The sequence below is a fragment of the Macaca nemestrina genome, chromosome X, assembly GCF_043159975.1.
Source record: "Macaca nemestrina isolate mMacNem1 chromosome X, mMacNem.hap1, whole genome shotgun sequence".
NCBI lineage: Eukaryota > Metazoa > Chordata > Mammalia > Primates > Cercopithecidae > Macaca > Macaca nemestrina.
The window spans coordinates 23,568,835-23,713,013 of NC_092145.1; the positions used below are offsets into that span (position 1 = coordinate 23,568,835).

General features: G+C 38.7%; 2 protein-coding genes across 2 annotated transcripts; one reads left to right on the forward strand and one right to left on the reverse strand.

Annotated features, from left to right (window-relative positions):
* Positions 1 to 13,942: 13,942 nt before the first annotated feature.
* LOC105481463 (FERM domain containing 7) lies at positions 13,943 to 49,124 on the forward strand. Its single transcript, XM_071088523.1, has 14 exons — positions 13,943 to 14,056; positions 14,202 to 14,405; positions 22,851 to 22,910; positions 25,973 to 26,077; positions 27,181 to 27,223; positions 29,150 to 29,228; positions 32,174 to 32,271; positions 40,848 to 40,962; positions 41,154 to 41,301; positions 42,289 to 42,384; positions 44,362 to 44,525; positions 46,579 to 46,647; positions 46,764 to 46,839; positions 47,883 to 49,124. The coding sequence occupies exons 1-14, from the start codon at positions 13,943 to 13,945 to the stop codon at positions 48,975 to 48,977; spliced, it is 2,466 nt and encodes an 821-aa protein (XP_070944624.1). The 3' UTR covers positions 48,978 to 49,124.
* A 1,802-nt stretch (positions 49,125 to 50,926) lies between these two features.
* LOC105481432 (serine/threonine kinase 26) lies at positions 50,927 to 103,551 on the reverse strand. The gene is made up of 12 exons (XM_071089075.1): positions 103,417 to 103,551; positions 103,166 to 103,316; positions 72,477 to 72,707; positions 63,963 to 64,019; positions 59,145 to 59,253; positions 58,900 to 59,057; positions 57,847 to 58,032; positions 56,284 to 56,432; positions 54,826 to 54,919; positions 53,997 to 54,059; positions 53,779 to 53,915; positions 50,927 to 52,743 (listed from the first exon to the last, which is right to left on the reverse strand). The coding sequence occupies exons 2-12, from the start codon at positions 103,205 to 103,207 to the stop codon at positions 52,719 to 52,721; spliced, it is 1,251 nt and encodes a 416-aa protein (XP_070945176.1). The 5' UTR covers positions 103,208 to 103,316; positions 103,417 to 103,551; the 3' UTR covers positions 50,927 to 52,718.
* Positions 103,552 to 144,179: the final 40,628 nt, after the last annotated feature.

Genomic DNA, 144,179 nt, shown 5'->3' on the forward strand with positions numbered 1-144,179 from the left:
AAGATCTTTTCCCATTTTGTAAGTTAAAAGATGGGGACTCAGGAAACTTAAGTGACGTGTGCACGACCACACAGCATATAATTGCAGAGCTGGACTTCCAATCCAGAACTCTGCCCTCTCCTTCATATACAATTGTAACCAGAAGACTCATCTGTCAGTAGTCTTCAGTATTGCCGATGCACATTGTTTATTTTCTGATGACCTTAAAAGGCATAGAACTTGGCACACAGTGAGCTTTTGATGACTATTGTGAACCAGTTAGTAGAGCCTTCTTTTCTTAATCATGGTTGAAGAATTATGTGGGACAGTGTTCCTTCAAGGTCAGGGAGACAGTGGTGTGAATCTTTTCATCTATTCAAACACTTAAAAAGCAACCTAAAGAATGCTCTATTTTATTAGTATTAACAGTCCAAATTTGATGAGGAAATGCTTGGAACCATAATAAAGAGAACCCATTAATAGCTGAGGAAGGCCACATGGAGGACCTTTTGATGCTAAACTGAAGTCTCGAGAGGCATGGATCATAACCAGGGAAAATCGTCCTTCAAGATAAGATTCAAGAAAATAATTGGTTGCATAAGGGAAAATAGTGGACTCTTGGGTATTGGTGTTGATTTTACAGAAAGTGCAGTGGTAGAAATATAAAAAGGACTCATGATCAGATAAAATAATGTCACCTGGGGAAAGCTCATTGACATCCAGAACCCTTCCTCCACCCCTAGTACTATTATCTTGCTGAATTTGCCGGTGTCCAAGGTCTAACTTAGGCCTCCTAAGAAGCCTGTTTTGTCAGTACTCCACAAAAACTGGAGTCAGAGACTGACATTTAAAATTAGAATGCTAGTGTCACCATTTACAGTGGGATTGGGGACACTGGGGTCCTCTCATCATTTATATGCCAAATGATTTCAGAAGAGCCAGATCTGGAGGAATTAGATATATGATCCTAACATTCGATGGCTTGGTAATGCATCCATGTCCACAGAGGCCATGGCATTGAGACCTTTTAGTCATGTATTCATTAATTAACTCATTCAGTTAACAAATTATTACTGAGGACCTAATATGTCCCAGGCCCTGTTCTGGGGACAGTAGACTTTCCTATATTGATAGGTAAAGTTCGTGAGCAAGAGCACACTCTGGTCTGGACAATACTGCCTGGATGCTACAAATTTTGGCCTTGGTTATTCCTTTTTCTCTCATTGCATGATTGACAACTCTGCTTTCTGATCATCTTACTGTTTTTGACTTGTTAATACTTTCAGTTAGTTTATTAGAAAGAGTGGCTGCTCCCAAATACATCTTGTTTTCCTGAAGTTTCTTTGCATGTTTGTGCTCCGAGTCACTCGGTGTTGATTTTACAGATAAATTCTCTGAAAATATTAGTCAACCTTTTCTTTCATGAACTTCCAATAGTGTTTGGGGGTGCAGGATAGGTTATGGGACTTCAGAATTGCTAGAATGTGCCTACTAAAGTACAATCCAATGAAGAAAATGAATTTCGTGAAAACGTCATCTTACTTTTCAAGCCCTCATATTTATTTTATAAAACTGATCATTGTCAAATATTAGCATTATTCTTAGGGCTGATCTTACCATGGACAGCTTATCTTTAGACTGTCAAGGAAGGCTCTCTAGAATGATGATGGGAGTGGGTGAGCGGGACTAAAAATTGAATAAGGTCATGATTTACAAATTAATTGCAGGTTTTAATTGTATATTTATTTTTGCTTCTTCAACATGGAGACTAGAACTTTTCTCGATGGAAAAAAGGAAGATAAGACCAAAGTTAAAGCTTTGTGAGATATTAGAAACAATAGAGGGTCAAGTTTCTAGCTTGACTATGAATCTTCAATATACACACATGCACATGTGTACACACACTCTCTCACACACATTTAGTAGTAGTGATGAGTGCCTTTGGAGAGCAACCTCTTGTTTGCTCATCTCAGGTTACATAGAGAGTTGTACAAAATGGTCATCCCATCGCCGTATTTGACACAGTTCTATCTGATATCCCTTTTAGGCTGCTGCATTTCTGTCTTTGTAAAAGCTGTTATTTCTGAATTTCCAAAATGATGTTTCACTTTGATGGATTCTGGAGCCTAAAGTCAAAACAAGATGTTAAAACATCTCTACTTTCACATTTACCTGATTGCTAAGTGATTGTACTGGCCATGCAGTTGGTACCAAGTAAGAGAATATAGTAAGTTAGCTCACCTAATTCCCTTGGGAGTCCATGATAAAGGCCACTAGGCCTCATTTTTGAAAAGAGACAGAGGAGAGGCAGTGCCAGGACCGAACACCGCTCAAGTTAAGTAGGAAAGCAAAGCACAGTGATTTTTAAATTTATTAGTGGTGGAATTTACCCTTGGGATGTTTGCCCAGGGGTTGGTTTTTAAATTTGTAATGATGAAGGATCTTTAGTAGTTTGGTCAACAGTGAAACAGATAACCGATTCCATCACTTCATAAGGCAAAGTTCTTCCAACTTCAATGATATGAAATTGTTTGATGTGGCCGGGCGCGATGGCTCACGCCTGTAATCCCAGCACTTTGGGAGGCTGAGGCAGGCGGATCACGAGGTCAGGAGATCAAGACCATCCTGGCTAACACGGTGAAACCCCGTCTCTACTAAAAATACAAAAAATTTGCCAGGCGTGGTGGCGGGCTCCTGTAGTCACACCTACTCTGGAGGCTGAGGCAGGAGAATGGCGTGAACTCAGGAGGTGGAGCTTGCAGTGAACCGAGATCGCGCCACTGCACTCCAGCCTGGGCGACCAGCGAGACTGTGTCTCAGAAAAAAAAAAAAAAAAAAAAGAAAAAAAAAAAAAAAGAAAAGAAAAGAAATTGCTTTGGTGTGATAGAAGGTACCTGTATTTGGGACTACAAAAACTACCAAAAAAACCCCACCACTTTAGCTATGTAATCCTGGACTAATCACTTATCTCCTTAGCTCGCTGAGTTGTTGCGAGGAGTAATACAAATGAGGTAATGTATATTTGGAGTCTGATAAACCAAGATAGATTTGACTCTGCCACTGACAAGCTGTGGAGCCGTGGGCAAGTCACTTAGGCTATCTGAGCCTTAGTTCTGTCAACTGTAAATCCTAGACTTGGGGTGTCACGAAAAACTTCCAGAAGAACAAACCATTTAAGTTGCTGAGTAGGAGTTAAGAAGGTGATTTTGTGGGGGGAAGTATGGTGATCTACACAAAGGAAAGAGCGAAGGCCAATATGCAAAAGAGAACATGGTCCTTTCACAGAACAAAAGGGCCAATCTGAGTGAAGAATGGAGTATTGAAAGGAAAATGGGAGTGACTGGAGGTCAAAGTTGAAAAAGAGGTTGGTACCTAGACCATTCAGGCAATGTATTCTATATGCAAAGAAGTGTAGTCTTTATCCTGAAGGTGTTAGAGACCACTAAAGGGTTTAAAAGTGGGGACATTAGCCTCTGCTCATCATTCATTAATTTATGCATTTATTCATTCAGCCTATATTTAATAAAACTATGTTCTAAGTGCTAGAGATGCCAGGTAGAATCTGAATGTTCCCATCAAGTTTAGTGGACCCAATTTTAGATGGTCAAACTATATCCAAACACATATGCCCAAACATCAATATTGCAGCCTACTAGGGTTCTGAACTTAGTCAATAGTGAAGACAGACAGGAAGGATAAATAAAAGACATGCTAATGAGGTAGAATTTCTAGAACCATTTGATGCCACCCTTTTGGATATGGGAGATATGTGAGAAAGTATCTAAATGACCATCAAGTTTCTGGCTTAAGTGGCTGGTGGGATGATGGCCCCATTCACCAAGATGGAGAACAGAATAGGAGGAGCAAGTTTAGAAGGGATAATGATTGGTTTTGTTTGAGATTTATAGATAGAATGATGGAAGGAAAAACACATCTGGAGTAGGGCAGACCTGAATTCTAGACCAAACCCCAACAATTTGAAGGTGTGAGACTTCAGGTGGATCACTTCAGGTCTCTGAGGATATGCCCTTATCACTAAAATGGAGATAATCCTAGCACCTACCTCATGAGGTCATTGTCATGATAAATGAGATATCAGGGATAAGTTTCCTGACACAAAGCGGGTGCTCAAACTTGTTAATTCCCCATCTCCCTGGCTTACAGACCTCTTTATTTCCATACTTTGCAAACCAACACAGAACACTCTTTCACTTTCAACTTGGACTTTCTTTTGATAATGCTTGATTTTGCAACTCACCTGCAGGTAATAGAGCTGTGCTCCCCCATTTCTGAGCTTCCTGTAGGGTTAATTTATCTTGCCTTTTTGCATACTTTGGCCTCTGTTTAGTCAGCAGCCCCAAGAGATTTGCTCTTCCCTTTGGAGTCATTAATCCTGTCCATAAGAACTCCCTAGAGTTACCTAAAATAATGTAGGGCTTCCTTGAGGAAGCAGATGGAAATGGCCAAACCCTTTGCATTTGACTACATTCTAAATTGTTCCATGGTCACTACTCACAGTTAGGGTAACACAGTTAATAATAATGATAACAATAATATTACTGAATAATAATCACAAATGGCATTTATCAACAATTTTCTAGATGTATTTCCTATGCACTACCTTACATAAGTCTCACACACATCAAATAAGTGTCACTGTTTAGGGTTGTTATATAAATTCTCTGTGCCTTGAGGTTTTTTTTTTTCTTTGTCTGTAAAATGGGGATAATATTAGTACCTGCTCCATAGGGTCCTAACAAAGGTTAAATGATTAATATATGTAAAACACTCAGACTAGTACTAGTAAGTGCTATATAAGTGTTTGCTACACTCATGCCTCATGGAATTGGCTCCAATTGTAGATAGTGAACACGTCCTGCTTCTTACGTCCAAGCAGTAATATTCCAAGCTGACTAGGCCTAAAATATTATGTTTATCTCTATTTTATGAGTATGTGAACTGAGGCACAGAGAGGTTGACTTACCCAAAGTCATATGGCTATTTAAGTTAGCAGGTGAGCTGGGATTCAAGCCCCAGTTTGTCTGGCTTCAAAGTCCTGTCTGGTCATTGATTAGATGGTAGGCTTCTTACTCAAGTGTGATTTCTATATATGCAGTGAAACTTCCTGGTTTTCCAGGACTTTGTGATGTATCCTCTAGCAGATACATCACAAGCAGCCTGCCTAAGCAGCCTGCCCCATGCTAGGTGGGATCAATCGATGTTTGTTGATAGACTAACCAACAGACTGAGCAGCCTGCCCCATGCTAGGTGGGATCAATCGATGTTTGTTGATAGACTAACCAACAGACTGAGCAGATCAGCTCACCACCACCCCGTGCCTGTAAAAAGAAAGCCAAGTGAAGGAGCTTCTAAACCCAGGTCAGAAAGATCATCCTGGAATCATAGCGTTCCAACCTAGCCAATGTTGGCTGTCTCTTTGCCAGATATTCATTTATCATTGCAGGGGACCCGTACTGCCTGGTGAATGTCTTTGTTTAAACTGAGCTTCCTTTGTCATTCATATCCTGAGGTTTGTTGATTGGGAGAATAAATTGAACTGAAAAAGAAAAAAGTGCTTGTGCTTCCTCTGGACCCAGGCCAGGCTGAGCAGTGGGTCAAGCATGGTTTGGGCGCTGCCTGCCCCACCCTCTGAGAGCCCCACATCTTCTGCTGTCACATGGCTTCCAGGCTGCTTTCCTGCTCCAGCTCAGAGCAAAGGCAGGGCCTCCAGCCTTCCCACTCCCACTCCTACCTGCCCCTTGACTTCCCATCCCCACAGCTGAAAGGAGGAGGGAACCTGAATGCAAGAACATTTGAGGCTATGGTGGAGGAGATTGGGGAACTGACTTTGGAGCTATAGGTGGGTGGTGGTTGGGTGTTTGTTCAAGTCTGCACTCGTGGGAATCTCTGTGAAAATTTCAGTTAGTCAGGGCCTTGCTGCCTCTTCATCTTTCATCGCAGGGAAGGCCTGCCTGCTGCCTGGTGCTGGGGAGGAGTAGCAGAAGTTGGTTCACTGCCCTGCAGCCAGAAAGATCTGCAGATCATCCCTCTGAATTAGACTCACCAGAGGAGAAGTTTCCTCTGAATTCTATAGGAGTTTCTCTCTCTCTCTTTTAAATATCCTGCATTTGCATCATTGTTTTGACCTGTCACAAACACAAATGTATTATTCTAATAAAGGCTTAACTTTAATTTGTGCCTTAAGACAATGAAGCTGTCAGTTGCAACTTGGAGAAATTATTCAAACTGACTGAGCTGAGTCCAAATTGTCTTGGGGTCAAAAGGGCATGGCCTGAGGGGGAAAATCATCTGGGAGGCGGCTGGACTGGCCCAGTAATTTCCTAAAAGAGCCTGGAGACTGCCAGCCCAGCAGCAGGGAGCAGCGCCTAGCTTTTGTGATACTAGGTGCCTCTTAGCAGCTTTGTGCCAGACTGTCAGAACTGGAAAACATTCCGTGAGACCAGTTCTACTGCTGAAAGAACCACCCTTAACAGTTCATTTGCACCCCAGGAGGTAGTGCCGAGCTGGCCAATGAGGTGCTAGGGCAAGGCACCACTGAGAAGATCTGCTGAAGGCTGCAAAACTCAGGAAGAATGAAAGGTGACAGGTGTTCCGAGGAACATTTTTCTGGGGGCTGTGGAACTCTCTGATGTATATAGCTTGTCTGGTTCTAAACACAGCTGCTGTGCAAAAGCTACAATTATTACCCCCACATCATCTAATTCCAGCCCCTTTTTCTTTATTCCGTCTCATCCTCTTTACTCACTTCCTCCTCTTCTGTGTCCAAGGTGTGGGGCCAGAAAGGGGAGGTTTGCCTGGGTGAGCTGACCCCAGGCCCTGGAAGCACTTAGGCATGGCGCCTCACCACTAATCGCTGGGCTTAGTTGTCTTAAACAAGAGGTCCTTTGTCCTCTGACATTCTTTCTATGATGACGAAATTCACCTTTCAACAGACTTTTTAAAAGACAAAGATTCTCCAGAACTTCACACTCAGAACGTTTTAAGTGATTGTAAGAGATTTGTGACAAAGTTACCGTCAATTGCCTTTAATGCTATGAGATATCATTTCCTGACCTAGCTGCATGCCAGGAATTTCCACTTACATTATTTCATACAATCATAACTTAATACATCTGTGAAATAGGTATGATTATGCTCCTTCATTCATTCATCACTCATTTAACAAGTCCTCATGAACCCTCACTGAATCCACACACTGTGTTGGCTATCGAGGATGCAGAGATGAATGAGAAATTGTACCTAATCTCAAAGAGCTCATGGGCTAGGGGAAGAATCAGAGATATAACCAGGTATGTATATTATGGTGTGATGTGTACAAATGACAGTGGAAAGGATAATTTTTTTCTAGCACAGCAAAAGAGGGGCATCTAACCAAGATTGAAATGTGTATGTGGAGGGGACAGACAAGCAGAGTTTTCTAAGGAAGGTGATGTCTAACCTGAGCCCCAAATAGCCAGTACTAATTATTTAGGTATGTGTTGGGGAGTTGGGGGACTGTAGGCAAACAGAGATGAAGGTTGGTCCAGACAGAGGGAGAAGCAGGAAAAGGCTTGTGGAGTAGATTAATCTGATTGAATCTTAAACTTGAGGGCAGAGGGGGCTGAGAGAGAGTTGTGAGAGACTGAGGGCTGAGACAGGAGAGACAAGCAGGAACTGATGAAACAGCTAAATGCCTAGGCAGATAAAAAGGGGTCCCCAGCCGGGCGCGGTGGTTCACGCCTGTAATCCCAGCACTTTGGGAGGTCAAGGCAGGCAGATCACGAGGTCAGGAGATCCAGACCATCCTGGCTAACACGGTGAAACCCCGTCTCTACTAAAAATGCAAAAAATTAGCCAGGCGTGGTGGCGGGCGCCTGTAGTCCCAGTTGCTCGGGAGGCTGAGGCAGGAGAATGGCATCAACCCGGGAGGCGGAGCTTGCAGTGAGCCGAGATCGTGCCACTGCACTCCAGCCTCAGTGACAGAGCAAGACTCCGTCTAAAAAAAAAAAGGGGGTTCCCCAGAGAATCTCTGACCCACCCCAGAAGTGTTTACTTCAGTCGCTTTTGTGCAGATGGGGGAACCTGCCCAGGACCTTGTCTGAGCGTTCCCACATGCACACTGGGAGAATAGGGCAGAGCCATGGGCAGGGGGAGGAGCTTGGCCTCTTCAGTTCCTGTGCAGTGGTCTGGGATTCAATTTTCTGTGAGGTCAGGGACCTATTAGCAGGAGCGCCATCTCCCTTTGCTGAGTCTTTTTTGTGTTTTTTTTTTCTTTTTTTCCCTTTTTGCCCAATAAAATCCTGCCCTACTCACTCTTCAATGTGTCTGCGTGCCCAATTTTCCTGGTCGTGTGACAAGAACCTGGTTTTGGCTGAACTAAGGAGCAAAATTCTGCACCACAAAGTCATAAAAAAGATTTTTCATATAAAGAAATCAAGGTTCAGCAAGGTAAAATATGAGCTAAAGGTCATACAACTGCAAGTAAGTACAGAGTCAGGAATTAAAAGTAGATGTGTTAATTCCAATCCCCAACTCTCTCGCCTATGGTTTGGTGCCTCCAGAATTCTGATGCACAGTTTGGGTTCATATAATTTTTTCACTGCTTTACCAAGCAAGAACTACCACTGCCACCATTCCTTCCCATAATTTGTATTCATATTTCCATATTTAATTAAAGTTTTACACAAAAAAATTAGTTAGACATTTTAGTATTTAATTCAAAGTGTCAAGCAAAAACAAGACAACCAAAAATGTACCCCAAATAAGCTGGGAAAATTCAGTTTCTGGAAAAACATATCCTAAGGAAATAAAGTTGTATGTAGATACATGTACATCTTTGTGTACTAAGATGTTTATCTTAGTGTTCTTTGCAATAGCTCAAGGGAGAAAACAACTTACATATCCAACAAGGTAGTTTCGTATAACAGAAACTAATGATGATATTCACAATATAATACTAAATTTATTTTGAAGTCGGTCACCAAAAGGTATTATTATGTCACGTGCATTGAGCTTTACTCTGTGATCCTTAGAATGGCTGTCTCTTGATAGGTGGGATTAGGAGTACTTTATTTCTTCTTGCTTTTCTGTTTCTTTTGTTCCCTGTTTTTTAAATAAGCATATATTGCTTTTGGAATGAGGCCAAAAAACAAACAAACAAACAAAAAAGAGAAAACAATAAAAGAATCTTCATTGAAAACACAGTTCCAATGATAAGTATGTGAAGTAAAGCATATGTTACCTCGATTTAACCATTCCATAATCTACATATTTTAAAACTTCATGTTGTACATGATAAATACATGTAATTTTTATTCATCCATTAAAAATAATAAATAAAAATAAAAACAGTTGCTGTATATGATCCACTACCTGCATAAACAGTCAAAAGCCTCTCATAACGGCAGGGCCACACTTTCCCAGCTGCTCATAGCCACATTATATGATATGTATAGGTTTGAGGCAATTGCTCCAAAATATCAACCCCATTCCCCACTAGCCTAAAATTATTACTCTTTTCCAACCTAAGTAGTAATGGTAATAGCTAATATATATCAACAGAATATTTATTATGTGCCAGACACTAGTCTAAATATTTTACATGTATCAGCTCATTGAAATCCTCAATGAAGTAGGTGTTACCAATATTCCCATTTGACAGATGAGCTAACTGGAAAGAAGTGAAGTAACTTTCCCAAGGTCACAGAATAGTGAGTGGTACAAACAGGATTTGAACAGGGACAAGCTGGATTAAGAGCGCATGCACTTGACCACTCCATCCACTCTTTGAAGCTAGCCCTTCAAGAACCACCATGTTGGAGTTATCTCAGCATTTGATTTTATTTATTTTATTGTATTTTTAAATTTTATTTTATTTTAAGTTTCGGGATACATGTGCAGAACGGACAGGTTTGTGACATAGGTAAACGTGTGCCATGGTAGTTTACTGCACCCATCAACCCATCACCTAGGTATTAAGCCCCACATGCATTAACTATTCATCCTAATGCTCTCCCTCCCCCGGCCCCAACCCAAACGGGCCCCAGTGTGTGTTGTTCCCCTCCCTGTGTCCATGTGTTTTCATTGATCAGCTCCCACTTATGAGTGAGAACATGTGGTGTTTGGTTTTCTGTTCCTGTGTTAGTTTGCTGTATCTCAGCACGTTATATCTTAAATGGCTCTTATTTGTGTTGGGAGTGGTTGTGTAAAACACAGGGTCAGCAGTTGCTGGCGAAGTGGACCCTGTAAGAGCTCTAAGAGAGCTTTCACAGGACAAATGGAAAATGGAAACGGTTCAGAGAAATGGACAAAGTTAGAAAAATACGTGGCATCTGAGAATCATATGAGGCCAGAAAGAAAGGTCATTCTTTGGAGCTCAGTGGGTGGGGTTATGAGGTCAAAAGGATGCAGTAAATTCCTTTGATTTTGAGAAGGCAAGCAATAGTTGTTGAATAGTTACTGCTTACTCTGAAACATAATAGATATTTAGTAAATATCTGTTAAATCAATGTAAGAGTGGATTCTGTTCTTGCTCTCAGCTGCTAGGCAGCTAATCCTTGCTCCAATGAGTTAGCTGATAGAATGTCAGTCGATAAAACATTCTAGGAAGTTAAGTGTTAAGTCGGAAGGGGTGTGGTGCAAACATTTCATGTATTGCAGTAATAATTTTTTTCCTGGACCAGCCCTGCACACATGTGAAACTGTGTGGTCGCAGTATGCCCTCACTGACTATTCGAAATGGGGTTGCCAGAATAAATGAGAAACGCCCTGCCTCAGACTTACCCAAAGTATAACAAATGAGAGGTCATTTCTACTCCTAGGAATCTACAAAGACTCCTCAGGTCTCTCTGTGGAAGCCACCGTGAACCTGTTTGTTCATTTCTGCATTTGGAGGAATGTGGACTAGAGCCTCCTAGGCTGAGAAAAGCAAATGTCAAATTCAACATTCAGAAGGGAAGAATATCTTTGGTTTTGATTTTTAAATAGCAGTGAGTCAGCTTAACCAGATCCTTCTGTACAAATAATTCCACCTAAGCAATTAAAGGAGAAAAGTATTGTAAGAACTTGCATTGGGAGTGTACAACTAATTTTAAGACACAAAGGTTAGTATCCCTTGGGATGTAGTTTCCCATTAAAGATTGCTAATAAGTTACAAATCCTACCACTACTCCCTTCTCAGGTTTCCCACAATTCTACATTTAGAAAGTTAAACCATGCTTTCTCTTTCTGTCTTGTGCATTAGTCTTTTAGATGTGTAGTACTTAAAAGAAATACACGAATTAAAAATGTTCTGGGTTTGGCTGTACTTGTACGTGGGTACAATTAGAGAATTCCAGACAACGTTTTGAGTTATGCTGCATACCCTAAAAATAGAGCCACCATATTTAAATAGCCTTGAGGAGAAAGGATGGCAGAGGTCCTTAAATCTGGGGCCAGCCCCAGACTAATCCAGACTGAGAAGAATCTGTAATCACTAGGCTTACAAGTTCAAGTCACTCCAAGGCTCACAAGTGTGAGTTAGCACTTAGGACTGGGATGACTACAGGCTGGTGTAGGCTAAAAGAAAAGGGGCAGAAAGCTGTAAAGCAGGCCCCGGAGTTAAGTTACACTGCTGAGCTGTAAGCAGGCCCAGCAGTTAAATTCAACAAATCTTTGAGAATCACCTACGGTGTGCACGACATATTTGGCAATCGGTCAAGAGGAGAGTAGACCTAAGTGGAACCTAACTGGTTGCCATTGTAGGTCCAAGTTAGTACCAACCAGCAGGAACCCAAGTGAAGAGACTAGGTGAACATCAGGATTAGGGACTTGGGTAGATGTGTGGGTAGAAAAAGAAGAGTGAAATAACAGGTCCTAAGTGACTGCTGCAAGGGTGGAGCTTGGCAAGAAGCCAAGTCAAGACTGAGGCAGGGGCCTCTTTTAGGTTTCCTGCTCTAGGGCAGAACTGGTCCCTTAGTGTAGTCCTTAACAGGTGTCAACAAGCAAGCACACCTGGCTAACGTGGAGATGTGGGAAGGGTGAGAAATAAGACACTTCTGGACAGGGAGATCAGCTTGAGTGATAGCTCATATGACCTCTCATTTTTGCTAATCAGTTTGAATCCTGTAGAGGTTGTATATTTTTAATTTAAAATTGTATATCCAGCTTCAAAAACAGTAGAACCTAAGTTCATTATAAATAGATGAGAAAATTCTGGTAAGCAAATGAAGAAAATAAATTTCAAGTATAATCCTACCACCAAGATTTTAGCATTTTGGTGTGCATTTTATACATTGAAATTCTACTTCTTTAATGGATCCCTAAATTCCACATGTGCCTCCCCATTCCATTTAGTTTGGAATAGTTTCCTGAATATATTCAAAAAGATTTTCTGTTCAGTCAATGCAGATTCCCCACAGTAACCCTAATATGCTGGCTTTCGTGGCCTCTTAGTAAGTAGATGTTTTATAAGGCATTATTCCTTGATTACTTCTTTATAGGGTTTCTGTGAAATTCACAACCTGTCAGAACAGCATGGCTTCCAACCTGCTCACCGCCCTGCTGGGCAACACAGTGAGCACTCTTTCTAAATGGAGTAAAGCTGATTCTAGGAAAAAAGAGACAGACTCAGGGAGCAAGTGAGAAAAGGGAGGCTAAAGGAGAAGGTGAAACATTGAAGTCATAAGCAGAAGGCGGGAAAAGTGAGTCAAGGATGCAGTCCAAAGGTGAGAAAAGATAATAAAGTCATGTAACATGGTTACCAGAGGCTGGGAAGAATAGTAGGGGGTTGGAGACTTGGGGGGAGGTGGGGATGTTTAATCAGTAGGAAAAAAAATAGAAGAATGAATAAGACCTGCTATTTGATAGCACAAAGTGACCATAGTCAATAAAAACTTAATTGCACATTTTAAAATAACTTAAAGAGTGTAATTGGATTGTTTGTAACTCAAAGGATAAATGCTTGAGGAGATGGATACCCCATTGTCCATGATGTGCTTATTTCACATTGCATGCTTGTATCAAAACATCTCCTGTACCCCATAAATATATACGACTACTATGTACCCACAAAAATTAAAAAATGTAAAGTGAGGTAAACAGAATGACTATGACAGGAAGAAATGAATGAAAAAAACAAGTTCTAGCTGTTTATCTCTCTCTTATCCTTCATACACCTAGATATTAGTTTTCTCTTTACATTTAAGGAGAGCCTGGTATAATGAAATGAGCCCATTACTGGAGGCCAGAAGACCTGGGTTCCACTCCCAGGTCTGTCATTAACCTGCTGAAAGATCTTAGGCAAGTCTCTTACCTGCTCTGGATCTAAATCTCCCCACTTGTAAAATATGGGCTTGGAGTACATGATATCTAACGGTCTGTTTTGTCCTGGGTGTCTCCTATTGCTAGGTATATACAGAATCAATTTCACGTTAAAATAGAATTCCAAGTACCATTTAGAATTTGGTTGTGCATCATGCCCACCACATGGATTTAATGCTAAAGCGTTATGTGGGAACAAACAATTATAATTGTTTTAATTACCCAGAGTAGCTAGTAATTTCTATAAGACTTGGGAGCACTGTCTTAAGAATGCTGTTATTACACTGTCACTTTTCCACGGTCTTTCCAATTTAGGCATGATAATTTCAATGTCCCAGGAGTGGAGACAAGATTGCTATTAAGCTGATAATCTTGCTGGTAATCTTGTTCTTCCCCCCTTCCCCCCAACCCCACCCTTAGTATGAAGGTTAACACTGAGCAGTGAGAGTCTCTTAGACTCCATCCAGTTACTCCACCAAAGAATGTGAATCAGATGTAACCTGTCCAGGTCATTGTCAGGCCTGCATAAGGTCTCAGGCAATTATACATAATCACTTCTTTGTAGCTTTGAAAAGGTGTCTGACAGAAGGTATCGTCTATCAGGTGCTGGACTAGCTATCTGATTCCAGAGTTCTCTTCCTAGCTTGGTTTGGTAGGCGTCAATATGGCTGTGGGCATAGGGGGTGGTGGTCAGGCAGCTGTTCAGCTTGATTCTCCAGGACCCCCCAGGATAGTCACGTGGGCCAGAAATCTTTCTGGGCAGTTAATCCTAAGCAACGTTAAGCCTTCCATCTTTCACACATGCAGCACTTTGAACTGCTTTATGTTTTCAGAAATAAAATAAAAACCAGTTGTAATTTGGTGTGAATTTCACACGTGCACAAGCATCTAAAAGGCTTGTTCTCTCTCCTTACCCCCACCAGGAAACCTTAAGTACCCAGTCAAACTGTGCTTCCCTCAAAGGTTTATTGCTGAGTCCTGTGGGCTCTGGGGAAAGGGCCTTGGTTCACTTCCTACTTATTCTTTGTTCTTTGATGTGTCTAACTGCACCTTGCTCTCCACCAGATGCTAAAAGATTAGACTGCCTGCAGAGAGAGCTCCATTTTAGAAGGAACTGCTGCTACCTGGTAATTAGCCTCTCACCACTCTTAGCAGTTTTCCTTTTACCAGGAGTTAAAACCCCAGGAAGGGTTACAGTTTGGTAAATGAATTTCTTCTGTCTCTGCCCTGAAGGAGCTCCCTTTCCTAGTTCCCTAGGTGATTTACTGAGTGCAGACTTTCAAATTATGTTCAGCTTATTTCCTAGAAAACTTGTTGCAGCTGACTATATTGGTAAATGTGTAAAATATGAACCTTTTTAAAAAATGTCAGAATATTTGCATTTTTACCAAAAAGTAAAATAGTCTTTAAAAAGAATCCCTCCTAGGGTTTATCCCTCAAGAAGTTCTGAGATTCCTGGATGTAGCCTGCAGAAAAAGTCTTACCTTCAGAGGGGTTTAAGCTCTCTGTAAATAAGGTGCACACCTATTGATGTTTATAAACAGAGCTCAGTCGAGTTGAAGGAGTGCAGACCAAGATTTCACCAGATGGCTGAAATTAAATCAGCATCACTGAAAACATGCTTAGCCTAGAATTGCACTAAATGGTATCAAAATGTAGAACTATCTCCACACTTCCTGTTCTAATTAACACAAGTCCAATCCTCTCAGTGGAGTGTTCTACTTGGTTCTGGCTTCCAAAATGCTATTTGGAGTTCAGGATTTGAAGAGTAAATGACTGATGGAAATTAGCCAGAAGGAACTAGTTCACAGTTGTCCCCACAAATATGCTGAATGACAATGAGCTTATACTATTATGGATGGAACCGGTTCTGGGCCGGTGTCAGAGTGGGTGATTGGTGTAAGTTACAAAAGGGATAATACATGGGGAAGCTCTGAGGTTTACCAAAAGACCAGAAGGAAAATACCAGGTGGTTGGCCAGACACGCTGGCTCATGCCTGTAGTTCCAGCACTTTGGGAGGCTGAGGCGGGTAGATTGCTTGAACCCAGGAGTTCGAGAGCAGCCTGGGCAACATGGCGAAATCCCATCTCTACCAAAAATAAAAAAATTAGCCAGTCTTATAACCCAGTCTCAAAATAAGTAAATAAATAGATTAAAAATTTAAAAACAAAATTAAAAAATTAAAAAAAGAAAATGCCAGGTGGTGGACTTAATTTTTTATGTTTATTTTTCTTTTTATTTGACACAGAGTCTTGCTCTGTTAGCAAGGCTGGAGTACAGTGATGTGATCATATTTCACTGCAATTGAACTCCTGGGCTCCCACTTCAGCCTCCTGAGTCGCTGGGACTACAGGCATGCACCACCATGCCCAGCTAATTGTTTAATTTTTATAGAGACATGGTCTCACTATGTTGCCCAGGCTGCTCTTGACCTCCTGGCCTCAGCAATTCTCTTGCCTTGGCCTTCCGAAGCTCTAAGATCACAGGCATGAGCCACTGTGCCTGGCCCAGGTGGGTGACTTTAAAAGGAATTGGTGAACAAAATAGGTTGTCAGAAGGAGATTTTATAAGTTAATGCCACAGAAAGCTTTTGCTATGAGAAGCCATGATTTTCTTTTCAGACCTGTGCAAATGCTAGGGAGTGTTGAAGGAGGGGTTCAAATACATGCACACATTAGTGAGGAATATTCTGAGCATCCCCACTCTCAGATAGGTTGGTGTGGGGAGAATTCAGTAACAAGGGATGGGGAGTACGCGAGGCAAAACTGCTTGGGTAGCCCCTTGTTGTGCATGTGGTCTGTGGGCCAATTGGTAAAGAAACAAATGTCAAGGATGAGCAAAGTGATGCATAAAGGTGAATGAAAGACGGTAAAATGAAGCCTAAACTCAGGGATGATGCACATAAACACGTATCCCGGCAGAAGGCAAAAGGGGAGCAAGCCTGTAGGACCTGTAAAGAGAATACCAGGAATCTCTAGGACACTCCCTCTCTCTTAACCTCCCCAAGTCCAACTGCACCTACTATAGAACCATCTCTCCCATTTTTACCTCTTTCTATTCTCACTACCACTGTCTTAATCCAGGCTACCATCTTTTCTCACTTGAACTATAGCAGCCCCAACTTGGCTACCTGTCACCTGTTTTACCCCCTCCTCCACCTATCCCTTAAACCATCATTCCTCAAAGTGTAGTCCACAGACCAGCAACATCGGTCTCGCTTGGGAGCTTGTTAGAAAAGTATATTCTCAGGCCTCACCACATATCTATAGAATCTGAACCGGCATTTTAACAAGATCCCCAGGTGAATCATATGCACTTTAGAGCTTGGGCAGCAATGCCCTAACTACTTTTAGGCTGGTGTCTCTAAGACACAACTCTGACCATGTCAAGTCCCTGCTGAATATCATCCAGCTACTCCTAACCCCACCCTGTACCTCACCTTCAAGGCACATGGCTTCACATGCCACAAACAGCTCCCCTTGGTATGACTTCTGCCCACTTTTCCAGGCCCAGGGTCTCACTTTCTCCTTTAGCAAAACCAAACTGCTTGCAGTTTCATTGTTCAAACCAGGTTTTCTAATCTCTTCTGCCTCTAACACTCTTCTTCTTTCCCCTGGCTAACTCCAATTCTTGCTTCACACCTCAGCTTAGATGTCCCATCTGTTAGAAATCCTTTCTACTACGCTCTCACCCATCTTTATGGGTTAGGTGATCTCACATTACCCCCTGCATACATCCCTCCACAAAATCACTTAGCTCAACCTGCTGTGATTAACCATGGATGTGCCTGTCTTGTCTGCCAGCCTATGTGTTCCTTGGTGGTAATTCCTATGTCTTGTTCATCTCAGTGTCCCCGGAGCCTAGAAGAGTATGTGGCATAAGCAGGTGCTCAATAATCTGTGTTGAATTGAAGGGACAGTAGAAAGGATCACAAAAGGATAATGGCATACACAAAAAGGAAAGGGCAAGCACATGAAAATTAAGCCCAGAGTTTTGGCAGATAAAAATTACAAACAGGAAAAGAAAAAGAGCTCGAAAAAGACAAACAATAGAGTAAAAAGCATGCTAAAGGAGAGATGAGGCGTTGACTTTTACAGTGTTTATTAAGGAGAAGGTTAAGACTGATGAAACAGTTCTCTGTCTCTGTTTTTGTGTGTGGCTGTTATGGCTGAGACTTACCTATGAAAATGTGGAATCAGAAGATTAAAATGACCAAAAGGTAATTTATTTACTTGCCACCTGGAGAAATGATCAGCTGATACTGGTTTATCTGAGAGAAAACCAATAGTTATGTATGTGATTCTAAATATTGCAGATCTTGAACATTCAAATAAATATTGCCCTTGTCAAAACAGACCCCTCAGATGGTATAAATGCTAATAGCTAGGTGTAATCCATTCTCACACTGCTATGAAGAAATACCCGAGGCTGGGCAATTTATTTTGTTTTTTAAGAGCTTTAATTGATTCACAGTTCCGCATGGCTGGGAAGGCCTCAGGAAACTTATAATCATGGCGGACGGGCACCTCTTCACAGGGCTGCAGGAGAGAGAATGAGGGCAAGCAGAGGAAATGCCAGACACTTATAAAACCATCAGATCTTGTGAGACTCACTCACTGTCACGAGAATAGTATGGGGGAAACCTTGCCCATGATCCAATTACCTTCATCTGGTCCCGTCCTTGACACGTGGGGATTATTATAATTCAAGATGAGATTTGGGTGGGGACACAGAACCAAACCATATCATCAGGTGACCACACACCAGGATTTGTCCAAGACAGGCCTGGTTTATACCTGTTGTGACAATATCCTTATTACAAGTGCCCCTTGTTATCCTCTAAAGTGTCCAGGTTAGGTTCATAAATTATATGGGCACCTAGAAGTAGTCAACACTTACTGAGTTCTTCCTATGTGTCAGACACTGTGTAAAGTACTTTACATGAATACTCTCACTAGAAGCTCACTATGATCCCTTTTGAAATAGACATGCAATTCACATAACAGTAAGTTAATCAAATTCATCCTTTTAAAGTGTACAATTCAGTGGTTTTTTTGTATATTCATTATGTTGTACAACTATCCCAACCATCTAATCCCAGAATATTTTCATCACCTCTAAAAGAAACTCTATGCTCATTATTAGTCACTCCCACCCAGCTGCTGGAAACCACTAACTTACTTTCAGTCTCTAGGGATTTGCCTATTCTGGCTGGTTCAGAGAAATTGAATCATATAATATGTGACTTTTTCTTTCTGGCTTCTGACAATTCTATTTTACAACTGAGGAAACTGAGGCTCAGAGAGATTAGTCTGCCCACGATCACTCTTCTACTGGGTAGAGGAGTCGGAACTAGACCCAGGTGTGTCTGGCTCCAAAGCAAACATTCTTAGCCACCATGCTGTGCTGCCACCTCATATTTATTGCAAAGGCTCAGCACATTCTTGGAACTCTTATTTGGCCCTCTGTAGCTGGGCACATTCTTTCCAAAATGCCTCACAAATCTTCATTATTTGAGAGGGAATTTAGTGTTTGAGAAGAGCCAAAAGTCATAAAGAGCAAATATGGTAACTAAAGTGGACCATCAAGCTGGGTCATTGCTATAGACTGACTTGTATTCTCCCAAAATTTATATGTTGAAGCTCTAACCCTCAGTGTGACTTTATTTAGTTAGGACTTTTAGGATGTAATTAAGGTTAAATAATATCATAAATATGGAGTCCTTATCCGATAAGATTGGTAGCTTTATAAGAAGAGGAAGATTCTCTCTCTCTCTTTCTCTCGCTCTCTCTCGCTCTCTCTCCACCATGTAGAAATGTAGTGAAAAGGTAGCCATTTACAAACCAAGAAGAGAGCCCTTACCACAGCCCAACCATACTGGCACCCTCATCCCAGGTCTCCAGCCTCTAGAAATGTGAGAAAATAAATTTTTATTGTTTGAGCCACCCACTCTATGGTATTTTGTTATGGTAGCCTGAACTGGCTAAGACAGTCATATTTGGGGATAAAAAATGAAGCATAACCATTAAGTCAGGAGAATGAGTGATTATCATCTGTGACTTTGAGAATAATTTCCTGAAGGGGGCATAAGAAATATTTTGAATGCTAGAGTCAGCATTGGAAACAGGGGAAGCATCTATAAGACATTTTGTATGACACTATGCTTTTAACTTTTAGAATACCTATTGTATTTCTCTGGAAAATATAACAAGTATAAGAAAAAAGTAAAAATAACCCATTATGCTAGTATTAATGATATGCTATATTTCCTTCCAATCTATCTTTTCCTGAAACCTTAATTGTATAGTCTGTATTTTTTTAAAGCATACAATTAATATGTAAGATACATTAAAATTTCTCTGTTTTAAAAAATCTTTTAATTTTAGGTTTGGGAGCACATGTGAAGGTTTGTTACATAGGTAAATTTGTGTCACAGGGTTTTCTTGTACAGATTATTTCATCACCCAGGTATTAAGCCCAGTACCCAATAGTTATCTTTTCTGCTCCCCTCCCTCCTCCCACACTCCACCCTCAAGTAAACCCCAGTGTCTGTTGTTTCCTTCTTTGTGTTCATAATTTCTCATCATTTAGCTCCCACTTATAACTGAGAACATGCGTTATTTGGTTTTTTTGTTCCTGTGTTAGCTTGCTAAGGAAAATGGCCTCCAGCTCCATCCATGTTCCTGCAAAAGACATGATCCTGTTCTTTTTTATGCCTGCACAGTATTTCATGGTGTATATGTACCACATTTCCTTTATCCAATCTGTCATTGATGGACATTTAGGTTGATTCCATGTCTTTGCTATTGTGAATAATGCTGCAATGAACACTTGTGTGCATGTGTCTTTATGGTATCATAATTTATATTCCTCTGAGTATATACAGTAATGGGATTTCTGGGTCCAATGCTAGTTCTGCTTTTAGCTCTTTGAGGAATTGCCATACTGCTTTCCACAATGGTTGAATTAATTTACACTCCCACCAACTGTGTATAAGTGTTCTCTTTTCTCCACAACCTCACCAGTATCTATTATTTTTTGACTTTTTAGTAATAGCCATTCTGACTTGTGTGAGATGGGTATCTTATTGTGGTTTTGATTTGCATTTCTCTAGTGATCAGTGATATTGAGCTTTTTTATATGCTTGTTGGCTGCATGTATGTCTTCTTTTGAAAAAATGTCTATTCATATTCTCTGCCCACTTTTTAATGGGGTTGGTTTTCTCTTGTAAGTTTGTGTAAGTTCCTTATAGATTCTGGATACTAGACTTTTGTCAGATGCATAACTTGCAAATATTATCTCCCATTCTGTAGGTTGTCTGTTTACTCTGTTGATAGTTTCTTCTGTTGTGCAGAAACTCTTAAGTTTAATTAGATCTCACTTGTCAATTTTTGCTTTTGTCGAGATTGTTTTTGGTGTCTTTGTCATGAAATCTTTGCCCATTCCTATGTCCAGGATGGTGTTATCTAGGTTGTCTTCCAGGGTTTTGATAGTTCTGTGTTTTACATTTAAGTCTTTAATCCATCTTGAGTTAATTCTTGTATATTGTGTAAGGAAGGGATCCAGCTTCAATCTTCTGTGTATAGCTAGCCAGTTATTCAGGCACCATTTATTGAATATGGAGTCTTTTCCCCATTGCTTGTTTTTGTCAGCTTTGCCGAAGATTAGATGGCTGTAGGTGTGCAGCCTTATTTCTGGACTCTCTATTCTGCTCCATTGGCCTATGTGCCTGCTTTTTTACCAGTACCCTGCTGTTTTGGTTACTGTAGCCCTATAGTATAGTTTGAAGTCAGGTAACTTGATGCCTCCAGCTTTGTTCTTTTTGCTTAGGATTTCCTTGGCTATTCGGGCTCTTTTTTTGTTCCATGTGAATTAAAAAAAAATTTTCTAGTTCTTTGAAGAATGTCATTGGTAGTTTGATGGGAATTGTATTGAATCTTAAATTGCTTTTGGCAGTATGGCCATTTTAATGATATTGAGAATGTCTTTTTTCAAATGTTGTCGAAGGTTGTTGTTGATCAGCTAATTGACAAAATTTGCTAAAGCAAAAACTAATAACAAGTTATATATATATACATACAGACATCTCAAATTTTTCATTTTAACATAAAATGTATACATTTTATTCATATCCCAACTGTTTGATATAGGGCCAAGACCTTTTCTTTAGTATGGACTTCTCTGATTGTATTCCCTTTTGTCTTTCTTCCATAAACCACATCCATAATCTGTCGTCAATGATTTCCAGTCTTGGTTTATTAACTGTGGAACAATAATATAAATGCTTGCAAAGCATAAGTACAGAATCTTTCCGGATTTTGATGTCTTTCCTCCCTCAATCTTTTATTGCTGTCATATCCAAAACTAATTTGGCAGCACATTTTTGGGGACTCCCCCTTATTGGGTCTTTACAAAAATATAAGTTTAAGTTTCATAGAAACAACTCTTGCTATTAGTGCTCATTATAATTTTTGATATACATACCATTTAATTAAATGATGTAATTATAATAATAAGTAGAGCTTGTCAAAATATTTCCAACAACGTAATCATTAGTAAGCATGGGACTCAATTGGTCGCTGTCAAAGTGTACAATTGTATTCGAGTCGCCTACTAGCCATGAGCTTTCATCACAATGTGGGCATCTGCCAATTTTTGTTTGTTTGTTTGTTTGTTTGTTGTTTTTTGTTGTTGTTTTCTTGAGATGGAGTCTTGCTCTGTCACCCAGGCTGGAGTGCAGTGGCGCGATCTCAGCTCAATGCAACCTCTGCCTCCCGGGTTCACACCATTCTCCTGCCTCAGCCTCCCAAGTAGCTGGGACTACAGACACCAACCACCATGCCCGGCTAATTTTTTGCGTTTTTTAGTAGAGACGGGGTTTCACCGTGTTAGCCAGGATGATCTCGATCTCCTGACCTTGTGATCCGCCCACCTCGGCCTCCCAAAGTGCTGGGATTACAGGCATGAGCCACCGCGCCTGGCCCACATCTGCCAATGTTTTAAAGAGAGAATGGAAAGCATTATATGTGCATTATTAAGTGGAAGTTTGGTAAAGAAAGTTTCTACCATCCTTGTTTATTTAAAAAAAAATTCAGACATGTACAGAGTAAAAAGTTAAAGTCCCCCTTATTCTATCTCCTCTCTAGGAATATTGCTGTTACCAATTTGGTATATATTCTTCCAGATTTATTACTATGCATACATCTATACATGTGCATTGCTGAAGTGCTTATGCATATGTGCATGTGCAGATGATGTGCTGGGCACTGTACTAATACCTTGATGTGAATTATTTTATTTAATCCTCACAACAGCCCTATGAGATAATATCACTATTATCTCTATTTTACAGATGAGTAAACTGAGGCTCAGAAAGGTTCAGTAATTTGCCCAAGGTCACGTAATGACTAATTTGTCTCCCTCTTAAGAGGACTATTATACTAATGTACATGAATCAAGTTAAATGTTTGGGTTCATTTATCCACTTATTCAGTAAACATTTATTGAATGTCCACTCTGCCAGGCACTGTACTTAATTCCAAAAATTCAAACACATGGTTTTTATCTTCAGGTATCTAGAAGAGGTAGATCAATCTGTGAGCTAAATGATTTGCCCCAGTTCGTCCAGCTAGTAAGTGAATAGAGAAAGATTACAATCCTGATTTATTTTAACAAATTGGTATATAACAGTCCTAGGTGCACAGAAAATTTGGTAGATTTGTTTTTAGAGCTAGCCATTTTGAATATTATTGTTTCCATGAGAAGATGAGTTTGGAGCCCCCAGGAATCAGTGTCTAATTGTTATGAACCAGTAAATTAAAGATTATAAATCCAAGTTATGAATGATTTGTTTAAATTATAGAGATAGATAGATAGATAGATAGATAGATAGATAGATAGATAGATAGATAGATAGATAGATATTTAAAGGCAGATATTAGGATGAGACAGGAATCAGGATTGGAGTTCCAATTCCTTGGGTGGGAGGACTGACGGGTGGTAAAGAATTTAGATCTGCTAAGGAGCTTGATTAGGATATTGAAAAGTACCAGCTTAAAAAAGAGCAAGCAATTGTACAGAGAATCAGAAGTCCAGAGAAAACAGAAAAGAGAAAGAGAAAACGGGAAAGTCGTATATAAGGCGGTATTACAAGAAAGAGAATCATAACATCAAAATTGAGAAATTTGATCATAATGATAGAAAAAAATTAAAGGCTGCATGTTGAGACAGAACCAAGACCTTACCTATTACATAACACATTCCACAAAGCTGGCCAATTTCAATGTACGCTATGGAGGACTGAAGAAAAATGCCTCTCGCAGAGATGGGGGTGGAAAGCTTGAGCTACATGAGTGTCTGACCTCCAAATGCATAAATGCCAAAGGCTTTTAGAGCCAGTTGGCAACACTTACAGGGATGGAAGAATCAGGGAATTATTCTTATAAACATAGTATGGGATCTTACGAAGGAAACAAAAATAAAGCCTTAATTAGAAACCTTAAAAGAATGGTTACATATTCTTTGTAATTGCAGAAACATGTAAATATACAAACACATGGAACATGGCAGTGTTGATGGGGAGGATTAAGTGCCCTGATGGAAAATAAGAATAAAATATGAAAAGGAGAAGGGAAAATATTGAGCTTCTTAAATTGCTTGCAAAAAAACTGGAGTCTATGACAGAATTTTGTCCTCATGACTGAAATGTTTCTTTGATGTTAGAAAAAGTATTGCTGTCATCTCTCTCTTTAGAAATTCTTTTTTTTTTTTTTCGTAATAAAAATCCCGTGGCAGCTCCTTGTCCGTGAAGGATTTTAAAAATAGGAGCGATTTCATGTGTCTGCAATGGTCTGTGTCAGCACTTGCCCTAGGCAAGGTTGCCACACAGGCAAAAATGTACCCCTCTCCTCTATAAACAGGCCCTCCCTGGCAACCCCATTCCCTTGGTGCCCCCCCAGGGGAACTGACCCCTTTTTCTTGGACTACAGCTCCATTGTGATCTCCCACATCAAATCAAACCCCCTTTCCCTCGGTAGAGCAGCTCTGTCTCCAGGTGCAAGGGATGAAATAGGTTTCACCCTTTGCAGCCTATTTTCATTTAAAAATAGCACCCGGGTTAACCCAAATGAATCTTGAGTCGGTGGAGCTCTGGGCAGTAAAACCAAGTACAGAGAAGTCCATGGGGAGAGGGGCATAGTTTTTGTCAGTGGGGGAAGGGGGTGAGGTAGGTTGCCTTCCTGAAAGCTATTAAATCCCAGATGTGGGCTCTGTTCAGTGTGGTGCTGCCTTGAGGGAGGGAGGAGGTGGTGGTGGATGGACTCTCTGACCTCTCAAGGTTGCTGTTAATTCTATGGGTCGGTGATTTCCAACTACATTTCCCCGCGCCTGGCTTCCTTTGCAGTACTGTAGGCACCGCGTGACTCGGCTTTAACTAGGGGTTTTCAGCAGCCTGTCTTTGTGCCTATCAGCCAGGGCTCAATTTTCCCATCACGGTCCTCCCTGCAACAGCAACCCCTGGGTTCAGCAATAGTGGAGGCTGAAAATCAGCCCCAGCCATACTCAGCTCAAAGAAATTTTTCACAGAGAGCTCTTCAAAGCTCCTGTTCTCAGAGAAGTATAAGAAAGGGACTGTTTTGTGCTCACGGTGTGTGTGGGCTTTATGAAGAAAAAAAATCTGTGGCCTTATGTGAACAGAGTATGCTGTATGCAGATTTGGTGGGCAAAGCTACAAAATGAAATCTACTCAAGGGGCTCATATAATCATATGGTCAATTTCATGTTGGATCAACAAACATTCAGGAGCCCAATACTATGTGCCAGTCTCTGAATTAGAACTGGTGAGTAACAAGAAAAATAAAGCAAAGTCCCTGCTATGGAGAAATTCAGTCTAATGGGGAAGATAGACATCCAGGGCAAGAAGTGCTAGGCTTGAGGTAAGTGAGGGTGTTTGGAGGCATAGGGGAGCTTGCCCTTGGCTCAGCCTGCGGCTGATAGGGATTGAAGAAAGCTTCCCTGGGGAGATGACATCTGAGCTGAGTAGGAGTAAGCCAAACCAAAGAAATGTGGAAAGAGTGATAGATGGAGAAGGATGACATGAGCAGTGGCATGTAGGCACACAATGACTGGACAGGTATGGGGAACTAAGAGCAGGCTGCAGTTATTAGAGAGGAAAGTGTCAGGAGGAGGTGGGCAAGAGGCTGGAGGGGCAGGCATGGCCACAGGAGGGAGAGAGAGCTGAGTCTCCTGTGCTGAGGAGTACACAGGCTATATCCTGAGGGGGAGCCACTGAAGGATTTCAAGCAGGGGAGTAATAGGGTCGGATTTACATCTTGACTAAACTATCTGTCAATTTGGAAGAAATCATTCAAAGTGCCCATGGGATGAACTGATTAAAGAATTCCATTGAAAGGGTAAATTTGCAGATGTAGCCATAGTTAAGTGCAAGGCTCTCTTTTTTCCAAGATGGTTTGTCATGAGACTTTTTTAGGGATGTCGCTAAAACAGCATACAGACAGATACGTGGATCTATCTGTAAAGGTCAACATCTTTTAAAAGGATGCAGGTCCTCTAAATAGTGCTTAAAGGAAACAGGGCTTGCAGAGAGTCTTGTGACTTCTACCCTTTATTCTGTGCTGCAGTAACAGTATCAGGTTAGGAATGCAAATTGTGCTATCATCTTTTTGTTTTGTTTAGCAAAAGTCATCTGGGAAGGCATTGTTTAACCTGAGTTGCAGCCATCTAAATCTTGCTGAAAAGGAGTATTTTGGATTAGAATTCTGCAGCCATTCTGGAAATAATGTAAGTTGGTTTCATTATAGGGTTCTTTGTGTCTAGCATTGCTTCTAAACGCAGTTTGCGGCTAGGTATACAGGGTTCAATTCCCTGATTGAAAATGAAAAACTATGTGCACCCTTGCAACATGATTAGATTTAATAACTAGTGTTCCTCCTCCCTCTTTGTTTATTAACAGTCACCTTGGCCAGGTGCGGTAGCTCATGCCTCTAATCCCAACACTTTGGGAAGCTGAGGCAGGTGGATCACCTGAGGTCAGGAGTTCAAGACCAGCCTGGCCAACATGGTGAAACCCCATCTCTACTAAAAATACAAAAATTAGCTGAGTGTGGTGGTACATGCCTGTAATCCCAGCTACTTGGGAGACTGAGGCAGGAGAATCGCTTGAACCTGGGAGGCAGAGGTTGCTGTGAGCCAACATCGCACCACTGCATCCCAGCCTGAGCAACGGAGTGAGACTCTGTTTCAAAACAACAACAACAACAACAAGTCACCTCAGTTTGCCAAACACAAACTCTTTTACCCCACGTTCCTGTTTTGTCACTCTGTGAGCAGCTATGCATGCTTTAGCAATTTTGCCTTTCCAGAGCCTGGACCTCAACCTGCAGAATTAAGACTTTTAACCTCACCAGTGAATATTCAGAGGATTCTCCTTTCTCAGGCCCTAACATTCGTGATATTCTTCTGCTGTGTCCTGCCTTGGTATATCTGTGATCTGGCACCTTCCCAGAAAGGCTCATTATGTCTATTAGACTGGCATTTGGGGACTGGAGGGTTCAAATGTGGAGCCAAATGCCTTCATTAGTCTTTGTAGCAACTAATGAGCCATGTATGTGACACCTCTGTCATCCTACTAAGGCAGTGGAGCAGTGATTCAAATGTCAACAAGAAAGAGTTTATAGATCAACAGTGTTCACTGTCATTGGGAAAATATAAGGGGGCAGATTAAACATGGTATGCCACCTATTTGACATTGCTGTTTGTTTCTACCTTTAGAAGTCTAAATAGTCCTGGTACTTGTTTATTTCATGTTAATCTTTATCTATTACTGAAAAAAAAACTCTGCTCAGTGCCATGCTCTACCAATTTTTTCATTAATGTTATTACAGGTTTGGTTGGAACTTTTGAAGCCCATAATAAAGCAGGTAAAAAGTAAGTATGGAAAAGCATTTAAGGAATAGAGTTCACAGTTAGAGCTTGAAAAAGGTTTCAGCAACCTCACACAATTTCTCATTTTAATATAAGGGGAGAAAAGGGCTTTGAGATATTATTTCAATCCTTAATACATCCAGTGAATTCAGCAATTTAGAAAATTATTTTAATTTTGCCTGAGATGAAAGAAATCATGCTGCTGGATCTTTGAGTAAATCTGAAGAACTCTGGTAATTACAGTACTCTGTGGATTGGTTTGAGGAATATATCTCATTTTCTGGCACTGCAAATCTTCGAGCATCCTTGATGTCAATCTGCAATGCCATTCACTGTCTGCCTGAAGATTCTTTAGTTATATCCTGTCACAAGCATTATTCATTCGCTTTAGTTCATATTTGAGTGCCTACTATGTATGAAATATTTTCTCCCTATATTTTACAATCTAGTGTGATGGATCTCAAGTTTCAGTGTGCATTAGGATTGCCTGAGTTTCTCATTAAATGCCAATTCCTGGGCCTTATTCCTGGGTTGCCAACAACCTGCATGTTTACAGAATTCCACAGATGTTTCTGAGGCAGGCGGATTTCTTTCAGGATTTTGCACTGTTTTAATGTCTCTTTTACTGGTTCATCTTCCACTACCTGCTCTTTACATGTTAGTGCTTCCCAAAGTTCTGTCTGTTCCCACTGCATAAGTATTACCTGTCACATTATTCCAACAGCTTCCAAACCCATTCCCCCCATTCATCATCTACATTACTCCCAAAGAAATCTGTTGAAAATACCAACCTGATCACATCACTCTTCTTCTTAAAATGCTTCCATGACTCTCTACTACCTACCCTTCAAGCAATAAAGTCCCATTTCCTTAGGATGGTACACAAAGCATTGAAATCTGGCTTCCTTCCTAGCCTCGTCCCTGCCACTAGCCACTTCGTATTTCTACCTCTGCTGACTTTGACAAAACTAATCTCAGATGGAGGCTTAGCAGATAAAATACAGAATGCCCTATTAAATTATAATTTTGATAAACAAAGAATAATTTTCTTATATAAGCACATCCCATGCAATTGTTGTTTATCTGAAATTCAAATTGAACTGGGAGTGCTGCACTTCTTATTCACTAAATCTGGCCATTCTACTCGGGTCTCAAGTCCTCTAAGAGGACATCCTTGACCTCCTCCAAACTCTTTTCTCCCTTCTCTGCTTCCCCAGCACTCAGTGCTTATAGCATTTTAGGGTGTTGTAATTGTCTAGATGTCTGTCTCTTCTACTAGACAGTGAGCTCTTGGTTGTCTTTTTACTCCCAATACCTGCTTTGCACATAATGGACACCAACAAATATTTACTGAATCAATGGTGTTAATGCTGCATGTGTGCATTTATGTTTTGTGTAAAAGTTAATTTTCAAATGCAAGCAGGTGTGAAGATAAGCATATGTGTTTTCTTAATGTATATTATAAGATAGATAGAGGCATCAGTCCATCGTGCTTCGAATTCTCTTTATGAGATACTTAGGCCCGGTAATGTACACCTGCCTCAGCTGAAGTTGAACCCTTCTCTCAGTCAGGAATGCAGAATCCCAACTAGCAAGTGCTGTATTTCTATAAATGGGATACTTCTTAGGAGAGGACATAGTAGGTCCCAAAGGGGCACATTTATACAAATAAACTCAAAGGAAGACAGGGTAGAAAGAGGGGTGGGAGAACTTTCCTAATCGCTGTACACATAGAGACACAATCCAGAAATTGTGACACTTTACACATGTGATAAATGGAAACATAGAAGTCTGTAGGAGGGAGTGATGGGGAGGGGAGGGAAGAGGAGAGGTGTGTGTGTGTGTGTGTGTGTGTGTGTGTGTGTGTGTGGACCTATAACTGTTGTGATGGACATTTAAATAAAACTTATGGAGATATTGTGTTTTAAGATCCTAAGGAGATTGTTTTCAAATTTATGGTGAAATTTTTCCCAGTGGACCCTGGACATCTACGGGAAGAACTTACAAGGTATAGTGATTACCTGTGTATCTCTGCATGATGTTACTTAAGAATCATTATTCTCCATTTATTGGGGGCAAGTGCTTCTGGCCCTTCTCACAAAACTTGGCTTTAAGTCATTCTCTGGGAGATGGTGAGGATCTGGAGAGAGGGTGGGCCTAGCTGGTTCCCCAGGTGTTCATCTTCCAAAGGGTGGAGACTACAGGAAGAAAGAGGGGTGTTCTAGAAGTTCAAGCCTGGGCATCCACTTGGGGATTATGCCATTAACTACTACAACAATGAGTGTGCTGTCCTTCATGACACCTGTGTTTCAGTCAGAGAGGGCAGCTTAACAGCACAGGTATAATGCCAGCCGATTTCCATGGAAACTGAAAATGTGGGGGTTGTGAATGTATCTCACGGAAGACAAAATATTCTGTAATGATGATAAATACTTATGAAAAAATGTCCTTCAGAATTACAAAGTAAACCTACTTCTGCAAAAACATATTGTCAACAAAACACTCCTCAAACCTTACTCTATTTTCTAAACTTACACATTTTTTTTTTTTTTTTTTTTGAGATGGGGCTTTGCTATATTGCCCAGACTGGTCTTGAACTCCTGAACTCAAATGATTCCCCTGCCTTGGCCTCCCAAAGTGCTGGGATTACAGGCATGAGCCACCATACCTGGCTTAGATTTAGACTCTTATACATGAAAGAGGTCTGAGAGATAATCTAATCGAGCCCTCTTAGTTTACAGATGAAGAGATAGGTCATGGGAGCTAAAATGACTTGTCCAAGATCGCCGGAGGTTGCCAGTTATTCTCCTTGATGTCTTCCCCCGAAAAGAGTTCATGGCCAGTTCAATCTTTGCCCCTTTTGTAAAGACTTTTCTCAACGACCTTTGCAAAAGTCGCTTTTTACAAGCCTGTCTTTCCCTCTTTCTCTACCCAAATTCTCTCTTCACATTTGTGAGCTACAGGCCACTTTCCCAAATAACTTGATACCTTGGTATATATATGTATGTGCATTTGCTAACCCATTTCAGTCGAGTTTCAAATTGTGACCAATTTTGATTGAGATAAACTCCCCCCACTCCAAAAATAAATAAATAAATAAAGAACGGGAAAATCAATGTGATGATAAATGATTCATCAGCTGTTCAGAGCAAGGATTTGGTATTTGTAGCAGGCAGCTGCCTTCTTAACAGCAAGGAACGTGTCAAATGACAAGAAGTTCCCTTTCTTTCATGCTAGGAGCAAAACGAAATTCACCTTTCCTTTAGCAACTCAAGCTGATTATTCTCATTTACAACTATATTTGAAAACAGGCAATGGCAAAGGTTAGGCTTCATTTATTTGTTTCCCATTGGTCCATTTAAATAATACTTAACTGTAGTTGAGTTTACAAGGATGCCTTGTCTAGGCTAATACGTGGGTTTCTGAGAGTAGTGTGCAAATGTAATTTTTCTAATTGAATGGTTTCTAATGTATAAGGGGAGCTCATAATTTGAAGGAGTATAATGATGAACACTTTTGTAAACTGAATAATCACCTACTAATTTATCTGCTTTTTCAATCTAGATTTTCATGTATCACTTGTGATTAATTTTGATTCACTACATTGCCTTCAAGGCTTAATTGGTTAAAAAGGAAGTCCACATAGACCTTTATTTAGAAAATCACATTTTTATAGGGAAATACCCACAGTACTCAGTGTTTTAATTTATAAAACAAAATACTGGGGCCAGACGCAGTAGCTCACGCCTGTAATCCTAGCACTTTGAGAGGCCAAAGTTGGGGGATCACCTGAGGTCAGGAGTTCAAGACCAGCCTGGCCAACGTGGTGAAACCCCGTATCTACTAAAAATACAAAAATTCACTGGGCATGGTGGTGCATGCCTGTACTCCCAGCTACTAGGGAGGCTGAGGCAGGAGGATCGCTTGAACCCCAGAGGCAGAGGTTGCAGTGAGCTGAGATCGTACCACTGCACTCTAGCCTGGGTAACAGAGTGAGACTCTGTCTCAATAAATAAATAAATAAATAAATAAATAAAATATTGGAACCAATCTTGGACCATGTAAGAAGGTAATTAGTGGTAGGTAGTCTTTATTATACACATTTCTTTCCAAAATTTGATTCTCCTTTGAGGATGACTTTTTTGTAATTGTGCGATAAATGTTATCTGTTTAGCAGAGCCCTAGATACCAAGCTGCATTTCATAGGTCCCTGATGAGCTTTTGGTGGGAAAAAGGGCAGTTTGGTTTAGTTCTTTTCAGCAAACATTAATTATACTGACTCTGTAAAATTATGTGTTGGGCACTGGTGATACAGAGAAGGTGGTCCAGGCAAAGGGAATAACAGGCAGAAGCATAGCCCCAAGTTCTTCATTTCTGAAACACAGTCTTTTGGACAGGAGGCAGCCTGAATTCAGGGGCAGACCTAAGTTCTAGCCACAGATTCACTATCCTTGGATGATATGACCTTGTCAACATCACCTAGCACCTCTCTTTCTATAATTGTAAACTGGGGTGATCATTTCTTGCTCCACCAACCTAAGTTGTTATGGTAGTGCGTACTTGATAGCGTTTTGTAAACTGTACACTACTAGCCTCCTGAGTGCATTTGTTCTTGCTGGATCTCCTATTCTCTCTAGCTGGGAATGTGGCTTTGCTACGTGGCAGAAACCACCAGAGGATGATTGGCCAACTTCCTCAAGTTGGCGGGAGGATTTGGCCAGGGTGATTCCTAATGGCCGTGAGGCCTGCCAAAGTGTTCGATCAGCCAAGTTGTGGTCCAGGTTTGGTCTGGGGCTGAAGCAAAGCCTATGCATTACTCACCACCCCAAAAAAGGCATCTGACTGACTGGGGGCACCATTCCTTTCTTGAATCATCTTGGATCTGGGAGAAAGAAAATGCTTCTTTCTTATTCCTGTTTCTTTCTCAAGAGATTCTTCCCAATTTCTTTGCAGGTATCTTTTTACTCTTCAAATAAAGAAGGATTTGGCTCTAGGAAGGCTTCCATGCAGTGACAACTGTACAGCATTGATGGTATCTCACATCTTACAATGTAAGTAGCAAATGTCTGTCTGCTTTGGGACCTATCAGCCAGGTAGAGAACCAAGCACAGGAGCTGAGCTCCCCACACACGCCTATCACTGTGTTAGGGTTTACAGAGGAGAGAAAGCCTGGATAAGATACAGAGAAACAGCATAGCCTGAGCCTGAGTTTCCTTGTCTTTAAAATAGTGACAAGAATACCTTTGGTTCTGTGGATTAAATGTAAATGCTGATTTTCTTCTACCCCAGTCCAACCTTACCCTCCTACCGTCTCTGGAATTGCTGTCCAGGAGCTGGTTTGGGCTAATCTGGGCATGGGCTTTGCCAGACAGGTCCCCACTCCCTCTGCTTGCCCCAGGATACTTCTCTGATACATGCTCTCTGTGGCACATAGTCACGTTTGTTGTGATTTCCCTGTTGCTCTTTATCATGATTTCAGAGAACAAAGCACAGAGTACAGCAGGCAGTGAGAGGCTAAAAGGGAAAAAAGCCCCAGGCATTTATTAGCATTCCCCATATCCTAACAACCAAGAAGTAGCTGGACTAGGCTGAATAACGAAGGTAGGTAGAAAGTGGTCTGGAGAATAGCAGGGGCCTTGCAGGGAGGGGGGTGATGCCTGGCAGGCCAGGCTGCTCCTACAGCCCCAAGGGCAGGGTGTAGGCAGCTGGAGATAGTATCTCTTCTAAAGCCAGCTGGATGTTTTCTCCCTTCTAGAGAGGCCTCCAAAGAATAGGCTGTTTCTTACTAGTCCTGCAGGATCAAAATTTCATTTTTTGTATCTTAAGTTCATTTTTTACCTCTGTACTTTACCTTTCTGATAGTCCAGAAATGGCAGATTTCTAATTTCACCCCAGAGCCCCGGAATGCAGTGCTTAGATAGGGACAGTGTCTGAATAAGTGTTTACCAAGTGACTCCTGACAGGGACAAGCAATGAGAGCTCTAAGATCTCAGAAAGGCAGGGGGCAGTAAGAGAAATGGTAATCATGGAAGGCTGTTGGAGAAGGTAGCTTTTGTGCTGGGCCTTAAAGGGACACATAGGAATTGGATAAGTACTGGTCAGTAAAGGAAACAGCATGAAAACAAAAATGGTGGTTGGACAATAAGTGGCATATATAGAGGATGAAAAATGACCCAGTATAGCCCAAACATAGGGTCTGTTTAGAAGAAGTGATGGAAAATGCACCATTTTGAAGGGTCTTGAATGCCGAGGACACTAACCGTCATGTCCAGTATTGTACTTTGGCACTGGGGTAGGAGTACAGGGTAGAGCAGGTAGAGGAAACAGTGCTAGAAGACATCCTTCTCCACTAGCTGCCTGTTGAGGCAGCAGTCAGAGGATTGGGGCTCCCAAGCAGTCTCTAAAGGGGGAGCCCAATTTCATGCTTAACAGTTCTGCCTTAAGGATTTGAGCATTCCCTAGTGGCCATTTCAGGCATAGCACAGAGCACTTGAGCTTTTCTAGAGGATATTGTTTGTCAGTAGAAACTCTTTCCATGGAAAAAAGCTAAAGTTCCAACTAGGTAGTTCTTCGCAATTGATCCCAGTGAGACTATTTCACCGAACTCTAACGTGGTATGCAGAACACAACTAGATTTGTCTAATTTTCCATTCATCTAATATTTGTTGGATACCCGCTATATTTTAAGCATTCAAGAACCTCCACATTCCAACTTTCTCGTCTCCTTTGGTTTCACTTACACACCTCCTACTCTAGCCAGACACTCCCTCCCAAACACAAGTTGTGCATTTCAAATGAAGCGTCCCTCTTTTATGAACTCCCTCAGTAACTCTTCTTGGTCGTTAATTCAAGAAAATTGTATCATGTACCTACCACATGCCAGATACTATTATAGGCACTGGGAACACAGCAATAAACTAAACAGACAAAAGTCCTTGCCCTTGTGGAGCTCACATTTTGGCAGTGGGGTAGAATCAGACAATGACCAAAATAAGTAAATAAATTATATAATACGTGGCAGCATGTGATAAGAGCAATGGAGAAAAATGAAGCGTAAGAGGGAGATGGAGGAATTCTGCGGGCAGATACTGAATATTTATATTTTTAAATTTTATTCTTCTTTTATGGACAAGAGTTAACGTTGGCATAAATATTTATTTTATGAGATGGGGTCTCACTCTATCGGCCAGGCTGTTCTCGGCCCACTGCAACCTCCACCTCCCAGGTTCAAGTGATTCTCCTGCCTCAACCTCCCGAGTAGCTGGGATTACAGGCACATGCTACCACACCCGGCTAATTTTTGTATTTTTAGTAGGGACAGGGTTTCACCATGTTGACCAGGCTGGTCTTGAACTCCTGACCTCAAGTGATCCTCCCGCCTTGGCCTCCCAAAGTGCTGGGATTACAGGCGTAAGCCACAGTGCCTAGCCAGCATAAATATTTAAATAAGGTGGACAGGGTAGGCTTACTGGGAAGATGACAGCTAAACAAAGACTTGAAGGAGGTGGGAGGGTAAGCTATGCAATAAAATCATGTGAAAGAGAATCCTGGCAAAGAGAATATCCAGTGCAAAGGGCCTGAGGTGAGAGCATGACTGGGGTGTTCAAGAAACATCAGAAAGGCTTTTGTGGCTGGCTGGAGCTCAGTAAGAGAGGAAGAGAATAAATATGAGGGCCTTAAAAGCATATTAAAGGGTCAGGTGTGGTGGCTCCTGCCTGTAATCCCAGCACTTTGGGAGACTGAGGTGGGAGGATCGCTTGAGGCCAGGAGTGCACATCCAACTGGCCATCTCTTTTTTTAAAAAAAGTATTAAAGACCTATAGCATAACTCTAAATGAGCAGATAAACCATTGAAGCAATTTAAGCAGAGGAGTGAAATAATCTGAATTAGGTTTTGACAGGGTCATGTTGGCTGCTGTGGTGAAAACAGACCTCAAGAGGAAATGGTGGAAGTGGGGAGACTAGATAAAAGGATATTACGGGAGAGCGAGACCATGGTAGTTTGGACCAGCATGGTAACAGTGAAGGTGCTTATAACATTTGTCACCTTCTGTTACTGGAGATATTTACTCATTTGTATGTCATAATTGTGTTCTTAGGTTGCTATAGTCTTGTACGGAGAGAAAAATAAGCACAGCCTTATGTGCTTTTGTTTTTCTTAGGGTCAACATGGGATTTGTGGTTAACAAACTGGAAAATTGGGGTGTGTGTGTATGTTTGTGCATGTGATTTATTTAAAAAAAACAGCTCTATTGAGGTATAATTTACACATCATAAAATTCACCCATTTTAAATGCACAACCCAATGATTTTTAGCAAATTTACAAAGTTGTGCAATCATTACCGCAATCCACTTTTAAAACATTTCCATCACACCAAAAGACATCTCTCATCCATCCCTACTTGCAGTCATGCCCTGTTCCCACGCTCAGCCCCAAGCAAACACTAATTTGCTTTCTGTTTCTATAGTTTTGCCTTTCCTGGACATTTCGTGTAAATGAAATGATAAAATATGGGTATTTTGCATTTGACTTTTTTCACTCAAAATAATGATTTTTAAATTAATGCATACTCTAACATGAGTTGCAGCAGTTTGTTCCTTTCTTTTGCTGAGTAGTATTCCATTTATGGATTTACCCCCTTTTTTTTTTTTTAGACGGAGTCTCACTCTGTCGCCCAGGCTGCAGTGCAGTGGTGCGATCTTGGCTCACTGCAACTTCCACCTCCTGGGTTCAAGCAATTCTCCTGCCTCAGTCTCCTGAGTAGCTGGGATTACAGGCAGGCACCACCACGCCTGGCTAATTTTTGTATTTTTAGTAGAGACAGGGTTTCACCATGTTGGTCAGGCTGCTCTCGAATTCCTGACCTCATGATCCACCCACTTCAGCCTCCCAAAGTGCTGGGATTACAGGAGTGAGCCACTGCGCCGAGCCACAGTTTGTTTATCTATTAACCTGGTCGTGGACATTTGGATTCTTTTCCAGTTTAGCTATTATGAATAACGCTGTAAGCATTGGCACACAAGTGTTCTTGTGGATACAAGTCTTCATTTCTTTTGGGTACATTCCAAGGAGTGTAATTGCTGGGTCTTATGATATATTTATATTGAACATTTTCAGAAACTGCCAAACTGTTTTTTAAATTGTTACAATAACATTAGAAACGTACAGGGTTTCTGATTTCCTCACACCTTCACTAACACTTGGTATTGTATATCTTTTTGATTATGACCATTTTAATGGGTATGAAGTATCTCACTGCAATTTTAATTAGCATTTTCCTAATGACTAATGATGTTGAGCACAGTTTCATGTGCTTATTCCAATGTTTTCCTTGGTAAAATGCCTAGTCAAATCTTTTGCCCATTTTTAAATGAGTTTTTATGTTATTATTGAGTTTTAAGAGGGTTTTATAAATTCTGATTAAAAGTCCTTTATAAGATACACAATTTGCAAGTTTCTCTTTTAATATGTGGCTTGGCTTTTCATTTTGTAAGGATATCCTTTGAAGTACAACAGTTTTAAAATTTGATGGAATTTCACTTTCTGTATATTTTTAGTGGATCATTCTTTTGGTGCTGTATCTAAGAACTCTTTGCCTAACTTAAGGTCAAAAAGATTTTCTCCTAGAACTTTTACAAATTTACCTCTTATAGTTAGATCTATGATCCACTTTGAGTTAATTTTTTGTGCGCTTGCATGGAGTATAGTGTGAGGTAGGGGTCCAATTTCATATTTTTGTGCGTGGATGTCCATTTGTCCCAGCAACATTTGTTGAAAAGAATATTATTTTTCTTCATTGAATTGTCTTGGCACATTTGTCAAAAACCAATTGACCATAAATGTAAGGAATTACTTCTGTGCTCTCAGTTATGTTTCATTGATCTATATTTCTATTCTCATGCCATTACCACACTGTCTTAATTACTGTAGCTTTGGGGTAAGCTTTGAAATAAGGAGGTGTACACATTGCCCAACTTTGTTCTTCTTTTTCAAAATAGGTTGGTTATTCTGAGATCTGTGCATTTCCATGTAAATTTTAAAGTCATTTGTAAATTTCTATTTTTAAAAGCCTGCTGGGATTTTGATGGGGATTGCATTGAATTTATAGATCATTTTTTGGAAAACTTGCCACCATAACAATATTGAATCTTCTTGTCTGTGACCATGAACTATCTCTTCATTTATATAGATCTTTTAAAAATTTCCCTTGGCAGCATTTTGCAGTTTTCAGTGTGTAAGCCTTACACTTCTTTTATTAAATTCATTCCTCATTATTTTATTCTTTTTTGATGCTATTGTAAATGGAACTTTATAAAAATATCATTTTTAGATTATTCATTGCTAGTATATATAAATACAATTACTTTTTCTATATTGATCTTCTATCTTATGCTACCTTGCTGAACTCATGTATTAGTTCTAGTAGTTTTTCATAGGTTCCTTGGGATTTTTTTCTTTCCTTTTTTTCCTTTTTTTTTTTTTTTTGAGACAGAGTCTCACTCATTCACCCAACCTAGAGTGCAGTGCAGTGGCATGGCCATGGCTCACTGTAGCCTTGAATTCCTGGGCTCAAGCAATGCTCCCACCTCAGCCTCCCAAGTAGCTGGGACCTGGGACCACAGGCACATGCCACCACACCCAGCTAATTTTTACGTTTTTTTGTAGAGATGGGGTCTTGCCATGTTTCCACAGCTGGTCTCGAACTCCTGGGCTCAAGCGACCCTCCTGCCTTGGCCTCCCTAAGTGCTGGGATTACAGGCATGAGCCACCACGCTCAGCGTTGGGATTTTCTACATGCAGGATCATGTTGACTGCAAGTAAAGACAGTTCTACCACCTTCTTTTCAGTGCAAATTCTTTATGTTTCTTCTTCTTGCCTGATTGCACTGACTAGAACCATCGGTACAATGTTGAATAGATGTGGCAGGCACTTGATATCTTTACCTTATTTCTGATCTTAAGTGAAAGCATTTAGCTTCTCACCATTTGGTATATTCCTTGTTTGTTAAGTGTTTTGTTTTGTTTTGTTGATTGTGAGTGGGTATTAGACTTTGTGCAATGCTTTTTCTCCATCTCTTGAGAAGATAATGTGTGGGTTATTTTTGTCCTTTATTCTATTATCATAGTGTATTCTAGTCATTGGTTTTCTTTTTTTTTTTTTTTATTTATTTTTTTTAATTATTATTATTATACTTTAAGTTGTAGGGTACATGTGCATAACGTGCAGGTTTGTTACATATGTATACTTGTGCCTTGTTGGTGTGTTGCACCCATCAACTCGTCATTTACATCAGGTATAACTCCCAATGCAATCCCTCCCCCCTCCCCCCTCCCCCCTCCCCCCTCCCCATGATAGGCCCCGGTGTGTGATGTTCCCCTTCCTGAGTCCGAGTGATCTCATTGTTCAGTTCCCACCTATGAGTGAGAACATGCGGTTATGGAAAACAGTATGGCGATTCCTCAAGGATCTAGAACTAGATGTACCATATGACCCAGCCATCCCATTACTGGGTATATACCCAAAGGATTATAAATTATGCTGCTATAAAGACACATGCACACGTATGTTTATTGCGGCACTATTCACAATAGCAAAGACTTGGAATCAACCCAAATGTCCATCAGTGACAGATTGGATTAAGAAAATGTGGCACATATACACCATGGAATACTATGCAGCCATCAAAAAGGATGAGTTTGTGTCCTTTGTAGGGACATGGATGCAGCTGGAAACCATCATTCTTAGCAAACTATCACAAGAACAGAAAGTCATTGGTTTTCATATGTCAAACTGACCTTGCAGTCCTGAGATAAATTCAACTCATTGTGTGTAATATTTTTCATATGCTGCTGAATTCAGGTTACTAGTATTTTGTTCAGAATTTTTGCCTCTGTATTTATGAGGAATGTTGACCTGTTGTCTTCATTTCTCAAGATGTTTTTGTCCTGTTTTGGTATCAAGGTAATACTGACCTCATAGAATGTGTTGCTAAGTGTCTACTCCTCTATTTTCTGGAAGAGTTTGTGAAGAATTGGTATTTATTTCTTCTTTGAATATTTGATAGAATTAATCAGTGGAACCATCAGAGCCTTATTGGATTTTAATGTGATTTGTACATTTATCAGTATTGGTAAAACTAAATTAATAAATTAATGAGCCATTTCTTTGGTCTTTTTAAAAATGTTTACTATATGGAGATTTTCATTATATTGTGATTTTTGAGATACAGATATACACCCACCTGTCTAAAACACAAATGGAAAACCAAGAAAGAAGAGAAAAAAAAAAACAGCCCTCCAGCACTCAAAATAGGTATACTATTGTCCATGTATCTTATTCAATAGAAGAGCACCATAGGATTCCATGGAACATCTATTTACTCTTACAGTATATAGAATGCTAACAGATTTGGATATTTGCTTTCTCATTTTATGTTAGATTACATGTCTCACTTGAGAACAAAGTATTCTAAAGTTTGACTTCAGGGGAAGTCAGTGACCAGGAAGTGATTCATATAAATCTGACAGAGAGGAAAAAGGCACACAAATTATAAAGAAGAAAAAAGAATCCAAAAATCAAAACAATCTGAGGCAATTTAGGTTAAGGGCACATAGTCCTAAATGCGTTTGTAAACATAGTGCTATAATAGATGTTTTATAAAAATAAAGTGGAGGCATCTAGAAAAGAGCAAATTATGATCATGGATAAACTGCTAGCTATTTGGAAAAGCCAGAATGATTTTCAGAATGATTCATCTGTTGGGGATTTCAGATAGCTGAGGATTTACTAGACTCCCAATGTACAGAGTGATGAATTGGCTTGCAATGTAGTTGGCATTTATACTCCTCTTTCTTGATAATATATGATCAGGATGGAGTGGGGTTGGATGACTGTATTAGTTTTCTAGGGCTGCCATAACAAAATACCAGAGACTGGATGGCTTAAATGCCAGAAATGTATATTCCACAATTCTGGAGGCTTCACGTCCAAGATAAGCTGTTGGCAGGTTTGTTTTTTTGGCTAGCAGATGGCTGCCTTCTTGTTGTGTTATCACTTGGTCTTTTTTCTGTGTACTCACATCCCTGGTGTCTCTCTGTGTGCCCAAATTTCTTCTTCTTATAAGGATACCAATCAGATTGGTTGAAGGCTTGCCTTAATGGAGTCATTTTACCTCAATCACCTCCTAAAAACTCTATCTCCAAATATAGTCACATTCTCTGCTACTGGAATTAGGACTCCAACATATGAACTTGGCAGAGGGTAGGGACATAGTTCCACCTATACCAGTGGCTGATTGAAAGTAAGAGAGATCATATATACAATATGGTAGAAGAAAAATCTAACAAAATGTTCAACTGTGATCTTGGAGCCCTTAAGATCTATACTTGGTCTGTGACTTCCTGTACTAAGACTGCAATGCTTCCAAACAGAAAAAGAGCCAGTAGAACCCCCAAACACACACACCCCTATAGAAACATAAATATACATAAAGCGTGGGGTTGGAGGCTTTGGACTGCTCTGGCTGCAAATAAAGGGCTGTTTGATGGAGGACAAGGGTATACTGGATGCTCCATTGCTAAGTTCCTCAGAGGTAATGTGAAAAATGTCTTTTTCCTGTCATGCAGCAGAACTTGGAGACTTTCGTGAAGAAACAGATAGGAAGCATCTGGCACAAACTCGGTACTTACCAAACCAAGACTGTTTAGAGAGCAAGATCATGCACTTTCATCAGAAGCACATGTAAGTACTTTCAACTGGCACCTGCTTCCCCCAGTAGAGAACACTAAAGCTGGGGATGGACTCTTAAGAGCAAGCCCTTAAACCTGAGAAGTTTCAGGCTCCGTGAAATGCTGAGCTCCTCACGGAGCTCTCAGAGTGGAAATGTCATTCTTGTGGCATTTATTAGGCTCATAAATTCTTTCCCCTTTCAGTGGCAGGAGCCCAGCAGAATCTGACATTCTGCTACTGGACATAGCAAGAAAGCTGGATATGTATGGCATCAGGCCTCACCCCGCCAGTGATGGTGAAGGGATGCAGATTCACCTGGCTGTTGCTCACATGGGAGTACTGGTGTTACGGGTAAAATCTCTTTCCTTTCAAGCCCTTCGGCTTTAGTGACGGGTGGTTATCTTGGCTCAAATTTGGGTGTCCATTCCCAAGGTGATCTCACCCCTCAGTATTATCACCAGCCAGAAAGGGAAATGGTCAATCATATTTACTTGTAGTTGCATGAAAAGTGTACATGACAAACTAATAAACGTAGTTAACTGTAGAGAATGGATAGATGGGGACAGAAATAGGGGTGACAGTGGTGGGAGTGAGACTTCTTTCTATATATATCTTTTTGTATACCTCTGATTTTCAGACCACGTGAATAGATGACCTGTTGAACAAACAACAGACAAGCAAAAACAAAGCTGGTTGGGCTGACCAGAAAGCCAAGGGAGTTTAGAGGAGTTGGAAATGGGTGTAGGCTGCTGTAATTAAACAGAATAGCCTAGAGAAGGGTCTGTCAGAGCTGGCAAGAAGGCTTGACTATGTGGAAGGCATTGTGGGCAAGGAAAATGAGGAGACTGCAGGAGAGAGGTATAGAGTTGGATGAAAGGGTGTTTTGGAATTAGTGGAAACAAAGGTTATATATTCAATATAGATGAGGCAGCAAGATATGGCCAAGATGTGATGTGGGCAGTGAGGAGCTATTGAAGGTGTTTGAGCTCCTGTCAGGAGAAAGAAGACATTGTTTTTAGCAGATGAATCGGGAAACATGGGAAAGGGGTGAGATTAGAGAAGCTATTGTAGTAATCCTTTCCTCTTGTGATCTCCCTGTGCTGGCTAGAAACCTTCCCTAGGCATACCCCTTCTTGCTTGCATTCCAGAGCATCCTTGTGTCCCACCTGAAATGCCTTCTTTGACCACAGCTCCTACCCAGTGCAGCAGGATCAGTCTGTTGAAGTGATGGGTCAAGGGCGGTCCCTTTTATGAAGTGCATTTTCTATCAGGTTTGTACTGTCTTACAAACCAACTCGTGTTAATACATTCTGAAATCTGCCACATTTTTTATTGTAGGGAAATACAAAGATCAATACTTTTAACTGGGCTAAAATCCGCAAGTTGAGTTTTAAGAGAAAGCATTTTCTCATCAAACTTCATGCCAATATATTGGTAAGTAGCTTCCTAATAAATTCGTTTACTTTCTGTTCACTGGGAAATTTTTTGGTTGTTTCTGCAAATCGTTTGAACGTAAATGGTGAAAGCTGATTGGCCCTGAGTGATTATGTGTCTTTTATTTTGCCTTTAATGAAATCAACCAGAGTTTTAATCATTTTTTACTAAAGGTAAAACACTAAGAAATCTGGTTGGCAGTTTAGAATTAACAAAGTAATAGGAAAATGGGGCAACTGGGCTGAAAGGCAAGTCTCCCTGGAAACTATTTTTTAGGGATTTGATGAGTCAAATGGGAGTGACCAGATCTAGGACTAAGAACAAATTGATTTGATGTTATCTGTTCCATTTTATAAAGTATCTTTAATTACCTTCCTTAAGCAAAAATTACTGAACACCTAGTATATGCCAAAAACAAGCAGGATGTGGGAGTCAGGTATACAAGTAAGCAAAATAAACAATTATTGGGCAAGGTTACATAGTAAAGGGTGAGACAAAGGTGCTAGAAATGATCTTCTTCATCTTCTTTTATTCTAGAGATGGGTCTCACTGTTGCCCAGACTGCAGTGGAGTGGTGACATATAGCTCAGAGCAGCCTCAACCTCCTGGACTTAAGTGATCCTCACGCCTCAGTCTTTTGAGTAGCTAGGACTACAGGCATGCACCACCACACTTTGCTAATTTTAAAAACATTTTTTGTAGAAACAAGGTCTCACTATGTTGCCCAGGCTGGCCTCGAACTCCTGGCCTCAAGTGATCCTTTTACCTTGGCCTCCCAAAGTGCTGACGTTACAGGCATGAGCCACTTAGTCTAGAAAGGAATTTTTTTATGACCATAAGGAAAATAAAAAGTGTGTATCAACTAATTTTTAACCTACTGAAGATCCAGCAGTTTGGATTTTATTCTCTGCATCTTGACCCTACAGAAAAGTGTTCATTGAGCAGTTCAAGTAACTGGACTCAGTGTGAAGCTCATGGAGAGCCCCAGAGGCTACATGCAGGAACCTGGAAAGGAATGAGAGAAGTGGGGTCAGTGCAGTGGGTTGATGGGGCTGCTGAAAACAGGGCTGCAAACATGCCATGTGATGGGTACATATAGTGTCAGGAGATGGGGCAAACTTGAACTTTAGGTATGGAAAGCCAAGATTAGAATATGCTAGATGAGCAATATAGAGCATTGTACAAGACAGCCTATAGAGGAAAAAGTTTTTCTAACTGTTACACTAAAAAGACTCATGGGCTGAATGTGGTGGCTCTCATTCATAATCCCAGTGCTTTAAGAGGCTGAGGTGAAAGGATCACTTGAGTTCAAGAGTTTGAGACCAACCTGGGCAACATAGCAAGACCCTATCTCAACAACAACAATAAAAATACAAAGAAATTAGCCAGGTATGGTGGCACATGCCTGTAGTTCTAGCTATTCAGGAGGCTGAGTCAGGAAGATTGCTTGAGTCCAGGAGTTCGAGGTTATAGTGAGTGATGATCATGCCACTGCACTTCAGCCTGGGCAACAGACACCTTGCCTCAAGGAAAACAACAGACTTATGTACATGTAATCATCTTATAAACCCTTCCATCTATAAGGAAATCTTCTCTTCCCTCCTGTTTCCTGTTGGTCATTTATAACTTCTCCTGACCTTGGAAAGATATACCCTTTGACATCATTTTAATCTAATTTACAACTTTATAAAAATGTTTCTGGCAGAGAAGAGTGAGTAAAAAAGGTATTTAAGGTGAGGGGAGAGTGCAAAGCAAGATTTACTTCTTAGAGAAGGCTCTGTTTGTGAGCAGTTGCCCTGTCTGTTCCTCGAAAGGTTGCCAATCATTAGGTTTCAGTAGGTGTGAAACCTACAGGGAGCCAAGTGGAAAATCAGAAGCTGCATGGGCCAATGGAGCAATAGTTTGGAAGGCATTGGGATTTGAAGGTCTTTGATATTCTTGAAGGATGTTTAACTTGATGGAAATTGGTTTACACAGGTGTTGTGCAGGGATACCTTGGTGTTCACCATGGCCAGCCGAGATGCCTGCAAGGCTTTCTGGAAGACTTGTGTGGAGTACCATGCTTTCTTTAGGCTTTCGGAAGAGCCCAAATCAAAGCCCAAAACCCTACTCTGCAGTAAGGGTTCCAGTTTCCGCTATAGGTAATTAAACAATGCACATAGGCAAACTACACTGCTTCTTTTCAATAACACGGGAGGTTTAGGAGGAGTTCACATTCTAGAAGCAACAGAGAATCCATTTCAATCACATCAAGGATCACACCGTTTCCTACTCATTCTCTGTGTGACACATTAAGTCAATGATTCCTAACTAGGAGGCAGGAAGAGAGGGACACCTTACCTAAGGGGTAGGATCCGAGTCTCAGCAAGGATGGGTGGATGTGTGCAGTTTGAGAATACATGTTCTATAAACCCACTGTTTCTCTTAAAGAGGGGGACACCTTACCTAAGGGGTAGGATCCGAGTCTCAGCAAGGATGGGTGGATGTGTGCAGTTTGAGAATACATGTTCTATAAACCCACTGTTTCTCTTATATTTAACTTATATGCAAACCATGGAAAGAAAAGCTCAACATCCTTTGGGTTGTGAAAGCTAGTGTGAGAAAGCACTGGAGGGGATAAGAGATTTAGAAAATTGAACAATATGCCACTAGAGGCTCCTCACTACAGGTCACACTTTGGAGGAATCAAAGCAAGGTTGGGTTAAGATCTTGTCTTTGCTTGAATACATCAGCCTAGGAATCCACTGGAGGAAGTTTTCAAAACTTTTAGCTAAGGTACTAAATTCTGATTAAAAGCTTCCCCATAAAGGATTTTTTTTTTCAAAGAGTGGTATCCTACCCCAGTAAAAATTAAGATCTATGAAACTTACATATTTCTGATTGAATCTTTCCAATCTGTATTCTACAAATCTCTGCCTTCTTAAACAGATGATACTGAGCATATTTTGCCCTTTTCTTAATGACCTGAGTTATTATAAACATCAGGTATTATCTTTTGCAGGCAGCTGTAGTGCAATGATGGCCTCAGGGCAGGGGAGGCATGTCAAGGCCCTGTACTTAGGTGATAAATGGTCCAGACTTTTTAGGCTTTATTATTCTTGCGATTTTTTTTTTTTTTTTGAAATGGAGTCTCGCTTTGTTGCCCAGGCTGGAGTGCAATGGCACAATCTTGGTTCACTGCAACCTCCGCCCCCTGGGTTCAAGCAATTCTCTGCCTCAGCCTTCTAAGTAGCTGGGATTACAGGCGTGGGCCACCACAGCTGGCTAATTTTTGTACTTTTGGTAGAGACAGGGTTTCACCATCTTGGCCAGGCTGGTCTTGAACCCCTGCCCTTGTAATCCACCTGCCTCAGCCTCCCAAAGTGCTTGGATTACAGGCGTGAGCCATGGCGCTTGGCCAATTCTTGTGATTTTTTTTTATTTTTATGTTTCTCCCGGCCGTGATCTGACTTTCTTTGCTAGTGTATGCCTGACTAGAACAATCCTCTTCTACTGTTTAGTTAGCTGCTTTTCTTCTGCTGTGGACTGGGAAACCAGATAAGTAACCTCATTCAAAGTAGTATGGAAAATCAGTCAGTTGACTCTGATTTGGTGGTACAGGAAAAGCCTTTAAAGGAAAATGTATTGTTATTATTATTATTATTTGAGACAGGGTCTCGCTGTGTTGCTCAGGCTGGAGTGCAGTGGCATGATCTCTGCTCACTGCAGCCTCGACCTCCTGGGCTCAAGCAATCCTCCCACCTCAGCCTCCCAAGTGGTTGGGACTACAGGCATGCACTACCATGCGCAGGTAATTTTTATTATTTTTGTAGAGATGAGGTCTCACTATGTTGCCCAGGCTGGTCTCAAACTCCTGGGCTCAAGTCATCCTCCTGCCTCAGCCTCCCAAAGTGCTGGGATTAAGGTGTGAGCCACCATGCCCAGACCAGGTATATTATTTGTAAAGCCCACAATTTTTAGCTGTTACATAACCCTGTTCAGAGGCCTTTAAAATAAATACCTGCGTTCTGAGTAGTTGAGGTTGTTCTCTGCCTGGTCCTTGAATAAGTGGGTATTATCATTGTGATAGTCAAAGATTCATGACATATGTCATTCATCTAGTCTTTTGATTTCAACAATAAATGAGGCTTTCAAGTTTTGGTACCCTATTGGTTTATGGCTAGAACTAAGGATTTTTATTGTTCCTTATGATAGTGGAAGAACCCAAAGGCAACTTTTGGAATATGGGAGAAAAGGGAGGCTGAAGAGCTTGCCATTTGAAAGGTACATCATTTTGTTTCTCTTGCTCGTGTTGATTTTATGTTGAATTTGGAGATTTCTATGTATCCTGGTATTCACATGAAGGTTATTTCAATGACTTCTCTGCTTGGGGATTTCAGGAAACATTACCCATCTCAGTACCATGAACGACAGTGCAGGTCCTCACCAGACCTCCTCTCTGATGTGTCAAAACAAGTAAGGTTTCTGAAAATTTCTACTTCTTTAGATAAATGTAATTTGTGCAAATTTCAAATGCTTCCAAGGATTGATTCTGTCAGAATCCCAGTGTGTAAAAGGGTTACTCTGTTCGAGTAGGTTAGCTTCCTGGGGAGGTCTGTCAGCTCAGTCTTTCCTGCCAATAGAAGACCATTTAGTAAACTACCACTGGTGTGTACCTTATAGACTGAGGGTTCTGGCACATCTTCAAATTGCAACCTGTGTTGCTAACATCTTGCAAAATGCAGATCCAAATGAATTCTATGGCTTTGAATTTTCAAAACTGAAAGCTCCATCTTTTTACCTATGAAAATCTTAAGGTGTAGAGGAAGGTATAAGGTCTTGGGTTAAAGTTTTAGAGTACTTTTCCTGTGTAGTTTTGTAAGTTAAGGACAAAGTGTTGTTCCCCTGGAACTGTGAGACGATGACTTCCTTTGACATTTTTAGTATGAAAATTGTGAATTATTATTTTACTTTCCCTAAAAAATAATTATAGGTCTCATAAACCCTCAAGCCTTCAAGTCACTGGCAGTTTTTATCCAAAAGACATCAGAAGCATAATGATGAAAGGAGCCATTTAGTATATGAACCTCTCCTACCATTCATAGCCCTCCTCCCACCATTTTACAGAAAATAGGGAGGAGACTGGAGCAACAAGGTTAGGAGACTTGTCTAAGGTCACACAGCAAATCAGAGACAGAGCCAGGACTAAAAGGCAGGACTCCTGGTTCACTAATATAGCTATTAAACCAAACTGCTTGTAGTGTATACACTCAGAGTCTGGAAGTAGGATGGCACTGAGAAAGAATAGTGTCACATGTACTTTTTAACACATGCACTGGGATGTGGTACAAGTTATTACCCTTTCTTTATATATTTATCTACCCTAGAATAGAACATGGATCTTGTTAAATGACTTTATGAAGAACTACCTTTCAAACTTTGAGGCTAATTTAGATCCCTCCCCCAGCCCTAACCAAATGGCCTTTTCCTTCTTTCACCAATGTGTCCTTTGTCTCAAGGTGGAAGATTTGAGACTAGCATATGGTGGTGGCTACTACCAAAATGTGAAGGGAGTGCACGCATCTGAGCCGGTGCTGGACAGTAGGAGGAGGAACTCTGCAGTGGAGGTGACATTTGCAACTGAACTGGAGCATTCCAAACCAGAAGCGGATCCCACATTGCTACATCAGTCCCAAAGCAGTTCCTCTTTCCCTTTTATTTATACAGACCCTGTCTTTAACACTGAGCCTGATCCTAACCCTGATCCCAGAGACTTTTTTTCGGAGAGGAGTCCTCTAAGCTCCTTCCAAACGAGCTTTAAGTTTGCTGGTAATCACATGAGCACATCTTCTGGCCTCACAAGCAAAGTGAGTCCAGCAAAGCAGCTAACTTACATGGATGTGCCCTATATTCCTTGTACAGGTCAGCAGGTTGGTATTATGCCTCCCCAGGTCTTTTTTTATGTGGACAAGCCACTCCAGGTGCCCAGACGGTCCCCAATCAGAGCAGAGGAAAGGACAAGGCCAGATAGCTATATAGAGCCCACTGCAATGAAGCCAGCCAAAAGAAGCCCAAGGAATATCAGAATGAAGAGCTTTCAGCAAGACCTGCAAGGACTCCAAGAAGCTATAGCCGGGACTAGTGTTAGGAGCAACATCAATGTAGGTCTAGAAGAGAAAGACCCAAATTTGGAAGATGCATTTGTATCTAACATTCAAGAGCAAACCCCTAAAAGGTCCCAGAGCCAATCAGACATGAAAACTATTCATTTTCCTTTTGGGTCAGAATTTAGACCTTTAGGGCCTTGTCCTGCTCTCAGTCGTAAAGCAGACCTGTTTACATATATGTTTGCAGAGCAGGAGTTGCCAGCAGTTCTAATGGATCAAAGTACAGCAGAAAGGTATGTAGCTAGTGAATCCAGTGATTCTGAATCAGAGATTCTTAAACCAGACTACTATGCTTTGTATGGCAAAGAAATAAGGTCACCCATGGCCAGAATCCGCTTGTCTTCTGGTAGTCTACAGTTAGATGAAGAAGATGAAGATGCTTCTTTCAACACACCAACTGCTGAAGACAGGACTTCACTAAAACCATGTAATTACTTTTTAGCTTAAAAGTGTGAACCTATGGACATTTCTGAGCCAGTTCCATGTTACCGACTTAGGCAGAAAATAATGAAACTTGTAGAAACCATTTTCTTGGTTACTACATATTCATTGGTCTGAAGAAAATCTCATTTTTGACACCTACCTTATGAAAGATCCAGCTGTTGCCTCGTTCCTTGAGTTTCACTCTTCCAGTACCTCTGAAGGGACTCTAGAACATGCCCTCTCCTCCCCAGCACTGTGGCAAGGTGAGGTGGGTATTTGTCATCGCCACTGCATACTTCCACACAGAGACATTGTGAGTGAAGATCAGGTTCTTCAATGCTGAAGAATGGTGACAGTATGGGTTGGCATTTGGAATTGGCTTCTAATGGCATTTAGTAATTTAGTAGATTGTGAATGTGTTGATCTTTGTGCTCTTAAAAAACACTGAACGAATATTTCAGTCTTTACTATTTGTGTGGGGCCCAGTAGAAATGGTCTTGTAATATGTTAAAGACTTCCATTTTTATAACATATATAAGGGGAGCATGACCCTCCTACAGCCTCAGGAACAAGGTGGTGGCATAGATCCTCTCAAGAGAATACAAGTTTAGAATTAATCTAGGACTTGGCAGAATTCTAAACCTAGGAAATTCATGAATTAAATCAATTTCTAGAGCCAGACATAAACCTGATAAAAATATCCTGTTGTTTTACTTATAACTTCTATATTCTTAACTATCTACTATATCTAGTAAAAGAGAAACATTAACAGGTCAGTTTGTTTATCTAATATTTCCTGCCAGAATTTATTTTTTGTCATAGCTTCTTGCATGTATGCAGGCCAGGAAATGAATGTTATTGTAATAAAGTGTGATGGAAAATCCAGGTAATTAAAAAATAAATTATAATTATGTTCTTCCTTTTGTTTTAATCAATTTCAGAAGTGATTGGTTCTGGCCTATTTTACTAAGGAAAGGGACAGTTACACAACAAGGAAAAGGAGGGAGGCAAGTGAAAATCTATGGCCAAGGAGAGGAAAAGTAGTAGAATTGAAGGGTAGCTGAAACAAAAAAGGATGGTACTAATACCAGGGTGAGTTAATGAACCAGAATTCCATTTTTGACCCATTCAAAATTTCTCTAATGGTCCTCCTAGAAGGTATAGCATTCTATTTGAGAAGTTTATTTTGTTTGATTTTAAAGTCCAACATATTTACAAGATAATGTTACTACAAACTTCAAAGAAAGGAGGCAATTCTATAGGCAAGTTATTTTTATATACAACTTAAAGGAGAAAAAAAACTAATGGAATAGTTTCCTTATTCTCCTAGTCTTTATATCAGAAAAATCCCTTTTAATATACCTCATCCCACTCCCTTCCTCCATCCTAGCACTTTCTTGTCTGCTCCCGGACTCATATTTAGTAACTCACAAGTCAAGAGTAACTATCTAATAATAAGAATATATTGAAACCCAATCACCTGGGCTTAATAATATAGTATAATATTAAAATATTATATAATTAATATATGAATATATTAATACATATTAATACCATAGATCCTTAATGCTATGTTAAGTTCACCCTCAACCTCTTCTCTAGGAAAAACTTAAACTCCTTTATGTTAATGGTATTTCTCATATCAATTTCTAAAAATCTTCACTAAGTTTATATCTGTATATGATCTCTTAATAATATAATAATCAGGGTGACCATATAATTTATTGTTCAACCCAGGACACTTTCAAGTGAAAGGGGACGTTATTAATAATTTGGTCAAGACAGGAGGCTTAGAAATTAGGACAGATGTTCACTGTAGCTATAATTAATGCTTAATGAAATGTGAAGAGTATCTTCTGGTTTCCAACAGAAACTTCGATTTTAGTGTTTGAACAATAAAGGACAAAGGAGAAATAATTTGAAACACTGAAGTCCCATACCACACCCCCATCTCAAGGAAAACAAACATTGAGGACTGTGAAATTTAAATATTTATTTTCAAAACCCCAAAACACTGGAGTATGCTTCACCTAGAAACAGTTTACAGGACAAATAGCTATAATGAATAAGCAATACAATTTGTATTTGGGATGCAATTGTGTTGTAAAGTTTCAAATAATCAATTTATAAATTTGCTGCTTTTACTTTTACAAAAATATTCATTTAACCCATAACATGAGTTGCAAAATTATCTCCAGACTTCTACAGATTATAAACTGTAATTGTGTTTCAGTTACACAGCGGGTGAAAAATTTAACTGAACCATTACTTCAAAATACAATGCATTAAAAATAATTGTTACAATATAGGCACCAATAAAAAGAATTTTCTTGGCATACAACACCAGAACAACCTTCTCAAGTATCTATACCATGTAAAGTAAAAAGAGGATGTAATGGCCACTTTGACTAAAAACTGTATTCCTTACAGGAAGAATATCTTTCGTCTAATATTTGGCAATTACTCAGATTTTTTTAAAATGACTTTTGTGCAAAAACCATATTGTGCAGATCCAAACGATTAAACATTAACTATCAAAACTAAATATCAATAATTCTACAACTACTAAAATATAGCCCCAGTTCAGAACTTAGGCAGGCATAATACTGGGCTTAAAAGAAAAAGGCATCACCAACATAATAGTGCCATAAATATAAGTGAAAATTAACTGTGCAATCTAACTTACCTTTGAGTGGACAGAAATCATCCTGTACTATGGTTATTTTCATGTGAACTAGAAAATGCTCACTTAAATATCCTTTTAAAAACAACAAACTGATGCTTATTAGTGACAATTATGAAGAACAAAAATATATAAATAGTTTATAGGACAATTCATTACCATGGCAAAAATATGCTGGTGTAACTTATATTCATACCTATGGATCAGGTATTTAATCACATGACAATCAGCTTTTTTTTTTTTTTTTTTTTGGCTCTCAAAATCCAAGCAGATAGTATGGGATTTTAGTTGAAGATGTAAAACATGAAGCCAGACTAACTCCTCCAACATTACCAAACACCTATCCTTGGGTAAATGATCTTGCTTTAAATTTCTAACCATGTTAAATAAGGGTAAAATTGCCTCTTCTACCTAAAAGAGAATGTAAATACTATACACCAAGAGGTACCTCTGTTGCTGTACATTGCCTGTAAATGCTTCAAACACAGGATCTCAAATGTGATAATCATTGAGCTGCCTGGAATATCATACCAACTTGGTAGAAGAATCAATACTTTTACAGGTTTCATTTAAAAGACTTCACTAAAATTTTCTGTTTTAAGAAGGTATGACTTATTTACACCTCCCCACCAATAGTCATTTTTAGAATACGCATGTTTAAAAAACAACAACAACAACAACAACACTTTTTGAAGCTTGATACTTTACAAAAGCTGAATACTGAGAATGACTTTGAAAGACCTGTACGTTTCATGACTGTAGTCAATTAAAGATCAAGACGTGAAAGGTATTCATCTTAGTAACTTTAAGAAATAGGGATACTTAAAAGCAAAACGGTGTCTCAACATTTACTAGAATACAGGTGAAACTATAGTATTAAAAGTTACTCCTTACAAAATAATCCTTTCAAAATATAAAATGATAAACACCATCACAAAATAGTTTAATAGCTTCTTCCAAATCTTCAGTGTTGCAAAGATCCAAAAGGCACCTGGAGCTCATGGGTTAAGCATTGTTAAGCTTGAAGTAGCTTTGGTGGGGCTCTCTGGGTCCATATGAAACAGAAGCCAATAATAAGTTTCTTAGGGGGATTCGTCTGCTGAACACCTATAAAATTTTTTAAAAATGTAAACAAATGTACAACTATGCATATTTATATTTCTCTTTTGTATGAACTCTGCAATGAAGAAACTGATTCCACAAAAGGGATACATTGTTTTTATGGAATCTCATCATGTAGATGTTAAAATATAAACAAGTTCAAAAATCCCTTCTGTATCTGATTTCACAACTTCCAATTGATTTGTTTTCAAATGGGAGGTCTTCATTAAAATATAAGGGATTTTAAGAGGGGGTTAGGTTTATGAGTACAAGTGAGCCTTATCAGATAGAAAGATCTTTGAGAGTGTGTGATTTCACAGGTCACAGAGTTTGTTCCAACTCAATCCCAGTGGCATCACAAACAAAGAAATATAAAGATGCACTGAGAAGAGATATAACAAGGTTAAGGCTAAAATTAGTATCACCTTATAGCTTGCTTGAGCTAAGGAGTGTATATGTGTGTACATGCATACAAAAGTCTTGTTGAAAATTTTTTAAAAAATTAAATGTAAGAACTTTTTTGAATGTGAACAAAATCAAATGAATATTTCAAGAGACAACATAGAAACTGAAGTTGAACATAAGAGCCCTTTTTCAGTCTGGATTGAGTCCCTCTACCTTTTCCTTAACTTTTCATATGGAGGTCAAATGTAGGAACTTTAGCACTGGAAATTATGCAACTAGTGGTGTTTTGTTAAATTCTGAGGGTAGTAGCAAGAAAGAAAGCATTCCCCAATGATATTAATGAGAGCTCAAATGAGAATATGCTCAGTGACCTTTTGTCCATACTCCTACTAGTGGAGAAAGAAAAACAGGCCATTTCATGCAGTGGAAAACTACCTTGTCATGCCTAAAAATTCCAAAAGCTAATGTTTAAGATACACAACAAACAAAAACTATTTTTAAGTATACAACTATGTATTAAAAGGTGACTTTGTTAGGAATAATTGGAATGGTTGAATCAACGAAATTACATTGCATCATAAATTAACATACAACAGAAAATGCAAAATAATTTTTAAAATGACATTTCCAACTTACTTTTGAAATTTTTCAATTAGCTTCTTCACCATTTTATCTGTGATGCCGGGACAGGCGGCTTCAGCCACAGCAATACTTTTCTCGAGTTCTTCAATCGCCTGATTCCTGCTAGCATTATTCTCGTCCTGCTGTTTAAGCTGAGAAAGAGTAATAATTAAAACACTTAAAATATTATACTACTTCAAACAGATATCCAAGGCCAATTAATCTGTACTTACTTCAGCAAATGCAGGTGTGATTATCATAGACAAACAGCTCAGGGTTTGCACAAGATCTTGCTCCTTTGAACAAATGATACAGATTATACACATGAAATTAAAATAATTGTTATGATTTTCTTATTCTTTAACAAATACGAACTAATTTGAATGCCCCACTGAAAACAAAATATTGTATGCAAGGCAAGTCTCTAAGCTTTCTTCCTGTCATTCATTCCCATTCATCATCCAGAAGTCCTCTAACTTCTAGGATTACAATAGATACCTATGATTCCCTGGGCTTATGTATCTCTAGGTGAAATGCACTTAAAGAATACCAATATGGGCCGGGCACAGTGGCTCAAGCCTGTAATCCCAGCACTTTGGGAGGCCGAGACGGGCGGATCACGAGGTCAGGAGATGGAGACCATCCTGGCTAACATGGCGAAACCCCGTCTCTACTAAAAAATACAAAAAACTAGCCAGGCGAGGTGGCAGGCGCCTGTAGTCCCAGCTACTCAGGAGGCTGAGGCAGGAGAATGGCGTAAACCCGGGAGGCGGAGCTTACAGTGAGCCAAGATCTGGCCACTGCACTCCAGCCTGGGCGACATAGCGAGACTCCGTCTCAAAAAAAAAAAAAAAAAAAAAAAAATTCCAATATGGCCACTTAAATAACTTCTATTAACTTTTTTAATTAGCTCAAAACTAATGACAAATGAAGCATACTACAAACACAGTGAGGCAGACAGGCATTTGGGGTATTCAATCCTAACAATTTTGGGCCATTATAATCTCACTACATAGTTTGAAAAACTGTATGAAGAGTAAGTAATTGTCTCCATATACATACTGCCCCATTCTGTACTTTCTTTGGATCAGGCTTCTTTCGTACGGTGGTAAAGCTCCATTCAGGATGAGTATTGTTTTCCCTGCTGGTAGATTCCCTAAAGAGATTGCCAAAGATACCTCTATAAGTGACCAAATGATTCAGCTTGGCAAAAATATCAAATCGATGTATGTAGAATCTAAAGGAATAATTGTCCCAATGTTTAAAAACTCCTGGTACAAAAAAGATCTGATCTCAGCTTCAGGTGAATACTACATTTTACTACAGAGTGGTAGTGGAGTGGTTCTCAGCTCGATGTGTGCTTCATTGAGACCTCCTACCAAATGTAAATACCTGTCCCTCACTGCTCCCCACCTATTGAATCAGGATCTCCAGTGGTGTGGCTTGTGATTGCTTTAAGGTTCCATGTGCATCCATGTCCCTACAAAGGACACAAACTCATCCTTCTTGGACTCGGGAAGGGGAACATCACACACCGGGGCCTATCATGGGGAGGGGGGAGGGGGGAGGGATTGCATTGGGAGTTATACCTGATGTAAATGACGAGTTGATGGGTGCTGACGAGTTGATGGGTACAGCACACCAACATGGCACAAGTATACATATGTAACAAACCTGCACGTTATGCACATGTACCCTATAACTTAAAGTATAATAATAATAAATAAATTTAAAAAATAAAAATAAAAATAAAAAATAAAAAGAAAAATTAAAAAAAAAAAAAAGGTTCCATGAGTGACTCTTATGGGAAGCTAAGGCTAACACCCATCAGAATAGGGCACAAATTATTCTGATATTTTTTATCCCTTTCCAACATTGAGCAATTTCTCATAAATGGAAGAATCTCAGGGTAGTATCTAAATAAATTTGGTGTTGCCTTTTTGCCAGTTCAGCTGGTAGAGGACTAAATTCTGGCATAGCATACAGACTTTCCTAGTCTAAATTAATTGACGGACTTAGAGGCTGAATTTTTAATGTAAACGCTGCTGTTATAAAACACTACAACTTTTTCAAGAAATAAAAATTACACATAAATGAATATTCAAATGTATCAGTCTGATCTTGATTTGGTACATGGCCAAGAGGTGGGAAAGGAAAGTTCTTTAGAGGGATTTTGCAGGTTGCCATCAAAGTATGAGAAAACACAGCTCCTTATTACTTTGGGCAAACTAATATAACACTTTTAATTGAATCTTGCTCCAAAATTTTGTAATATACTCAAGTATCCACTAGGGGTTAGACCAAGACCATTTAAAACTAGAGCTATTCACTTCCAAGAAAAACATGTTTCCAACTTCATTGTATTCCAGACTGTGATTGAAAAAGATTTTTACAGTTTCTAAGGTGAAATTTCAAAATATGGTTTATATTTTATGCTAGAACAAGCACACTGATCATAGCTAAAAGATATACAATATTTAAATAGGCTACCTACATAAAAATTAAATAATTTGTACATACGAATCAGAGCCCTCGGAATCAGATTCATCATCACTGTGTCCTTCTGCCTTCCATCTCTTAAAACGATCTATCAGTTCAGTCAGATAAGAAGTCTTCTTTGAATTTTTTACAATGAATTTGTGTTTCAGAAGTTCTTTTGCTGTAGGGCGCTAAGGATAAAAAGATCAAGGCTGCATATTACAATTGTTGAACTCTTATGATTACAAGGAATGGTTAAAAAATCATCTGAATTATTAAGCTGAAAGGTATAAAGGTATGTCTGTAGATATAAGAACAACTAAAATGCTGTAGGAAAATAGCTCATTCTATTATTGAAGTGGCTCAAGGCAACTGCATTGAATCTACTACTTTGGCGTCTAAATTTGTTAAAGCCCAATGGGCAGCAGGTGGCTTACCCACCAGCAAACTGGCAGGCAGGGCCTTCTCAAAAGCAGAGAGACACATGACAGTATTTAGAAAGTAAACATTTAAAAACATTTCAAAGTAATGTTCTAAAATACTTTAATCACATTTACTGTAAATTTGAAAAAAACTGATGAAAACTTGCAAGGCTGTAGTTTTGTTATTATTTACACATATCTTATAATCCCTTCTCCATCAGACATCAATGTCTATTGCATCTAAATGCAAACACCAGGTGCTGTGGAGAATGTCCCGCCTTCACTTTATTAATATCAGAATGTTTATCATCAACTTAAAAATAGTTATATCAAGTTTGGACTGCTCTTGTGTATTTCTCGTCTCGAAAAATCACAAGGCAGCTTTATTTCAACAACAGTAAAACAACTGTAATCGAATCTGCCAAGTAAATGAATGGAGCTCACTAGCCTAGGAAAAGTATACAACTTCACGGTGAAGTTTCTAAACACTAAATAAAAATACTTAAACCTGGCCAGGCGCAGTGGCCCATGCCTGTAATCCCAGCACTTTGGGAGGCTGAGGAGGGCGGATCGCTAGAGGTCAGGAGCTCGAGACTGGCCTGGCCAACATTGTGAAATCCATCTTTACTAAAAATACAAAACTTAGCCAGGCATGGTGGCAGGTGCCCGTAATCACAGCTACTTGGGAGGCTGAGGCAGGAGAATCGCTTGAACCTGGGAGATGGAGGTTGCAGTGAGCCTAAATCACGCCACTGCACTCCAACCTGGGCAACAGAGCAAGACTCTGACTCAAAAAAAAAAATAGTTAAACCCAAACATAACTTTTCATGAAAAATGAAAACAGCTGAATAAAAATCACTGTATTTATACATGCATTTTAATAATGACATAATATAAAGATAACTTTACTTCTCAAATTTATTTCCCCCTGAAATAGGAAATAATGAATAGAATAAGGAGGAAGCTGGGTACCAAGAAAAAAATGAAGGGTAAGGAGAAAAAGAATGAAGAATTTGGTTAATAACTCAATAGAAGTAGCAGTACAGAAGGAAGAACCAAGTTCCTGGATGGATCTTAGACAATTCTCACATGCACTGTATTCCCTATTGCAGGAAAAGCTGCCTTTGCTATAAGTAGATCTAATAATAGAAAATAAATAGTAATGATAGCAATATATACTCACAAATGATGGATCTTTGTTCAGGCAAGCATCAATAAACTCCTTAAAAGACTTAGTAAAGTCTCCAACAAGAGTTGGAGGATTGTTTTTGGGAATAAGAAACAGAACTCTCATTGGATGCATATCGGAGTTAGGTGGCTCTCCTTTGGCTAGTTCAATAGCAGTAATTCCCAACGACCAAATGTCAGCCTAAGATAAAAGGAAAAACAAATATATATATGTATATCACCTTGAAACTCCATTACAATATACTACCACAAAATAGTCTGTGGAGCCTAATGGTCATACAGTACTTGTCTCTCAAGAAAATGTGGTGTTAATAAATTTTTATTACTATAATTCATTTATTTAAAACATAATGAATTCCATACTTTGTGTCAGGTACCCTTCTCAGAATGGAGGATTTCAGTGGTGAATAAGCCAGACAAAAATCCCTGCTCTTAAGGGGCTTACATTCTAATAAGAGAGACAAATAAATAAATAAATACATAATATGATGCCAGATGGTGTTAACTTCTGTGAAGAAAATAACAAAGCATAGTAAGAGAATAATGAATGATGGGGGCAAGGGTGTTGCAGATCTACATAAGATGGCCAGGGAAGACTTCTCTGTGTAAGTGATGTTTAAGCAGACCTGATTGTGGGAGGAAGATTTTTTCAGACAGAGGGAAGGGCAGGTGCAAAGGTCCTGAGGCCAGGGTGTACTTGCTATGTTTGAGGAACAACCACGAGGCCACTGTGGACAAATAATCTAGAAGAGAGTGGTAGGAGATAAGACTGGAGAGGCAGATAATGGCCAGATTGTGTAGAGCTTTATATGTCACAGAAAAGACTTAGGATTTTATTCCATGTGGGATGAAAAGCCATTGAAGTGAATAGGGTCCAAATATTAGTTAGCTGTGAGGGAATTTATGATTAAGCAGCAAAATATGACATAACTCTAGCTTAAGAAACACTTGTGAAACAAGGAAAAATAAGGCAGTGTATTAACTAGGATAGCGTGCCACATACAATTTATTAACAAACCCAAAACAGTTTGAACAGGTAATACTCTACTTTTGAGTCATAAGCTGACTGTTGAATAACTTCAGGAGCCATCCAAAATGGAGTTCCCACAAAGGTATTTCTTTTAATCTGTGTATCCGTCAGCTGACCAGCAACTCCAAAGTCAGCAAGTTTAACATCTCCTTGTTCTGAGAGCAAGACATTGGCAGCTAGGAGGAAAAAAAGAAAAGAAAAGAAAACTCAGCTTGCTCAGAATGCTTCTATTTTTCTCAGGTTCATATTAGATTTTTGTATACCTTTTATGTCTCGGTGAATTTTCTTTTCTGAATGCAGATAGTCCAGACCTTTTAAAATTTCCTTTAGCATGGTAGCAATCTGGAACTCATCAAATGGACCAGCTCGAAGCTTAAGGGGAAAAACACACACACACATACACACATGTGTAAAAGTTTGGAAACATCAAATTCAAAATTGGTGTCTTTGAAATGAAGAAATCACTTAAACACATGATGCTGTTCTGTTTATCAAACCAATATCTAAACAAGGGAGGAAAAATGTAAAATGTGAAGGAAGAAAGCAAAAGAATTCAATCAAAGGGCTGAACAGGTTTTTTAATGATTCAATTTAATGAAAGATAATATGAGCCCTTTCACCTATATACTAGGCTTCAGATTCTGAGGTTCCTGAATATTTACATCAAAGATGGAACAAATATGCTTACATAATGACAGAACCAACTATCTTTTCTTTAGACAGAAAAAAAGAGATATCAGTTACTTAAATTCTGGCATTTGCTGTGAAAAAGTTACTACATATTGACACGAAACTGATTTTTAGGTCAGAGAATCCATAAGATTTCCACAGCAACTATTTGATCACATCAGTCAGCATTTATGTATTTTAATAATATTGTAAAGAATAGCCTTTTTGAGACTGAAATTGTAAATTTAGCCAAGAATATAATAATTAAACTATTCAGACTATGATTGTAAAAAAAATAAATCATGGAGGGATAATGTTTTTCAAATAAATGTAACACATATCCCTTTATTTCCCCATCCCTGTACCAAAGCCAATAGTTCCAACTGGAATACAAGGAAAGCAATGATTAGGTTTCAGGAGAACTTGTAATGGAATATCTGAAAATCCCTCTTTAAAATAAATGGTTATTTTAAAATTCTGGTACCTCATAAAGCACAAACAGTGGACTGTACAATATTATTACAGGAAAGGGTGGGAATCTAAAGTCAGAGCCGAGGTAGAGTTCTGTTTGCTTCTGGAAGGAGGGAAGAGGTGGTGAAAATCAAACATTGCCCACTCTGCCTCACACTGGGAGGGATCCGTAGCTCTTTGGCACCTTGTGTATTTCATCTTTCATGAATGCCATATTTATGCTGAATAAAGGGCACTTTCATGTTGAAATTTAACAGCTTAAAATAGAACTCATACTTTGGTCTCACCATCTAATATTAACTGTGGTCTGGGTATATAGTATCCTCCAGGGATGTCTGTAATTCAACAGGTCCCTTTCCTAGGTAACATTATCTATTTACTTTCAAATCTATCAACTTCCACCCCAAAGTTTCTACTCAAACAGTTGTGATTAAAGTAGTTTCTAAAGTCTTCTAGAAAGGGTGAAAATGGCACACTATTTTATTGATGGCTGGCAATGAACTTCTGAGGTACTACAAAAGAACTGAAGGACAAACGTCACACTACTTAAGATCAGTAATTAGTATCATCTGATCATAGGACATTAGCAAGGCCAGAGGAGGTATATCCTTGGTTATTTAAGTGATTGGGCAAGATTAATGTACGGCCTACTAGCTATCATTCTGAAGGATATCTAAAAGTAACATAAATAAGCCAGTATTTTAGCTAATACAGAAGTTTTTAAAAATATTCAAGTAAAAACAACAAAAAGGGGATCCTAAAGATTCATGAGCTTATCTGCTATATTTTAGGTTCATGTTAAAATTCAATAAAAGTGAAGTCTCAATTAACTGGGTGCTGGAGGAGGATGGGAAGAAAGACTCTGTGGCAAGGAGACACATTTCTTCATTTGAACTTATCTTCAATAACTGAAGACCTTGTCATGTCTCTAATAGATAACATCTCTGTCCCAGGGCAGTGTACTTGCCTTGTATAATTTGCCTCTGTTGTCAAGTGAGAATATGCAAGAGAGGGACCTTGACTCTTTCAAAGACTGTACATTTGTGAACTCGTGGATCTTTGTCACACTTCTTTAACTTCCAGCCAGTCCCTAACGCAGTCTGCTATGTTATGCCCTCTCTTATGGTTAGCATATTATTTCTTTTTTCTTGGGGCTCATGTTTTATTCCAGTCATCTTACTATATGTGTTTTTGTTGCAAGCCACCACGATTCTTTTTGGAAAGAAGTGGAGCATAATAAACACAATAAAATGATGTGCAATATACTCAAAGTCTGCTCACATATAATAAATTGCTTTTCAAGAATGGGAGTGACTCAAGGTAGACACTGTATAATGTTGACATAAATGACAAGTTGTAATCTTATGTTATTCCATTAGTTAGGCACCAGGCACCAGTTTAATGTGAGAAACACTCTCCGCTAAACATCCCTCTTAGTTCCTGTTGTTCTTAGTAGCAGAGCCTTCCTCTACACCTAATCCTGTCTTAGATTCCCCCAAATGATAGCATTTATTTGTACAGCAATATACATGAAAAGGGAATAGCACATTTTCTCATTATCTGCTCTCCCTGGAAACTCTAGTTAAATGAGTTTTCTAATTAAATCACAATATTATTGAATTTTAGAGCTAAGAACACAAAATTAGAGATTACTGATTCAATTTCTTCATTTAACATGTGAAGAAATTAAGACACAAAAGAGGCTAAAGGGCTGCCCAATATTTGCCAGGCAGTCAGTGTTTGTGCTGGGTTTACGACCTAGGTTTTTTGATTCTTAACCAATACAGTACTAACAACATTTTTCATTCATTGAAACTGATACTAATGGCTATTTGTTTTATTAAGTAGAGTTCAGAATAGCAGGATGAGATTAAGATCTCACAATCATTTAACTTGGAGATTTCATAAAACTGACCAAACTACTACTAGGGGACACAGATTTGGGTTGTTGGTTGGGGTTAGACCAGTGTTCACTGCTTAACATTGCTATCAGTGATCCTGTTAAACAGAGTCGCCTAGCTTTGCCAATGCTTCCAAAATGGGGAAGAGACATAGTGAGCACCCTAAGGGACCAGATAAGACAACTGATAAATTTGGAAAGGGCTTTTAATATTCAAAAAATGGAAGAAGGATAATGAAACAATTGAGAGGCTTCTTGTAGAGCTAATGAAAAAACTATTGAATAATACGACTCTGTGACAAGACAAATAAAAATGAGATCATTTAACTTCAAGAGGAGAATGAAGCCTGACTCCATATGCATGAAGGATTATTACACAAAGAAACATCAGTGGTGTTCTCTCACTAGAGAGGAGAGAAAAAAAAATGAACTCAGGCTTTAGGATATAAGAACTAGATTAGACACAAGGAAAGATTACCAAATTCAGCAACTGATTAAACTGACATGAATTCCTAGTAGTAGATGAGGCTCTCCATCAAGTTTAATTACCATTTCTTTAGAATGGTTTAAATATGGTTCTGCCTAAAGGAAAGAAAATCTCTTACGGTCATTTCTGTTCATAAAATTATTTGAAACTTTGAGTCACTGGCAGTCAGGGTTAAAGCCTTTAAAAATATTTAATCACTTTCAGTTAGGAAAACTCATCTCCACCTAAAAAAATAAGAATTAAAATATTACTTGATTATTTTAATCAAAACACTTTCTTAGAAACAGCATACGCTATAATTTCTAAGGCAGAAGCATGCAAATAAAAAAATCATATAATATTAAAGATGGAAGGGAACTTAGAAATAACTTAGTGCAACTTCTTTGTTTTATAGAACACCTAAGTCCAGGAAGTTTGTGTCTGGTTCACAGGCACCTATAACCTCAACACCCTAGGCCAGCCCAGTGGTCATTCTACTACACTAAGTTGCCTCTCATAAGTCATACTGAATTTTAAACATAGTATCATATTAATAAAGATTTTTAAGGATGGGAAAGAAACTCAACATTGATAGGATCATACTAAATTGGGGAACAACCAGTGTTTCTCAAAGGCATTCTGTGTGTGAATGCATCTTCATTGGGTTGAATTTTCCTGCACACTGCAGGATTTTAGCATTTTTAGCATTCTGATCCATGACCACTGAAATGGTAGGAGCACTTTTAAGTCATTGTGACAACCCAAAATGCCATTACATTTCCAAATAACCTATAGAGGGGCAGAGAGAACTCTGCAAAGAACTGGATCTGTAGGCCTACCTTGGTTAGAACCCTAGTACCACTATCTTAGTCAATTCAGGTGCTATAACAGAATACCACAGACTGGGTGGCTTAAACAATATTTACTTCTTACAGTTCTGGAGACTGGGAAAGAAGTCCAAGATGAAGGGGCTGGCAGATTTGAGTTCCAGAAGGTCTTCTTCTCACTGCATCCTCCCGTGGTGGAAAGAAAGTCAGAGAGCTCTCTGGGGCCTCCTTTATAAGGGTACTAATCCCATTCATGAGAATTCACCTTCATGACTTAATTACTTCCCAAGGTCCCCACCTCCTAATACCATCACATTGGGGGTTAGGATGTCCACACATGAATTTTGGGGGGACACAAACATTCAGTTCATAAAAATCACTTTTAGTGACAGTTATCTCAATTACATATTTTTTAAAAATATAAGAAAACTCAGTTTTTTTCAGGGATAAGCTTGCAAAAGTCAAACTGACAGCAACGGACACATACATCCCCTTCTAATTTGGGATACTTTATTTTATTAAGGTATTTGCATTCTTATGTAGTCTTAGGATGCCAGCAACATGTCCAAACGTACAATACATCTGTACCTACATAAGGTAGTGGTCATGAAAAAAGAATTTAATTTGAACATACTAACTAAAGCAACCACTTAGCATGCCCAAAAGCCATTGATCTTCAATTAAAAAAAATAAGGTATGTGCATATGCACACATTTGCATCTGTGTGTAATTATTTTAAAATACTTACAAGATCCAGTGCTGAACCACCGCCCAGGTATTCCATTATTATCCATAATTTAGACCCCTGTAAAGCCATGAAACAATTTAATAATTACAAACCTGAGCCAAAATAACATACTAGCAAAAATATTAAATCTCACATACTAAAGCACAGATTCTATTTGCATGTCCTCATTTATTTGTGGGAGCTAAAAATTAAAACAATTGAACCCTTGAAGATAGAGAATAGAAGGATGGTTACCAGAGGCTGGGAAGGATAGTAGGGAGGGGCAGTTGGGGATGGTTAATGGGTACAAAAAGTAGTTAGAGAAAATGAATAAGATCTAGTATTTGATAGCACAACAGGGTGACCATAGTCAATAATAATTTAATTGTACTTTTTAAAATAACTAGAAAAGTATTACTGGACTGTTTGTAACATAAAGAGTAAATGTACCCTGATGTGATCATTATACATTATATGCCTTTATCAAAATAGCTCATGTACCCCCATAAATATTTACACCTTCTTTGTAGCCACAAAAATTAAAAATTAAAAAAAAAATAAAGAACAGATTCCAAAATATAGGTTTAAAAGTGGTTGCTTGGGAACCCAGAATATATTTTTTCCATAGAACATTCCAAATTTAAGTTCTGAGCTTAGACTACCCCCATACCTTTTTGCCTATGATATAGCTAAACAAATGAAAGTACTGTTTGTTATTGTTGAACTATTAGTAATTTTTATTAAAAAAACAGAGCTTTAAATAATTATTTTGAATGATATTGGAAAGAAAATACAGTTGCATTAAAGAATGAGGAGGTAAATGAGGGCTTGTACAAATTTTGGGTTTGAGTTTGAGGACAATGGACATTTTGCCTTATTTCAGTTGTTGGCTTTCATTTGTTTTGATGTACTTCTAACTTTTATCAGCTATGGTTAACAGGCATTTTTGGTACACACATGGAACCTAGAAAGAATATTGTTCATTTTACCTCTGATGTAAATGGATAAGAAAAAGGGAGGGTGTAGCTTCAAAAACATATGATTACTCCAGGTGGAGTTAACTTCTCTGTGAGCTGAACAAGAGGAAATGGGGCTTCTGGGAGGAATATATGTATACAAATTCTAAAACGGGTGTACACACACACATACCATTCAGTACCATCAGTTAAACACTGGAATAAACCATTAAACCCTTTTTGTTTTAGCTATAGTTTGAAATACAAGGGACACCTCTCTCTCCATACCATTTCGTGAGTGGTATTCTCTGAATTTTTGTGGGACCACAGAACTGACTGGAAGTAGAATGGTTGATTTTACTATACTGGTGGCAGCCAAGTAGTGACTGGACTGTGTTCCAAAAGTTGATTTTTAAGTAAAATGTTGGGAAATTTAAAAGCAAGCATTTCCCATAAAAATAATGCCTAGGTTCCTGGGGTAGTCCTCCCAAAAAACAATTTCACACAAATGTATTCATTCATAGTATAGCATGAAAAGTACCAGGGAAACTCACTACTATTTATATCTTAACAATATTTCAAGTGAAAAAATATATTCAGCATTGTGCTTCAACTTGGGATGCCAGAAACACATTTCTCACCTTCACAACCCCAGCTGCGGGGTGAAGACTCTCAAGCTACTGCCAGTAGCCCTCAAACTCAAAAATCCCTGGGAGGTATTCAGGAGTCCAATTTAAAATTTCCAGGCATCTCCATGAGGATGTGACTTTATCAAGGCAGAGAATGGACTCCAGTGACATGATGATGAGTGCTTAGGGGATGGGAGAGAGTTGAAGAATCAGAGTGGAACTGACGTTGTAGTGTGGAGAATGGGATGTGGCCTAGGGTTGGGCCATGAAGGCAGGGCTCAGTTAACTAAGACAAAATGATTCTCCTTTCCGTATGCTGACACTATGTAGAATTTGTAAGAGAAAGGGAGGAACAGTGTTCCCCTACCACTTCCTCCAGTAATCTTGATACCCACTCTTCCTGCCATAGATGACCAGCACGCACTGCGAGCAGAAAGCTGAGAGTTTTGGTTAGCAGTGAAGTCTACATTAGGAAATAGAGGAAATAAATTCCCACAGTACTGGTGAGGGAAGAGGAGTTCCAGGAAAGGTTCATATAACTTGTATTTGTGTGTAGAACTTAGGCACTCACAACCTGAGAATTGTGAATCTGACGTATCTTTACACTTTTTGCAAGAGAAGAAAAAAGTCGTTCTTAAAATGGTGGATAGGTTAAAAATTGTTTCTTTTGCCACAAGTTTGTTTCTAACAAGTACTATACTCTATCATATGAATTCAGAGAGCTTCCCATTCACCTGACATTTAAAAGAAAAAGATCTTATAAAACATGCCTGTCTATTTTGCAGTTCTGCATGAATGAAAGCACCTGTTTTCCAAGTTAAAAACAATGTGTGCCTTTTTGTTTGTACTAATTCAAAACAGAAGCTTGCCAACTGTCACTAAAACATGTTCATAGAAAGCTTGAAATGTGACTTTACAAAGTAGTATATACCATTAAGCATTAAAATTACAACTACTCAATTTCTAGATCTGAAAATAAGGAATCCTTATTTGTTCTGGAAATCAGTGGTGGTGAGGGCTGCACAACATGCCTGTAATCCTGGTATTTTGGGAGGCCGAGGTGGGAGGATCGCTTCAGTCCAGGAGTCTGAGAGCAGCCTAGGCAACATAGTGAGACCTCATCTCTACTAAAAGTACAAAAAATTAGCTAGGTGTGGTGGCATACGCCTGTGGTCCCAGCTACTCGGGAGGCTGAGGTGGAAGGATCAATTGAACCTGGGAGATGGAGGCTGCAGTGGACTGAGATTGCACCACTGTACTCCAGCTTGGGAGACAGAGAAAATGGCAAATTTAGTGTTTATTTTGCCTGATTAAAAAAAAAACATACAGCACGTAAGATTTTATAAAACTGGAAGTGACAGTAGAGATCATCTTGCCGAGAATATGGCTAGAAAATTTATCACTTCTGAGTCATTTTCTTCCCGTTTGGAATGCTGTGTCCCTACCCCACTCTCACCTTCCAACCCCTACCAAAATCATACTCAAGACTTAGTTCAAATGCTACCTCCCTAGTTTGAGGGTTATTGCACTTGATGTACTCACAGATAAGCAGGCTATTAATATGAGGCAAGTTATAAACACATATCTGGGGCTGAGCAGAGAGGATGAAACCAGAGACATCAATTTAGAAGTTGTCAGACCAAAGTAGATGAGATTAACCATAATATGCAAAAGAATAGGAATACACATAGTAGGCATTAATAAATAAACGTCTGTTGGATTGAATCTAACATGGGGCTTCTTAGAGGTATATTATATTAAGTTTAAAGCTATTCCTATTTTGAGAAAAGAACATTTTAAGAAGGAACAAACTTTCCAGCCTCCATTTTCTTCAAGTTTTATAAGAGAACTCCAAAAGAAATGTTAACAATAAAGGAATATTCCAGAGGCATTGAGCATACATACACTGGCTGTAAGCACATACAGTTTCAGTGAAAAATAAGGAGAAGGCCACAAAATCATACAGATGATTCTGAAATATTTTCCTTTATTCAATTCTTTTTTTCATAAATATTGGTGATGGTGGGTGGGAAGCAATATTTCCTTAACATACACAGAAATCTAAAGGCAATTTTCAGCAGCAAATAAAGGCATGATTCAAATTCTATTCAATGCCTGAGTGTCATTTTAAGATTTACATTGAACTAGAAAAATATTTAAAGATTATAAAAGATTATTCCAATATTATGAGATCAGAAGGGAAGGGTTTGCTTATTTTAGCACTCTTCATAAAGACTAACTTTGTCAAGAAAATCTGCCCAGTGAACTAAAATTAAAGGAAAACACTGTGGTCATACTGATGTGTTTGTCTGGTTTTTAACTCTTGTTTTTAAAAATGAAGTTATACAGTGAGCTCAGTCAAAATGAATACCTACTACATTTTTTGCATGTCTCAAGGAAATCACTACAACTGCATACAGTTTCAAAGAGCATATAATTTTCTCTCAAATGTAATAACCTTTTCCTCCAGCTTACAGTGAGGTCTTAGTTATGGATGACATCCTGGGTAAGAACAACCCATTTCCCAGTTTGTTTAATTAACTTGACTCAAAATTCTCCATGTTACCTGAAATGGAACAACGGGCCACAATAAGTATGTAAGTTGACTGATAACGCAGTTCCCTGATGGTACTAAGAGGATGTAGCCTTGACTTATGTTGACTACATGGAACAGAACCCTGTTGTATTTGATGTGATTTTAGTTTAGAAAAAAATACAAACCCAAACAGTCATACTATGTTGTGATATATATGATAAGTAAAAGAGTAGGTCAACTTAAGAAAGTGATTTAAATAAATAGTATGAAAATGTTGTAAGATTACAGAATATTTCTTTCTCTGTGTGTACATACATATGTCTTGTAGAGAGACATATGTATATACACACACATTTATTTACTTTAAATAGATTCAGAACACAAATAACATAAGCCAGCTGCACATTTCTACAATCTTATCATGAAGCAACATGTTCTTCAAAGTAGCGTTTTACATCATAGAGTTTAATTAATGATGGGTGAAGGAGATAAAAATAATTCAATTTAATCCCTTAAGAAGCTATCTTGGACAATGGTTTGTCAAGACCAGCACTGGCTGGTCTGAGTACACTTTACAATCAAAATTTGGGACAAACAAAAAACTAGTTTTTAATTATTTAAAGATTAAGTAAATACTGGGTGACTAGCACATGTATACTACTATGCTACTTAAAAAACACCCTATATGAAATCTTAGGAAAAGAATATATAGCTGTAACTCATTTTCTATAGGAGTATTGAATATGAATAAATAAGCAATCAATAAAATGGTCAAACCATATCAGTACCAATTTTTCAATATATTATGGAATAGCCATTTTAAATAGGGCTTATTTAATATTTTAGGTCAGCAACCAAAAATAGTGTATTTGTCACAGGTGCCTAAAAGTAGCAAGGATTCAGATTTGCCCTAGAGAGGGTCTGGAATTACCAGGATTCAATCCAGAAAGAGTAAACCAGAATGAGCAAATCACACACACACACACACACACACACACACACACACACACACACACGCGACAACAAATTCCTGGGGCTATGTACCACCAAGGAATTGTATGAGAATTAGGAGGAGAACCTAAAACTACTGAGACTGCGTAATCACTCATGAGATCTCTAAAAAATAATATGATGGGCTGAATTAGCTTTTTAGGAACAAATATTACAGCAAAATTATCACACAAAGGAGCAGATAATTATGTATGTAGTAAAATACAGCAAGACCTAACACTTATAAGTAAATGCTGAAATTGCATAGAAATTACTAGCATTATCACCTCCTTTTGGAGGCCTTTTATTCATGCCACTCCTGAAAAGGACAGAAGTGACTACTTATTTATTTGTGTATCATCTATACCTTGTGCATACTTTAACCATAGAATCTGCATCATTTCAGTGCAATACTGGACTATGAGTGCCTTGACGGCAGTAGTGAGTTTGATCATTTTTTTATCCTTAGCACCTAATACAGTGTATAATACATAGTGGTTGTTTGGCTGTTTAATGATTCATTCTACTATGCATTCATTCCACATACATCTAATATTAGAATAAGTCAGGTTTTGTAAACAGGCAGTGAAATTTGTGATGAATTTCTATATCAGTATTAATGAATATAGATACAGATAGATCAAGAAAGTGATGACAAAGTCACCAAGATGGCAGAGGAGATACCAGTTTTAATCACCCCCTTCCTCCACATATACATAAAAAAAAATCCCAAATATAGACAGCTATCCACAAACCCAAGTAACCCTGGAAGGATTCAAGGACCCATTTAACAATCTGCAGCAACACAGTGGAGAAAAAAGAAAGAATATCTCCACAGAAAGGATCACTGATGAGATCAGCATACCTGAGAGGCCAGGAAATGTCTAGGAACAAAGATAAAAGGTGGAGGCTACTGGTATCACTACACAGTAGAAGCCATCATGGTCCCCAGTGGCCTGCTCTGCAGAGGACACTGGCCTCCCTTGCTGCTGAGGTAGCCAACAGCCATTTCTGCCAGGGAACCCCAGAGAGGGATACATGACTACAAAACTCTTTCATCTCAAGAAGAAGACATTGTTGAGCCACATGGAGAAAGAAGCCACCACTCTCAAAACTGGTGCAGGCTCCTGACCTCTAAGTCATGGCTGCTCCACTAGTGCCCGCACTACAGACCCAGTTTCTGTGTCTTCTCTGAGCTCAACCATACCTCAGATATTGGAGCTACTGCCACAGTGAGCTAGCTCACACCCCAGGGCCCTGGAACCAAGGTTTCTCTCAGTGTGCCTATGCTCCGGACATCCACACAGTCACCACTGAAAGCTAGCCTGAGTTCTGGACTCCAGACCAGCTGAGTGGTTGTACTACACCCACCCACAGCTCAGACACTTGAGCCAATCACTGGCATAGTGAGCTAGCTCACATCCCAGGCTCTGAAGACAAGGTACCTCTGAGCGTGCCTATGCTCCAGACACCAGTTCAGATGCTACAAATAGCTAGGCTCCACCCCACCCTTACAGCCACTGTAGCCTTGTGCAGCAGTAGTGGGTATTTGTACCTAGGACATTGGTATTACTATTGGCTTGGGCCCCAGAGCATGTCCCTCCAGATATGCCTATGCTTAAAGCCTTAGTTCTGTGGCCACTCCATGGGCATCACTCACTAGACATTAGTGCCACCTCAAGTGGGCCCACAAGCCAGACCCAACGCCAAAAGGGATCTACTCAGCAATGATTTCTCTTGTGGAAGAAAAAGAGACTGGGGGGACCCTAGCAGTTCTCGCCACCAAAGACCTCAAACAGCCCTCACCACTGTTGTAGACACCCAAGGTATTGACCACTGGGGATCCCTGCAATCTTTGTCAACACTAATCTCAAATGACAAAGCTGCACAGGGACTATGCTCCTATGCCCTCATTGGAGCCAGAACCACTGCAACCCACCCAGCCATTGCTCTCACACCGTCCTACAGAGGAAGGTCTTTTCACATTGAAACCTGTAATGTCTGGAAGAGGCGATTGCTCTACCAACTGCAGAGACGTCAACAAAAGGCAATAATAAACATGAAAAACCAAGGAGACATCTCATCACCAAAAGAACACAATAGTTTCCCAGTAGTTGACTCCAAATAAATGGAGATTTATACACTGCCTGACAAATAATTTAAAATAATTGTATCAAGGAAGCTCAGCAACCTTTAAGAAAATACAAAGAAACAAGTGAAATCAGGAAAACAATAAAAGAACAAAATGATAAATTTAACAAGGAGATTAAATCATTTTAAAAACTCAGAAATTTTAGAGCTGAAAAATACAATGAATGAAATGACACAATACAATAAAGTGTCAATAGCAGAACTAATCAAACAGAAGAAAGAATCTGTAAACTTGAAGACAGGTTATTTGGTAAAGGTATAGATGGATATTCGAAGTTTTATTTGGTCAGCAGAGCAAAAAATGATAGCATTAATTTTTACGCAGGTCAACAGCTTAATTAGTTATAGATACACTCTTTTTGGCCTATAGATCAACCAGTAACAACAAACACTTCCCTCCTTTTAAACCCTGACTGGCAAAGATCTAGTACAGTCTTCATTTGAAAAACTGCAATACAAGGATAAACAGTTTTAATTTAAAAATGATTCAAACTGCAAACTAAGCTAGAATTCGTGGAGGCTTTTTTTTTTCAGCTATTTATTGTTCACATTTCAACAGACACAAATCCTGACTTCTAACTATGGAACCCAAGAACCAGTGGGTTTTACCAACCAGTTTTCTGCTATGTAGTAACATCTCCATCTGCTGGAACTTTAGGTATCTGCTAATCCCATGATCCTGGAACCAGTAAAAATCCAACTTTTATTTGGAGGCAGAGGCAGATGTTATTCCACTTAATTCCATTTTAACAAATATTTATCACGTGCTTAAGATGTGCCATACCCTGTGCCAAGGGATGTAAGTACCAGAACTGATTAAGCTAAACTACCTGCTATGAAGGAGTTCACAACCTGGTGGGGGAGACAAATGTGTAAATAACTACCACAACTCAATGAAATAAATGACATACTTACATGTTCCATCAATTCTGAGGTTGAGACAGTCAAGACCATTGAGAATAGTGTCTGGAAATGCAGGGGGATAGCTCTTTCCTGACAAAGGATATGTCTCCAGGACCAGCTGCATTTCTGCTCCTCCGTCAAACCAAAAGTTCAGGTGTGGAAAAGGGGTGCAGCTGAGTACTGGGATGCATTCAGGATACAGCTGCTAAATCTAACAACGGTTTATTTGGCACTATAAATGGAGCTGGATTCTGCCTGGAGGCCATAGACTGCCAAATCCTAATTTAAGACATTGCCTTTCAAAAAAATAGAATTAAAAAACTTCTAATGAAAATACCTTATGACTTAAATCATACAGCACACACATTACCTTTAAATATGACCCATAGTATTTTGTCACATATGAGCTGTCACATTGACTCAAGACAGTTATTTCTTGCTGAATGTCTTCTATTTCATCTTCGGCTTCCTCAAGGTCTATGATTTTAATAGCAACGACTTGCTGGGTACGGTTATCAATTCCTTTGAAAACTTCCCCAAATGAGCCTTTCCCAATGCGCTCTAATTTTGTGAACAGTTCTTCTGGATCAGCTATGTTATTCTAAAGGGAGTGGGGAGAGAGAAAAAGAAAGAACACAAACGTTTTGAATCAGATTTTTTTAATGAAGGAAACTAAATCACATAAGACAATAACAAATTTTTGTAAAAGCATACAAACTTCTTTGACTCCCCATATGTGCTTTGTTAGAACAACTGTGATCCCAAACAGGCAGCTAGTCCATATTCTAGTGAAACACACACACTAACTGAGCTTAGCTGATCCTGCTACCACAAACATTCTCACACAGCAAATACAATCGGTGCATGCCAAAACATCAGGCACTTTTTGGAATAAAGCTGCTGATTATACACAGTTTACACATTAATGCAAATGTAGCAATAGTGGGAGAATATCTAACCTAAGCTAAGGTGAACTGTTTTAAGTTTCTAACATTCTGCCAATATTACCTTTTAACTCTCCTCTCTCTCCAACTCGCATATCCCAATCATCTTAGCTCTACTTCCAAACCGCCATCTAAATAATACAGACCGCAAAAGACTCCAGGCTTTACAGGTCTTTATTTTTCTTTAGTTGGAATCTTATCTATGTGAAATGTTATCATCAATAGTTGAACTAAGATTCTATACCTTTGTACTAATTGCTAGTAATCATGAGAAAATGGTAATACATTGAACTTTCACAACTCATCTCACAGTGAAGATCCAGAATAATTTAACACTTCAATAAAATCTGGAAGAAGCGTAGGCTTTTAAGGTTAACAAATGTATAGGCATGACTTAGATTTATAAATTCACTGTTGTTTCCTGATTCAGAAATATTCTGTATCTTATAATATACAATTTTGAATTAAAATTTTACCCCAAGACAAACTTTATATACTTATACTTACTTAAACTCATATTGCTGGAAATATACTGCTGATCAAGTAGAAACTCAAGATGGCCAACCCTGCCAAAAGCACATTAAGTGCTTTATTAATCAAAAACTTTGAGTTTCTTCAAAATATAGGAGGATTCTATCAAGTTCTGGTTAGCTATCTGTGTCTAATTTGTCAACTGTACATAGAATATCTGTTCATTTACTACAATTTTACCTAGTTTCATTTCATCGTCAATTTCAGAAGACTATTATGGAGTCAGCGTGTCCCTTTTATCTTCCTTATTAGACAAAGAGGCCACTGAAAATATTGTTTTTCTCTTATCAAGTTCTTTGCACCATGATCACCAACTGGACACACTACTACTCCAGTAAACCACTACCTTTTGAGGTAACTCCAAGACCCATGACTGCTTTTAAAGAATTTCACCAAGTTCTCTTTTTACACAGCCTAAAATACAGTTTGTACATGACCTGTTTACCTTATAAGCTTCCCCATTCTTTCTGATTGGATGTTTTTCCATTTCTAAAAGTTGTACTTTCCATATAGAAGTCTCTGAAACTGCAAGCTACTTGTGTATCCCCACCCACCTCCAGTACCCACATGGAACAAACACATCTTGAGCTTTCCATACGGGCTTTTAAAAATAGTTTAGGCTTCCAGTAGGTTGCAAATGCATTTTTAATGCTCATATTTTGTTATAATACCTTCTCAAAAACTTGAGTGCCATCATTATTGATTTCCTTGGTGTCCTCTTTTACCAAGACCTTGTATTTCATTGTGACTACTAATACATAGTGGCTAACCCACAGTTACCTCTTCCTACTTTTGGTGATGGTTCTTGGTTTTGTAATACCTTGTGGAAAAAATACTTACTACATAGTTTGGTGATGGGTTCACTCCTTATAAATTCCTTTGGAAAAAAAGTATTTCCGTTTTCCTGACACAGTTATAAAACAATTCTAAAATTTGGAAATGTATCATTTATTTGAAGACACATAGGATATATCTTCTGATAAGACACTCTGGGAAGTGTATGTATTCATTAACTTTAAACAAGAATCTTCTGTTGTTAAGGAACAAAAATGAAATCTTCATCTTCCTAATTAGTGTTTTAAAAGGATTTGATTGAAACAGTCAACTTGAGGGAGGATACGGCTGTTCCTTGCTTCCTACAATAAATGGGTTCTTGCAAATATGTAAATCAAAAAATTTAAAACCAGATCACATTTTGCATTTTAAAGAAGCACTGAAGTAAACCCTAATCCATGGATATAGTTTAAGATTTTAAATTGAGGAATAGCAAGTTAGACACAGAAAAAGAGAAAGATCCATCATTTACACAATGTTTGCACTTCCTACTCTTTTATTTTGGGTCTAACACTGCTCCTACAAAACACCAACTTTCAGAGTGGAGGGAATCATGAAAACAAGATTTCACTAATATAACCTCACTTCCCTAGCTAGCTAAGGGATAGAGACCCCTGCCACATTTACTAATCGTGAATCCCTGATAGATAATACAAAAGTTATAATTCCCCCTTCATCATTTTAAACTAAAGTATCCTAAGTCTTTGTTAAGACAGGTTTCCTTCCTGTTTTTAGCACAAGGGCAAAGATCAAGTAAATAAATAGCAAACATCCCAAGGAATGCAATTAAAAGCCACTTAAATAAAGAATCTAGTTTGCCTAATCATTCCCATCATTCTTTGGAACCTCTGAGAAAAGTCAGCTCCCAAATCAAATATTCGTTTAAGATTACTGAAATTCCAACCCAAATGCCCATCAATGACAGACTGGATAAAGAAAACGTGGCACATATACACCATGGAATACTATGCAGCTATAAAAAAGGATGAGTTCATGTCCTTTTCAGGGACATGGATGAAACTGGAAACCATCATTCTCAGCAAAGTAACACAAGAAGAGAAAACCAAATACTGCATGTTCTCACTCATAAGTGGGAGTTGAACAATGAGAACACATGGAAACAGGGAGGGGAACATCACACATCAGGGCCTGTCAGGGGGTAGGGGCTTGGGGAGGGATAGCATTAGCAGAAATACCTAATATAAATAACGAGTTGATGGGTGCAGCAAACCAACAGGCACATGTATACCTATGTAACAAACCTGCATGTTCTGCACATGTACCCCAGAACTTAAATATAATAATAAAAAACACTGAAATTTCTAAATATTCCTTACCTCTACTGCAAAAATCACAATGTATTACTCTATCTGCGTTTGTATTGCCTTCTCAAAGCTGCCCCCAAAAAAGAGCTCTATGTTCTGTAGTGTCAAATAGGAGGAACTGCTAAATTAACCTCATATTGACTTATTAATGGCAGACGACTTCCACATGCCATACCAAAACAGGGCTACAAAAACGAAAACCTCACAGATACACCTCCTCAGGACAATCAGATTACTCCTTGGCCCTGTTTTACCTGTTATTTAACTTGAATTTGCACTCTTCAGCTTTAAGTACACTGTTAGAAATTTAAGTCTTATTCAGAAGGTATCATTACCACTAAAACAACAATAACAACAACAACTATTTAGTATGGAAATACTCTGAAGAAAGTCCAGAAGGAAACAATGTTAAGTGAACATCTTGTTTGTCTTCTGTGTAAAGTCAGGAGCAGATAGAAGGCTTCTTGGATACTTAAACCACAGAAACAGAGAGCCGAAAGAACTCTTACAAGTTCTCTAAGTGCTCTCTGATCCTGGCTATACATTAGAACTGCTTATATCATTTTTAAAATGTGGATACTTAGGCCTTACCCCAAAACTACTGATTCAGCCTATCTAAGATTGGGGCCTTGCAAGCAATACTTCTGAAAAAGCATCCCATATGATTCCTGTGTAGTCATTTGAATATTAGTCTTGACATCAGCACTTGAGAACCACTAAGCAGATGGATGTGAAATTTGTATCCGTGATTACAGGGAACCAATTATCCTTATTTTTCCCAGGCAAGCATATGGGTCTCATTTAATTTTGTACACTAAAAGTGGACAACTTGGAGATTAAAGTAAAACCAAGAGGACTTTGGCATTTACTATACATACCTATATTTTTAAAAATGAAGTCTGCAACACTTCTTCTAAGGACATGTCTCTAAAATTAGCACTGGTGACTCTTGAACAACATGGGTTTGAACTGTACAGGTTCACTTACACACGAATTTTTTTCAACCAAACACAGATCAAAGATACAATATTTCCTGAATGTGAAACCCATGTATAGGGAAGGCTGACTTTTTATATATGTGGGTTCTGCAGGGTCGACTGCATGACTTGAGTATGCACCAATTTGGTATACACAGGAGAAGAAGGTATCCTGGAACCCCGAGGGATGACTCAAGATTAGAAACACAATGTTTGTCAAAACACAAGCAATATATCCCATACTCTTTGTGCACATATTATTAAACATTGTTTACACCCAATATAGTCTATGTATCATTGATAGGGCCTATAATAGGTTAAGATGTGATTGATGACACAGTTTTGAGGATAACAGCCAACACTGATGAAGGATAAAAGTTTAGATCTAGTTAGTAGAAAATGGGTCAACTTGTGGAGGGGGGCATTAGGAATTGGTGGCCAGGAGAAACAAGAAAATTGAAGACAGATTCAGAATGAGTCTTGGAGTTCTCACAGAATGGGGACCTGGAGAGCAAAATGTGAGAAAGAATCAAGGTAAAAAAACTAGTTCTTTGAATTTGAGCAAGCTAACTAAGACCCCCAGTAAGACTCTGGGACTGAGAGTAAAAACATAATAGATGTAAGGAAGAGGAGGCAGATTTCTCACAGGATTTGACCTGGAAGGGTTCAACTCAGGTGTCCTAAAAGAACCTTCCAGAACTAAGAACCAAGTTGAGTAAGGTTGAATTGTTTTGCACTTGCCTTCCTACCTTAATAAAGCCCATACTATGAATGCTCTAGCTATAAAATAACTTTTTGCATTTCACAAAGACTGGCCCATGTGTAGGCCTATCAGTGACTCATTGATGAGGAGGAGTGTTACAGGAAATGAGCAAATAATGTGCTAATGATATCAAGGCTTAAAAGAAGATTTCTTATTTCCTTGAAATCCTCAAGTGGGAACACCAGGAGTGACTTGAAGTGAATACAAAGTGCCCTGACAATCACAGAGAGCAACTAAAAACTTCAGCCTAACAATGTACTAAACTAGAGATACACCTAGTTAGCTACCTGTTTAAATTTATCAAATCAGTTCTCCCAGGCTAGAGATGAAATGCTTTTCTGTATTACTTCCATGTACATACAGTTTCCTGTCATCTAAGAAGCAGAATGCATACAAATAAAAGTCATTCTCTAGTTGGTTTATGAGTCTCAAATTAAATTACTATTCTACTATGATCGTCTGTGTTAAGATTTTTCACTTGCCCTTATGAACATTGCCTAAAATGTTTGCTGAGTGTTTCCTAATCAACATATCATTCTTTTTTTTTTAAAAAAAAAAAAAGGAGATTTAGGCCAGGTGCAGTGGCTCATGCCTATAATCCCAGCACTTCCGGAGGCTGAGACAGGTGGATCGTTTGAGCCTAGTTGAGTCCGAGACAAGCCTGGGCAACATGGTGAAACCCTGTCTCTACTAAAAAAGAAATACAAAAAATTAGCCAGGCGTGGTGGCACGTGCCTGTTGTCCCAGCTACTCAAGAGGCTGAGATGGGAGGACCACCTGAGCCTAGAAGCGCGAGGCTGCAGTGAACCATGATCGCACCACTGCACTCCAGCCTGGGCAACACAGTGAGAGCCTTTCTCAAAACAAAACAAAACAAAACAAAAACAAAACAAAACAAAAAACAAAGGAACAACAACAACAACAAAAACAAAAACAAAAAACCCCAGAATTTTAAAGTCAACCAGCCATATAACTCTTACTAGTGCTGAGTTGGAGAAAACAGGACACTATCTTTTTTTAAGTGCCAGATATAATCCAAATACAATTGACTGCTCTCTCAATCACAGGCTTTTAGAAATGGAGGGAAATGTATATAGGTCATTCAATCCAACTCTTTATCATCACCATCAGCAACAAGCACTTATTGTATACCCGTTTTGTCCTAAGCTAGGATCACCAAATGGAAGCTATGTAATTTAAGGCCATTTACGTTAAAATGAAGGTAAATCTTAGAGAAGTTAAGAAGAGATACAGAGTCTTGAGGTTAAAAGAATTAGATAATCTTTGAGATGAACAGGAACTTAGCAAACTTGTTGTCCAAAATCTATTTTTACAGGGAGGAAACTATACCCTGGAGAGGTTACAAATTGTTCAAAGATATAAGTAGTTAACTAGTAGCAAAGCTTAAATTTGAATGCAAATCTCCTGACTGTCATGTCTAAGGTTCCTTCACTACAGCTTGGATTTATTTGTAATTTAAACTATACCCCCTTTTGCTATAAAACCAAAATTATTTTCCATTATAAAGAGATCACACAATTGTCCAATGTCTACTCCGTACTATCCCAATGCTTAAAGAATTTGAAAAATTTAAACTTAAAAGAATTGGAAAAATTTTAAATAGGACTTTTCTATATTTCAACTGATATAATTTTTATTAATATTTTTAAATTGACAAAATTGTATGTATTTATCATATACAACAAGATGTTTTGAAATATACGGCATATACATTGTGAAATGACTAAATCTAGCTAATTAACATGCATTACATGCTATATTTCTTATCTTTGTGGTGAGAACACTTAACATCCACTCCATTAGCATTTTTCAATAATACAATATGTTATTATTAATTATATCACCATGTTGTATAGTATATCTTCTGAACCTACTCCTCCTAACTAAAATTTTGTATCCTTTTACCAATCATTTGCAACAACATGGATGATCCTGCAAGACAGTATGCTAAGTGAAGTAAGCTAGGCACAGAAAGACAAATACTGCATTATCTCACTCACATGTGGAATCTAAAAAACTGACCTCATAGAACTAGAGTAGAATGGTAACCAGACTGTGGTGGTTGGGGGTTGGTGGGAAAGATGTTGCTGGAAATGATATAATTTTTTATAATTATTGAACCACTATGCAATTGATTGGCCCCCATATGTATGCACAACTACCAAATATTTCATATCACCATTTTAAAGAAAAATGATCCGTAAGTAATCTTGACTTTCTGGCGTTTCTCAGACTATTTTTTTTCCATGTCAATAACAAGATTGGAATGGGTTAGCCTCTAGAGTGTAGGAGATAAAGTAGTGATGCTATTCCATATCATGATTCCCATAGGATCCAATGTCAAGAAGCCAACAGCTCCAATTCCAGCTTTATCAGTGATTTGTTGTAGACTTCAGTAACCCTTGATACTAAGGTTTCCAGTTCTGTTCATTAAAAAACCCTCACAAATTGATGAAATTGTCCAGGAATAAAAAACAACATTTAGCATCAACTGTTAATTTTGTGCTAGGTTTATGCAGGCCTAGAATTGTTCAAATGACCATGCATGCTCAGATTACTTTAATAATCAGAAGGATAAAATAAACTCCTGACAAAATTTTCTCAACCTTTGAAGAATGTGATGTTAGCAAAGTAATTTTTTACTTTGCACAACTTCAGGTTCATATTACAAGTTATCAGATAAAATTTTATGGAATTCTTAAGAGATCTCTATGATTTATATTTCTGAAGTAAAATACTTAGCTCCACTATATTTTGCATATGACAGAATAAGAACTAAGATAAAAATTAAGTATGTCTGTATATGTTTCAAATTAAACATGAAGAATTTGGCTTGAAGTTAAATTTCTTTATGCGGACAGTCATTTAAGTTTGTATTTCCATATTTATAAGGACTCAAAATATTTTAACTAAGTGTACAATGAAAATAGTATTAGCTTACCTATTTTTACAGTATACTCACATTTTTACATCTTTCTCAAAGTTTATTATAACTTGCCTTTGCAACATAAAGTTGCAGTCAAATTCCCAGATTTTACATGCATGAAATGAGATAAATGAAATGTAGTAGAATATGTCATTACATCAACCCTGGGCTTCCTTGTGGTCATCAGACAGCGTTTTATCAACTCACAGTTGACTCCTTATCTTTACCTACCCACTTAAAAGGCAGTTTTGAGATGAGTGAGGCAACAGCACTCCAACCCTGGTCTCAATGGTGAAGCATAAAGTCAAAGGTCTAACACAGTATTATTTCGTACTATTAAGGCAACTGTTTAAACTTTCGGCAATTTTGTGCATAGCAACAGGAAAAACGTGTTCATAAGGCAGAAATAAAATTAAATGTATAAGTACTTTTTCATCTTCTCTTTATTTTATTATTCTTATTTTTAAATGCATCTCATTAGCAAAAATACTTAGAATGGAGATATTTTAGTAAAGGATAATTTCATTTAAATTATTACAAAAGATTTTGACATAGCGTATGAATAACATAGCAGTTTGAGGAGTTTCTCCTGATTAATAATTTTGAGTCTACTTCCTCTTTAAGAACAAAAGAATAATTGATAATATTCCTTCATCTTAATTCCTCCTACTCAATAGAGGATAGGAGAAGAGTTTCCTCTGCCTCCTAACTTGCATTCCTCTTTTTACCCGAGCTCAGATCAGAGGAAAAGAACAAGGAAGCAAGCAGGATACATTCTGGGATGCGAAGAATGCTGTTCTTTACATGTTTATAAGACAGTTCATTTTACAATGGGGTAAAGAAGAATGAGACATTTCTTTGATTCTATTGTCACTTAACCACATATCACATTTTTCCAAAGAAAAATGAAATATAGAAAGAGAATAAATTTAATAACTTTCCTTATCTTAAAAATCCTCAAGCAAGAACCAAAGTAATAATAGGCAGCACTTTCATTAGCTCCATTTCCCAAATATGTAGGTCTTTACATTCCTGTTATTTTAATTAAAAGAAGAAACGTCAGATTATTTTGTTCAACCAGGTAAATCACCTTTGGATATACGCCCTTTTAAGTGAAAAGAAATAACTAATTTTTTTTTTTTTAACTAACTCTCTGGGATCTGAAGTTCCCTTAAACCTTTAATTATATCCGTGGGTAAAGGGAAGGAAACATCCTGCAAACAATCACATTCTTCTCTCAATAAACCAAAAGTCAAGGCTATCATCACAATAAATGCTGGATGCAAATTCCATTGCATCATTTAGCTAATTCCTCTCTGACCTTACAGCCATTCCAAAGGAAAAAGGAGGTCTGGTTTCTTATAAGTACTACAGAGGTAAAGAGAGCAGAGAGGTCAGGAAAAAATTGACTTAATTTCACTTATCTTGAAAATTACAAGAAATCAGTGATTTAATGTCGATTTCACCATCTGTATGAGGGAGAGAGGTGGATTCAATCTTTAAATTCCTTACTGCTCTGAAGCTGTGTGAATCTGTGAAGTATTAGAAGCCAAGTCTCTTTGTTCTCCTTCCTTGATCACTAGCAATCACCAACCCTAGTTTTGAAACAAGGTAATGGATTCATTGGTATTGGCCGTGTGGCCAAGCCTATAACAGCACACAATAGCTCAAATGAAAATTATATACCACTCCACTGTTCCAGTAAGAAATTCAAAATCACTAGTAGACCGTATTCAAGCCCCAACACTCTAATACTGTAATGAAGTTGGCCTAGACACCAAGAATAGATAAAGAGCAGCAGAATGAGTCATTGTCCAGACTGATTTCTCATCTTTCACACTGGCCATGTCCCATTATATACACATGACTGTCCCAGAGGAAATCAAGGGGTTCACACAGCTCATACAGGACCTAAATAAGGACCTAATAAGTTCAGCTCATACAGGAACTAAAGTTCTATTTGTCTTTCTCTCCTTTAGGTGTGAAGTAAATTCACTCAGAACATAAAGTAGTACCCAGAAAGTAACATATATATACACATATATATATATGTTTCTCTATATAGATCTATATACATGTTTCTCTGTATATATAGATATATATCTATAGATCTCTCTCTCTATATATATATAGATATATATGTAGATCTCTGTGTGTGTGTGTGTGTGTGTGTATAAAGAGAATTTGAACATCCAGTGAAACTAAGTGTCCAAAGGGAAATTTCCAGGGATATCTTAACATATTTCAGGCCCAATGCTTCAGTAGGTAATACCTTAGACATACAAACTTAAATACAGTGATCCATTAGGAAATGACTCTATTTTTAAATTTTTGAGCCTTTGACTCATGCCATTTTCTCAGTCTACAATACCTTGCTTCTCCTTCTCCATCTCTGAAAATTGCAGCATCTTTAATTAAAAACAAAACAAGCCTTCTCATCCCCCTAGGGGAACCTGATTAACCAATCCATTGCTTCATCTTCTGCCCTCCCACAGGCCTTTACTTGTGCCTCCATTGGAGCACACATTTTATTATGTTTGCATTCTCTTTCATTGCCATGACTTTCTATTTTCAATAGTAGGTTTATTAAGGATAGGGCTCTGCCTTACTCAGTGGCAGCTATCCTCACAGTATCCAGTATGGCCCTTTATAGACCATGGCCGTTGGATGATTGCAGGGTATTTACCTGGGGGCCCTCCTAAAATGAAATCTTTGGTGTGTGATTGTCTTTTCATTTGCAACTTGACTTCTGACTTTTGGCGAAAGGGAGATTATATTCAATAAACTGACAGATGTTAACATAGGTGTGAAATTTTAAGTCAATCCCTATTTTCATGTGATTAACATAATAAAAACTTTGCGAAATCACAACTTTGAGATTTTTTTTTTTCAACTGGAGAGAGTTCTTTGGGTTGCAAAACAGCAATTCTCGAAAGAATATGGAGCTATACTCAAAGAGGAGTTGGTAGTAGCCACACACACAAGGATGCATATCAGTGGTATATAAAAATCTGATTCTAGAAGCACATCTGCAATCACTATTAACCAGAACCACATGACTACTGTATGTCCTGGAGCATCCAGGATGATTTCATACTCTAATGCAAAGATTAGAGGCCTTGAAGAGCCACAGTTTGCATACCACTCTGCTGTAAATTTCTTTTCATTTCATTGTGCTAAATACATATAGAAATACACATAGAAATACACAATTCAACCAGGCGTCAGGTTTAACCATGAGCATTAATGTTAAAATTACAGGAATTATTACTGACTAAACAGGACATTACATAAATATGGCCTGGGATTGATAACAAGACCTAACTATAAAATATTCATTTGGAAAGGGGGAAAAGGCCATACAATGAAAGAAAGACAAAGACTCTCTTAATATATAAATGATAAAACAGGTATCCTAATTTATTCAGGCCATTATTTAATCAAACCCACACAGGGCACTTTGAAGTGACAGATGCTGAGAGCCTCATTTTATGCTATCCATATTAGAGGGAAAATAAAAGGATGTCATTCTAGTACTTTCAGAAATAAATGCCTTTGGTTAGAATCTAAGGCAGCAGCCCCTTATAGCAAATATCGAACTATCATGGGTAATGTTATGGTGAATCTTTAGCACACTTATTAAAATGCATTGGATTAAAACAAAATTGATTTGCTCACTGCCTATCTTTCTTCTAGATGTGGAAATCCAATTAAAATCAATAGGTTTGAAGCTTGTAAGCACAGCACTAAATTATTAACACCATGAGTTCTTTTAGAAAATTAACACTGATTGAAAAAGTGGAATTTTACATAGACTTACCTTTTCATTCTTAATGAGAAAGTGGCTGCAGAATAATTTCCCTCCAACATTTTCCTCCTTAATCAAATCTATATTCTGAACAAATTTAATCAAATAGTATTTATTAAGAGTTATCCAATGGAATCATAGGACTAGGGAAAATTATCTCTTGGGTCCTGCTGGCTTTAACATTTTATGATCAAAAGAAAATGATATTGATGGCATGATGGCATCAATAGCAAATGATTTTAATCTTGGCAAAAAGAGAGGAAGTTATTGAACAAAAGAATGGTCTCTAGTCTTTCAATAACCACCTTTTCATTTTCCCAAAGTGAAAAATATCATCAAAGTCTGTGTTTATGTGTGTGTATATGTGTGCAGGGCTAAACAAATGTTTATTGTTAGTTTTTATTACTCTAATTCTTTAAAAGATTTGGAACAATGCATTAATAAATAAGAATACACTTAAAAACCAAGTAAAATGGTATGTGTGTGTGTATGTGTGAAATAGTTGTACCTGAAAGCCTAAGAAGAACTACTACAAATGAACAGAAAAGCTCCGTACTATGCACCATGATACAGTCAATATATATGAGACAGTAGCTTGCATTAACAATACAGGGCTGAGATTTCAGCAGTCTCACTGACAATTTTATTATTGCTGTTCCCTTTCCTTTGCATGGGGAATACCACTCATTTTGGGGAAAAAGCACTAAATATTGTCATATTTTCACTTTCCCAAATAATTCCAGTTCAGAAGACTCTTCTACTTTTTGTTGTGAGTTAATCTCCTCTTGAAGGTCCCCACATTTTCTTTAAGATTTCTGAAACCTATCTCCATCCTACTCCATTGTCCCCATTGTCAATAGCACTTGTAAATATCTTAATCCCAATCTCTAGAGGTACAAATTCACCCATTTTTACACCCATTGATCTGTGCTGACATTGCTGAAATTACCAAAGCACAAATTAAATGTTTGACAAATCAAATGTTCAAATAGAGGAGAAAATGCTACTGAAATTATGAGATATCTACTAATGAGTTGAATCTTTTAACAAATATCATTTCAAACATAAAGCTATTTCTATGTTCTCAACACAAATATGACTAAGTTAATTTTTGCTAATATAAATACAAAGCATTATATTAGTTGGTATTTATAGTCCTTGTCTATTTAGAAATCAATTTAACAAAACTGTAATTCTCCAATTGTGATAATCAACATCTAGTACTAAATCTAAACACATGTACAAAAGTTGATCTTTTTCCTTCAGAAAAAAAATGCTATATAGTCTGTTTAAGAACGTTAAAAAGCAGTAAGACCAGAAGTGACCCTTATAAAATACTTGGCTTTTAAAAAAGTTTTATAATGAGTGATTTCTAGCTGGGGGTGGAGTGGGGAGAGCAATGACAAATAAGTAAACTCAGGATGGAGATAAATGACAAAGTTCCTTAATAAGTTCTTAAATTGCTATAGCCAAAATCAGCTTGATGAGCAATTCTAAGTAATTAAAATCATTTGAACACTGACTACCCAAAAAGATCAGTGATCTACAACTTGAGCTGGTGAGCTGGTTTGTACCCTATCATTTCACAATCCTAACCAGAGAGAAAGTACTATTCATCAAACAAATCCTCACTGCCTACACCAAAAGGACTTACAAAACATTTTGGAAAATGAAACCTTAGAATTCCTTTTGTTCTTTCTTGCCTTGGCTAATTTCATTTCTCCCCTTTCTTTCCCTTATTTATACCCAGTCTGAAAGCCAGCTCAGCTATCTAGTACTGCCTTTCCTGACCACCTCAGCAAGCCTGGCTTGACTCATCTTTCCTCGGAATTTCTGGTCAGGCTAGTAGGGAGCCGCTGAAAGCTTTCAGCAAATGAGTGAAAAAATAAAGGTTGTGTTTTAGGTAACTGCATCATGTCTACACGCAGCCTGGAGTCTACTTAATGACAAAAGAATGGTGTGACAAAAGAAGAGATGATGTCTGATATTTTGCAGGAAAAAACACTGATAGAACTTCATGATTAACTGAATACGGAGATAAAGGAAATCAGCAGCAAATTACAAATAAGTGCTGATGGTCATTTTCTTTCCTTTGATAATTCTGTGACATACCAATACGTGTTTTATGGTGGATGGTACCTCCCCCACTAAATCAAGTAGTCAAGTGGCATTGGTAAAGCCTGATTACTTCATATGCTATGATCTAATAATTTTATGCATTTTTGATTAAGTATTATCCTCCTTACTTCAGACAAGGTACCTGAGATGTTAATTGTAGGGTGAAGACACTTACTCAGTACAAGGAGGAAACAAATGTGATTATATCTGACACTTAACACTCCCTATTCACTTTCCTTCTCTAATAGATGTGGCCATCTAATTTTAAATACTGAGAAAAGCAATTAAGCTTCTCCCCTGTCCTCCTTTATATTACTTTATAAAATTATCCCACTTTTATTTTCTTTCTCTAGAAACTGAGAAAAATATTTAAATGTATCTGCATGCAAACATATAAATGTAATTTATCATTCATTGTCATTACCAATACAACATTCTATGTAATTCCATGGTTAAAGTGTATCTCTAAAAAGCAAACAGAAACATATCTGCCTATTTACTCTGATCTGAGGTCTTTCCTTGAATTAAGCATCACAATAATGGAAGCAATAGGCAAGTCAGTTACCTTAGTAAAGTGAAAATCTTCTCTATTGTCATGCTATATCCACAACCTCAGTGAAAGTACTATAAAATGCTTCCTTTCTTTAGATCAGCAATTCTCAGTCTTAATGCCCCAAGGCAGGGATCGGCAAACCTTTCCTGTAAAGGGCCGGATACTAAATATTTCAAGCTTTGTGGGTCAGGTACACTTTACAGTCTCTGAGTCTCTGTCACATCTTTTTAAAATAACCCTTTTAAAATATAAAAAATATTTTTAGCTTGCAGGCCTCACATGACTAGGTCACAGACAGTATTTGGCCCTTAGATATAGTTTGACCACTGCTACCCTAAAGAATTCTTGTATGTAAAAAATTAACTGCTCTATGGTGCATCTAAAATTGGGCTTCCTTATATGTCCTTCTTGAGAGAATTGAGAAGACAGTAACTAAAATCATTTTCTGTTTTATGGTTCAGATGAGGAATTCTGGTTGAGAAAGACTGCATTCAATTAACAAAGCTCCAAAAGCACCACTGGAAGATGGTAGATGATCATTATTTTCCAGAAATACAGGGAATCAAAATATTTGTCAGGGAGAACCTAACAATCCAAAATTTCAAAGAACTTTCCTTTTGTCCAAAGCATAAGCCAAACATTATAGCCTTTCTACCTCTTAGCAGAAAATTCATTACACACAGTAAAAGCATAATTACACATTCATTGCTTCAGTTAAAAATTATTTACATCAAATTCAAAATTTGCCTGGAATGAGTACCTGATCCCTTCAATATATAAAATGTTGTGTGTACCCTGTCTTTTACAAATAATAACCTAGTCCCAACTCCTGAGTAGAATCTCCAAAACTCAGTTTTAGAGCTTAAGGATTACCTATGCAATCCCTTTACTTTACATTTGCAGAGAGGCACACAGGCAATTTCACAGTATAGTGGAACAGCATACACTACATTCTTCATTCATTCTAGTAGGAGGAAATGATTTAGTGTCCTATCAGGGAAAAAAAAAATAAAGTATCAAGCTCTGGAGCCACTTGGCCATATTAAATAAAAAGTATTCTTTCACAATTAACAGATAATCTTTTCAGGTAAAGAAATTTTTAAAAAATATCTAAAATGTGCTTTATCTTTCAACCAAGATCACACCTATACTATAATTTCATGATGCACTACCATCAAAAATACACCCCAGAGTAATCAAATTAAAACACTTCTAGTTACACAGATTGACCCAGAATCCAGGCATGTGGGTGGACAAAGGGAGAGAACTGTCTCTATCTTGGAATAGGATAGAGAAAACAGTGTTTTTGTTTGTTTGTTTGTTTTAAGCATAAAGACATTTATACCTTTTAAACTACTGTAAAGTCAAAAGTTAATAATGTAAACAATACAGTATGTAGTATCTGCAAATATTCCTAGAAAAAAGTAATTGGACTACTACTATTTAGAACTCTTAGCCAAAACATAAATCAAGTGGTGCTAAAAAGTCATTAGGCAAACTTATTTTAGAGTATATATGAGATGCTACTCAGCCTTGAAATGCTCCACAGAACTGTTTTAATCATTCCCCAAGGGAGACGTTTAATGCCAGAACTTACTGGAAAAATAACAATGATATTAAGTCCAGTCATTTTAAAATGAGCCTCCTCTTTAGCCCCCCGCTCCCCACAAAATAGCAGTTCAAATTAGCCAAGTAAAATCAAGTGAGAGATATTCTGGCATCTTTCTTTATTAATGAAAAGTATTCATTTTGGCTACCAAGGGAAAAAAAAAAGGCCACCCAAAATGACTACAAGTGTCTAGAAACGATTTATTGGTCCAATACACATGCTACCAAAATTGCACATCTTAAATAGAAAAGCAACTGTAATCACCATTCCCATTATGTTAGATCTTTTCCCTGATCTTGCACAAGCTTTCTACCAAACAAAAAGGCTCTTTAGACATTTTCTTGCCATAACAAATTAATTATGTAATGTCACTTTTATCACAAAAGTCACACACAACAAGAAAAAACGAATTACTATTACCTCCCCAATTTCCTTTTCTGTTAGCTTTTTCTCATCTCTGCAGAAAGTAGAGAAATTTCCCATTCTAAAAAAATACAGAAAGAATTCTCAATCTTTAAAGCAAAGGATTACTTTTCCCCTTCCTTGGAAATACTGTTTTTCTGTTCTTCCAGAGTCCAACACCTTTTCCCTCACCTACATTTTCTGTTTGCTCATGAGGCAGCAGTAATCCTCTGTTATTATGAAATTCTACCTTCCCTAAGCAGGGTTTACACCGCAGCCTCCAAAAACGATGCCTGAACCTCAGCAGATAGAAGATCCATAGCAACGGCCGTAATAGTTTTTTTTCACTTGCTATTACCAGAAATCACAGTCCAAAAAGACGACCATGGAGGTGTCACCTATGCTAAAACCTCGAAATTGATTCATTATTTAACTAGCTGAATCCCACGTTTTCATTTTATGTGCCCTTTGAGAAGCCTGTGACAGAGTAAAAAAGATCTTTCAGTGACAGTCACCATTTTTCATGAAGAGATAAATAGTTAAAAAAAAAAAAAAAAAAAAAAAAAAAAAAAAAAAAGAACGCAGCTCTCCGGGTACAAGATTTTGTCACAGAAACAGAATTCAATGCCTAGTCCCTTCCATTCTCTATCCCTTAGAATCTATAGTGTTAAGTACTTATAACAATTTGAGCTTCAAAATAAGAGCTTAGACAATGATGACAAGTTTCTGTGAAGTAGAAGTCATTCGTTTACTGTCCACATATCTCTGATTTTACTAACAAGTAAACAAATATATATCAAAACAGTTCCTTTAATGCAATGATTCTCTGCAAAATTATTCTACAGGAAAAATTAAGCAAAGAATTGAAAATCTTGATAAATATAATCCTAGATAATGTTCAATTCAATCCTAATTCACTAAAACTGCTTAACATTGGTATTGAATTTCATTAAAAACCATTTCCCATGATCTGTACTCTGTATGTTATAGACTGCTGTGAGTTCAATTTCTTCAGGAATACTAAGAGTTTAAATATCAAAGGTAGAAAGAACTAGCCACGATAAACGTGCAACATGTGCTACAATAAAAGTGCGTCATGTGTAAAATACTGACAATGCTATTATATATTTAGACATAGGTACATACTCACATGTTTTTACCTTCCAATAAATGAGGCTTTAAATGAGGTAAAGAATTCTATGTATTTTCCATATATTTTCATATAATAAAAATATTTAGCAAGTCCATGGACACCACAATTTTTACTGAATACATATTTTTACATAAATTACATTGATTTCCTTTAATTTGCAGACCTTCTTAAATGACATTTTCAAATGATATTTTTCTGCTCCTTGAACTTAGTGACCATCCTGTTATTCATTTTTATTTTGACAATGAATTTTTCTACTTTTAAAACATAGTTGTATCTACTATTAGTATAGTTTATTAAAAACTCTGTAGGCAAATATTGAGCCTTATTTTTAAAAAATAGATTAAAAGTATTTTCAAATGTAAAATATACTTCATGTGCAATACATATTGAGGGTGCATATATACATTCATTCATCTATCCATTTATCTATCATTATCCCCAACAAATCTTCACAATAAAGTGTGAGGTATAAGGTAAACATATCAGCATTTTTACATCCAAATAAATTTAACTCCCTGAAGAGGAAGCAAGTCACTTAGGGATTCTAGTGATAATTAAATACAGCTTAAATTATTATTATTATTTTGAGATAGCGTCTCACCCTGTAGCCCAGACTTGAGTGCAGTGGTGTGATCTCAGTTCACTGCAACCTCCGCCTCCCAGGTTCAAGCGATTCTCCCCCCTCAGCCTCATGAGTAGCTGGGATTATAGGCATGCGCCACCACACCCAGCTAATTTTTGTATTTTGAGTAGAGGCAGGGTTTCACCATGTTGGCCAGACTGGTCTCAAGCTCCTGACCTCAAGTGATCCATCCACCTTGGCCTCCCAAAGTGCTGGGATTACAGGCATGAGCCACGGAGCCCAGCCAAACTTTTTTAAGAGAATATTTCTTCACATGCTTTTGCACATCCTCATTGGTAGCAAATCTTTGATTCTGAAGGATGGATTCATTTTTGTTGGCTGTGTGTTCATTTTAGAAATTGAAAAGTGATTTAGGTCCAAAGTTGGTGAATGAGGTGGGTAAATCAAGTTTGCTCACATTGTTTGGTGTTGCCCTACTTGCTTCTCTTATTTTCAGTTCTAATCCTTTGTTTGAACTAAACTCAGAGTTTTCCTATGGGTACCTGTTGGCAAAAGATAATATATGAATCTGACAGGTATCGAGAATATTTCAGAGAGCAGAAAGGCCATCTAGGAAGTGGTTTGATATTTCTTTAATGATTCAGAAGTGACTTCCTCTCCCTTCCAGGAATTTACATATATAAATACAAATCGGCTTTGAAATGTCAGGATTGTGAATGTGTGTGTGTGTGTGTGTCGGGGGGGGGTGGTGTATATGCAGCCAGAGCTACTAAGTCTGTTTTTTTGTGTTTTTTTGTTTTGTTTTTTTTTTTTTTTGAGGGGGGATATAATAAGTCTAAAAATGTCTACCTGTGGGGGAAATATTGCTACTTACTGGAATTTAAGATATTGCCATTTATATTACTTTAGCCAAGTTGCATTTTAGCAACTATAAGCATAAACAGATTTCATGTTCTTAATAAGGGTCTGCATTTGAAGATAAAAGCATTAATGAACTGTTTACTACAGTAAATACCTAACCATACTGAGCATGGTAACATCATTCCACAGAAAGGTTCTATTTGTAAGAATTTGTCATCTAAGGGGCTTATCCAGACCAAAACAATAAAAATAAATATAACAAAATAAACAATAAAATTAATATTGTAAAATTTATTATAATAAAATTATATAACAATAATAAAATTAAATCAATCAATAAAAACTGAAGTAGGCTACTTAACAGCACACACGGGCCAATGGTAACTATATAATGATGAGGATGGGTGTTTGCTAAGTCACAAACCTGCCTAGATTAAGGAAAACAGAAGTCATGGGTGACCATGAGATTTTGGAAGCTGTAGAACTTAACACAAAGTTGAGTTCGGCTTCTTGGAAAGATAACTGGAAATCTTGTTGTTTTCATCTCTCACAATTTCATCTACTATCTTCACATAAGATTCACCAATCTCCATCTCCTCTCTTCAACAAACGTGTTACTGATTGCCTCTGCTTGGATGTGTGACCAGCACTTCAAATTCAACATTCCCAAAACTGTACCAATTTTCTTCCAAACTCAGCCTTATCTCTGACTCTACTCTCTCATCATGTTTCCTCCCTTCTCACATTTAAGGGGTCGCCAATGTCTGTTAAAGTCATCCTTGAGTGGTGCTCAAAGTGCTCCCCAAATTGGCAGAGCAGCTGAGAACTCATGAGAAATGCAAATTCACAGGCTTCACCTCAGATCTATTCCATCAGAAACTCTGGGGCTAGGGTATAGTAGTCTGTGTTTTCACAAGCCTTCCAGGTGCTTCCCATACATGCTCCAGTTTAACCATCACTGCCCTAGATTAAACCCTTATCAATTAAGCCTTCCCTTATCTCCAGCCTACCCTGTTAGGTTTCCAACAGCCTAATGCAATCTTCCAAAACAAACAACGTTATTCCATCATTTCACTATATTGCTAAAAAATAAAAAAATAAAAACCCAAAACTCCTTGTTATGGACTGAGTGAAGAATAAATGTATCAATCTGGCATTCAAGGCCTTTTACAGTGTAGCCCTAACACAATTCATACCAACAGGTACCTACCTCAAATCTCTCTTATACAAGGAGCCTGTGTGTGTCCCCTTGGGCCTTTTCCCCTGCTTGCCTCCTACTCTCTTTTAAAGGTCTGTTGAAGGCCATCCTGCCGAGAAGCGATGTAGTGGAGTAGCAAAACACGAATGCCTAGCAGAAAGGTATTCTATAATGGATAGTTTCCTTTCTTACTCCAGGCTTCCTTGGGATGGATGCTTCTACATCAGATTCTATCTTATTTGGGATTCATTACTACTGTTCTGCATTGTTAGATTTCTAAATGTGTAGGTGTCTAGTCACTCTGGTTAGAGTATAAACTTCTTGAACTCAAGAACTCTCTAATACTTTTTGTATTTCAAAGATAGGCAGCAAGCACTCTGTCCTACCCAAAGTAGGCCTTCCAAACTTTGCTGCTAATAATTTTCTGGCTTAAATCAAACCTCGTAGATTCTGTGTGTAAAAATATAAAACCTGGGTCACCACTGTCCAAGCTGGTAAAGTCCAATATATTACCATTTACTGACAAGCACTTAAGAAAGCTCACCGTTAAGTTCAAACAAAAGATTTGAACTAAAACTAGAGATTCAAACAGGATCCTAATTAATGAGTTTGCCAAGTGTTCTTCCCGTGGGGCCAGTAGCACTTAAAAAGCATACATTTGAAATATGCGTATTTCCCTAAGGCTGTCAGATACATTGACTTTAGTCTCTTTAACCACAACAGGTCAAAGTTCTATTTTCTGTCACCATACTTTTAGTAGCATGTGTGCGTACTTTGCTGATTGGTTTCATTTGTGCTTCTGCTTAAAGTTAAGGCAGGCAGCAGGAAATTGAGATCAGGGAGTTTAGAAACTTTCCCAGCTCTAGTGGGCAGCGATAATGATGAGCCAGAGGCTTTGGGAAGAAATTCTGACTTTATGGTTTCTACTGGCTCAGCTCCCCTAAATTGTCTTGCATTAATAACAGCTTATGCTCCACCTGATTATCTATATTGCCCATCCCTCCCCTACCACCCACTGCTCTGTTATTCATACTATAGTGCATCAAGCAGTCAAACCTAGCTTAATATAACATACTGTAAAGTGATATGTCCCAAAGCCAATGGTTTAGTGGAAAGCTGAGGGTGGGAAGAAGGGTTAAAAAGGGACTAACGGAGCAACTCAAAAATGCATTTTCAAAGAAAAATCTGGATGCTTCTAGATGTTCTTAAATTATTTCCTCCACTTGCCAAAAATTCACTCCTAGGATTGTGTTACCAGGCACGATTGAAACCTGGTAGAGTAATTCACTAGCATGCTTAGAAATTTCCTAACACATCTAGTGTAGTATGGATTTCAAATTCAGTAAAACTTCACTAAGTTGATACTGGGAAGCTTTTTCTATAATTCAAAGCAACTGTTAATTCTTTGGTTAGACACCCTATTGTTCCATAATAAACAAATTGAAAAAAACCCATTGATGGTTGATTTGAACTCAGTGTATTTCAGTCCTTTGTATTTTAAGTTAATAAGGTTGTACTTGTATAGATTTCTTTTCCCCACTTTTTCTTTAAGAGGTAATAGAAGGAGAGGGAAAAATTTAAAACACTGTTGACAATACATAATCTCTGTTACAAGGATCACAAAGAAAGGCTGAAAACTTTTTCTGTAAACATTTTTCATGAGAAAAATGCAAAAACACAATGGCTTCGATTTCCTCAATGGCACATTTTTTAAGATGCTTGACCAAAAAAAGAGAAAGTGAACATATAAAAAAGATAATTAGACTATTTTCACCTGTTTCATCTAAGCGATCTACAATTTTGTTTACTTTGGGGCTCAGGAAGTATGAACCACAGTTTTGTTCTAATTTTGCCAGACTATCCAAAGCTAAGACATACCAGTGGTTAATCTGATATTTTGAGACACAAATCATTCTCATCCACGATGCTATGAAAAATGGAGGAAAAGAAAGGCCAGCAGGCTGCTGTCGGGAAGGCTGGAACAAGTCCAGAACAGCCTGAGGGGGAGTTTTTAGGTGCATCCTGTAGCTCTATCCCCAGCAAGGTATATGCTAGTGAGGGGTGGTGGGGAGAGGCAGGCAGGAATGGAGGACGGTATATGTTCCATATATAGGACTTCCGGTTTCTCTGAATGTTCAGATAGGTGATTTTCCTAAATCATATGTGGTTTTAGGGAGGGACAACAAAGAGGATCATGGGTAGAGTTGGCTGTCAATGTGCCCTTAGTTTTATGTTTAAATCCAAATGTGAAGGCATTTTCCTACAGAATCACTCTATGTTATAGGAGTATTAAGAGAAATTAGTTAGTATCTTCAATAAATATTTGATTTCTACAAACATTAATTCAAAGATGTCGTTCCTGTCATCTAACACTTTAGTCTAAAATGGCGGATGACCAAGTGAGAAATGCACAGAAGATAGGGTTAAGAATGGATAAAGAAAATGTGGTATGTATACACAAGAGAGTACTATTCAGCTGTAAAAAGAGGATGAGATCCTGTTATTCACAGCAAGATAGACAGAACTGGAGGACATTATGTTAAGCCAGGCACAGAAAGACAAACACTGCACGTTCTCACTCATATGAGAAAATAGATAGAATTGTATTAGAGGCTGAGAAGGGAAGCAGGAGGGGAAGATGTGGACAGATTGGTGAACTGACACAAAATTACAGCTAGATAGGAGTAAATTGTTCTGCAGTACTGTAGGGCGAATATGGTTAACCATAATTTGTTGTATATTTTCAGAAAGCTAGAAGGGAGGATTTGAAATGTTCACACCATAAAAAAATGATAAATATTTGAGGTGATAGATATGCTAATTGCCCTGATTTGATCATTACACATCATATACATGTATTGAAATATTACTCTCGGTTGGGCACGATGGCTCACACCTGTACTCCAGCACTTTGGGAGGCCAAGCATGGTGGATCGCTTGGGCCCAGGAGTTCAAGACCAGCCTAGGCAACATGGTGAAACCCCATATTTACAAAAAATACAAAAATTAGCCAGGCACGGTGGCGACTGCCCATAGTCCCAGCTACTTAGGAGGATGAGGTGGGAGGATCACCTGAGCCTGGGAGGTTGAGGCTGCAGTGAGATGTGATTATGCCACTGCACTCCAGCCTGGGCGACAGAGTGACACCCTGTCTCACAAAAAAAAATATTACTCTGTATCCCATAGATATGTATAATTATTACATGTCAACTAAAATAAAAGGAAAAAAAGAAGTGGTCAAAATTTTAGTTCTGTGTATTTAATTGATTTTTTTTTTAAATGAGTTACATTCTGCCATTCCTTCAGAGACATTGTTTTACATGTGCCTGTGGTAGAAATTCTTTGAGTCTTAATTATGAGAAATGAAAAGGAGTTTGTTGTACTATAGCTAATAATACTGTTATTTTTTGTTCACCTAACACCATTTTTCTAGCAACAAATAAAACCAGTAAAACCACCACTCTTTCAGAACACAGAACTCAGTCAAAATTGCTATCAAGATGTCTGAAATTCTACTATTAGATTTCCATTTCTTAAGGTATAATTCCCTGTACAATGTGAATATCCATGGAGAAGTAAAGCACTGAGCCATTAATCAAAAACATCTTAGTATGAGTGAAATTATCAGATTCTTTCTAATGTGACAGTTCAGACAGGAAAGTAAAACAGTTTTTTATTTATGTTTGTTTTTTGGGGAGTGGGAGGGCAGAGGGAAGAAATAAGAGGTAGATAGGTCCAAATCACCAGTGAGAGGACCTTGAAGAGCCATGGGAAAGAACAAGTAGAAGGAAGGAGAAAAGGAGAAGAGATCAGGGGAGACACAAATTTGTCTGAAATCAGCCATGGTTACTAAGAAAGCAATGAAGCTCATTTTTCTCTCAAAGTCTGTGGAAGGCAAGAGAATGAGAGCTTCAGTGTGTGTGAACAGATGATTAGTTACAAGAATATTTTGCTAGACATATTACACATAATACATGAAAATCATTTAAATAGGTATAGAAAGTCTACATTGTACACACATAAATTAGTCTTTAAGGCGTACAAAGTTCAAGCACTGTACAATATTTTTAAAGAAACAGAATTTTAAACAATGAGACACATCCACTCTATAGTACAGTGATTAGCCAAGACTTTTACATATAATTCATACCTAATGGTACAAAGAAAACTGAAATCCATGGTCCCTGATTTCAAGAAATGTACAACCTCATTTGGGAGACAAGTATAACACATATAATTAGAGAAAATCTAAGGCAGTATATACATTAAGGACAAGAGTATCTACTACTGACAAAAGACAGAATAGGTGCTTGGAAACAGAAGAGATTTCTATAGCCTGGGACATTCAGAGAGAGTTCACAAAGAAGGTAAGATGGAAGACCTTGAAAATCAGGTAGAATTTGGCCAATCATTGATTATTGAACTGTGACTGGCATGGTAGAATTAACGGGATTTCTTGTTGGGAAGTAGTGGGAACTAAGTGTAGATCTACAGAGACGAGCCATATAACAAAAAGTATAGAAAACTGAGCAGAGGGCTTTGGGTCTCACTGGGGTGGTGTGGGGTGGTGATTGGGTTTCAAAAGAAAAATGTGGGTTATCAAGGAGAGAGATGAGATAATGACAGTGTTTTCATGTGATTAGCCAAGCATTGTTTTGCAGGATGAACTGCCCCCATACATCATAACACCTTTTACAAAGGAGCTCCAGCTCCACAGATGATAGTTAATTCATCCTAATAACCTCTCATTGAGGCAAAGGAAATGCAGCTTTTATTATTCCCCATTTTGTAGATGATTTACTCAAGGTCACTGAATAAATGAAAAGCAGAATAAAAAATACAGCATCACAATGTTCAATGGTTCCTAAGTACCAGCTAAATTATATTCTCTCATTTTCTGGGACTCAAGCAAGGGAAGTACATGATGATGGACCTTTGTACTCACGTGCCATTTCTAAACTCTGATTACTGTTGAAGGCACATGTCCTATCATACCCAATTTCTGTTTATTCTCCCTACAGTCCCTACTCCCCTAGTGTTAAAAGTTCTAACTATCCCCCCGCCGCCCCCCTGCTTCTCTCAGCTAACAGTCTTTGATTATTTTGTTCCAGCTGGTCTTCTGCCATTATCATTAGCATATTCAACACCTCTGCATTAACTACTCAACAACAAGGACAATAATTCGGGTTCACCAATGCAAAGCAATGCTTTCAACCTCAAATTGCGAATCTGATTATCCCCGTAGGGAGGTGTAAGGGAGGTATGAACTCCACATACTGGACTCTGGTACCAACCTGAATTCTTTCTCCAATGTAGGTTTCCTGATGACTGTTAAATAAAGAATCCATGCACCCCACCCCAGTTAACTCTCTAACTTGACACATTTTTTCATCTTTTCATACATCTTAAAGCCATCCTTCCTTTTCTTACAACCTATGTGTCCTGTCTCATGAGGTCCCTCACTTCCACATATTCTTTCTGGCATTATGAACCTCTCCCTCCTTGATGTCTCTAGTCCTTCATTTTCAAGTGACGTGCCCAGCATAGAGTAGATGCTCAGTAAATATCTGATGAATGACTAAAGCTTCAGTTCTACATCTTCAACTACTTATTGGACATATGTACTTTGTCATCCCATTGTTACCACAAAATTCACAAGTCTAGAACAGAAATCCTTAACTTCCTACCAGATCTGGCTCTTCTCCATTACATTCCAATTTCTTTCAGATGTATCGTAAGTCTCCCAGTTCCCTCATATTCAACACCACAAAGTCTTTAACTTTTCCTTCTGAAACTAGCTAATTATTAAGCCTGGTAATTAATTTTTCTTCATAGTACTAAACATATGGAAGGGAACCTGCCCATGGAAGGCCCATTGCATCTGTATAACTATGATTGACCCATGGAAATAGCCTCTGTAGCCAGGCGCAGTAGCTCACGCCTGTAATCCTAGCACTTTGGGAGGCCAATGTGGATGGATTGCTTGAGTCCAGGAGTTGGAGACCAGCCTGGACAACCGCTAAACATTGTCTCCACACACACAAAAAAAAAACATAAAAAGTAGCCGGGCATGGTGGCATGCACCTGTAGTTCTAGCTACTCTGGAGGCTGAGATGGGAGGATTGCTTGAATCCAGGAGGTGGCAGCTGCAGTCAGCTGTGATCGTGCCACTGCACTACAGTCTGGGTGACAGAGTGAAACCCTGTCTCAAAAAAAAAAAAAAAGTTAAAAAAGAAGAAATAGCCTCTGTAGATCAAATTCCCTTACATCTCTCAATCCTCCAGTTGATTCATTCATCCAATTTTGAGATTTCCCTTCCGATATATAACTTGGTACATTGAGTCTCCCTTACTCAGAACTGTTTAATGGCCAGTTCAAAGGCCAAAATCCTTCCCTGGCATTTAAGGACAATCATGATCTGTACTCAATCCAGTTTTCTGATATTATAGTGCATCATTTTTCTAGAGGAATTCTCTATGACAGCCCAAATGACTTTATCCTGTTCTCAAAGATTGTGTGTGTATGTGTGTGTGTGCATGCGCTCACAAATGCAGTGCACCCTTCCTTATCTGTATTGTATACATATGCTCCTTGACTTAAAATGTGGTTATATCCCAATAAACCTATCATAAGTTGAAAATATTGTAAGTTGAAAAGGCATTTAATACAGTACACCTAATCTACCAAACATCATAGCTTAGCCTACCTTAAATGTGTCCACAACATTTACAGTAGCCTACAGTTAAGCAAAATCATCTAACACAAAGCTTATTTATAACAAAGTGTTGACTATCTCATGTTATTTACTGAATACTGTATGGAAAGCGAAAAACAGAATTGTTGTGGGAGTACCATTGTCAAGTCGAAAAATCCTAGTCTGTCTACCTCTGCTGGGGATTTTTCCTTGCTTGGAAATGCCCTGCTCGGTGTCCATCCTAACAAGACTTTGGGGTCAGCTTACTTTTTGGAAGCCTTCAATGCTTCCAGTCTGACACTTCTATTATACTTACAGTGAATTCACAGATTTTGCATTATTTGATATTTCATGTGCTAGTTTTAACAACTCAACAAGATTTTAAGATCTTTAAGGGCAGAACATGTAATATATATTACTATGCTTCCCAGAACCCAGTGATTATGTTCACCAACATTGGGCAATGTTTCCCACCACTTAGATAAAAGTCTTCAATAAAGTGTTCATTAATCGTTAAACTTCATTTCTGCTTCTCATCTCAAATGACAACTAGATTTAAACTGTACCACCTGGGTCATATTTAAAGATACATGAAGGCTAATTTTAAAGTTCGTTAGCAGAAGCTTTAAAAGTTCTTTAACAAGAGGCACAGGATAAAGCATAACATTTAGTACTCTAATTCAACATTTAACTTTATTCTCCCACCTACATCTTACGAAAGATTTAACAATTAACAATATTCTAAATGAAAATTTGTCCTCAAAAATACTATTGTAGGTTCTAAGGGGAAATATCTTAAACTTAAGTATGATTTATAACTGAAAACTTCAAAGAAAACAGGTTTTGAATCATTAAAGAGTAAATATTTGAGTGGAAAGAGATAGGTTTATTGGGTTTTTTTTTTTTAAGGTGTACTTTAAATAGTTTGAAGAGTTCAGCTACTGCTATGGAAAATTCCTCTAGTTACACACTAAAGAAGTAAGCACAAATTAAGTACAAAAAACTTCATACCCTCAACATTTGGTGTAATATGGCAAAAATATTCATTACTACAATATTAAGAAATATCAACAATATGAGTTTGAGTAACAATTCAAAAGGAAGAATTTGAACTGGACCAAATCCTGGGTTTTCTTTCTTCACTCCAAGTTTCTTTTCTATTTTAAACTAGTGGCAACAGCAATTTCTTTGTTTGAAAGTCAGGAATGCTGGAAGTCTTAAGTGATAGAACAGGTAGCTGAGCTTCTACTCCACATCTCTCCTCAGAGGGAGAAAAAAACTGTGGAGAAAGCAATTTTGTTTTTATTTCTGGAAAAATCATTTTTCCCATCAATCTACATAATTCTCTAAAATAAACTGTTAAAAAGTTATAGGCTGGTCGGCCACCTCACCCTGATTTGTGGAAACACTATACAGTAATTTCAAGAACACATGGCTAACTCAAGTTTTCTAAAGGTCTAAAAGTTGCTCCTGACGCTTTCATAAAACTCTAGGAGAATTTTACAAGCTCACAATAGATTTCTGCATCTCATCCGCAATATTTTGCTACATAACAATAATAAAAATAGTCTAGGTTCAAGAGTCACACTGCATGCTATCAGATTTATTATTAAGGTATTGTACAATTTCAACTATGGAAAAAATTGTGTGCTGCACAAAGTGCTTAAGAACTATATTAGAAAGAAAATGGAAATAAGAAGTTAAGAATTTACCATTTCATTAAGATGAAGAGAATGACCAAAAAAAAAAAAAAAGATTCCTCTCTTCTTTGCTAACATTGAGATGTTTGCCCTACTCAAATTAGGTGGGACAAAGTAATCACAACTCAGAGGGCATAGAGTGAAAGGCAGAATTTGTAATTTAAAGTATGTGATTCACATTCGAATCCACATTAATTAAGATTTAAAAATTCAGCAGATAGGCAACTCAGATAATTAAAGCAGGGAGCAATCAGAAATACTGAACAGCAAGCAGTTCCTAAACCACATAAATTCAATAAGGTCAAGACAAAATAAAGATCAGAAACTATTTTCCCCTCAGCACACAGAGTTCCCCAGAATCACAAACTTGATGAACGCGAGGCACTCACTCTGCTGACGCACGCACGCAGGCTCGCGCACACAATGGAGCCAGAAGCATGGAGACCCTCACAGACAAACTTCACATGTGCATCGTTTTACTCTCCACAGAATGGAAAGAAGAGCACGGTGAGAAAATGTCACTTTTTCCCAGATCAAACAGCAAAACTGTACTAGTATTGCGAACTATGAATTCCCTTGATACAATCAAAGGCAGAACTGAATGAATGGGGTGTGGGGCAGGGTGCATGGGGAAAAGAGGGAGGGAAGGAGGGGGGAGGCCGCCTGAGAGGAAGAAAGTTTGAGGCATTTTGCAAGGCTTGAGTGGATTAATCTTTTCTTTTTTAAGCCCTACTATTTCCTATTTCCCTTTCTCTCTCTCTCTCTCTTTATTTAATATACACTAACTTCCTGAGACTCAACCCAGACTTGCCCTAAATGCAGCTGAAATGTCTGGTGTTTAGGACACACCAGGAGTTCTAGGTGCACAAATAATCCCTTTTTGGGAAAGAATTCAAAAATCACTTTTGTGGCCATTCATAAAATGAGAACACTGAAAAACAAACAAAAAAAGAACTCCATGCATCAACAAGTAAATTGAGGCCCCAGTCTACAACTCTTTGATTTCTACTAGAAATATAAGCTATTTACTACTAAACATTTTATTTTCGAATTTGAAAAAAGGTTGTTTTCACATTTTAGATCATGAGGGACTGAGGCTTTAGTGGTTTTAGCCTCTAAACTATTCATAAATGGGTTGTTTGGGCCATCTAGCAAAGGAAAAAAATAGAACATGAACGCTTTAAAAAGTTAGTAGATTTGGGTAACATTTAGCAGATAGCCTAAAGTGCACCGATTTAAAAACATAACAGCATAAAAAGTTTTCTGACATAGCTTACCTTTAATAAAATGAAAATATAATGGGAGGGGGTTGGGCTGGGTAGACTTCGAGTAACAAGTTGGGTTCCATGCAGTAGTCCCTTGTCCAAGACAAAAAGCTTCCTTTAACCACATGTAACAGTCATCTTGTGGGAAAGGCACAGAGGGGGCTGAGAAGTCATCACCTCAGCGACTCTGAACAGAACCAGCACTTCTCACGCCACACTATGGGCTGGCCTGGGTCGGGGAGCAAGCTACAACTTTGCCCTTAAGCAGCAGTACCGAAAGAGAGAAAGAGGTCACCTCTCTCTTAACCCTACGCACACAGGAAGAGCCCAATGCAAGCCGCCGCCGCCGCCACCCCTGGTCTTGCCCCGCCCCAACTTGAGTGTGTGTTTGGGGTGGGGGGTGTAGGTCACTCACTACTCGCGTTTTACCCCACAAATTCCAAGGCACTTCCATCTCTCCCAGGTTAAGTTCCGGCCCCCCATCCCCAACCGTGCCAAGCTCAGCAGGCGCAGGTGTCTGTGGCTCTGGCCTATTTTTATACCCCCAACCGCCCTCAATCCCCACCTAGTTGCGCGCCTCAGTCCCGCCTCGCCTTCCCAGCGAAGAGCACTACTTAGCCTACACACCAGGAAACACCTCGAGCCCTACTCCCAGGTCACCTGGCCAGAGTGACCGGCCCTGCCCTCAGGGGAGCCCTGGGGCCGTCCCTTGTCGCCGGTGCCCAGCACCGAGAGCGCACCGGGCTCCCAAGTAGTCACGTGGGCGGCGGGGGCGGCCTGCGCTTCCTCACCTGCATCCCAGGCACTTGGACAGCCACCGGTGAGTGGGCCATGGAGGCAACTGCTGCCTCCCTCCGCTTCTGCGGCGGTGGCGCCTTGGGTTCGGACTGGCTCCTCCTCCGGGGGTAGTTCGGCGGCCCTCCCAGGCTTTTCGATCGGGGCCTGGAAGGACACACAAAAGTGGGGTTACTGGGCTGGCGGCGCGTAGCCCGGGGCTAGGAGGTGGGCTGTTCGCGGCGCAGCTGCCCGGGACTCAGTCTACCTTTCTGGCGCCCGCCCGCCGCTGAAGCAGCCGCCTCCGCTGCTGCTCCTCTTCCTGAACGCCGAGCGCTGTGAGTGGTGGTGGCTGGGACCTGGGCTCGAGTGATGCCGCTCCTCTGCGCCTCGCCGCTTTAGGAAGAGGAGGTGGAGGCGCCCCAGCCACCCGCCTGCTCGCCTGGCCGGGGAGGCGGTTGGGGGCGGTTCCGCCGTTGGCCCTGCCCCCGCCCCGCAGTCGGGCGGTGTCGCGGGAGCCGAGGCTCCAGGCAACGAAGGGGTTTGGCTGGGGTTGCTGGAGTCTGAGAAGCTGGAGACTCTCCCGGCACGCGAAGAGGAGAACCCGGGGACCGGGAGACCTGGAACACGGCTGCGCCTGGGAAGAGAATGGAAGAGTTTGGGAAACCCTGAGGGTATGAGGGCGCCCCAGATGCGGCCACGTTGCAGGGAGGCGTGCGAGGCTGGGGCACATGCAGCCTCGGAGACGACTTGAGTTGAAACTTGGGGAGTGTTGGAAGTCTTTCTTGGCTCCCCGGCCTGGCCAAGGGTAGGATCACAGATAGCCGCGGAGTCGGTGGACCCCCGCTTTTTCCCGCCATCTGGTCTCCTCAGTTGGGAGTCGCGCTTCTTGGCAGATCCGTGGCCACACTCTTGCTTTCCGAGTTCCCTGACCCCTGACATGCTTCAGGTGACTTCAACTTAAGATTCCCCCTACCTCTTGGGCTATCACTTGCAGAACTGCCAAACTGGGGCTTCTCTCTACCATAAGTTCTGCACGTGTAAGGCAGAGGGAAATTGGAAAACAGACGGTATGTCGGCAGAAAAATTAATGAGGATAGTAGAGGTTTGGGAAATGAGATTGGATCGTTAGCAGTACAGGTTATTGAATTCAGCATACACTGCAGTGGTTTTGGTAACTCCCTGCCTCCGCCCCATTTTAAGTTCCACTTCAGGAGGGAGACGGGCTCTTTTGAGAGTACTCTAACAGTAGCGACAGTAAGACTGGTAATAATAGCAACAGGAATTTCATTATGAAGGCACCTTTGGGAACACGTAAGGGGTTAATTACTTTTTAAAAACGGAATAGTCAAGTGCCACTTTTAAATGAAGATGAAGTTCCTTACCTTGAAATTTGTTATGGGTCTCTACGCACCACATTGTGGGGGGCCTCTAGTGGTAAACGGTAGTTTCTCTTCTTCCTTTTAAATCTTTTTCAGAGAATAGTATGTGATTCTTATCAATATCGATATTATTAATGGATGTCATTTTCATTGTGCCAGGGACTGCTAAGTGCTTTCTATGTGTTATTAATACCTCACTGAACCTTTACAAGGGCCTTCTGGAGTCTTATAGATTTCCCCTCATATTACAGATGAAGAAAAAGGCTCAACCAGGTTAAATAATTTGACCTAAATGTCACACAATTAAGAAATGGTACAGCTGGAAAATTCAGACGCAGGTCCCGCTGACTGGTGATAAACTTACTACTTTCTCTACGGTTTCTGTTTGTGTTTAATTATGATAAAGGGTACAACTGCATTTTCCTTACTCCTGGTTCCTCAAGTCCAGCCCTTCCCTATTTTTAACCTAATGCTAGGCTCCAATCTAGTCTCGATTTCCCACCAGTCCAGCTCACAACATTGCCAGCCTGACCAGAAACCTGCAGCACCACCTAAACTGTTAATGTCCATAGAAATCCGAGGGTTCTTTTGATCCCTCAAAAGCGCAGATTTTGATCTCGCAAGTCTGGAGTGGGCCTAAGATTCTGCAATGCTAACAAGCTCTCACATGGTGATGATGTTTAGATCACACTTTTAAGTTGCAAGGGTCTGAATCAAGCTCCCTCATTTAAGACCTGTCTCAAATCTCACCTCCATCGACCCTTCCTAGTTGCTCCAAGCCCTCCTTCAAACTCCTCCAATGTGAGCAGCGCTCATGCTGTAGTTCTTTCTTCTTATTTCATGTATTTCATTTCTTTTGTCTGCCCATATTAGGTCCTTGAGGCCAGAGATCCAGCCTCTCTTACATGAGAATGATTCAGGTAGGATGGCAAGACTCGGAGGGCAAGCTTTTTATACATTTTGTCCATTGCTGTATCCCCAGAGACTAGGTTCATGGCATATAGTAGGCCCTCAATAAATAATTGTTGAATGAATGAATGAACTTCTTTTGAATTCTCCACTGAGGTTACTAGGTGCATAATGTGTACACTATATATTTTATTGATGTCAGATTAAACTCCTAGGCATTGACCTTACTGAACATTTAAATTGTTCAGTTTATCGTATGTTACATCTTTCATTATTTAGTCTCCAAAATTATTTCCTGCTACTTTAATTTCACAACTACTTATGAGCTAGTTGTATAATTTTGATAGATAAGTAAATTAAGCATATCAGAGAAACGACTTTCTCTGACATCATTCTGGGCCAGAGTTATGTAACTATGTGGAAGAATGAAAGCTTAATGCTGAGGCCTGGAATATTGAGACATTTCCTAAAAGACATTACTTGTGAGATCTTAGTGAGCTTTTTATCCTTTATTTAGGTTTACTGCTATTAAATAAAGCATCAGTTGTTGTTATAATTGATAGAGATCACTTGAGTTTTTGCATGGGATTGCTTGTGGGCTTTTAAATGATTTTTCCTGTGTGTGTGCATATGTGTGTGTGTGTGTGTGTATGTATAAACTAAATCTTATGGAGGTGTCAAAATTTGAAAACAATTCAAATTTTATGAGCATTAGAAACTTTTTTTCCACTTTGAACTGCATTATTTCTCAAATTCTTAATTTAAATAAAATGACAAGAAATTCAAGTATGCTTTTGTTACACACACACACACAAAGGAAACTTAAATATTTTACTTCAAAGTGTCAGCGCAGGCCAGGCGCGGTGGCTCACCCATTTTCCTGGCACTTTGGGAGGCTGAGGCGGGCAGGTTACCTGAGGTCAGGAGTTTGAGACCAGCCTGGCCAACATGGCGAAACCCCATCTCTACTAAAAATACAAAAATTAGCTGGGCATGGTGGTGTGTGCCTGTAATCCCATCTACTCTGGAGGCTGAGGCAGGAGAATTGCTGAACCTGGGAGGCAGAAGTTGCAGTGAGCTGAGATGGCACCACTGTACTCCACCCTGGGCCACAGAGCAAGACTCCATCTCCAAAAAAAAAAAAAAAAAAAAAGTCAGCCCAGAGTCTGATAATACATTATAGTGTATTCCCATAGTTTACTGGAAAACGTTTCTTAAGGAGAGACACAACTTATGCATTTTGGTCACACGTAGAGTGTAACATAGCACCTCAGAGAGGATTTGGGACCTGCTTGATTGGTGTGACCTGAATGACTGTGGATACTTAATAACCATATAAACAAAATAAGATTATACACAGATTAGGTAAGGTTTTGAGTAACATTATACACAGATTAGGTAAGGGTAATGAATTTCAAGTTAGACAGTGTTCTTGAGGCCTCAAAACTTAATAATTTAAATTTGGCATCTGGTTTCAATTTCCTGACATATGTCATACCCTCTATTCAGGTTGAGTATCCCTTATTCAAAATGCTTAGGATGAGAAGTGCTTCAGATTTTGGATATTTTTGGAGTTTGGAATAATAGCATATACATAATATCTTGGGTATGGTACCCAAATCTGAACATTAAGTTCATTTATGCTACGGACACACCTTATATACATAGCCTGAAGATAGTTTTATACAATATTTTTAATTTGTACATGAAACAAAGTTGGTATACATTGAACCATCAGAAAGCAAAAGTGTCAGGTGTGGAATTTTCTACTTGTGACATCATGTCAGCACTTAAAATGTTTCCAATTTTGGAGCATTTTAGATTTCAGATTTTCAGATTAGGGATGCTCAACCTGTATTAAATATTTAACTTTACCCGTGTTTACAAATATTTACTGAATTAACTGGTTCTTAGCTAAAGTGTAGGTAGATGGAAATAGCCAAACTTTAATATAGGCGACAGTGAGATAAGGGCATGTTTCTCAACTAGGAGCAATTATGCTTCCTGGAGAACATTTTTGGGTATCACAAATAGGAAGGGAGGTGCTACTGGCATCTAGAGAGTGGAGGCCAGGGATGCTGTTAAACATCTTACAACGCACAGGACAGTCCCCACAACAAAGAACTCTCCAGTCCACAATGTCAATAATGATAAGATTTGAGGCACCATGCTTCACACAGTTTTTGTGTTAGGAGCTACTAACCAAGAAACAGACTTGAAAATCATTGTTCTGAAGATTTTAGCTCAGTGTTGTGGCTGGGACCAAATAAAGAAAAGACTCATAAGGTATTGGGCCACATCAAGTGGGTAATGGAAACAAAGCAGTATTCTTATTTTACCTCTGCACTGAGCCATAGATCGTCTGCCCCCTAAAAGTGAATACAACTTAATGAAAAATAATGTTGAACAGAAAATAACTTTAGGTAAAAAATTAATGATTTCTTTTTAAAAAATTAATCACTGAGCATGTTCCAATATACCAGACATTACCTAGCCTTCAAATATGTTAACTCATCATGATAAATCTGACCTCTTATTCTACTTTACAAAACTTAAAGATAGGATTTCACATTTTGGACTTACACATTTTGAGCCTAGTGACTATGATGAAATGGATAAAATGTAGATATGTATCAAATATAATGGCAAATTGAAATAGTTACCTGAATACTTGAAACTAAACAAAATTATCTGAGTAATTCTAGAAGCTCACCATCCAGTGATGGGAATATTATGATTCAGGCCGTGGAGTCTACTGATATTTGGAAGGACAACATTCAAGGGCCATTTTTTATTTTAATAAAAGCATAGATGATACCTCAAATTTCCTCTTTACTCTCTTTGAGCATCAAGTTGGAAACCATGTTATGATAGTTCTTGCAGATGTTGTATGTATCGTTGCTGTTGTTCCAGCATAGCCTCCCGAGGAGAAACCTATTGAATCAGACCCTGGTCAAGGAACATTAAACAGTAAACCTGTGTGATTTCTGAATTCTCCTGAATAACCTTGTACCTTCTGTGGCTTGCACAACACGCTATCGTAGTATTATATGTAATGGAAGCTATGCTATCCAAGACATCCCTGCTGAATATTCTCTCTAGCTTTACTTCCTGATGCTGCTGAGCAGAATAGAACAACAGAGGAGGTGGGTGGAAGCAGTTGCCATTTAAGTAGTTTCCTGCTTATAACATTTCTTTACATATATGCTTACTTGCTTTGAAATGTTTGCATTTAGGTACCAAAAGAATCGAACTCATAACTTCTGGCCTTTATCAATTGGTTACATACCTAAGAGAGATAAGCTGGCCTGGACACTCATTCGCATGTAGAGGCAGGAGTCAAAAGATGGAAGAGCTCCCTTCCTGATTCCAGTTTTGCTCCTCTGCCTAAACTCTCACTTACAGAATCAGACTGTTGACCTTTAGATGCCTTGGACCTAAGGTGAAGGCCCTCAGAAATATGCATAGGCTCACTCACAGTCTCTTCAATGCTGAGAGAACCACTGTACCATCCATCCTAAAATGGTAGTTTATTTTGCCATACAGGTACCTGAGGAGACTGGGGAGTTTCTTGGGAGAGACTCTTTGGAGGCCTGGGCCCTTTGTAAGGAGGTCAGGTAAGTTCCCTTGTGCTCTCCAGGTCTGCAGTTTTTACTCACAGGAGAGCTTTTCATGTGTCATGATGCTGAACAACCCATTTGAATGGTATTTTCCACTTTGAGTTGACTTTTTTAAATGTATTGAATTGACCACTTGTTCTTGCATTTGTAGGCTTCTTAAGAAAACAGTTCTAGTCAAAGGTGGCAGTTAAAAACAGGAAAAAACTGGCAGTTGAGACCAAATAGGAAGTGACTTTGACATCAGCTCACACCGAGGAAAAGGAAGTTGCCAGGACCTCTAAGAAAGGCAGTTGTGTAAAATTACCACCCTTCAATTGCTTGGCTGAGGCTCTGTCACCCTGTGGTAAAAGCTTCCATGGTTTTGTTACTGCAGTACTTGAGAGAATGTGAACAGAATAAGGGAATAACAGGCACCCCTTGCAGGAATGTTATCAGGGACTACCATAAGTTTCTAGTGGGGGCAGAAATTCAACATTGTAAACAAGAAAAGCTCCCATCCTCCTTTTTTTTCCTGGGCCACATCAATAGTTAAGATTAGTTAACATTCAGTATCTTATATCATGAGGCTCACCGCAAGGGTCCAACTGTAGACTATAATGGGAATTTTTGCTGAAAAATAGAAGATAGAATGTTTTTTATACTTTCACTTTTGCCCCAGGTCCAGCCTACTCCACACCACCTTTCCTTATTTCCCTTACTTTCTCTTCCCTTACTTTCTCCTCCCTCCTCCTCCTCCTCCTCCTCCTCCTTCTTCTTCTTCTTCTTCTTTTTCTCGCATATTTCTTGCGCTGTGGTAAGTGCTCGGAATATAAAGAAATGCAAGGAGTTTGCTTTCCCACAGGAGAATGCCACAAAAAAACAAAGAGCATTCACAGCAATAAATGATAATAGCAGTCTATTACTACAGCAACAGGCACCAGAGAGCAATTCATTTTACCTCTGTAGATCCTGGAAGACTTCATAGAGGAGGTGATATTGAGCTAAACCTTGAAAAATGAATAGGAGATAGCCAGGTAGAGAATTGAGGATATGGGATGGAGAAAAGAAGCCATTCTAAACAGAAGGAACAGCATAAACAAATGCCTAAACCAGGCCTGTGTATTCCCCCATCACCTGAATACCTGGTTAAAATACAGTTATTGCAGTTCATTTATCCAGTTTCTGAATTTGTCCATCCGAGGTAGACAAAGGGCACTTGTACTTTATTTTTTAAAAACTCCCCAGGTGATAATGTTGGGTACTCTTGGTTAAGAACCTCTAGAACTAGCTGATAGTTTGATTTGATTTTACAGGCAGAAACACAGAGTACATGAGGTGTCCTAACAGTGAGGCTGGAAGGATCCATTAGGGCCAGACTGTGAGCCTTGTATGGCAATCTGAAGAGTTTATACTTGATCCCTTAGGCTCCCAGTAGTCTTTTGGGGCTTTAAGGAAGAAAGGAATTTGATCCAGATTTGTTTTTTCAAAATAAAACTCTGCTTAGCACATAAAGGATAGATTGGATATGGGAGAGATTGGAAGCAGAGGGACCTATTAAGAGACCATTAGGAGGCCATTGTAAAAGCACAGAAGAGGGACTGAACTAAATTAATGGCTGTGAGAATGAAGAGGAAGGATAGATTCCAGAAACAAATTACGGTTGGAATCAACAGCATCCAATTGATTGGATGTGGACAGCACCAGAGGGAGAGGTTTAAAACACCAGTGACATCTAGCTTGGGGAACTGGATAAATGTTAACGACTGGAACTTCACCAGAGAATGTAGAAGGGGAACCAGGATTGGGGAAAAGATAAGGAATTCAGTTTGGGTACACCGAGTCTGCAGTGCCTGTACAACCTCTAAGTGGAGATATCCAAAAGACAGTTGAAAATAGCAAGAGATCAGACTGCAAATATAGATTTGAGAACTGCAGAGAGAAATCCTTTGTAACCTCATGTCAAGATGTCAATAAAGGACATAAAAAATAGAAACCAAGTTGGAACTGTTCAGTTCCCATTTAGAAAACTACTTCTTAAATAATTGTCCTACGTTTTGGGCCAGTCAAATGTGTCCTGTGTTTACTGGCATCATATCTATCTTCAGAAAGGCTACCGTTTCCTTCAGAGTAATGATTGTTAATCTCATGTCAGTGAGATCATATTACTAAATATTTCTGCTGTGTTCCTGCATACATAGATTTCCCTTTGAATGCACGATAATGACAGTAAAGAAAAGAATGGAGTAAAGAACAGAAATCATGTGAAGAGATCTGAATGCTACGTTGCCAGCTTTTCTGGTATGGTTTTCTTGCTTGCAACTGTAAAATAGATTATTGTGCACCAGAACAGTTTGTATTATATTTCCCTTCCTACACTCAAAAGAAAATGAGGTGGGAGATGACATGCATGCCTGGTTTCACGAAGCCAAGTGAGTGTCTTCTACAATGGAAAGAAAAACAGGAACAATTTATTGCAATCTAAAGCACAGATTACTGGCAAAACCATGATATTTGCCTGCTGTGAAAGTGCATAGCAACTTTAGTTAATATTCCTCCAATTTTTCAAAATCATTCATACTGTTCTGGTTCTTCCATTCTTTCTGTGCTATTGACCTTTTATGAAACTTCACACATTCTTATAGTTTACCATGTGTGAAGGTAAGCATTCAAATGGCTAAATGCCAACTTGAAATTAACATAGATAAATCATGCTTTCTATATAAATTGTGAAAATAGTGGTAGACATTTACAGTATGAGATCATGAAAGCAGATACAAATAAATTATATTTCAAATGTTTTGTACACTGCATTTTATTATGTGTTTGGGTTTTTCTCAAGTGTTACAAGAAACTGAAATGTACCAACTCTTAAATTTTAATGTTACTTTAGCATCTGACAATATACAGATTCTTGCTATGCAAATATAGAGAAATGGGTGCCTACTATGTTGTGAAGGATGGATTTAGTTCATGAAATATAGTTTTTAAAAATATACATTTTCCTATTTTTTTCCAGACTCTAAAAGCATTAAAAGGTTATTGCTGTATGGAAAGGTCATTTATATGAACAATAGCAGAAGAAACTATGTCTGGGTTGTAAAATGCTGGGTTATTGAATATGTTTCCTAGTAAAATTGCAAGGTATGGAAAGTGAGTGTACCTAGTAAAGTGCTTCAGTATCACTTCTCTACTTTGGTTCTGCACATAGCATATGAGATATAAAGTAATTATTTTTCAAAGCAGAAGCCCAAGCCAAACTTGAATTAATTCAAATAGAGGAATTATTTAATTATAATAGGTATCATGTATATAGTTCTTACTGTGTGTCAGGCATAGTTGCAATTTCCATATATTCTCATTTAATTCTCACTACAACTTAATGAGCTAGGTACCACTATCATCCTATCATTTACATTTTAGAGATGAGGAAACTGAAGCACAAAAAGCTTAAGTAACTTGTCCAAGGTAGAGTTGCCAGATAAAATACAGAATGCCAGTTAAATTTGAATTTTCGATAAATGAATGATTCTGCAGGAGACATGTTTATACTTTAAAAAGTTGTTTATCTGATATTCAGATATAAGTGGCTGCCCTGTATTTTTATTTGCTAAATGTGACAATCCTACAGGCCAAAGTAACAAAGTTATTCGGGGTGAAGCCAGAATATGAACTCAGGGAGTGTAGCCTCTAACCCCTATACCTATACTGATTATAAGAAATGGAGGGCAAAGGCCAAGGGTGGTAACTCATGCCTGTTTTCCCAGCACTTTGGGAAGCCGAAGAGGGTGGATCACTTGAGATCAGGAGTTCAAGACCAGCCTGGGCAACATAGTGAAACCCCATCACTACTAAAAATACAAAAAGTAGCTGGGTGTGGCGGTGCAAGTTTGTAATCACAGCTATTTGGGAGGCTGAGGCAGGATAATTGCTTGAACCCAGGAGGCAGCATTTGCATTGAGCTGAGATCACACCACTGCACTCCAGCCTGGATGATAGGGCAAGACTCTCTCTCAAAAAAAAAAAAAAAAAAAAAAAAAGGAATGCAGAGTTGAGTGCTTCATTATCCATATCTGGAGTGTTTTTTATTTTTAAATCACAACTAACAGTTAAGCCTCGTGGGCAGGATCATAGGTCTATAATAACTTTGAATTTAATTTGCTCTAATTGTTAATAACATTTGGTCACAGTATTTTTAGTGAGTTCTTTGTTCTAAAAGTGATAAGATCTATAATAGTTTTGAATCACCTTTTCCTTCAGTGCTTTCCAAGGAGAGAGATTAAAGAAAAAGTATGATTCACTGTAATGATCCGTTGTCATGAGTGGAATTAACTGATCAGTGCTGTCGTTCAAAACACCTTTCCCTATTATCACAAAGCAGCTACATGTTGTTTATAAAGAGCTACATGTTGTTTATAAAGCTTTCCTTCAATAAGAGCTTTTTAAAAGAAAAATATAGTTTTACTCATGTTGTCATCTCTTTTCATTTGATATTTTTACTCTAAAACAGGCAACATGACATCTACTTTTTGAAAGATATTACAATGTAATGGGGGAACATGGGTTTCAAAGCCAGACAGACCTTATTAGCTGTGTAACCTTGATGTTTGAGGCTCATTTTCTTCATGTGCAACATGGGAATTATTATTACCTACTCCAAATGGTGATGGTAAGGATTAAATGAGTTAATGAATATAAACCACTCTAATATGATGTCTGGTACAAACTTGACACTTCACAAATAGTGGTAGTTCCTTTCCTCTGTCTATTTGCCCCTTCACCTGAGCCTCCACTACTCACCATTTATGAGCAACACTCATGAATCTCTGAAAAATCTAACCCTTATTTACTAAAGCATTCTGGCTTGTCCAAAAGTTACACAACAATCAGGGGTAAAGTCAGTTGGAATCGAGAGTGCCTAAAATGTTTTCCTCCTGTGATTTTCTGAATCCCTAAAATGTTTGGGTTAGAACAAAAGACTACAGTGTTGTTTGTGCTCTTAGAGATTAGTAGGAAGGATTTTTCAGGGTGCCTTTAAAAAAAACACTGAGAATGTTCTTAGACTTTCAGGTTGATATTTATATAATTTAGTTTCATGGGGAGATTCACCGTGGGCATCTTTGGGGGACACAGAGAGATACAAAAATAGATGCCAAAGTCAGGCAAATTATGTAATTAAGGCATTTTCCTTACTTTTCTCCTCTAAGTATGTATGTGTGTGCAAGTTCATTGAAGCAGGGGGTGGTGATGTATAATGAGGGGAGATACAGAAGTAAATGCAGTTAGGACTAAATACAAAGTGATCATAAGATTAGAAGGCAACTAACTTTGCTACAGAAAAAAATCAATTCTGAGAGGTGATATATAGTGTACATGTGAAAAACATGGACTCTGAATCCAGACTACTTAGCTTCAAATCCTAGTTTTGTCCACATACTAGCTCTGTGATCATCAGCAAGGTACTTAACTTCTCTATACCTCCCTTTCCTTACCTGTTAAAGAGCATAATAAAAGGAACTACCTAATCAAATTGATTTAAGAGCTTAAATGAACCTTATTTTTTCTTTAAACTTTGATCAAAGCATGAGATACCTATTTCTATAGGTACAAATCATAAGTGTCCAACAGCCCAATGAATTTTCACAGTGAACACATTCATGTATCTATCACCTAGATCAAGAAAAAGAAACTAGTACCCCAGAAGTCATCTCGATGCTCCCATTCAGTCACTACTTCCCCCAGCCCAAAGTTATCCACTTCCTTGTCTTCAGTCATCATAGATTCATATTGCCTCCTTTTGAACTTTAAATGAGGATCTATATACAGTGCTTAAACAATGCTTGGCATATTGTAAACACTATATAAGCTTGGCAATGTGATGTTAACAGTAACAAGAAAGTAGGTATGTTTTGGGGTTAGAATTCTTAATAAGAGTAATAAAACCAAAAGCAAATATCTGAGGTAAAGCCTACGACAATAAAGCTAAATGTAACAAGCCTATTTGTTTTTTCAAAAATTAGGTTCTTGGAATCATTTTTCCTTCCATAAATGATATCTATTGTGTATTCCATGCTAAGAAAAATACACTCCATTTGAGACATCCAAGAAAACATATGCCCAAACATTTCAGCATGATGCAGAATGAGAATTTTACTCAAATTGTTAACAAACTAATAAGAAAAACAAATTTGGCAGATGCCTTTCTAGGCCTCAGTTTTCTTATTATAAAATGAAGGGAATTGGGCCAGCACTGACATTTAGTGTTTCCATGAAAAAAAAATCTTAAAAAGCAAAATCTGGAAATGTTGGAACCACTGTTTTATAGCCAAATAATAAATCTAGAGTCACAGTCAAACATGACCTTTTGGAAGGAAAGCAGGAGGGTTTCCATGAGGGAAAATCATGTCTGACTAATCTATTAGCACTTCTCAAGAGAGTAAATAACATATGGACAGGGAGGAACCAAAGAATATAATTTACAAAGACTTTTTTTAAATTATTATACTTCGAGTTCTAGGGTACATGTGCACAATGTGCAGGTTTTTACATATGTATACATGTGCAGTGTTGGTGTGCTGCACCCGTTAACTCGTCGTTTAAATTAGGTATTCCTCCTAATGCTATCCCTCCCCCATCCCCCTACCCCATGACAGGCCCTAGTGTGTGATGTTGCCCACTCTGTGTCTAAGTTCTCTCATTGTTCAATTCCCACTTATGAGTGAGAACATGCTGTGTTTGGTTTTCTGTCCTTGTGATAGTTTGCTCAGAATGATGGTGTCCAGCTGCATCCATGTCCCTACAAAGGACATGAACTCATCCTTTTTTATGGCTGCATAGTATTCCATGGTGTATATGAGCCACATTTTCTTAATCCAGTCTGTCACTGATGGACATTTGGGTTGGTTCCAAGTCTTTGCTATTGTGAATAGTGCCTCAGTAAACATATGTGTGGATGTGTCTTTATAGCAGCATGATTTATAATCATTTGGGTATATCCCCGGTAATGGGATGGCTGGGTCAAATGGTATTTCTAGCTCTAGATCCTTGAGGAATCACCACACTGTCTTCCACAATGGTTGAACTAGTTTACAGTTCCACCAACAGTGTAAAAGTGTTCCTATTTCTCCACCTCCTCTCCATCACCTATTGTTTCCTGACTTTTTAATGATCGCCATTCTAACTGGTGTGAGATGGTATCTCATTGTGGTTTTGATTTGCATTTCTCTGATGGCTAGTGATGATGAGCATTTTTTCATGTGTCTGTTGGCTGCATAAATGTCTTCTTTTGAGAAGTGTCTGTTCATATCCTTTGCCCACTTTTTGATGGGGTTGATTTCTTCTTGTAAATTTGTTTAAGTTCTACAAAGACTTTTTAAAAAGCACTTCACAAGCTTTTATATTGTTGACTTTTTGTTGTCATTCAATGACTCCCTGTGGATTGGGGGAAAGGTTTTTTCATGGAAAACAAGCTAACTTACGGAATGAATGAATTGCTCTGGATGGAGCAGTGTCAGCGCTAAGATTACCATGGGCCCAGGCTTGTTGAAGTATTATAAGCAGGTTACACTAAGGCATACACAATGGTATTTCTATGTTTCTACCTGGCACTAAGTAAGCTCTTCTCAGTAGTGAGATGCCAAGCTGACATAGGATAAATGGCAAGACAATCTCTCAAAATAGGGGAAGTGGGGAAAAAGAAATAGTGAATCATCTTAGTAAGATAAAACATTTACAGACTAAGTAAAGTAGCTGCACAATACAAATCATTAGATCTGTTGTTACTTATGGCCCCAGAAAGTGAATATAGGAGTTGTAGGTTATTTCTGGAACAATTTCAACTTACTGTGCCATTTTGGCCAGAAAGGTCAACAAAATTCTGTGCATAAGTAGAAAGTAGACTAGAAATAACGTGACATGTCCTATATTTGAAAAAAAAAGATTAAAATCTGGAACATAATGTTTAATTCAAGGGGTCACAAATCAAGAAAGACAAAATGGAGCTCAAGCAGGCATAGAGATGGGCAGCAAAAATGAGAGAATGAGAAGGAGCTCTACAGAAACAGACTTCAAAGTATTAGCATTCATTAAACCAAAGAGATGAAGATAGAGGCAATGGCCAAAGTGAATACTGATACTAGGGCTGCTAATAATGATCACTTGTGTAGAACTCACTCTGAGCCCAGCACAGGTCTGAGCACTTTATATGCACTGCCTCCTTCAGTACCTATCAACCCTATGAGGTAAGTCCCACTATTTTCTTCATTATAAAAGCATCATGAAGGGTATGTATGGAGTAAATAGTGATCAAAGCTATTTACTGGCTAGAGCTCAGCACAGACCTTTAAACTCAAAAGAGTCCAATCCAAGACAAACAAAAGGAAGTGAGACTTTATACAGTAGGCAGTAAAACCTACAGAACACACCAACTCGAGCAACAGTAGCAGTTGATCTGTAAAGATATTCAAAAAGGAGTCAGACTAGATTTGTAGAAGATACAATCAAGCTATCTTTCCAAAATGTCTTTACCCTTTGAGGTCGTCATTAAGGAGGACAACCACACCCTCTCCACTCCCATTGCCGACATGTTTGTGTGTCCCCCTATAAAAATTCTGGGCTGGGTGGACCAGAAATTTGGCCAAGTGTGGTTTTTTCTTTTTAATTACGACATAAGTTGGGGAATGGTACATGAATTCTTTGTGGGTATCTCAAGATGGTTGTAATTTATGCTCTGCTTGAATCTGTTTTAATTGATAGCCTAAATTCCACTGAAGCCTATTTAAAGCAAGCTTTGTACTCTGTAGAAATGGGATCTTTCAGAAAAATGACTTGCTGAAGAATGAATTGCCAGAAAGAAAGCAGGTAGAGGATTTTCCCTTTGGCATCTATCACCTAGTCAGCATTTATCTGGGGTTACTTCATGGCTTTATTTCTTTAAGAAATTACATTTCAGAGAAAATACATTTCATGTCAGGAAAATAGGAGATTAGCTTAAAAGAGAATCCCCATGTAAAACTCACATAGTGGCTTCAGTCCTCAGGAAACCCAAGAGTAGACTCATCTGGTGTTGCTTGAAGCTGCCTCTGTCTTGTTTTTCTAACACTGGTGGTTTCCACAAAATACACTAGCATCCTCCTTTGGCTTTGTGACCTTTACCCTAATTGAAACACTGTATGTATTCTGGACAAACCATGAAAAAGAAACAGAAGAGAAGAAAGAGCAAGAATGACCATCTAGTTCACAGAGAACTAACCTTATCTTTGGAAAGGAAGTACAAAAAGAAAAATGAAAGATACTGGAGAGTTCAGAAACCTCCAGAGGAAGGGAAAAAGGACACACAAAGAGACAAGATTGCTCTATGTGTCAGGAAAAATAGCTAATGCATGCGGGGTTTAATACCTAGGTGATGGGTTGATAGATGCAGCAAACCACCATGCACACATTTACCTATGTAACAAACCTGCACATCCTGCACATGTACCTTGGAACTTAAAAAAAAAAAGTAACTACTTTTGCACCAACCTAATATAAGAAGGTGTTTTATAAACTGGAAGCAAGAATTCACTGAAAAGAGACATGAGGAAAATTTCTGGGTTGATGGAAATGTTCTTTATCTTAATGAGGAGGTAGATTCCATGGTTTTATGCATTTCTCATAATTCATCGAACTGCACATTTAAGATCTGTGCAATTTACTATACACAAATTATGTCTCAATTAAAAAAAGAGATAGGATTGCTCTGTAAACATGTTAGACTTCAATTGAAAAATTGTTGAAAAAGGGAGATAGGATTAAATGTGGCTTTAAATGGTAATATGGGTAGTTGGGTCATAAAACGATGAAGCTTGTCAATCCTTGTGCTCTCCTACTCCTTGGAGCAGAGTTTCTGCCTTCCCCTCACTCCTCTCACTCTGATTCTGGGTCCTCTGGCTAGGCTACCCAAAGTCCATTTCTGTGGCTAGCAGCTAAGTCAGTACTCCCCCAGGCAGTGCCTGTTCTCACCTTTATATACATTTATCAAAATGTATCTGTGTTGTGACCTTTTGTTGCCCTGTACTGAGAATGTTTTCATCTTAAAAGAGAGTAAGTTAATACTTCTTAAATATTGCTTTCTACTTCTAGTAGCCAATGGAGATATAATGGGGGCAGAGGTCTCTTTGCACCCTCAAATAACAGGTGGAAGGCCAGCAGGGTTTTTTTAAGCCAGGTAACCACTTTGAGCTTACATTTCCTCTTCTGTAAACTGAAGATCATACCTTTCCCTTCTGTTACAGTTTGGAACACTTTCACATACGTTTGCCTATTTAATTTTCACAGCCACCTTCTGAGATAATTATTACTCCTATTTTACAGACAAGGAAACTGAAGTTCAGCAAGGTTAAGCAACTTGTCCTGAGATAATATGTGAAAGGGCCAGTGCACAAAGGGGAAAATCAGCTAGCCAAGACAGTGAGTTGGCATGCGGTTACAGAAGCTCCCCAGACGATGGTGCCAGGTACAGGAGCCATGTGGCTATGAGGAGGTATTATGGGATCAAGGTTATGAGTACAGACTCTGGAGCCACAGAAACCCAGGTATGAATCCTGGCCCTGCTCCTTATTGCCTGCATTCCTTGAGCAAGTCACCTTCACTGGGTCTACATTTCCTCATTTGGAAGATGGAGATAACGCCTAGCTTGTAGAGCTGTTGTGAGGATTAAGTGCAACAGTAGATACAATGTGGGTTGTTAATGCAATGCAGAGCACATGGGAAACAAAAAATATATATAGAAGCTCCCGAAATGATTAGTAGTAATACTAACACTTGGCACACATGTTAGCCCAGAGCATGGAGTCCACTAGCCCAAAGGTAGAGTTAGTCACTAGTGACTAGGCCGGAGACAAACAGAACCAAACACGATTGATAACAAGGAAAGAAAGAGGAGGCTATATGCTCTGCAAGGTGGGACCCGTCGGGGCTACCCAGGACTAGGTTGCAGTTTACTTGGGCCAGTGGTTCTTAAACTCAAGCATGTATCAGAATCCTCTTTAAGGCGTATTCAAAGATAGCTACCTGGGCCCCACTCCTAGTGTTTCTGATTCAGTAGGTCTGGAGTGGGGCCTGAGAACTTGCATTTTTAACAAATTCCCTGGTGTTGCTGATGCTGCTGGTCTAGAAAGCCCCCTTTGAGCATCATTGTCTTAGAATAAAGAATCTCAGGACTATAGTCTTATTCAGTTCTAGGCATCAGAGTTTCGTTGCTTTGGGGTTCTTTTTCTTTCTTAGTAAAAATACACTTTAAAAATTCCACCTATGTCTTGGCAGAATAAGGGGAATTGCCTGTAACTGATCCAGGAGAGCTACGGCTATCAGAGGGCTGCTCAAAACCAGGGATGGTGGTGACAACAACTGCCCCAGCTGGAAGACTGGGTAGAGGTCTTAGAGCAAAACAAAGGGCAAAACGTAGACAGGAAAGAATCAGAGACAACTGTGATTATTGAGCCTTTCCAAGATTGGATTTTCCCTCACAAGCTTTTTCTTGCTTAAGCTTTTTATCCCTTTTATACCTATGACTATATTTTGGGGGTGGGATATATGTGGGAAGGATTCATCATATTTTCTATGTGTACTTTTCCTACTCTCTTGTTTTAGTCTTTGTCAACCTCAATGCCAGCATCTACCTCTTGGAGAGCCTAGAGCAGCATGCACAGATTATGACAGTCTGAGCTAAAAAAACTGAGCAAAATTAGACATCTCTGTCGAAGTAAAGTATGTGCTCTGTGCTCTGTATCGTGTTACAGCAAATTTGAAAAACAAGAGCTGTGTTCCAAGTCACCACCTGGCAGTTGTCAGTAACTAAGCCTCTGCTACCTGTTAAACATAGTTAATGAAGAAGTCTGTGTTTATAAATTAGAGGATTTATCTTTGAAAATAGTAACCCATTAGAAAAAGAAAAATAGCCTTGGATTTAGACTTCTGGATTAGAAATCATCTGTCCCATGAATATCAAAGGGGTGAAATAACTTGTGGCATCACATATTAATGAGAATATACATTTAAACTGCAAATGTTAGGAAACAGACACAAATGTGAAGCTACTGTAATTATAAGAATGTAAGGTTCTTAAGCTCCTGAGGCAGAGATATTTTGGCTTAGGGATTCCGTATGGGGTGCCTGGACCTGTTCAGTGCCATTATGCTATCAGGTGTTTGCCTGTACCAACCTGCCCACATTACATGAAAGCAGGCCTCCCTCATTCTTTCAGAATTCTTTCAGAATTCATGTCTTCTGTCCTGAACCATTCACCCCAGCTTATCTCATACTCCAATTCCTAACTCTTCTTCAGTCTGTTCTAATTTCTGACCTCGTGACTCATTTCTCCTCCTACTGACTGGCCTCATGCTAGGGGCTGGCACTTGGTATTACTTCTCCAACTCGAACCTTTTGCAGTCCTCTTTGGCCAGTAATCAGATTCTCCAGTTGGCTACACTGCCGTCATCCGTGGGAGAGTGCTCCAACGGGACCAGCCTGTTTCCTGGGACCTAATGCTTTCACACAGTTCCCTGTGGAAGGTTCCCCTGCCTAGTACACTCAGTCCTGGGAACAGAACTCTGACTTGAGAGATTTGTAGCCTCTTGATACCACTTTTGGAAGAAGAGAAGACAAATGGAAAGGAAGGAATTTGGTTGCCCAATCACTGCATACAGAAGAGCCAACTGAATTTCTATATTTTCTGAAGTACATGAGAATAAAAGGTGATGCTTTGTAGTATAAACTATTTAGTAGTCCTTACTTCTCTGATTTGAAAAATTACTGTTTCTTTCTTTCTGTCCTTCATAATCATCTTTCCCAATAACCGACCCATTGATTGATTGCCAGGACTTATTAATTCTGCCCTCTGTAATATCTTATGAACCCGTCATCCCTTGCTTGAGCTGTTTGCAACAGTATTCTAATAACCAATGCCCCTGCCGCCAGTTTCTCCTTCTCCCCCATTCCACTGTTCCATGACCTTCATCCCCTGCCAATCCGTTTTCCACACTGTTCCAGAAGTAATCTTTCTAAAATACAGATCTGATCATGTTATTCCCTTTCTTAACAATTTTCATTCCCATGTATATAACTGGTTGTTATCATACATATGATTCTGGTTTTTTTTAGAAGATAGATTCTTCTAATTAGGGCAATAATATTGATCTACTACATCTATATTGTGCTTTAGATTATTTTCACAGCTTTTATATAACTATTTTACAACAACCTAGGTCAAGAGATCGGGACCATCCTGGCCAACATGGTGATACCCCATCTCTACTAAAACTACAAAAATTAGCTGGACGTGGTGGTGCACACCTGTAGTCTCAGCTACTTGGGCGGCTGAGGCAGGAGAATCTCTTGAACCCAGGAGGCAGAGGTTGCAGTGAGTCGAGATTGCACCACTGTACTCCAGCCTGGCAACAGAAAAAAAAATCCATATGAATTAGATATTATTTTATCTCTATGTTTGAAGAGTGTACTTTTTATGTATAGTAAATGATACATATTAAGAGGTAGATATATTAAACATTACATACGTATTAGATCTCCTTGGCTAAGTAAATAGATTAAGTACTCCTAAAGAAAATTTAAACTTTCAGTTCCAAAGAATCAATTCATTAAGTCTTATTTGAATACTGGTATATCACAAATGTTTACAGCTTGCAATTAAAACAAATTTAAACTGCAAATGTTAGGAGGTCAAAGTCAAAATTCCATCAAACCTGGTATTTCAACCTGCTTTTAGTCACATAGGTAAGGATTCTACTTATGTCCTAAAGTTGTAACTTGGTAAGTTGTAACTGAGGTCAAAGTTGATGGTTCAATTCCCATTTGTTTAAGTTAGTTGCATTAGGTTACATGGACATAGTCTGTAACCCTAACCTCAGCCAGCTATTTTACAATTGCAGATCCCAGTGGAACCTGGATAATAGAATATGGATACGTCTATAAAGTGACTCCATCTTTATTACTTAAAAATGTAAATATACTTGGAGTTCCACAACATTGTATAGGTTTTTGTATATGCAGTTATGCAGATAATTTTTAGTAACAATCATCTTGTCAAAAGGAGATGGCATGCTTCTCCAAAATGGTACTGTGAGGATCCTCAAAACTGGTTCATAAATATCTTATTCCAGTAGTAGTTTCCTAATTTTACAATTCTCATCTAATAATGCTAGTTCCATCTCTGCTGATGACTTAGGTAACAATTACTAATGGAGCTTCAGGTAAGTCCCATAATAATTCTACTTATTAGCTTCTACTTCCTCTTTTGAATGAATAATGCAATATTTTCCAGATAATACCAGCTTTCTCATTCACAAAGATGTGATAAGTATCAGGTTTAACTTTTTATACAGATGGCATTGCAAGTTACCTGTGTAGTAGCCCTGAGAAGACCCAGATCTGAAATTTTAAGATTCCCTCTTATTTATCTAGGTCAAGACGAGAATCCATTGTTTGTATGCAAATATTTCTGAAAGGAGTAACAAATCATTGTCAGTCATTATTATCTAGGTATGAATTAATTTATCAGAGTCCTTCCGCCTAATACTTAACTAAAAGTGGTATCTTAAGGAAGACACCTAACTGCTACCTTTTGAAAGGAATATAGTGGAGGCAAATGTTCATATTCACAAAGAATAGACTTAGGTTACATCCTGACTGGTCACAGGACACACTAAAGGCATAGGATAGGACTCACGGGGGTTAAGAGAAGTAGAATGGTATCAGAAGACAAACTTCTCTTACATTCCTGTTTGGCTTTAAGCCAGAAGTAATAAGAATATATGAAATGGTATTATATCGACAGTATCCTATAATAGTTAAGAAGCCAAGTTCTGACATCAGGGAGACCTGGGTTCAAATTCTACTTCTGCCTCTCTCTAGCTGTGTGGCCTTAGGCAACTCTTCTCTCTGAACCTTGAGTTGCTAATATTTAGGGCACTAGTAGTACCTAACTTACAGGGTTGTCTTGAGTATTAAATGGGATAGTTCATGTAAAGCAGTTAGTAGGATGTCTGGTAAAGAGTAAGTGATCAATAAATGTTAGCTATTACTATATAAATAGAAATTTAAGAATTCTTGTTCTTGAGTGTATATATTTTTAGTGGAAGATTGCTTCAGTGGAGTTAGATTTATGCTACCTCAAAATAATCACTTAAGCAAGTTTTTCTGATGCTGAAGGAAATAATCCTGGTCAAAGTAATACAACAAATAGACCCAAGAAATACATGAAAATGGAAGGGTCCCTTTGTTCCAACAAAAATCTGAAAGTCATACTATAGAAAATATGAGGTCTAATCAAGTGCAGATAGCTGGCAACTGAATAAATACTAATGAGAACTCGGAGGAGTGTAGAAGATCCACAGATGAAACAAAGCTGGAAAAAAGCAAATCTTACCTATTCACCCAGAAACTCTGCATGATCTCTGATCAACCTGTAAAGACAAGATGATGTTTCCTTCACAGAACAATTTAGAGGAAGAGAATGAAAGTGTATACCCCTTTTCAGAATACGAGTTTGAGGGCAAGACATCACTGATGACCAAGTCAAAGGTCACGTTAATTATTATTTATGTAGAATTTTCGTTGACAGTTCAAAGAATTTTGTGTTCAAAGCATTTGTGTTTGTGTCCTCCTTGAACCTGAGGGCATTTTTCTGTTCAGAATCCACTGATTAGCAGGTATAAACAATCTCAAATTACTAAGTTACAACTATTGCTTTTTTAGGACTAAGTAGAATCCTTACCTATGTGACTAAAAGCAGGTTGAAATGCCAGGTTTGATGGAATGTTAAAAGTATGGCTGTTAACTGTCACCTGCACAGTAACCTCTGACAACCATTTCCTGCTTGGCAGCATAGGGAAGAGGGCTGGGGAGTGTGGGTGATCGACTTGTCATTTTGACTCATCATTATGACTTGAATAATCCCTTCTGCCTACCTGTCCTACATAAGCAACATTTTCTTTAATTATGAGAGACATAGTATCAGTAACTGGTTCTTAGGAGCAAAGTCACTGTTTGATTCTGCTAGATTCAAGAAATGTGAGTTCTCAAGTCAACAGAATAATGATTAACATTTGTATTTAGCATCTTCATCTTCCTGCATATGATGTATGTTTATATACATGATTGCATTTAATTTTTACAACAGACCTGTGAGGTGAGTTGTAGCTATTTTTCCTTCTGTGAAGAAACAGTTTCCCAGGTGGAAAAGACTTGCTCCAAACCTTATAGCTGGTAAGTTGTGAATGTTCCAGCTCATACTACAAACTCTAGCTTCTTGGCATCATACCTAATCTTGATTTAACACCATCTCCATCTACCAGGGTTCCCAGTCTAGAAACATTTTGTCTCACCTCTCCTTCAAACTCTTTCCTGTATTAGTCATGAGATGCTGTTTATTTTACTTCCATAATGCTTCTCAAATTTATCACTATTGAACTTCCAGTAGTTACTTCCATGATCCTAGTGTAAGCCATCATTGTTTCCCACCTGGATTATTCCAATAGTCTGCTAATTGGTCCGCTCATGATATTCTGAACTGTGCTCCATGTTGCTGCTAGAGTGGGCTATGTAAAAGTGCAAATGTGGACATGACCCTCTCTTGCTTAAAACTTTTAAGTGGCCCTCCAACTTCTTTGGAATAAAATCCAAATTCTTTAACATGGCCCTGCCTCACCCCTTTCCCCATCTTCTTCCTACACACCCTATGCTCTGACAAGAACTAGTGTGCTTCTCTTCCCTGAACATCTCATGATGTTTGTTTCCATGTTTTTCATTCTACTGGAAAAACTTCTTCCCCTGTTGTTTACTTTCTTTTATTGAAACAGTTTATAACAAATGTCTTTAGTGAGATTTTCTCATCCTGATCTAGTGCTTCCATTCACCTTTATATAAACTCCTGCTATGACATTTCACAGGTTTAGTTGTCACTATTGATTTACATATTCATCTGACCCACAAGACTCTGAAATAAGGGTCAAAGATATGTTTTGTGAAACATATAGCAAGCCTGTCTGCATAGCACAGTGTTTGTAACATAGTAGGGAGTAAGAAAAAATGTTTATTACATCAAACTTATAAGCAATGATTATCTATTATTATATGCTCAGCTCTATAAAATGTAGTGAGGTAGGCCCAAGCCTTACTGAAAAGAGAATTATATAATTCATTTTGCTAAGGAACAGCATAAAACATTTCAGAACTGCGAGATTGTGTAGTACTGACTGAAAGTCTATAGCAGTTCAGAAGATTTGAAACTAAGAAGGCACCTCTTTCTTTAGAAATGAAGATTACTTATGAAAGGCCAACAGCAATTGAATATTTGCCATCTGGCAACTGTCACAGTACTCATTGTAAATCAGATTTAATAAACCCAAGCCCTTCTAAAGGTGAAATTGTTTTATGTTATTTAGGGAGAACTCCTAGGAGTCTCCCTAGGAGAGTCCTATCTCCTAGGAGGCTGACTCAAGAAAAGTACACGGAAACTGAAAGTAAATGCCTCCTAGTGTTGGGAGAAATAATTCTACCTGTCTGGGATATGACATTGTTGGAATACATTTATTAAGGGAATTCATGTTCATTATCTTCACTGAAGAGAATAAAGCTGCATTTAACCAGTTAAAGTTTGAATAAATCAGGGTGGACATTTGGTGGTGCCCATTGGGCTGCATTTCCCAGGTCAGTACTGCCAGTGAACTCAAGCAGAATGTATGCCAGTGGCTTTTCTGCTTCTGGCTTGCATTCTCTGTAAGAATATAGCACAACCTGTATAAATATTTCTCGTTACTATCAGTTAGCTAACTAATTTCTCTCAAAAGTGATTGTGAACAGTCCCCAACCATCAATACAAAGGGTTGGAAGTAATTGTTTTCATGTATAAGTGTGGGGCCTTAAGTATTTGCCGAGTAAAGTTCAAGTAAATTGAAATTGTCTTTAAAACATAGCTGTGTAACATCACTAATCATCAGAGAAATGCAAATCAAAATTATGCAAATCAAGGTATCACCTCACACCTGTTAAGATAACTATTATCAAAAAAAAAAAAAAGATGAGTTAAAGAGGATGTGGAGAAATTGGGACTCATATACACTGTTGGTGGGAATGCAAAATGGTGCAGCTGCCATGGAAAATAGTATGATGGTTCCTCAAAAAATTAAAAATAGAATTACTATATGATCCAGCAATCCCACTTCTGGGTATTTATCCAAAAGAATTGAAATCAGAAGATACTAACATACTACGTTCATTGCAAAACTATTCACAATAGCCAAGATATAAAAACAAACTAAGTGTCCATTGACAGATGACTGGATTTTAAAAATGTGGTTTATCCATATAATGGAATACTATTCAGCTGTTAAAAGGAAAGAAATTCTATAATACACAACATGTATGGACTTTAAGGATATTATGTTAAGTGAAAAAAGCCAGTCACTGAAGGACAAATACTGCATGATTTCATTTATATGAGGTATTTAAAATAGACCCATAGAAGCAGAGAGAAAAACAGTGTTGTTGCAAGGTGTAGGGGTAGGGGGCAATGGGGAGTTGCTATTGAATGGACATAAAGTTTCAGTAATGCAAGATGAGCGAGTTCTAGAGATCTGCTGTACAACATTGTGTCTATCATGAACAATGTTGTCCACTTAAAAATCTGTTAAGAGGGTAGACCTCATGTTAAATATTCTTACCACAATAAAATTTAAAATTAAAGTAGTACACATGTCAACAGTATATGCCAACCTAACATATATAACTGAGAAAGTATAACATATATATTACATATATTATTGTATATAAATGAAGTATACCATATAGCGCATATACCATATATTATATCAAATATGTAATTGTATATAAAATATACATATTATATATGCAAATGGTCCTCAATTTATGATGAGGCTATGTCTCAGTAAACCCTTTGTAAGTTGAAAATATCATAAGTCAAAAAAGAGTTTAATACGCCTAATCTACTGGACATCCTAGCTTAGCCTAGCCTATCTTAAACATGCTCAGAACACTTACATTAACTTAGAGTTGGGCAAACTCATCAGGCAACACAGTACACTGTACAGTATCAGCTGTTCGCCCTTATGTTCATGTGTCTGCTGGGAGCTGCAGCTGCCTGGCATCTCAAGAGAGTCTCCTACTACATATTGCTAGCCCAGGAAAAGATCAAAATTCAAAGTATGGTTTCTATTGAATGTGTATTGCATTCACACCACTGTAAAGTTGAAAAATCATAAGTCAAAGCATTGTAAGTTGGGAAACATCAGTATATAAAATATGTATATATATATGATAGGGAGAGCAAGAAAGATTACATGACTACATTTTGCTCTTTGGCTGTGCAGTATCCATCCAAAATCATTTTGACATAACACATCTGAATCTGCTCCTTCTTTAAGTAAATATATGATAGAAGAAAGTATTTCAACTATACCCATTCTGAATAAAAGACAGTGATATGATAAAATAAATAGATAAATAAATAAGTACATGAATAAATAATTTAAAAAGTCATCAACCCCATCATGTTCTTTTATTCTGTTCCTGTGCCTTTATTTCCTTCATCCTTACTTCCTTCCCTCTTCTCTCTCCCATTCTCTTTTTCTCTTTTTTATTTTTTTTTTAAATTGCTAAAGTAAAAAATATATTCCTGGAATATGGGCACTGTCCAGTTTTTCTTCTGATTTTTTTCCATTTAACCTCATTCAACACTTGCCAATGTCAGACTTTGTATAAATGTTTAGTATATATTGAATAATTGCTTCAAATTCTGTAGAAATAAAAATGATGTCTCAAATTGCCTATTCATTTCCACATATTATTTCTGTTAACATATATTTCTACATCTTGAAAAGGCAGCACCAACATAGATGGAGCTGAAGGCTGTCATCCTTAGCAAACTAATGCAGGCACAGAAAAACAAATACTGCATGTTCTCACTTATAAGTGGGAGCTAAATGATAAGGATGTATGAACAGAAAGAACAAAACAGCAGACACTGGGGTCTACTTGAGGAGGCATGGTGGGAGGAGGGAGAGGAACAGAAAGGATAACTATTGGGTACTAAGCTTAATACCTGCGTGATGTAAAATGTGTATTAGGTTGGTGCAAAGGTAATTGTTGTTTTCATCATTAAAAGTTATAGCAACACCTGCAATTATTTTTGCACCAGCCTAATACAACAACCCCCCATGATATGTGTTTATCTGTGTAACAAAACTTCACATGTACCCCCAAACCTAAAATAAAAATGTAAAAAAAGAGCATCACTTGGATTGGTACATTGTATCACTAAGCTCTTAAGTTTACCCAATGGATAAGTCCTGAATTAAGATGGAAGAGTGGGAATATTAACCAATTCATTTAATGTAGAGTAAAAGGCAGAGTACTTGCTTAAGAGTTTTGCATTCTCCACAAATTTGTATTACTAATTTTCCTATATGTTACTTAAACATCTGTTAAATTTGCTCTTATACGAAGTAAAAAAAAAAAAAAAGTAGACAAAATCAGCTATGAGGAGTCAAATTCAAGTTGATGAAATTATGAAGTGCTGGTCATAGAGAATATTTTGGTCTCCTAATCACATTTAATTCTCCACATCACCACCACCCTACCACACACAGTTTTCTTGAGATTTATAGCCTATTTTCCAATATTAGAAACAAGATATTTATGAGGCAACACATCTATTAACCCAAGAAGTGACAACTCTTTAGCATACGAGCATGGCATAGCCTGGAGCAGGTGAATGTCATGTTCATTCATAGTCCCAAAGTTCTTCTATCATTAAAACACTGTTGGGAATGCAGTAGGATGAAGTCAAGGAGTCTAGACAGCTGACAGTTGTAGTTATCCAGGAAAACTCAGAATGTTCTACATCAGGGTGATAGAACGGAGGTCAAAGAGGAGGAATATTTAATATTACAAGTGGTAACAAATAGGATTTGCTGATTTTTTTTTTTCATTTGGGAAAAATACATGAGGGGAATAGAGAAAAGACTGAAACGATTTCTGGCAAAAGAAACTGAGTAACATCTGCATCCAATTTGTAAAAGAAGTAATTTGGAGGGTGCAACTATTTTGAAATATCTGCACTGATTTTCTTCTGATATTAACATTATATCATGATCATTTTTAAGTACCTGCTGCAAAGAACGTTAGGCCCATGGAGTCAGAAGAAAACAAAACGTGTTATCCTTTTTAAAGAATGACACACAGATGTGCATTGTGGAGCTCAATATAGGGGATATTATTCAAGAAAACCAAATCACCAAATCTTTATTGAGTACTGGTTATGGGGAAACACTGTGCTTATTGCTGTGTGTGAGAAACTGAAGCATAAAGCATACCTCTTGCTTTTTTTTTCGTTTTTTAAATTATTATACTTTAAGTTCTAGGGTACATGTGCACAATATGCAGGATTGTTACATAGGTATGCATGTGCCATGTTGGTTTGCTGCACCCATCAACTTGTCATTTACATTAGGTAATTCTCCTAATGCTACCCCTCCCCTAGCCCACCACCCCCCAACAGGACCTGGTGTGTGATGTTCCCTGCCCTGTATCCAAGTGTTCTCAATGTTCAATTGCCACCTATGAGTGAGAACATGTGGTGCTTGGTTTTCTGTCCTTGTGATAGTTTGCTGAGAATGACGGTTTCCAGTTTCACCCATGTCCCTGGAAAGGACATGAACTCATCCTTTTTTATGGCTACATAGTGTTCCATGGTGTATATGTGCCACGTTTCCTTAATCCAGCCTATCATTGATGGACATTTGGGTTGGTTCCAAGTCTTTGCTATTGTGACTAGTGCCACAATAAACATATGTGTGCATGTGTCATTATAGTAGCATGATTTATAATCCTTTCAGTATATGACCAGTAATGGGATGGCTGGGTCAAATGGTATTTCTAGTTCTAGATAATTGAGGAATCGCCACACTGTATTCCACAATGGTTGAACTAATTTACACTCCCACCCGCAGTGTAAAAGTGTTCCTATTTCTCCACATCTTCTCCAGCATCTGTTGTTTCCTGACTTTTAAATGATTGCCATTCTAACTGGTATGAGATGGTACCTCATTGTGGTTTTGATTTGCATTTCTCTGATGACCAGAGGTGATGAGCATTTTTTCATTTGCCTGTTGGGTGCATAGAAGTCTTCTTTTGAGAAGTATCTGTTTATATCGTTTTCCAACTTTTCGGTAGGGTTGTTTCTTTTTTCTTATAAATTTGTTTAAGTTCTTTATAGATTCTGGATATTAGCCCTCTGTCAGATGGGTAGACTGCAAAAATTTTCCCCCATTCTGTAGGTTGCCTGTTCACTCTGACAGTAGTTTCCTTTGCCATGCAGAAGCTCTTTAGTTTAATTAGATCCCATTTGTCAATTTTGGCATTTGTTGCCATTGCTTTTGGTGTTTTAGTCATGAACTCCTTGCCCATGCCTATGCCCTGAATGGTATTGCCTGGATATTCTTCTAGGGTTTTTATAGTTTTAGGTCTGACATTTAAGTCTTTAATCCATCTTGAATTAATTTTTGTATAAGGTGTAAGGAAGGGATCCAGTTTCAGCTTTCTACATATGGCTAGCCAGTTTCCCAGCACCATTTATTAAATAGGGAATCCTTTTCCCATTTCTTGTTTTTGTCAGGTTTGTCAAAGATCAGATGGTTGTAGATGTGTGGTGTTATTTCTGAGGCCTGTGTTCTGTTCCATTGGTCTATATCTCTGTTTTGGTACCAGTGCCATGCTGTTCTGATTACTGTAGGCTTGTAGTATAGTTTGAAGTCAGGTAACATGATGGCTCCAGCTTTGTTCTTTTGGCTTTGCAATGCAGGCTCATTTTTGGTCCAATACGAACTTTAAAGTAGTTTTTTCCAATTCTTTGAAGAAAGTCATTGGTAGCTTGATGGGGATGGCATTGAATCTATAAATTACACATTGATTTTTCACATCGATTCTTCCTATCCATGAGCATGGAATATTTTTCCATTTGTTTATGTCTTCTTTTATGTCGTTGAGCAGTGGTTTGTAGTTCTCCTTGAAGAGGTCCTTCACATCCCTTGTAAGTTGGATTCCTAGGTATTTTATTCTCTTTGTAGCAATTGTGAATGGGAATTCATTCATGATTTGGCTCTCTCTTTGTCTGTTATTGGTGTATAGGAATGCTTGTGATACTTGCACATTGATTTTGTATCCTGAGACTTTGCTGAAGTTGCTTATCAGCCTAAGGAGATTTTGGGCTGAGACGATGGGGTTTTCTAAATATACAATCATGTCATCTGCAAACAGGGACACTTTGACTTCCTCTTTTACTAATTGAATACCCTTTATTTCTTTCTCTTGCCTGATTGCCCTGGCCAGAACTTCCAACACTATGTTGAATAGGAGTGGTGAGAGAGGGCATCCCTGTCTTGTGCCAGTTTTCAAAGGGAGTGCTTCCAGATTTTGCCCATTCAGTATGATAGTGGCTGTGGGTTTGTCATAAATAGCTCTTATTATTTTGAGAAACGTCCCATCAATACCTAGTTTATTGAGAGTTTTTAGCATGAAGGGCTGTTGAATTTTGTTGAAGACCTTTTCTGCATCTATTGAGATAATCGTGGTTGTTGTCATTGCTTCTGTTTATGTGATGAATTCCGTTTATTGATTTGCATATGTTGAACCAGCCTTGCATCCCAGGGATGAAGCCCACTTGATCATGGTGGATAAGCTTTTTGATGTGCTGCTGGGTTCGATTTGCCAGTATGTTATTGAGGATTTTCGCATCGATGTTCATCAGGGATATTGGTCTGAAACTCTCTTTTTTTGTTGTTGTGTCTCTGCCAGGCTTTGGCATCAGGATAATGTGGGCCTCATAAAATGAGTTAGGGAGGATTCCTTCTTTTTCTATTGATTGGAATAGTTTCAGAAGGAATGGTACCAGGTCCTCCTTGTACCTCTGATAGAATTCGGCTGTGAATCCGTCTGATCCTGGACTTTTTTTGGTTGGTAGACTATTAATTATTGCCTCAATTTCAGAGCCTGTTATTGGTCTATTCAGAGATTCAACTTCTTCCTGGTGTAGTCATGGGAAGAGTGTATGTGTCCAGGAATTTCTCCATTTCTTCTAGATTTTCTAGTTTATTTGCATAGAGGTATTTATACTATTCTCTGATGGTAGTTTGTATTTCTGTGGGATTGGTGGTAATATCACCTTTATCATTTTTTATTGTGTATATTTGATTCTTCTCTCTTTTCTTCTGTATTAGTCTTGCTAGTGGTCTATCAATTTGGTTGATCTTTTCAAAAAACCAGCTCCTGGATTCATGGATTTTTTTGAAGGGTTTTTTGTGTCTCTATCTCCTTCATTTCTGCTCTGATCTTAGTTATTTCTTGCCTTCTGCTAGCTTTTGAATGTGTTTGCTCTTGTTCCGTAGGTCTTTTAATTGTGATGTTAGGGTGTCAATTTTAGATCTTTCCTGCTTTCTCTTGTGGGCATTTAGTGCTATAAATTTCCCTCTACACACTGCTTTAAATACGTCCCAGAGATTCTGGTATGTTGTGTCTTTGTTCTCATTGGTTTCAAAGAACATCTTTATTTCTGCTTTCATTTCGCTATTTACCCAGTAGTCATTGAGGAGCAGGTTGTTCATTTTCCATGTAGTTGTGCGGTTTTGGATGAGTTTCTTAATCCTGAGTTCTAATTTGATGGCACTGTGGTCTGAGAGACAGTTTGTTGTGACTTCTGTTCTTTTACATTTGCTGAGGTGTGCTTTACTTCCATTTATGTGGTCAATTTTAGAATAAGTGCAATGTGGTGCTGAGAAGAATGTATATTCTGTTGATTTGGGGTGGAGCGTTCTGTAGACATCTATTAAGTCCGCTTGGTGCAGAGCTGAGTTCAAGTCCTGGATATACTTGTTAGACTTCTGTCTCATTGATCTGTCTAATATTGACAGTGAGGTGTTAAAGTCTCCCATTATTATTGTGTGGGAGTCTAAGTCTCTTTGTAGGTCTCTAAGGAGTTGATTTATGAATGTGGGTGCTCCTGTATTGGGTGCATATATATTTAGGATAGATAGATCTTGTTGAATTGATTCCTTTACCATTATGTAATGGCCTTCTTTGTCTCTTCTGATCTTTGTTGGTTTAAAGTCTGTTTTATCAGACTAGGATTGCAATCCCTGCTTTTTGTTTTGTTTTGTTTTCCATTTGCTTTGTAGATCTTCCTCCATCCCTTTATTTTGAGCCTATGTGTGTCTCTGCACATGAGATGGGTCTCCTGAATACAGCACCCTAATGGGTCTTGACTCTTTATCCAGTTTGCCAGTCTGTGTCTTTTAATTGGAGCATTTAGCCCATTTACATTTAAGGTTAATATTGTTTTGTGTGAATTTGATCCTGCCATTATGATGTTAGCTGGTTATTTTGCCCGTTAATTGATGCAGTTTCTTTATAGTGTCAATGATCTTTACAATTTGGCATGTTTTTGCAGTGGCTGTTATTGGCCGTTCCTTTCCATGTTTAGTGCTTCCTTCAGGAGCTGTTGTAAAGCAGGCCTGGTGTTGGCAAAATCTCTCAGCATTTGCTTGTCTGTAAAGGATTTTATTTCTCCTTCACTTATGAAGCTTAGATTGGCTGGATATAAAATTCTGGGTTGAAAATTCTTTCCTTTAAGAATGTTGAATATTGGCCCCCACTCTCTTCTGGCTTGTAGGGTTTCTTCCAAGGGATCCGCTGTTAGTCTGATGGGCTTTCCTTTGTGTGTAACCCGACCTTTCTCTCTGGCTGCCCTTAACATTTTTTCCTTCATTTCAACCTTGGTGAATCTGACAATTATGTGTCTTGGGGTTGCTCTTCTCAAGGAGTATCTTTGTGGTGGTCTCTGTATTTCCTCAATTTGAATGTTGGCCTGCCTTGCTAGGCTGGAGAAGTTCTCCTGGATAATATCCTGAACAGTGTTTTCCAACTTGGTTCCATTCTCCCCATCACTTTCAGGTACACCAATCAAACGTAGATTTGGTCTTTTCACATAGTACCGTATTTCTTGAAGGCTTTGTTCATTTCTTTTTACTCTTTTTTCTCTAATCGTGTCTTCTTGCTTCATTTCATTAATTTTATCTTCAATCACTGATATCTTTTCTTCCACTTGATCGAACTGGCTATTGAAGCTTGTGCATGCATCATGAAGTTCTCGTGCCATGGTTTTCAGCTCTATCAGGTCATTTAAGATTTTTCTCTACACCAATTATTCTAGTTAGCCATTTGTCTAACCTTTTTTCAAGGTTTTTACCTTCCTTGCAGTGGGTTAGAACATGATCGTTTAGCTCAGAGAAGTTCGTAGTTCCTTATTACCAACCTTCTGAAGCCTACTTCTGTCAACTCGTCAAAGTCATTATCTGTCCAACTTTGTTCCATTGCTGGTGAGGAGCTGCGATCCTTTGGAGGAGAAGAGGCACTCTCGTATTTAGAATTTTCAGCTTTTCTGCTCTGGTTTCTCCCCATCTTTGTAGTTTTATCTACCTTTGGTCTTTGATGTTGGTGACTTACAGATGGGGTTTTGGTGTGGATGTCCTTTTTTTTTTTTATGTTGATGTTATTCCTTTCTGTTTGTTAGTTGTCCTTCTAACTGTCAGGTCCCTTGGCTGCAGTTCTGTTGGAGTTTGCTGGAGGTCCACTCCAGACCGTGTTTGCCTGGGTATCACCAGTGGAGGCTGCAGAATAGAAAATATTGCAGAACAGTAAATATTGCTGCCTGATCCTTCCTCTGGAAACTTTGTCCCAGAAGGGCACCCACCTGTATGAGTCATCTGTTGGCCCCTACTTGGAGGTTTCTTCCAGTTAGGCTACATGGGGGTCAGGGACCCACTTGAGGAGGCAGTTTGTCCATTCTTAGAGCTCAAACACCATACTGCAAGAACCACTGCTCTCTTCAGAGCTGTCAGACAGGGATGTTTAAGTCTGAAGAAGTTCCTGCTGCCTTTTGTTCAGCTATGCCCTGGCCACAGAGGTGGAGTCTATAGAGGCAGTAGGCCTTGCTGAGCTGTGGTGGGCTCCACTTAGTTCAAGCTTCCTGGCAGCTTTGTTTACCTACTCAAGCCTCAGCAATGGCAGAGGCCCTTCCCCCCACCAGGCTGCAGCCTTGCAGGTGGATCTCAGACTGCTGCACTAGCAGTGAGCAAGGCTCCATGGGCATGGAACCCACTGAACCAGGCATGGTAGGGAATCTCCTGGTCTGCCGGTTGCTAAGACCCTGGGCAAAGTGCAGTATTTGGGTGGGAGTGTACCATTTTTCCAAGTACAGTCTGTCACAGCTTCCCTTGTTTAGGAAAGGGAAATCCCCTGACCGCTTGCACTTCCCAGGTGAGGTGAAGCCCCACCCTGCTTCGGCTCACCTCTGTGGGCTGCACCCACTGTCCAACCAGTCCCAGTGAGATGAACCAGGTACCTCAGTTGGAAATGCAGAAATCACCTGTCTTCTGTGTCAATCATGCTGCGAGCTGCAGATTGGAGCTGTTCCTATTCAGCCATCTTGGAATGGTGCCATCTCTTGCTCCTAAATTGTTAGTTAGGTGGTACAGGGATCCCTTAGCTAAATCAAGAGTGGGAGGAGGCAGTGAAGTTAATCCCCAGTTGGTGCATTATAAAGAATTAATTGGGGCATTTAAAGAAAACTAACAGAGCCTACAAGCTATGATAGGAGAATGTAGGCTGGGGGAAAGAGATTGGCTGAAGAGCTAGGAAAGAAAAAAAGGAATATCTAAAGCAGAGGAACCTAGATACACAGTAATGGGTAACACTGGGCAAAACTTCCTAAAATAGAAAAGTAATCTAGGCACAGTGGCTCACTCCTGTAATCCCAACACTTTAGGAGGCCAAGGTGGGGGGATTGCTTGAGTCCAGGAGTTTGAGACCAGCCTCGGCAACATAGGGAGACCCTGTCTCTACAATTTTTTTTAATTAGGTGGGCGAGACTGCAGTGAGCCATGATCATGCCACTACACTCCAGCCTGTGCAACAGAATGAGACCATCTCAAAAAAAGAAAAGTATAAGATATATAGGAAAGCTCATAGAGAGAACAAGACCTGTGTCATAGGAGTGGGACAGGAAGGTGAAAAGAAGCAAAATTTCTGGAGCAGAGTAGTCAGAATGTATCAGTTGTGTTGGTGATGAAGGTGCAGAGCAGAAATGAGTTCTCCTAGAAGCAAATGTGTTCCATCTAAGTTACAAACAAAAACAGAACCTTATGTTTCCAGCAACCAGCATGAGACCCAAAGGCAATAGCTCCACCCTGGACTAGAGGGTGGAAGTAAAGTGAACCAACCAGAATCCCCATCACTCTAAGGCCTATGATTTAAAAGGAATGCCAGAAGATAGATCCCGGATAGGTTCCACCCAGAGCTTATCTGTGTGCAAAGTGAGTCATGTGACTTGTACTTGGGAGAAACTGTACAGCTACATAGCTTGGAATTTCTTTATATTGCAGAAAAATTTAGTTATAAATCCAAAATACTTGTTAAGCTGGTCTTCAGCTGACAAGGTGAAAGGAGAGGAATGCTACTAAAAAATCCAGACAAACTAGTAAAAAAAGGGAACCTACATGTATGAGAAAAGAGATCTCGTTTTCCCATCACACATGACATATTAAGAACCAGTGATATACCAAAAGGGAGAAACCATTCCTTAGGGTCTAAATTCCCACCCTTAGATTGGTTCTTTTATAGCCTTGTGAAAACATATTTTGATTGAACTAAGATTTTGTTACCTGCAAGGAATTTAACACTTTCTCAGATTCATTAGCTTTGTTGTCATTTATTCAACAGATATTGAGGGTCTGGCACTGTTTTAGGGGACACACATATATATAAAACCTAATCCTTAAGCTCAAGAAGCTCACAGTTTAGCTGAGCCCATGGCCTTAGATGAGGATGGTATAGAAATATTTGTCTTATAAAGCGGTGTAGGTGCGACGAGGTAAGATGATAGAGAGAGACAGAATTTGCTGGGGGCTCAGAAAAGTTCAGAGCCTGGAGCTCCATGGGGGATGACAATTTAACAACTTAGGCACTTGGGGAAGTGGGAGAAAAATGGCAAGAGAAGGGTTAGGGTGGGAAAATAGTTGATTCTGTGGATTAAAAGACAGATAGCAAAATGTCTGAGGAGGAGAGAGGAAGAAACCAACACTGCAGGAATCTAAGTTTTCTAAGTTTCTAGTGGATAGAATGTCTGCCATTTTAATATAAGCCTTTGGGGTGTTTGTGTATAAGAGAGAGAGACAGAGGGAGAGAGAGGGAAACAGAGACTGAGAGCAAGCACTTGAGGCTCTCTTGACCCTTTTTAACCATTGGTAACAGAGTGGAGACTGTAACCACTAAAACAAAAGCAACTAGATCAGTGAGCCTAAATTGAACTTTAAAAAAGAGGAAGTGAGGAAAGTTTGTTTGTGAACTCTTGTGGCAGGAAATCCTGTGACTAACCTTATTTCACACATCTCAGATTATTCAAAAGAATCTTAACTTTCTCAAGAACAGTTACAAAGTTACAGATAGGTAGGAAGAATAAGTTCTAGTGTTCTATATAACACTTTAGGGTGAATATGGTTAACAATAATTTATTGTGTATGTTCAAAGGGCTGAAAGAGAGGATTTTGAATGTTCCCAACACAAATAATTGATAAATGTTGGAGGTGAGGAATATGCTAATTACCCTCATTTGATCATTACACATTATATATAGTATTAAAAAATCACTCTGTAGCCTATAAATATTATACATATTTATATATTATAGCTATATATTATATAACATATACAATATGTAATTGTATATATTATACATATTTTTATATAGTAATATTTTCATGTGATAATAATTATATTATTACATGTTGACAAAAAATAAAAGAAAGAAAGAAACTTGGTAACCTAAAATGGAAGGAGGTGTCTCAGAAGCACTGATATCTGGGAAAAGTTGACACATTCGCTAAATAAACTAATCCAATTTGAGTTGTCCTTTACTGTGTGAAGGGAGGCTTTAGAGAACATGCCCTCCTGGTATTTCTAATAAAGACAGTAATGCAGCATTAACAAATAGAATTTGAGAGTATTGAATAAAAATGCCAATGTACTGGAAACAAATGAAATCAAAGGCTGTCCTCCGTTTACTTGTAGAAATGTTTCTACAGGGCTGAAAGAAATCATTTTATATGAGCTATCGTCATTTGAAATGGCACTGATGAAAGTCTGGACTATGGTGAGGACTGCAGGAGGCTGAAGAGTTGGTGAGGAAGGGAGAGGATGATAGTCAGCATCAGGCAATTACAAAACAACAACCATCCAGGCAAGTGATGACACGTACTCCTGGAAAGGCACAATAAAGGAAGAAGCCCCTCTGCTGGGCTCTGCTGGCCCATTAACAGGGAGGGTTAGGGTTCCAACAACCTGGAGCGCTAATTTCCAGCTGAAGTTGCAAGTGTAGCAAGAAGAGGGTCTCAGACTTATCTTTCACTGACCATGGGTGAAAATGTACCTCAGGCAAATACATAAGTGCTTTGCTTTTTATATTCTAGAAGTGTTTATAAAACATGCTCAGTTTTCTGAAGACAATAAAAGAAGAAAGTGTAAATAGTGTTTCCAATGTATGTGGAAGGTTGGCATGGTTCAGTCCAGCTGACTGGATTTCCTAAATTGCCACCTATCAACCAGGACACTCATTACAATACATCACATCACTGCTCTCCTTGATGGAGTCAACAGGACTCTCACCAAGTGGCTAGCCTCCGTTTTAAATGGAATCATACATGTAGAGGTGCACAAACCAAATCAATACTCATCTTGCCACCTCCAGTTGGTACCACGTGTCTCTGTGATGATGTGCTGTGGGGCTGCATGTCTCCACAGGCAGTTGAGCCTCAGAAAAGACTGGAATCTATTTACAAGCCTGACTTGTCATTTCACTCATGGACTGATGAGGGCCGGGCTCTTTCTGTGCTGTCTGAAATCATTTGGGGGAAACTGCTGTGTTGAAAGAGCTCAAACAAAAAGCAAGATGAGTAAATAAGTCAGATATTTGCAGGAACATGCTGGAATCCAGGCCTCCAGCTGACCAAGACAGACTGGTGGTGACCTCTCAGGGCTCTCTGCCTCCTTATCAGGCGCACACAGGCCAGCCACCAGATCTGAGGGGTCAGGTCAAGGTTGGAGACCCGAGTAGCCTGAAACAAGTACCCCTAGTTGGTCTAGAGAGCAGGGACTGGAGACTGGGGCTGAAATTACATTTGTACCTGGTTCAGGCAAGGTTCAGGAATCTGAGACTAGAGCCAAACAGAAGCCAAGACATGGGGGAGGGGGCCAGTCCAGTCCAAGGGAATACTGTGAACAAAGGCAAAGAGGCAGGAAGGAAAGAAGCACTTCTCAGGAGTAAGGAGGATCTGTTGTCAGTGCCCAGGAAAATAGGAGAAGAAACCTGATGACCCAGGAATCAAGCTTCAAGACCCAGGAGAACACCTTGAAAATTGTCCAAAGCTGTGAAGGGGATGGGGTGGGTGTAAAGGAAAGAGCTTCTTATCATTGACTTAAGAGGGAAGAAGCAATTACTTCAAATCTTGGTGATAGAGTTGATTATAGTTTCAAGCTTAAGTGAGAGGCTTAAGCCTGGAAACCAGTCCGAAAGAAACTTGGGACTCAATTCAATCATTTATTTCTATTCGTTTATTGAGAGCCTACTATTTGCAAGGCACTCTGCTAGGTTCTGAATCAGAAAAATGACAATTTGGAACTCACAAGCCATATCAAGTATGCAAATCATGCGAGACTTGATTCTGTCAAAAAGCCAAGTGTATAGAATCTATAGACCTGATTGGGCATATGATGCTGTGTTGACCCATTATCGACATAACAATTATATTTTATCAATCTCACATCAGACATATGGTCTGATTATTGAAAGTAATAGGTGCATACGAAGAGAAATAAAAATGCAGTAATAAAAGTATATATGAAAGTAGAAAACATATGAGCTTGAGAGTCAGAAAAACATGATTTCAAACCCTATCTAGGCTAAGTACTAGGTGTGTGACCCCAGAAAAATTACTAACTTTTCTGTGCCTCAGTTTTCTTGTGTATAAGATGGGGATAAAAACAATAACTTTCAGAGTTATTGTAAGGATTAAATGAGATAGTGTACATGAAATATACAGTAAATTGTCTATACTTAAATAAGTACTCAAAAATGACAGTTTTGTTGTTAATTTTCTCATTCATGTATTGTTGAAGCTGATAGCATGTTCTTCTAGTTATACTTTCTTTTAAATTGCGTTCAGCTTGTTCAATAAATCTTTATCCTTAATTGTTTTTAAATGTATTCAGCTTCTTCCAGAAGTCTTTGTTCTTAATTTTAAAAAATATATTCAGCTTGTTCCAGAAATCTTAATCGTTAATATTTTTCAAACAACTCTTGGCAAGCATTTGAGTATTCATTTGCATTATTCAGAAAATGTTTACATTTTTCAATGATCAGAGTGGCTTTTCCTAATCCCTCTAATTTTTCAATTTGTGAAAATGACCCTGATCCTAACATTTTTACTCCACACTAAAATGATGATTTTCCATATCCCTTGCATTTAGAAGATTGCTATCATCAAGAGGAAAGTATTTAAGCATATTCTACTATCTCTGATCTATAGTTACTCTCTCTGTATCCCATTGGGCTAATACGTTCTCATTAGGTTATCATCTAAGAACCAAAGTTTCTTTATAGAGATTATTATAAGACCAAATGCCAAAAAGCACTTCAAAAAAGTTTCTGTCGCATTCAGGGCTCCTTATGGACTGGCCCAAGATTGACATGGTATCTTTATATGGCTTCTCCAGGAAGTAGATCCTGAGACAAAGATTCCAGTGAAAATGATTTCTTTGAGAATTGCAGGTAACACCTCTAAGTGGGTAGAATAGCAATAAAGAAAATGAAGGCTGTCAATAGAGTGTGCTTTTAAGCCAGCTACCACAGTGAAGGACTGACATTCATATGTGGAAACTCTGGGAAATTGTGCAAAACACGCACGTCAGAATTATCCCACCTGAGGAGCAAGGGAGCTGGGAATTTTTATTTTTTGGAGACAGAGTCTTATTTTTTCACCCAGGCTGGAATCCAGTGGTACAATCATGACTCACCAGCCTCCAACTCCTGGGATCAAGTGATCCTCCTGCCTCCACCTTCCAAGTAGTTGGGACTACAGGTGTGTGCCACCATGGCCAGCTAATTTTTCAAAAAGAAATTTTTAGAGATGGGTCTCGCTATGTTGCCCAGGTTGCAGTTTGGGTATTTATACATCAGTTCATTAATCACATCTCACTGCTCCTGGGGGCTGTTAATTCACTGGTATTTGTAGATTGCTGTACAGATAGACAACAAAGATTTCTGCAGCTCTGGGAAAAGAGCCTGCAAGGAGTAATGCAGTTAGAACTTGCCTGGGATATGGGTGGGGCTCTAACAATACCTGTTACACCAAGAGAAGCACAAATGGGCTTTTATTCCATGGGATGCAGGGCTACTGGGTTAAGGTTGGGGTTCAGCGCTGCTCTGATTCTGGCTCTCTTACTCTGTTGTCTTAATCTTCTCACTGACATGTATTTTCTTGGTACCAGAATAGTAAAATCTAACAGCTGAGAGTGATCTTAGGGGCAAAATGGAAAGAGGGGTTCAGAGAATCAAAACAAGAGCATTTTCCCCTATATCTAGAAACACTGGCCCCTGTCTTTCTGCGTCTCTATCCTCTTCTGACCTTCCTACCTCACCGAAGGAAACAAGCCAAAAGAGAGAGAAGAAGAAGGCAAACAGAAACAGAGTTGTTACCTATCTGACCTCACAGAAGCAAGAGAGGTTGCCAGGAGAGGAGATCACAAGAAAGAAGCAGACTATTGGCTCCTAGCATTCTAGAAGGTCATGACTCTTTTGCTGTGTTCCTCTTCTTCAATGTGGATAAGGGATAGTGGGAAGAAGGGACAGGTTGACCAACATTAAGATTTATGTTCCTAAGATCTACATCAGCAGTTTTCATACTGTATTTTAAAGTAGTAGACATTTGCCATGGTTTTTCTGTTCAATATTGAACTCCTCCTCCTTCTCCTCCTTCCTTTTTTTCTTTTTTTTTTTTTGGACGGAGTCTTGCTCTGTCACCCAGGCTGGAGTGCAGTGGTGCGATCTTGGCTCACTGCAAGCTCCGCCTCCCAGGTTCACGCCATTCTCCTGCCTCAGACTCCTGAGTAGCTGGGACTACAGGCGCCCATAACCACGCCCGGCTAATTTTTTGTATTTTTAGTAGAGATGGGATTTCACCGTATTAGCCAGGATGGTCTCGATCTCCTGACCTTGTGATCCACCCGCCTTGGCCTCCCACAGTGCTGAAATTACAGGCGTGAGCCACCGCGCCCAGCCGAACTCCTCCTTCTAAGTAGTTTGCCAGCCTTCTTTTGGGGGACTCCTGTATTGTATGTGGTCTTAGTGGGAGGCAGTGCCTACCTTTCATTACAGTGTCCCAAGGAGCCATAACCTTGCTTTCCCGAACTCTGTATAGTCACTGCCAGAAAAAATTGGGGAATTGATTTGCATAACCATAACTCGGGGCATAGAATAGCAACTTAAATGAATCTATAGTCTTAGAATCAGAGGATAAAAGGAAGAAGCTTCTTTACTTTCATGAATGTTAGAAGCAGAATGTCCTGGAGTTAAACGGAAGGAGTTTTCTGTGTAAGAGTTATCTGGACAGTTTCATCACACTGAAATCAGGAATGATAATTATGCCTACTCTGGGCCAGGCACTTCACGTGAATGATACAATTACTCGTACAACAATCCTGTGATCTAAGTGCTATTATGACCTCCATGTTTTAGAAAAGAAAATTGTGGCTTGGAGAAGTTAAGTAACTTGCCAAAGGTCATCCAGCTACCAAGTGGGTTTCAAATCTAGTTCTGTCTGATTCCAAAGCCTTAACTCGTTATCATCATGCTGGGCTGCTGCTGCTTCCTATAACCAAGAATTTAAATTGTTGGAATGAGCTTAGTGGAAAGTCATGGGAAGAGACTCCAAGGTAGTGAGGAGAGCACCATTAAATTAGCTAACTACAGAGTG

Coding starts and splice junctions, on each gene's coding strand:
- LOC105481463 (XM_071088523.1), top strand. CDS start 13,943: ATGGCTGTGGGCATAGGGGGTGGTGGTCAGGCAGCTGTTCAGCTTGAT. Junction 26,078..27,180: donor GCAGCCATTCTGGAAATAAT/GTAAGTTGGTTT, acceptor ATGTTATTACAG/GTTTGGTTGGAACTTTTGAA. Junction 46,840..47,882: donor TCTCTGATGTGTCAAAACAA/GTAAGGTTTCTG, acceptor CTTTGTCTCAAG/GTGGAAGATTTGAGACTAGC.
- LOC105481432 (XM_071089075.1), bottom strand. CDS start 103,207: ATGGCCCACTCACCGGTGGCTGTCCAAGTGCCTGGGATGCAG. Junction 54,060..54,825: donor AGAAAGTACAGAATGGGGCA/GTATGTATATGG, acceptor ATTTGTTCAAAG/GAGCAAGATCTTGTGCAAAC. Junction 53,916..53,996: donor TCACACCTGCATTTGCTGAA/GTAAGTACAGAT, acceptor ACTCTTTCTCAG/CTTAAACAGCAGGACGAGAA.